Source organism: Palaemon carinicauda, chromosome 12, assembly GCF_036898095.1.
Source record: "Palaemon carinicauda isolate YSFRI2023 chromosome 12, ASM3689809v2, whole genome shotgun sequence".
Classification (NCBI taxonomy): Eukaryota; Metazoa; Arthropoda; class Malacostraca; order Decapoda; family Palaemonidae; genus Palaemon; species Palaemon carinicauda.
The window spans coordinates 4608223-4752401 of record NC_090736.1 but is presented as its reverse complement, the minus strand read 5'-3'; the positions used below and the strand labels follow the sequence as shown (position 1 = coordinate 4752401).

Here is a 144179-nt window from a genome sequence, read left to right as displayed (position 1 = left end):
CATAGAATAACGCAATATTCACACGACACCGGAAATGACTAACACAAAAATCACATATCTGGGAAGAGTGATTAAAGGAATGACAAAATAATTGATTGTGGGAATAAGATAAAAAAATTCTCCTCCCTATGATATATTGTTTTTTCTTTTATTTTAGTGATCACAAATGGTACTGGATTGTCAATGTTATAATACACACACACACACACACACACACACACACACATATATATATATATATATATATATATATATATATATATATATATATATATATATATATGCTGTACATATATGCATATATATATATATATATATATATATATATATATATATATATATATATATATATTACATATATATACATATATATATATATATATATATATATATATATATATATATATATATATATATATATATATATATATATATATAAACTTCAAAAGTTCAACTTGCAGCAAATGCTTTATGTCGAACAGGCTGATATAAGTCTTCTTATAGCTTACGGGTTATTTCATCTTTGCCTACACATACACAGATTAGTCTGGCCTATTCTTTCCTCATATACTTGACAACACTCAAATTTTCAAACAATTCTTTTTCGCTAAAGAGGTTAACTATTGCAATTATTCAGTGGCCCCTATCCACTTGATAAGGGTAGAAGAGACTCATTAGCTATGGTAAGGAGCTCTTCTAGGAGAGGGACACTCCAAAATCAAACTATTGTTCTCTAGTCTTGGTAGTGCCATAGCCTCTGTACCATGGTCTTCCACTGTCTTGGATTAGAGTTCTCTTGCTTGAGAGTACACTCGGGTACACTATTCTATCCTGTTTCTATTCCTCTTGTTTTTTTTTTTTTAAGTTTTTATAGTTTAAATAGGAAATATTTATTTTAATGTTGATATTGTTCTCAAACTTCTTGTAGTTTGTCCTTATTTCCTTTCCTCAATGGGCTATTTTTCCCTGTTGGAGCCCTTGGGCTTATATCATCCTGCTTTTCCAACTAGGGTTGTAGCTTAGCAAGTAATAACAATAATAATAATAATAATAATAATAATATATGGAATATTTCTTTTAATGCTGTTACTGTTACAAATGTATTTTATTTTAGTTTTTCATTACTTCTCATATCGTTCATTTATTCCTTTATTTCCTTTCCTCACTGTGCTACTTTTCTTGTTGGAGCCCTTGGGCTTATAGCATCTTGCTTTTCCAATTAGGGTTGTAGCTTAGCTAGTAATAATATATATATATATATATATATATATATATATATATATATATATATATATATATTATTATTACTAGCTAAGCTACAACCCTAGTTGGAAAAGCAGGATGCTATGAGCCTATGGGATCCAACAGGGAAAATAACCCAGAGAGAAAAGGAAATAAGGAAATAATTAACTATATGAGAAGAAATTAAGAAATTAACAATTAAAATAAAATACTTTAAAAACAATAACAACATTAAATTAGATATATCATATATAACTATAAAGAGAGACTTACATCAGCCTAATAATAATAAAAAAAAAAACTCATTGCAAGTTTGAACTTATGAAGTTCCACCGATTCAACTACCTGATTAAGATCCTCCCACAAATTGGTCATAGCTGGAATGATAGTCTATTAAGGGATCCAGTAACCCAAGATATACATCCAGGGGTATATTAATAAGTACCAAAAATAAAATATATAAATAAACAAATGAATAAATAAAAATAAAGTTAACATTTAGGAGCGTATTGATGACTACAAAAAAAAAAAAGAAAAAAAAAAAAATTGCGGTATAGGATATAAGTGACATTCAAGAATTACAGTGAACTATCTCTCTTTAAATGAAATACTCGAGTTAAAAACAAACCAAAAACCAATAAATTGTACAACAAACGCCGAAGCAAGTTCAGTGACAAGATATCTTTATTCACGATAGACTGGAGGACTTGAACCTCATTTCTCAGTCCACAGATCTACTTTAATGCTCGAGTTAATATACAAATTACAATCCGATATGACCCGATTTAACCGGGACTTGATGATCAGATTTCCCCACGAGAACCAGATCTCATTATTGCGATGAGATTAATGTGTGCGTGCGTATGTGTGCGTGTCTGTCTATTGCGCAATAACGACGGCAGTCTATTGCCACTACCTCTTGAAGGGAGAATCAGATCAAGGAAACACGAGGAAAAAATCATTTAAAAATTGGAAAAAAAGAAGAAAAATTTACGAAAATGATGTATCAATGAATAAAAAACTAAAGATACGATGAAATGAAATAAAACATTAAAATAACAAACTCATAGACCATGAAAATAGAACATATGAAGTTATGGAGGTAGGCTACACCAAAAAAAAAAAAAAAAAAAAAAAAAAAAAAAAAAAAAAAAAAAAAAAAAAAAAAATATATATATATATATATATATATATATATATATATATATATATATATATATATATATATATATATATATATATATATATTTAATAAAAATTAGGTAGGAGAAAACAAACCAAAGCGACGACCTCCATGGGAAACTAGAACAATATGGTGAACTAAAATAGACTCATGCGGCGAACTAAGTTACTATAGACAGACCAATATGGCGCAACTAATGTAGAAAATACGACTAGGTCTATACGACGATCTAGTGTAAAAATTTTGCCTATATAAAGCAATGAAATAAGAAAATAGACCAATACGAAGCAATGAATGAATAAAACAGACCAATACAACGCAACTAATGAAGAAAATAGAACAATACGATGCAATGAATGAAGAAAATAGACCAATACGACGTAATGAAAGAAAAAAAGACCAATACAACGTAATGAATGAAGAAAATAGACCAATACAACGCAATGAATGAAGAAACTACACCAATACAACGTAATGAATGAAAAAAATAGACCAATACGACATTATGCAAGAAGAAAATAGACCAATACGACGCAATGAATGAAGAAAATAGACCACTTCGATGCAATGAATGAAGAAAACAAACCAATATAATGCAATGAATCAAGAAAATAGACCAATACGATGCAACATATGAATAAAATAGACCAATAGGATGCAATGAATGAAGAAAATAAACCAATAGGACATAATGAATGAAGAAAATAGACTAATACAATGCAATAAATGAAGAAAACAGACCAATACGATGCAATGAGTGAAGGAAACAAACCAATATAATGCAATGAATGAAGAAAATAGACCAATATGGTGACATGAATGAAGAAAATAGATCAATATGACGCAATGAGTGAAGGAAACAGACCAATATGATGCAATGAATGAAGAAAATAGACCAATACGACGCAATGAATGAAGAAAATACACCAATACGATGCAATGAATGAAGAAAATAGACCAATACGATGCAATGAATGAAGAAAATAGACCAATATGATGACATATATGAAGAAAATAGATCAATACGATGCAATGAATGAAGAAAATAGCCCCCTATGTTGCAATAGATAAAGAAAATAGACCAATATGATGCAATGAAAAAAGAAAATATACAAATACGACGCGATGAATGAAGAAAATAGACCAATATGATGCAATGAGTGAAGGAAACAGACAAATTTGATGCAATGAATGAAGAAAATAGACCACTATGATGCAATAAATAAAGAAAATAGACCAATATGACGTAATGAATGAAGAAAATAGACCAATACGATGATATGTATGGAGGAAATGGATCAATACGATGCAAAGAATGAAGAAAATAGACCACTATGATGCAATACTGTAGATAAAGAAAATAGACCAATATGATGCAATGAAAAAAGAAAAAATTACAAATACGACGCGATGAATGAAGAAAATAGACCAATATGACGCAATGAGTGAAGGAAACAGACCAATACGATGCAATGAATGAAGAAAATAGACCACTATGATGCAATAAATAAAGAAAATAGATCAATATGACGCAATGAATGAAGAAAATAGACCAATACGATGATATGTATGGAGAAAATAGATCAATACAAAGCAATGAATAAAGAAACTAGACCAATACGATGCTATGAATGACGAAAATAGACCACCACGACGCAAAGAATGAAGAAAACATACCAATACGACACAGTGAGTGAAGAAAACAGACCAATACGATGCAATGAATGAAGAACATAGACCAATCTGACGCAATGAATGAAGAAAATAGACCAATACGATGCTATGTATGAAGAAAGTAGACTAATACGACGCAATGAATAAAGAAAATAGACCAAATACAATGCAATGAATGAAGAAAGTAAAGCAATACGACGCTGTGAATGAAGAAAATAGACCAATACGATGCATTGAAAGAAGAAAATAGACAAATACAATGCAATGAATGAAGAAAATACACCAATATGATGCTATGAATGAAGGAAGTAGACCAATAGACGCAATGAATGAAGAAAATACACGATTTTGAAGCTATGAATGATGAAAATAGACCAATACGACGCAATAAATGAAGAAAATAAAACAAGACGACGAAGTGAATGAAGAAAATTTACCAATATGAAGAAATGGAGGGAGAAAGTCACAACAAAACGACTCACTACAAAGAGAAACAAACTCAAACTGTCATCTTGTTGAGAAGGCAGTAGATAACTCAATGCAATTGCAACGGAAAGAAAAAAATGAGAGAGAGAGAGAGAGAGAGAGAGAGAGAGAGAGAGAGAGAGAGAGAGAGAGAGAGAGAGAGAGAGAGAGAGAGAGAGAGAATCATACATTCATTCAAAGGGGAGGAATCTCTGCACTGCAGCTAATCACCGCTAGGGCGGTAATATTATTCTTATTTCTTTGTGCACGAAACTTACCAGGTCTTCTATATTAGAGCAATTTTCCTTTTCGCTGGGAAATAGTCCGTTTGTCTTTATTGGCCTGGTTACTTTTTCTCATTGCATTTGTGTGTGTGTTTGTGTGTGTGTGTGTGTGTGTGTGTGTGTGTATGAGTGTGTGTGTGTGTGTGTGTGGCGAAAGATGGTGCAAGACAATCCAAAATACTTTTACATATGAGTAAAGTGTCTCATGTTTCCTCAATATTATTATTAGTATTACAAGGTAAACTATAACCCTAGTTGGAAAAGCAAGATGCTATAAGTTCAAGGGGCTCCAACGGGAAAAAATAGCCCAGTGAGGAAATAAGGAAAGGAAATAAATAAACGATTTAAGAAATAAATGAACAATCAAAATAAGATATTTGAAAAACATGACATTAAAACAGATATTTCCTATATAACCTATAAAAAGATTAATGTTTTTAAAATATTTATTTCAATTGTTCATCACTTCATATATAGTTTATTCATTTCCTTGTTTCCTTTCCTCACTAGGCTATTTTTCCTTGTTGGAGCCCTTCATCTTGCTTTTTCAGCTAGGGTTGTAGCTTGGCTAATAATAATAATAATAATAATAATAATAATAATAGTAATAATAATAATAATAATAATAATAATAATAATAATATCTCCTATTCATGACCTCCCTAAAGTGTTCCATCCAACGTTGCCTTTCTTCACCTCCTCTTATGATAACATATCCATCTCTCTTTTCTTCAATGGGAATGAATTAGTCGAGATTGAAAATATATAATCACTAAATAACGAAAACTTTCATCAAATAAACTCAACATAACCTGAGGCGGGAAATGGTCTAAATAACAGAAGTCTTTTTAAGTCAAGCTAGATAGAATCAAGTTATATTTACTTGGGGTCAATATTAATCTTTAAAACCGTCTGCTGCAATTAAACGAGATCTGTACGTGATTTCAACTATATAATTAGTCTTCTAGAGAGAGAGAGAGAGAGAGAGAGAGAGAGAGAGAGAGAGAGAGAGAGAGAGAGAGAGAGAGAGAGAGAGAGAATGGCTTGCCAACGATGTTTGCTAAACACCATGGAAACCACTACGTTCGAGACTGTTGTCCGCATTATATTTCTAAGAAATTAAACTGCACGGAATCAGATTTAAGACTACAGGGGCAGACCTGCGCCACGGCGGCTTATTTCTCGACCCTAACCTTGACTTTGACCTAAATATGTATTATTTGGCGTGGATTTTCATTCACTCAAATATGAACCAAGTTTGAAGTCTCTGTGATAGCGATGTCCAAACTTCTGGCTGATTACGTGAATTGGACATTTTGCTTGACCATGACCTTAACCTTGATCTTCCAAAGTTTAATCATTTCCAGCGTTTTACATAAATTAATCCATGACCTTGACCTTTGACCTTTCAAAATTTAATAATTTCCAGCGTTTTTTACATAGTAGTTAATCCCTGCAAGTTTCATTACTCTATGATTAAAATTATGGCCAGGAAGCTGCTCACAAACTTCGTTGGCGGAGGTAAAAACAAAGATATGAATGAGTCCCTACGATAAATGCACCAATTGAGCTAAAGGGTGTGCACCGAGACGATTGAAACCTTTAAATTGCAGTCGTCATAGTGATATATATATATACAGTATATATATATATACAGTACATATATATATATATATATATATATATATATATATATATATATATATATGTGTTTATATATATATATATATATATATATATATATATATATATATATATATATATGTATATATATACATATATATACATATATATATATATATATATAATATATATATACATACATATATATATATATATATATATATATATATATATATATATATATAAATGCCAAGCAATTTGAATGAAGCAACACCTTAAAGTTACCAAATACACTTTTGGTGGGAACTCGATTCAGATCAGATTTCGTGGTAATAGAATCTACTTAGACACACACAACGAGCCATAAAGGTATAATTGTTTAATTAATGCATCGTTTCATCAAGTGATTCCTCTTTTATAACCTTCCTTTGATGTCTCGAATTACCGTCCATAAAATGCCTCGCTTCCTTTGGACCACAGGGGCTGTTTCAAGGATGATGGTGTCTGCTTTTAAATCCTAAATCACAATTCTGATAGTAATAACTTGCTTTGCAGCGATCTTGTGGTGAATGAATTGGTGAATGACACTGCAATGAAGTAATATATGTTATATGTACAGTATATATATATATATATATATATATATATATATATATATATATATATATATATATATATATATATATATATATATATATATATAGAATAAAAGATATTTTGCATAAAAACCAAATAATTTTGGATTTAAATTAAACAGGATACTACACGAACTTCAATTTCACGTAATCATACTAAAAAATACGCAATTACAGTACTGACATGTTAAAAATTTGCATTAAAACGGTAATTGCCTGACAACATTAAACCACGATGTTTACAGTTTTAAACTAAGGATATAATGACGCAAAGGAATGATATTACGGTCACCAACCCGTAAAAGAAAATAACAAAAAAGGGTTAAATATTACGTTCGCCTATATTTTACTGAAATACGGCTGAGAGCAGTAGATTCTTACGAAGAATTTTCGATTAAAATTACGGTTTTACTAAGTGCAGCTTAAAAAAAAAAACGAAAACAAACAAACGAACAATGCCACTTCACAGAATAATGGCGATATTAGCTCGCGGAAAACCATCAAAAGATTGCGTGAGAAAGGAGAGCTCAGATCCTCCTAGGGCCAGACCTAGGGGGCCCAGACAACCCCTTCCCTCCCCCCTCCCCTACAGTTCTTCCGGCTTGATAAAAGGCTTTATAAGCCGCCACTCTTCTTCCTGGATTATAAGAATGGGAAAGAGTCGGGGTTTAAACTTTTAAGGTCATTACCTTAGTTTGAGGTAATTTACACACATGGTTTCAAAGTCATTTTCAAAGTAACGATATTCTAAAGGTAATTTCGGTTTTACTATCTTCAAATTTCAGGAAATTTGAAAAGTTTTAAGGTAATCTAGGGTAAAAAGCAGCAACATCTAAGGTAAGGGCCGCAAGCACAAGTTTAAACCCTGGATATTATCATTATTACTATTAGCTAAGCTACAACCCTAGTTGGAAAACCAGCATGTTATAAAGCCCAAGTGCTCCAACAAGGAAAAAGGAGCCCAGTGAGGAAAGGAAATTACGAAATAAACTATATGAAAAGTTATGAACAATTAAAATATTTTTTAAAGAACAGTAACATTAAAATATGCCTTTCATATATGAACTATGAAAAGAGTGTTATGTCAGCCAGTTCAACATGAAAATATTTGCTGCAAGTTTGAACTTTTGAAGTTGTACCTATTCAACTACCCGATTAAGAAGATCATCCCACAACTTGGTCACAGCTGGAATAAAACTTCTAGAATACTGTGCAGTATTGAGGCTCGTGGTAAAGGTTCGACTATTAGGACTAGAATAAACTAGAGTGAAAATCTGTATTGACTCTGGAATAAACGTTGCTTACTTTCACGCTGCAGTGGAAATAAGTGAAAGGCGTTCCTTCTTAAGATCTCAAGGCTTCTAATAGGTGCTTATTAGATAGTGTGCTCAAAAGGAGACACAATGCAGGCATATGGCCAGGTTGGTCTACTGTTAAAAACTCTCTGGATACACTTCTGTCAGGTTGAACGGCAAACACTTGGAGAACAACATCCTCCAAATTGCCCAAACTAGCGTGTTGATTTATTGTTATTACTCTTGAGAATAGTTAATTTATTGCTATATCTCTTGAGAATAGTTGATTTATTGCTATCACTCTTGAGAATAGTTTTCCTTGAAAGTGGCAAATGAATACCTAAGATGCATGCCAGACCATCCAAGACTGGAAGATGCAAAATACACCGGAAGATGCATTAGCAACTCTCTGGTGGATATACGAGGTGCCTCACACTGAGGGACCTGAGGGAACCCAAACATAAAATAAGGTAATAATGTAAGGTAAGGAGTACATAATTTTCTTTGGCGACCTTTTGGATGATTCTATCTTCGATTGTTTTCTTACCACCATGGATGATATACAAGATATTATTATTATTATTATTATTATTATTATTATTATTATTATTATTATTATTATTATTATTATTATTATTATTATTATTATTATTATTACCTGTGAGTAAATTATAAGCGAGGCTAATCACAAGTCTAGTGCCAAAAAACTTATTAGAATTTGAGTAAAAAGAAATGACTTTGAAAGTATAGTTGAATCAGTGGAACTTCAAAAGCTCAAACTTGCAGCCAATGTTTTTATGTTGAACAGGCTGACGTAAATCTTTTTTATAGTTTATAATATGAAATATCTGTTTTAATGTTGTTATTGTTTTTAGAATATTTTATTTTAATTGTTCATAACCTTTTTATATCGTTTATTTATTTCCTTATTCCCTTTCCTCACTAGGCTATTTTTCCCTGTTGGAGCCCTTGCGCTTATAGTATCTTGCTTTCCCAACTAGGGTTGTAGCTTAGCTAATAATAATAATAATAATAATAATAATAATAATAATAATAATAATAATAATAATAATCATTCAAGTCTCTCTCTCTCTCTCTCTCTCTCTCTCTCTCTCTCTCTCTCTCTCTCTCGTACGAATTTGTGTCCGACTTCCGCTATCTTTGTGGTTCTTTTAGTATCCAAAAATTTTACTTGGACCCAATTTGGCATCAATGTCGTCTCCTAAATCACAGCTCCTTTTCATTGGATTTGTAACACCATCTCTCTCTCTCTCTCTCTCTCTCTCTCTCTCTCTCTCTCTCTCTCTCTCTCTCTCTCTCTCTCTCTCTTCGTGCCAAAACCAATTAAACGGTATACGATTGGTTAAAGTTTTAAAAGATGATAAAAAATTACGTTTTTGGTAACGTGATATCAAGTAATAATAGTAATAATATATAGAAAATTTATGATAATTATTTTTCAAAGACTTAAATGTAACATTTGCAAACACCGCGAGATTATTTTTCAAAGACTTAAACGTAACATTTGCAAACACCACAAGATTATTTTTCAAAGACTTAAACGCAAGATTTGCAAACACCACAAGATTATTTTTCAAAGACTTAAACGCAAGATTTGCAAACACCAAAAGATTATTTTTCAAAGACTTAAACGTAACATTTGCAAACACCACAAGATTATTTTTCAAAGACTTAAACGTAACATTTGCAAACACCACAAGATTATTTTTCAAAGACTTAAACGCAAGATTTGCAAACACCACAAGATTATTTTTCAAAGACTTAAACGCAAGATTTGCAAACACCACAAGATTATTTTTCAAAGACTTAAACGCAAGATTTGCAAACACCACAAGATTATTTTTCAAAGACTTAAACGCAAGATTTGCAAACACCACAAGATTATTTTTCAAAGACTTAAACGCAAGATTTGCAAACACCACAAGATTATTTTTCAAAGACTTAAACGCAAGATTTGCAAACACCACAAGATTATTTTTCAAAGACTTAAACGCAAGATTTGCAAACACCACAAGATTATTTTTCAAAGACTTAAACGCAAGATTTGCAAACACCACAAGATTATTTTTCAAAGACTTAAACGCAAGATTTGCAAACACCACAAGATTATTTTTCAAAGACTTAAACGCAAGATTTGCAAACACCACAAGAATACTTTTCAAAGACTTAAACGTAATCGAAAAGTTTAACGGAGTGCTTTAGAAAAACAAACAAGTTCTAAGCTCTAAAATCCATGTTTTAGCATTTTTGGATATGGAAACGAATTGAGAGGTGGTTTAATATTGTAATCTATGAAAGGAAAATAATTATCAATGATTGAATGCTTCACAATTCATGAAATTAAAGAATAACTGTCTTATATTAACGAACAAAGACACTTCTGCGGAAGCCATACAATTGAACAAAGGGTAATCAATTTAATGCACAATAAATCGAAGGCCATAAAGAACAACGAAATCGTTTAAGCAAACATGCAAGCAAGCACAGCTCGCACTAAGAGCCAACTGAAAAAAAATAAACAAATAGACGAAAATTTAAGAAAATCAGAATTGGCTGGAAAGTTCCCGACGAAGGTCAAAGACTTTGAGCCACACCCACACCTCTGCTCTTCCTTGTTCCAGACCGTTGCACGAAACACTCCTTTAAAGTTCTTCCTCCCACTCCCCCAGAGGAAGTAACCACCACAACCCATTCCCTGGGGGTAGGACCCCTAAGCCCCAGGGGGCAATAATCTAACCCCCTCACTGATAACAATATTCCCTTCGCCTAGGGCAGAAACCTACCCCTCCCCACGGGTCAGTGTCCACCATAATTGGCCCAAACGGGTCAGTATCCACCATAATTAGCCCAAAAACTTCACCCTAGGGTTAGCAGAACATCAATGTTTTAAACTTGAACAAGTAGCTATTACCTTGAATGCTGCTGCTTTTTAACCCCTAGATTACCTTTAAAACTTTTCCAACTTCCTTAAATTTGAAGCTATAATAGTAAAACCGATATTACCATAAATATTACCTTAAAACCATGCAAATTACCTGAAACTAAGGCAATTACCTTAAAATTTTAAACCCTGCAGATCATCATTTGTTGGCTGGACAGTGTAACAGAGATCAACAGTTGTTCTTTTGTTATACTCTTCAACACCTTACTAACATTTAGAGGCAGGAGCCCCTTAGGATAACAGCCCTAGCGGGACATAAGGCCAGCATAATTTCAAAATCAAACTATTGTTCTGTAGTCTTGGGTACTGCCATATCCTCTGTACCATGGTCTTCCACTGTCTTGGGTTAGAGATCTCTTGTTTCAGGGTACACCCGGGGACACTATTCTATCTTTTTTTCTCTTCCTCTCGTTATTTTCAAGCTTTTATAGTTTATATATGAAAGATTTATTTTAATATTATTGTTCTTAAACTTCTGTTCAGTTTTTCCTTATTTCCTATCATCACTGGGCTATTTTCCCTGTTGGAGCTCTTGGGCTTATAGCATCCTGCTTTTCCAACTAGGGTTGTAGCTTAGAAAATACTAATGATAATAATAAACCAAATAGCGCACCTACCGAACGTCTTCAGCGTGTCCAGCCTAGACAGGCATCCCAATTTGCCTTCTTGTATGCAGATGGGAGCCCTGGAGTATGTATGCATGCAAAGCAAAAGGCACTAACTGCTCAGTAATGTTCAAGTCATTTGACCGCTATTCTGAACTGATCATTTCTTTTGGAATTTAAGCTATACATGGGAGGATATTTCTGTGAGAGCATGGGTCATGTATATTTCAAGTGACATAATATATATACATACATACATACTAACACATACATATACTCACACACACACACACACACACACACACACACACACACACACACACATATATATATATATATATATATATATATATATATATATATATATATATATTGATTGATTGATTGATTGACAATGTATGTGTGAAGGCAAATCAGACAATAAATACGGAATGGAGAGAGAGAGAGAGAGAGAGAGAGAGAGAGAGAGAGAGAGAGAGAGAGAGAGAGAGAGAGAGAGAGATTCTCTCTCCTTCCAATTACTGCTACCAAACGAAAAAAAACAAAGCACTTGGCTCTGCAAAAGAAGCTTGTTACATAATCTTTAATGAGACGTTACACAACAACTGCCTTTTGTACCGACAGCAAAGGCAATTCTGAGAAAACCTTCAAATGAAATGGCCTATTGCAGAGCGAGATCAATAAATGCTGTGTTTAAAGGTTTAAAGATTTAAAGGCCGCTCATGAATGGCAGGGGCAAGGGACCGTGACATTGCCTATCATACAGGAGAATGTCCTAGAGATTGACCATATTACGTATGATCAGCGCACCAGCCAACCGTTCCGATACTACCGCTAGAGAATTATGAGGTCCTTTGACTGGCCACAGAGTACTACACTGGATCCTTCTCTCTGGTTACGGTTCACTTTCCCTTTGCCTCCACATACACCGAAGAGTCTGGCCTATTCTTTACAGATTCGCCTCTGTCCTCATACACCTGACAACACTGAGATTACCAAACATGTCTTCTTCACCCAAGGGGTTAACTACTGCACTGTAATTGTTCAGTGGCTACTTTCCTCTTGGTAAGGATAGAAGAGACTCTTTAGCTATGGTAAGCAGCTCTTCTAGAGGGACACTCCAAAATCAAACCATTGTTCTCTAGTCTTGGGTAGTATCATAGCCTCTATACCATGGTCTTCCACTGTCTTGGGTTAGAGTTCTCTTGCTTGAGGGAACCCTCGGCCACACCATTCTATCTTATTTCTCTTCCTATTGTTTTGTTAAAGTTTTTACAATTTATATATGAAATATTAGTTCTAATGTTATTATTCTTAAAATATTCTATTTTTCCTTTTTTCTTTTCCTGAATAGGCTATTTTCCCAGTTGGAGCCCTTAGGCTTATAGCATCCTGCTTTTCTAACTGGGGTTGGAGCTTAAATAATAATAATAATAATAATAATAATAATAATAATAATAATAATAATAATAATAATAATAATAATAACTTCAGGAACTTTGGAAGACCAAAAGGAGAAAAAATCCCTGTTGGTTGCACAAGAGATAGGAAGAAGGTTTTAATCTATCATTATCATTATCATTATCATTATCAATTGCTGTTGTTTTTATTACTTGCTAAACTACAACCCTGGTTGGAAAAGCAGGGCTTATGGCATCGTGTTTTCCAACTAGGGCTGTAGCTTAGCAAGTAATAAAAACAACAACAACAACAACAATAATAATAATAATAATAATAATACGGCGCATTAAAGCAAAATCAAATTCATGCACAGACAACGACACGGACATCTGCGCACATACAGTATATAGGACACGCAGAACAACAGAGCATATCTGTGCAGGGCATTATTACTCATGGAGAACCAGTTTTCAACGGGGGGGGGGGGGATATATAAAAACTTACTGCGTTGGGTCTTCTACGTAGCTGCTTATGAATGCTACTTGTATATGTATGCACATACACGTTTATATTATATATATATATATATATATATATACATATATATTTGTAAATGTATATATATATATATATATAAGATCCATTTTATATTTTAATTTTGCACACACACTCACACATATACATACATACATACATACATATATATATATATATATATATGTGTGTGTGTGTGTGTGTGTGTATGTGTGCTACATACATACATATCAGTGCATACCAGAACTGCATTTGATTTCGTGTATACGTAATATCCCTATTTCAGAAATAAGTCAAAAGTTCTTTAGCTCTACCAAGAGAGAGAGAGTTACACAATTTACACAGACATCGCAATGCAAATCATTAGCTAGATAGGATTTCATGCCGGAATACCTCTCTCTCTCTCTCTCTCTCTCTCTCTCTCTCTCTCTCTCAGGATGAATGAAGATCCGTCAAACGACAAAAAGCAGAAGGAGACGTCAAGGGATGTCGTTAACTGAAGTCGATTTGCTTTTAGATGAGCGGACGCAGTGTGTTGCGGTCGTAGATTGGGAAAGCACGCCTCCACATGAATGCTGATGATATGAAAGCTACTTCTGAACATTACACGAATGTGCAATGATAAAAGACGCTTCCTTTATGTATGCAACATGCGAACACATTCCTTGACTTAATATGGTGCACGATGAGAGAAGTAGAGATGGTGTTTTATTCGTTAAAGTGGATGATGACCAAAGGTTTTTCATGTTGAACAGACTGACATAAGTCTTTTTATATGTTATTTATGAAATATCTGTTTTGATGATGTTACTCTTTTTAATACTTTTTACTTTAATTGTTCTTTATTTCTCATATCGTTTATTCATTTCCTTATTTTCTTTCCGCACTGGGCTATTTTTCCCTGGCGGTCTTTGGGCTTGTAGCATCTTAATTTCAAACTAGGGTTGTAGTTTAGCTAGTAATAATAATGATACTACTACTACTACTAGTAATAATAATAATAATAACAATAATAATAACAATAATAATGAGTGAAAATAAATTAATGAATAATAATAATAATAATAATAATAATAATAATAATAATGATAATAATAATAATAATAATAATAACAATTGAGATAAGATACTATCAGTTAGCACTGTTGTACGTTTGGGTTCTTTCTTGTCAAGATTAATGTAGATCTTGTCATATTTAAAAATCTCTTGATAATCCTACCGACAATGAAGTTGGAAGGAGGTTATGTTTTCGCCAGTTTTTGTGTTTGTTTGTGAACAGCTTTCTGGCAACAATTCTAATCATTTAGTATTGAGAATAGCATGGATTAACTGTTATGTAAAAAGTTGGAAACGATTAAATTTTTGGGATGTCAAGTTCAAAGGTCAAGGTCAAAGGTCAAGCAAAATGTCCACTTCACGTAATCAGAGACTTCAAAATTGGACCATATTTGAGTGTATGAAAATCCACGCCAATTAATACGTGTTAAGGTCAAAAGTCATGGTCGAGCAAATTGTGGAGAAATAAACTGCCTTGACGGAGATCTGCGCTCTACTGAGTGCCCCCTCTACTTAGTAATGAGTTCATCTCCTATTGCTGAGATATTACTAATATTTTGGTTCCTCAAAGATAATTTAAACTATACAAGTCTAAGGCATTGGTATGATTACTTGAGAGTGATGCTTTGTGGGACCCCATAAACCAACTATATAATTTGGTATAGGAATTTCATTCAATGTATTTTTCTTCTGAATTACACTTGAATATAATAGAAAGAATTGCACATAAAGCTTGAGGATCTATATATTTCAAGGGTTAGCAAATTACGAATTTCATGCGTAACTAACATTATAATAAAATATCAGGGGAAAAATAACCATTTGGAATGTGTCAGAGAGAGAGAGAGAGAGAGAGAGAGAGAGAGAGAGAAACATGACCAATTAGATAAGTACAGTACTAAGGTCACCATAACCATATATAAATAATATATAGTATATATATATATATATATATAAATACACACAAGCATGTATCCAAAAAATACTATTATGTATTCTTACTCAGTGGAAGTGAGACTGTAAAATCATATTGCATAACTCTCTCTCTCTCTCTCTCTCTCTCTCTCTCTCTCTCTTCTCTCAATACGTTCTGTTCGAGGACCCTTGTTTTCAGTCAGATACAGGGTCATAAGAAAGACGAATTTGGTTCAAGCGAGCCTCTTGTTGGCACTAAAACACAAGTTTTTCTCAGGTCCAAAGTTGGAAATCTAATGGTGAAGTGGGAGCCATTGAACCTGACTGGAGGTTGTTAATCTGACCAGTGGAATATCCTGTTTTTTTCTCTCTCTCTCTCTCTTTCTATTCATTACATATACCTTAGTTCCAGATCAGTGAACATACAAATATGCACGCGTAAATATATATCCTTTTATCTATCTAACACACACGCACACACATATATAAATATATATATATATATATATATATATTCACATACAACAACAACAACAACAACAATATATGCAGCCGTTACTATTCCACTGGAGGATAAAGGTCTCATACATGTAAATTCATACCTTCATTATTATATGGTTACACCACGCAGTCAAGCCATTTCATTATCATTATTATTATTATTATTATTACTACTATTACTACTAGCCAAGCTACAATCATTGTTGGAAAAGTAAGATGCTATAAGCCCAAGGCTTCCAACAGGGAAAAATAGCCTAGCGAGGAAAGGACAAAAAGGAAATAGATAAACGATGTGAAAAAAATTAACAATAAATTATTTTAAAAACAGTAACAACATCAAAACAGATATTTCATATATAAACTATAAAAAGACTCATATCAGCCCCTTCAACATCAATAACGTAATAAACTTAACCAAGAATTAGGAAAAGAAAATTTCGAAATGATGCTGGCCCAAGAGCTGGCTATTAAACATGCCTTCTTACCCTCGGTAATCATTATGCAATGAAAGGAGATTGCAAAGCAACTCTCAATTCTCCGAGGTGAATATCAATGAGACGAAAATGGTCTCTGCATGTTGCAGGACTAGAGTGTAGTGAGAGATAGTGATCTCTTTAGTTCTCTTTATTTAGTAAATATGCTTTAAAAAGGATGGTGAACATGTGTGAAATTATTATTATTATTATTATTATTATTATTATTATTATTATTATTACTGTAAGCTACAGCCCTAGTTGGAAAAGCAAGATGCTATAAGCCCAAGGGGTCCAATAGGGAAAAATAGCCCAGTGAGGAAAGGAAAAATGGAAATAAATAAAGTATATGAAAAGAAATAAATTAATTGAAATGGAATATTATTTTCAACTAGGGTTGTAGCTTAGCTGATAATAATAATAATAATAATAATAATAATAATAATAATAATAATAATAATAATAATAATAATAATAATAATAATAATTCATGAATAAAAATGGTGGTAATTTAGTGATCTTTCTCTACAAAGAATGAAATAAAAATGGGGGTGTCTAATGAGTGCTAGTTTATGAGGTGGCCGTTCATAGTATCAAAACACACACACACTCTCTCTCTCTCTCTCTCTCTCTGGAACATACTTCCAGCGGATGTAGTAAATAGTAACACGGTAAACGAGTTCAAGAATAAGTTAAACAAGATAAAAAAAAAAAACTCTCTAAATGGTTAAACTAAATCGCTCTACCAAAAGGCAAATGGAATCTCCGCGGATGGACTAAAAGTCTTTGAGACATCCAAAATCCTTATAACTCTCTCTCTCTCTTTCTCTCCTCTCTCTCTCTCTTTCTCTCTCTCTCTCTCTCTCTCTCTCTCTCTCCTCTCCTCTCGGCAAGATCACAAGAACTCTCTAAATGCTTGAACTAAATCGCTCTATACTAAAGAGCAAATGAAGTCTCCGCGGATGGACTAAAAGTCTTTAAGACATCCAAAATCCTTATAACTCTCTCTCTCTCTCTCTCTCTCTCTCTCTCTCTCTCTCGACAAGATCACAAGAACTCTCTAAATGCTTGAACTAAATCGCTCTACTAAAGAGCAAATGAAGTCTCCGCGGATGGACTAAACAGTCTTTGAGACATCCAAAATCCTCTCTCTCTCTCTCTCTCTCTCTCTCTCTCTCGGGATAACACGCACCCTTCGTCTCACTCCCTTACATATCCAAGGTCATAAAGATGACGGATTAGGTCACGAACAAGACGTTTATTTTCTTTCGGAACTGAAAAGGAGAATCCGCGAGTTGAATCCCAAATGAAGCTTCCTCAAAGAAACGATTCGACTGGTCATAAAGGTTTACTAATCAGTCCAAAGGGGATACTCTTTCTCCCTCTTTTGCTCTCTTTGCTTTCCCTACGTTTTTTTATCGAATTTATTTCTTAATTCTTACGAGTAAATATTATTTGTATGTCTCCACTCCCCTAACGGTATTATCATATGAAGTAATCTCTCTCTCTCTCTCTCTTTCTCTCTTTTCTCTCTCTCTCTCTCTCTCTCTCTCTCTCTCTCATCTAAGCTGCGAATTACATACCTGGTTGTTATTCCACCGTTGTGGGTCGAAGCTCTGCTTTAAAGGTTTAAAGGCCGCTCATGAAGGACAGGGGCAAAGGAGTGACATTGTACTATCGAGCAGGACAATGCCCCAGAGACTAACCATATATACCTATGATAAGCGCCCAAAAACTCCTCTCCAACCAAGCCAAGACCAAGGAGGGCCATGTTAATTCATCCTTAGCTCACTATACGATTGAGTGTTTGTGAATCGAACCCACACCTCAAAGCCAGATAAAACAGGCAAATTGTTTCATTCCATAAACTTATATAAGAAACACAGGTTAACCATGTGATTATTATTATTATTATTATTATTATTATTATTACTTGCAAAGCTGCAACCCCTAGTTGGAAAAGCAGGATGCTATAAGCCCAGGGGCCCCAACAAGGAAAATAGCCCAGTGACGAAAGGAAACAAGGAAAAATGAAATATTTTCAGAACATCAACAACTTTAAAAATAAATATCTCCTACATAAACTATAAAAACTTCAACAAAACAAGAGAAAGCGAAATAAGATACAATAATGTGCGCGAGTGTACCCTTCATCAAGAGAACCCTAATTATTATTATTATTATTATTATTATTATCATTATTATTATTACTGGCTAAGCTACAACCCTAGTTGGAAAAGCAAGATGCTATAAGCCCAAGGGCTCCAACAGGGAAAAATAGCTTAGTGAGGAAAGGAAATAAATAAACAATATAAGAAGTAATGAACAATTAAAGTAAAATATTCTAAAAACGTTAACAACGTTAAAACAGACATTTCATATATAAACAATAAAAAGACTTATGTCAGCCTGTTCAACATAAAAAATTATTTGCTGCAAGGTTGAACTTTTGAAGTTCTACCGATTCAACTACCCGATTAGGAAGATCATTCCACAACTTGGTCACAGCTGGAATAACATTTCTAGTTATAGAAAATCATTGTAATTATAAAAACCCCAATTTGAGATATTTTTACACACATCAGGCGTAACTCAATGGGAGAGATTAGTGAGGGGGATCTTGCCTTTTTCTTCAGGTAGTTATTTTCAGAATTCAATAACTAAGGAGGCATGGCGGACGATGAGAGACGAGTTGAAGGAAAATAACCAGCGGGGAAAGATTGAACGCCCTCATTATGTCTTAGATTCAAAGATGAAAGACCGCTGCTTGTTGAAAAATCATGTAATAGGTGGATATTAGAGAGAGAGAGAGAGAGAGAGAGAGAGAGAGAGAGAGAGAGAGAGAGGTATTTGGCAGCTGAAGAGAAATTAGGTTTAGGAGGAGAATTGAACGTACGAACGTAAATAAATGAATAATACGATTATTATTATTATTATTATCATTATTATTATTATTATTATATTATTATTATCCGAGCTATAACCCTAGTTGAAAAAGCAGGATGCTATAAGCCCAAGGGCTCAAACAAGGAAAGATAGCCCAGTGAGGAAAAGAATTAAGGGAATAAACACCACATGAAAATTTATGAACAATTGAAATAAGATATTTTAAGAACAGTACGATCAAAATAAATCTTTCCTATAAAAACTATAAAAATTATTGGAGCCCTTGGGCTTATAGCATCTTACTTTTCCAACTAGGGTTGTAGCTTGGCTAATAATAATAATAATAATAATAATAATAATAATAATAATAATAATAATAATAATAATAATAATAATAATAATAAAGAGAAATAAGACAAAATAGCGTGCCCGAGAGTACTCTCAATCTATCAATACGTACTGTAAAATGTCTAGAATTCAAGACCAATATTTGTAACTGGTCAGAATATAATAATAATAATAATAATAATAATAATAATAATAATAATAATAATAATAATAATAATAATAATAATAATAATAATTTTAAAATTATTAATAATAATAATGATAATAATAATAATATTAATAATAATAACAATAATAACAATAATAATAATAATTTTAAAATTATTATTAATAATAATAATAAAGATAATCATTCTAAGATTATTATTATTATTATTAATAATAATAATAATAATAATAATAATAATAATAATAATAATAACAAAAATTAATAACTATGACGACAACGACTGTACAGTTGGTAGCAGAATCGCACCGAACATTCTCCCCCTTTCAAAGTAAATTGAAATAAATTCCAATCAAATTCGCTTACGGCCTGCCAACGCAAGAGTCCGTGTCTTGCTTAAGGCTAGGAAATCTATACAGAACAGAATACTGTGAATGTACTTTTATTCGTGGGTACCAATTTTCGTTATTTTATAAAAAAAAAAAAAAAAAAAAAAAAAAAAAAAAAAATGTTGCTTCGTGGATTTCCGTTTTGGAACTTTTACCTTTTTGGTTATTAGTTGAACGCCAATTATGATAAATTGTTCATTTGTAATGCATTTATTACAATTTTTTAATAATTGACACTGATTAAGGGATTACTTATCACAACAAATTGTTATAAAGTCGTCGCCAAAAAAAAGAAAATTACAGAACTACCCAAGGTCTTCTAATATAGCATCCCAAGCTACAATCTTTGGACCTGTCCGTCAACAATGAGTACAAAGAAGAACTCAAGGCGCACTTTCACGAATGTGTCCGAGTTCAATACCAAAATCTGATAGTGTATAAAAATTTTCGTTGTTCCTTTCCTTACTGGGCTATTTTCCCTGTTGGAGCCCTAGGGCTTATAGCATCTTTCTTTTCCAACTAGGGTTGTAGCTCAGCAAATAATAATAATAATAATAATAATAATAATAATAATAATAATAATAATAATAATAATAATAATAAGGAAAGGCTGGGGAAATGTTGAGGAATGTACAAGGCGGATATGGAAGCAAAACAATAATTTCGAATCCACGAAGTTATATTCGTGGATTCGCCCACCCACGAAGACCACGAAATTTGGTACACCACGAACAAAAAGGCAAATGGAAAGCATGTGTTGTAGGGAGGGCTTCCCAAGGAAAATGAGAATGTACTGAGGAAGATTTATTTAAGCCAGCTAGGAGAACTAATCAAGACCTTGGCAGAATAAGGAAAAGCTGGGAAAACGCTGAAGAATATACGAGGCGGATATGGAAGCAAAATAATTTCGAGCCGAAATAAAAAGAATTTTAATAACCCCTTAACGTTAAGTACTTTAATCAATTTTTTTAATGAGGCGCAAGGGGTTTACTACTTCACTGTAATTGTTCAGTGGCCACTTTCCTCTTGGTAAGAGTAGAAGAGACTCTTTAGCTATGGTAAGCAGCTCTCCTAGGAGAAGGACACTCCAAAATCAAACCATTATTCTCTGGTCTTGGATAGTGCCATAGCCTCTGTACCATGGTCTTCCACTGTCTTGGGTTAGAGTTCTCTTGCTTGAGAGTACGCTCAGGGACACTATTCTATCTTATTTCTTTTCCTCTTGTTTTATGAAATTGTAGTAGTATATATATGAAATTATTTGATTGTTACTGTTTTTATTTAATTGTTAATTACATCGCTTGTAGTTTATTCATTTCCTTATTTCCCTTCCTCACTGGGCTATCTTCTCTGTTAGAGCCCTTGGGCTTATAGCATCAAGTTTTTTATAGTTTACATAGGAGATATTTATTTTAATGTTACTGTTCTTGAGATATTTCATTTTTCCTAGTTTCCTTTCCTCACTGCGCTATTTTCCCTGTTGGAGCCCCTGGGCTTATAGCATCCTGCTTTTCCAACTAGAGTTGTAGCTTAGCTAATAATAATAATAATAATAATAATAATAATAATAATAATAATAATAATAATAATAATAAAAGTAACTAGGTCGAGGCAATTGCACAGCAGATGGCAAAACGTTAAGGGCGTCACTGGGAATTAAAGTAGGTGAAAAAGGAAAACTATCTCCCTCTTTTGTTTCAAGAACATTGCAACTACGTGAGTTTTAAGTATTTGGAAAGTGAACTCGGTTTCCTTTCAATTTCACAGAGAAGAATTTATTTTATAATGAAATTACGTATGGTAAACTTACTAGCGCAGATATTAATTGTGTTTTGACTTTCTACTTTTTAGAAATTCCAAAATTTTATGAAAAAAAAATTATGTTTCTAGTTGTTGGTTCAAAGATATGATTAAAATTATTTAGGTTTAAAGTATAATTATAAAGAGAGAGAGAGAGAGAGAGAGAGAGAGAGAGAGAGAGAGAGAGAGAGAGAGAGAGAGAGAGAGAGAGAGGAAATAATTATATTCTAAGTATGATTTACGGAAGAGGATCAACTGGTAATGGTCTTTTAATCCTTCCTAATCCTAACCACACATGGTTGTTCTCAAAAGGAAACTTAGGAAAGCTTTCTTCTCTTTTGTTACTATTATTATTATTATTATTACTTGCTAAGGTACAACCCTAGTTGGAAAAGCAGATACTATAAGCCCAAAGGCCTCAATAGGGAAAATAGCCCAGTGAGGAAAGGAAACAAGGAAAAAATAGAATATTTTAAGAGTAGTAACAACATTACTATATATTTTCTATATAAACTATGACCTTTATCAAAACAAGACGAAGAGAAATAAGATAGAATAGTGTGCCCGAGTGTACCTTCAAGTAAGAGAACTCTAACCCAAGACAGTGGAAGACCAGGGTACAGAGGCTATGGCACTACCCAAGACTAGAGACTAATGGTTTGATTTTGGAGTGACCTCCTAGAAGAGCTGCTTACCTTAGCTAAAGAGTCTCTTCTATCCTTACCAAGCGCAAAGTAGCCACTGAACAATTACTGTGCAGTAGTTAATCACTTGAGTGAAAAAGGACTGTATGGTAACTCCAGTGTTGTCAGATGTATGAGGACAGAGGAAAATCTGTAAAGAATAGGCCAGACTAATCGGTGTGTGTGTAGGCGAAGGGAAAATGAACCGTAATCAGAGAAAAGGATCCAAAATAGTACTGTCCGGCTAGTCAAAGGACCACAAAAAACCCACTTCTGTGCATGGCAGAAGACATAATACGTGGCAGTAGCTTGGCCAGGGCACCAGCCACCCTTTGAAATACTACCGCTAGAGTTACTGAGCCCTTAGACTAGCCAGGCAGTACTACATTTGATCATTCTCTCTGGTTACGGCTCATTTTCCTTTGTCAACACATACACCGAATAGTCTGGCCTATTCTTTCCACGTTCTCCTCTGTCCTCAAACATCTAACAACACAGATTACCAAACAATTCTTCGCTCAAAGTTAACTACTGCACTGTAATACAGTCGTTCAGTGGCTACTTTTCTCTTGTTAAGGGTAGAAGAGACTCTTTAACTATGGTAAGCAGCTCTTCTAGGAGAAGGACACTCCAAAATCAAACCAGTTCTCTCTAGTCTTGGGTAAGCCATAGCCTCTGAACCATGGTCTTCCACTGGCTTGGATTAGAGATCTCTTGAGTGAGCGTACAACCAAGCACACTATTCTCTCGTATTTCCCTTCCCTTTTTTTTTTAAGTTTTTATAATTTATAAAGGAAATCTCTATTTTAATGTTGTTACTGTTCTTGAAATATTTTATTGTAATTGTTCATCACTTCTTGTGTAGTTCATCTATTTCCTCATTTCCTTTCCTCACTGAGCTATTTTCCCTATTGCAGGCCTCGGGCTTAAAGCATCCTGATTTTCCAACTATAGTTGCAGCTTACCAAGTAATAATAATAATAATAATAATAAATAGAAGAAGTGAGATGAGTGTGATACTAGGCGATCAATTGAGTGTCTCTTGACGATGATGGTTAAACCGACATCGCCATTTGGGACCACCCAATAAGCTAGTACACCTGAGGCATCCACGACCTCGAATTTCCTCCATTATTCCCTGGAGGAGGAGCGTGAGGTTGCAGAACGAAAGACAGAGAAAAAAAAAGGAAAAACAAGATATATACAAAGTATTAGCTTTGGGATGACTAAATTCTCGGTGTTAGACTGGAGTTATTATTATTATATTATTATTATTATTATTATTACTTGCTAGGCAACAACTCTAGTTGGAAAAGCAGGATACTATAAGCCCACGGGCTCCAATAGGGAAAATAGGCCAGTGAAGAAAGGAAACAAGAAAAAATAGAATATTTTAAGAACAGTAACAACATTAAAATAAATATTTCCTAAATAAACTATAAATACTTTAACAAAACAAGAAGAAGAGAAATTAGATAGAATAGTGTGCCCGAGTGTACCCTCAAGTAAGATAACTCTAATCCAAGACAGGGAAGACCATGGTATAGAGGCTATGGCACTACCCAAGATTATAGAACAATGGATTAATTTTGGAGTGTCCTTCTCCTAGAAGAGCTGCTTACCATAGCTAAAGAATCTCTTCTACCCTTACCATGAGGAAAGTAGCCACTGAACAATTACAGTGCAGTAACCCCTTGGGTGAAGATGAATTGTTTGGTAATCTCAGTGTTTCAGGTGTATGAGGACAGAGGAGAATATGTAAAGAACAGGCCAGACTGTTCGGTGTATGTATAGGCAAAAGGAAAATGAACCGTAACCAGAGAGAAGCTTCCAATGTAGTACTGTTTGACCAGTCAAAGGACTCCATATCTCTCTAGCGATAGTATCTCAACGGGTGGCTGGGGCCCAGGCCAACTCACTACCTAGTTTTGTTTGAATAAAACCAAGAAATCTTATTAGAAAAAATAACACGTTTTCGTAATTTTTTTACGAATTCTGTGGCGCCCCTATGGATAGGCTATTCGCTGAAGACATTCTGAATTGATTAATAGTTATTATGGAAATATCGACAATTGCAACAAGCGACACGGGTAATAACCAAGGAATGAATTATTCGCCTGTTCTCGACTGTTCAACTTGGCTTTAAAATGTAGAAATTTAGAAAGGACCTTGGCCTGGGAAGCAGAGAAATCCGAACATTCACGACATTAAAACATTAAGTATAGAAAGATATGTGAACAGCTCCTCTCTCTCTCTCTCTCTCTCTCTCTCTCTCTAATCATCATCATCATCAACCGTAATAAGTCCATTGCAGAACGAAGGCCTCAGACATCGTCCCTCCACTGCGTCTGTTTAAAGTCTCTCTCTCTCTCTCTCTCTCTCTCTCTCTCTCTCTCTCTCTCTCTCTTTATATATATATATATATATATATATATATATATATATATATATATATATATATATATATATATATATATATATATATATAATATATATATATATATATAATATATATATATATATATATATATAATATATATATATATATATAATATATATATATATATATATATATATATATATATATATATATATATAACCGAGTGATTGGATGTGTCCTACACTTACATTAAAGAATACCTCCGTTTGAAACGATGGCAAAAAAAAGGAAAGCTGACATTAAGATAAAATAGCTATCAGCCATTCACAAGCGAGACAGAGAAAGTGGAATTGCGTAGAAACAATTCTCGAGCAAATTGCAACATAAAACCTTTAATTGCTCGGGAAATTAGGTCACCAAACCATTGAAATGGAGCCAAGGTGACGCCAGAAACACTTGCAATGAAATGACAAGTTGCGTCCTCTTACATGTAAGCTTTTATTATTATTATTATTATTACTTGCTAAGCTACAACCCTAGTTGGAAAAGCAGGATGCTATAAGCCCAGGGGCTCCAACAGGGAAAAAACCCAGTGAGGAAAGGAAATAAAGGAAAATTAGATATTTTAAGAAGAGTAACATTAAAATAAATATTTCCTATATAAACTATAAAAACTTTAACAAAACAAGCAGAAGAGAAATAAGATAGAATAGTGTGCCTGAGTGTACCCTCATGCAAGAAAACTCCAACCCAAGGAAGTGGAAGACCATGGTACAGAGGCTATGGCACTACCCAAGACTAGAGAACAATGGTTTGATTTCGGAGTGTCATGTAATCTGGGAACCTTACACGACTCAGTTCACGGGTTTTTTGCAACCTACTCCAGCGCCACAGTAAATACCAACCTATTTTTACTCTCAATATAATATAAACTGTTAAAAATTTGCCGTAAAAAACGGTAAAAATCCTGGAATAAATGTTGCCAGGCATTTACAGTTTTAAAAACGGATATATTAACGTAAAAGAGTGATATTACTCTCACCAACCCGTAAAATATAATAACAAAGTATGGTAAAATTACAGTCCCCTGTATTTTACTGAAATACGGGTAAGAAGTTTATTTTTACGGAGAATTTCCGATTAAAATTACGATTATATTTTTCTTTTTAAGTGTACAGTATCTAGTACTTGTATGTATTTATTTTCTAATGCCTCAACTAGTCATTCGTAGTCCTATACATGAATAACTAAACGAAATCTCTTAATAATACTGCGCAATAGTTTTACATAGTCACCGTGGAGTCGAAATAATTCCATGACGTCACGACTCAGTCCATGACGTCATCGACTACACATCCCGAGGAAGGATCCTGGACTGGCGAAAGTGGTCTCACTGAAGGCACTGCTGATTCTGAGAGATGTGAATAACGGGGAAATCTTTCGTGATTGACGTAGCTTATCTAAAGGTGGCACACAGCCATCCTTTACACACATTTCCATAGGGTTTCGAAATTTCCAAGATGTAAAATATCAATTTTTATAAAAATATGGGAGTTAATTTACGGCTGGGGTGGTGCACAATAAGAGAAATTCACTATTTATTAAGTAACACTTTTGAAGTACAAGTTAAAAGAAGTTAGACACAAATATAAAATAAAAGATATATATATATATATATATATATATATATATATATATATATATATATATATATATATATATATATATATATATATATATATATATATATATATCATCTCCTCCTACGCCTATTGACGCAAAGGGCCTAATAAATACGGTATATATATATATATATATATATATATATATATATATATATATGTGTGTGTGTGTGTGTGTGTGTGTGTGTGTGTATGTGTGTACATATATGTGTGTATGTATATATAAAGAGAGATGTGTCTGTTACATGAAATAATTAAAAACTTTAAACATAAAGAACATAAACTCAAGTCAAGTCGGTTACTTTGTTTGATTTATGGCATATGGCGCTGGTGCCGGGAAGGCAATTCAGCGCAGAAATGAACCTGGGAAAACCCACCTCGGTTGTACTTTAAAGTTGAAAGGTGAGAGAGGTTGGACAGCAAACTACAGATGAGAGGAGACTTAGATTTAAAGTTAAAAAGTCGAAGCAGCTAAAGGCCGAAGCAATGTACAGTGCACCGCGTTTGGTACTTAGAGGGTAAAAATCCTGGAATAAATGTTTCCAGGTATATAGCGTTTTAACAAAGTAGTTTAAAAATTTCGGTCGCCTGTATTTACTGAAATACAGTTGCGAGCATTATATTTTTACGGAGAATTTCCGATAAAAATTAGGTTTTTTTAAGTGTATACATAAAAACACCCGAGTAGAAATGAATTATTAATGACATCTATATTATTATTATTATTATTATTATTATTATTATTAGCCAAGCTACAACCCTAATTCGAAAAGTAAGATGCTATAAGCCTAGGGGCTCCAACAGGGAAAATGGCTCAGTTAGGGAAGGAAACAAGGACACACATAGAATATAATTATTATTATTATTATTATTATTATTATTATTATTATTATTATTATTATTATTATTCAAGCTACAACCCTAATTGGAAAAGCAAGATGCTATAAGCCCAAGGGCTCCATCAGGGAAAAATAGCCCAGTGAGGAAAGGAAATAAGGAAATACACGATATGAGAAAAATTAACAACAAGTGAGCAAGTCCTGAACGCGGACATGGTCCTCGTAGAGGACATACCTCCGCCAAGGTGACCTAGAGCGCCATATGTCCTAGAATCATGAATTGATGTGACTTCGACCTTCACATGACCTTGACCTTCACGTGACCTTCAAGTGACCTTGACCTTCACATGACCTTGACCTTCACATGACCTTGGCTTCAAGTGACCTTGATCTTCAAATGTACTTGACCTTCACGTGACCTTGACCTTCAGGTGACCTTGACCTTCACGTGACCTTGACCTTCACGTGACCTTGACCTTCAAGTGACCTGCTTGACTTTTGACCTTCAAGTGATCTTTGTTCATTTGCCACTGATACTTAATATGACATTGATATAATGCACCAATATGACCTTGACCTTTGACCTTTATAAATTTGAACATCACCCATGGGTTGCGCCTGGACTAGGACTTCCCTGTTGGCTTATGCAAAAGTCAGTGCTTTATTTCTGTCTCTTGATATGGCCACTTATGTCATAGTGACACCAGTGACCCCTGTGACCTTGACCTTGGGGTGACCTTGACCAAAATTTAATCAGTTCTTCCATACACATTGGGGAACTACTTGGCCAAGTTTGAAGTGATTCCGTGTAGAAATGTGGCCTCTACGTTGTCCACAGACAGACAGACAAACAGAGAAACAAACAAACAAACAAACCGAACCGAAAACATAACCTCCTGGCGGAGGTAATAAAATATTTTTTAAATATATGCGTTAATAAAAACGTAATTGATAAATAGACTAGTTTCTAGACAAGAACCATACCACAAATAAAAGGAAGCAAAGTCGCACAAAGAAACAACAAAGAAATAAACAATAATTTCATAATGAGATACCTTAACAGGTTACTGTTTGAAAAGGCTTGAACTGTTAAATGCTACGTAAGGCTTCAAGTAACACCTCTCTTTTCAGAAGGTCTGTATAGAGCACTTCCATAATAATAATAATAATAATAATAATAATAATAATAATAATAATAATAATAATAATAATAATAATAATAATAATAATTATTATTATTATTATTATTATTATTATTATCATTATTATTATTATCATTATTACTTGCTAAGCTACAACCCTAGTTGGGAAAGCAGGATGCTATAAGCCCAGGGGCTCGAACATGGAATGTAACCCGGTAAGGAAAGGAAATGAGGAAAAATAAAATATTTTAAGAACAGTAACAACATTCAAATAAATATTTCCTATATAAAATATAAAAACTTTAACAAATAAAAAGTGGGAGATAAATAAGATAGAATAGTGTGCCCGAGTGTACCCTCAAGCAAGAGAACTCTAAATGCATAAAGAAGATGTAACTGACCAGACCTAGAAAACAAAGAAATCCATCAATTATTATTATTATTATTATTATTATTATTATTATTATTATTATTATTATTATTATTATTATTATTATTATTATTATTATTATTATTATTATCATGAAACAAGCACGACCCACACATAATTGCAAACAATACAGTCAATAAATGAAAGTTGACTTGTGACCTTAACCCATTGACGTGACCCAAAATAGAGAGAGAGAGAGAGAGAGAGAGAGAGAGAGAGAGAGAGAGAGAGAGAGAGAGAGAGAGAGAGAGAGAGAGAGAGAGAGAGAGAAATTATGGCTTGAAAAGTCCTTTGTTATAGTATTTTTATAGTTTATATATGAAATATTTTGATGTTACTGTTCCTGAAATATTTTATTTTTCCTTATTTCCTTTCCTCACTGGGCAATTTCCTTGTTGATGCCCCTGGGCTTATAGCATTCGGCTTATCCAACTAGGGTTGTAGCTTAGCTGATGATGATAATAATAATAAAAACAGTAATAATAATAATAATAATAATAATAATAATAATAATAATAATAGTTGTCACATAAGTCATAGCTCCACCATTAGTGGTCATGATTAAGCATCAGGCTAAAGTCAATAAACGCCTATAAGTAGGATTAATATATTCCGATAGCCTAACATCATCAATCCACCCCCCCCCACTCCATTATGTCAACATGACAAACATCCCCAAAAATAATCGTTAGTGTTTTGTGTATCACGCACTGCGGTCGTCTTGCAGCAGCCCGTCAAAAAACACGGACATATGGAGAGTGATTTGTCCAAAGCTTTTCATCTGGAGAGACTATCTCTTCCCCCTGGATTCTTCCCTGGTTAAAAAATTCAGGTAATGAAATACTGAATTCACGTGTAAGCAGGTTAAGAGGTATTTTTCATCAACCTGTCGCAATGAAGATTGCCCGAGAGCCTGCATGTGTAGGACGTACTCGCAATTTGTACGCTATGTTTACAATATCTGTGTACGAGTGGTGTTTCGTATTCTGTATTTAGCTAAATACAACTTCTCTCTCTCTCTCTCTCTCTCTCTCTCTCTCTCTCTCTCTCTCTCTCTCTCTCTCTCTCTCTCTTCCTTTTGGTGTCCTAGAGACATCAGGTTCTTGAAATCTTAATCTCTCTCTCTCTCTCTCTCTCTCTCTCTCTCTCTCTCTCTCTCTCTCTCTCTCTCTTCCTTTTGATATACTAGAGACATCAGGTTCTTGAAATCTTAATCTCTCTCTCTCTCTCTCTCTCCTCTCTCTCTCTCTCTCTCTCTCTCTCTCTCTCTCTCTCTCTCTCTCTCTCAGAGAAACCTTGACCTCCTATATATATCCCATTCGACGTTGCCATACAATTCCAAACAAATATATCACCTGCTACTACGCCATACTCAAGCCACCTAGTGTGACCGCGTTTCCTGATATAGGTGACTAGGTCACAAGCCGGATGGGTTAAAGGTTTCCCACAACTCACATAAGAAAAACAGAAAGTGTAGTGCGTGTTTGTGGGGATGGGGAAACAGGAGAGGGGGATGAAGGGGGCTAATTCCCCCCCCCCCTCCCGACTTCTAATGCATAACGGAGAAGAAAGAGGGAGTCTAATGTTACTTAGGATGCCTCATCACGCAGATAGATTGATCGACTCTCAATGAAGGAATATAAAATGTTCATGTTCAGTAGAGTGTCGATGGACACTTATTACTATATTCTTTATTCATTTTATTTTATTTCTATTTAAATTTCCTTTAATTTTGATCTAATTTTTGTTATTTTTAGTTATTTTCTATTATAGAGATTAAACAGTCCATTAATTCAAACTTATCTGTGTGCGAATACATTTTCATAAATAAGTTTATGTGCATGCATAAATATGATAGCCCACTCTATGAATTAACCAATGACTATAATCAATCTTTTTTAATGAGGCGCATTTGCACAGACTTGCAGGGGTGCCCTTTTAGCTCTGAAAAGTTTCCTAATGGCTGATTGGTTGAACAAAATAATTCTAACCAATCAGCCAGTAGGAAACTTTTCCGAGCTAAAAGGGCACCGCTGCGAGTCAGTGGGCTTTTTTGTAAGTCCTGTTTCATGGTCTCTTACAGAGCTGGCCCGATTAACACTGAGCAGAAAAGATATTTATAAAGAATAATAATATATTAAATATAATGGATAAAAAATAAAATATGAGGTAAAATTTGTGATAATTACAAATTTAAATCCCATATATATATATATATATATATATATATATATATATATATATATATATATATATATATATATATATATATATATATATACACACACACACACACACACACATATATATATATATATATATATATATATATATATATATATATATATATGTATATACACACACACACACACACACACACACACACACACATATATATATATATATATATATATATATATATATATATATATATATATATATATATATATATATAGATATAACCTTTAAAAGTTACATTGTTTTAGCGTAGCTCAATTGTAACGTTAAATCAGCCAATCCACATTCAGTTAGTTTTAAGTTGAAGGTTTATATTAGAAACGTTTCTCTCGAGGTTTTTCTTATCACCTATAGGGGCAGGACATTTAGAAATATTAATCATCACACACAAAAGAAGGGTCAACTGAAAAAAAGGTCAACTGAAAAAAGGGTCAACTGAATAAAAGGTCAAATGAAAAAAGGGTCAAATGAAAAAAGGGTCAACTGAAAAATAAGGTCAACTTAAAAAAAGGTCAACTGAAGAGGGTCAACTGAAAAAAGGGTCAAATGAAAAATAAGGTCAACTGAAAAGGGGTCAACTGATAAAAAAAAAACTCAAAAAAGGTCAATTGAAAAAGTGGTCAACCGAAAAAGGAGTGAAAAGTGGTCAACTGAAAGAAAAGGTTAACTGATAAAAAGGTCAACTGAAAAATAAGGTCAACTGAAAAAAATGGTCAACTGGAAAAGGAGCAACTGAAAAAGGAGAAACTGAAAAAGGGTCAACTGAAAAAAGGATCAACTGAAAAAAAGGGTCAAAGGAAAAAAGGGTCAACTGAAAATAAGGTCAACTAAAAAAGGGTCAACTGAAAAAGGGCCAACTGAATAAAAGGATTCACTGAATAAAGAATCAACTGAAAAAAAGGGTCAAAGGAAAAAAAAGGTCAACTGAAAAATAAAGTCAACTAAAAAAAAGGGTCAACTGAAAAAAAGGTCAACTGAAAAAAAGGATCCACATTGTAAAAAGGGTCAACTGAAGAAAGGGTCAAAGGAAAAAAGGGTCAACTGAAAAATAAGGTCAACTGAAAAAAGTCAACTAAAAAAAGGGTCAACTGAAAAAAAAGGGTCAACTGAAGATAAAAAAAGGTTAACAGGGAGTCGAGTCGTTTCAAGCATAAGAAAAATCAACAAAGAAAAATAAATCGTACAAAGATATTCATGAGCCTTGCAAGAGAAATGTACGTACAAGAAGGAAAAAAAGTACCTCCATTCTGCAATAAATAAGTGGATAAACAAATAAACCGTAAAATAATCACTTGACCTCATATATGAACAATACAACTGTGATAATTTCCCCAAAACCCGCTCCTACAGAACACAGCATCCATAGAAATAACAGAAAAATAAAATGTTCAACCCTTGACACTGCCAAAGCTGCGACAAAAGCCGTGTATTCCCGCAAGACCTTAAAGGCCCCTACCACGATCAATTTTTTCGTCAATTAATCAATATCAATTTATTGACGTCAATGAATTGATGGAGAAATTGACCGTGTGTAGGGGACATTGATATCAATTTAATTGAAACAATTTCATTGAATCAATTCATTGAGAGATCAAAGATCCTTTGATATTTATTGATGGGTCTCCAATAAAATTGATGGTGTGTGGGCAAAGCATCAATATATTGATCAATAATTTAGTGTTTTCCCAGCAGTAAAGGAGTCGTCATCGTAATCATGGCAGATGCTTTCATCTCGAAATTATGAATCAAACTGAAAATTGAAGTAAACTCATTGACCGTGTGTAGGCACAGTGATTTCCTCAATTTCATTGTCGAAAAATTGATCGTGTGTAGGGGCCTAGAGGAGGAAATCAGGAAATGAATCATTGCGCGGATCTTCCATTGGGAAAAAAAAAATCATTTTTTACAGTGGTTGATCGTCAAGAGCGAAAGTCTCCCTTGTTCTGAGGTTATTTATAGAGTACGTTTGGCAAATGTTTATATGTTGAGGAGGCTGATATAAGTCTTTTTATAGTTTATATATGAAATATCTGTTTTAATGTTGCTAATGTTTTTAAAATATCTTATTTTATTTATTTATTTCCTTATTTCCTTTCCTCACAGGGCTATTCTTCCTTGCTGGAACCCTTGGGCTTATAGCATCCTGTTTTTTCTAACTAGGGTTGTAGCTTAGCTAATAATAATAATAATAATAATAATAATAATAATAATAATAATATTAATAATGACTTTTTCTTCTGTTAAGATGCAGTATATACATTAGTAATTTATTATTTTTTTTCAAAATGTCATTTTTTAATATGAAAAAGATTACTGAATATGTATGTTACAGCAAATTCAAGTTAAATAAGACCGATCGTGTGTGTATATATATATATATATATATATATATATATATATATATATATATATATATATATATATATTTTCTTTTTTTTCAGGGAACATATGTATCATTTTACTGAAAATACATATGGTAAATCTATATATTAGTGATATGATACCCTTATATTTCACTGAAAATATATTTTACAATATTTAAATTTCACTGAAAATATATTTTACGATATGTAAATTTCACTGAAAATATATTTTACGATATTTAAATTTCACTGAAAATATATTTTACGATATATAAATTTCACTGAAAATATATTTTACGATATTTAAATTTCACTGAAAATATATTTTACGATATTTAAATTTCACTGAAAATATATTTTACGATATTTAAATTTCACTGAAAATATATTTTATGATATCTAAATTTCACTGAAAATATATTTTACTATATTTAAATTTCACTGAAAATATATTTAACGATATCTAAATTTCACTGAAAATATATTTTACGACATCTAAATTTCACTGAAAATATATTTTACGATATTTAAATTTCACTGAAAATATATTTTACGATATTTAAATTTCACTGAAAATATATTTTATGATATCTAAATTTCACTGAAAATATATTTTACTATATTTAAATTTCACTGAAAATATATTTAACGATATCTAAATTTCACTGAAAATATATTTTACGACATCTAAATTTCACTGAAAATATATTTTAGTATATTTAAATTTCACTGAAAATATATTTTACTATATTTAAATTTCACTGAGGATATATAGTATACTTTTACTGTCTTGGGGTAGAGTTCTCTTGTTTGGGGGTACACTCGGACACACTATTCTATCTTATTTTTATTCCTTTTGTTTTGTTCAAGTTTTCCGAGTTTATAAGGAAATATTCATTTCAATGTTGTTACTATTCTTAAAATATTTTATTTTTCCTTGTTTCCTTTCCTCACTGGGCTACTTTCCCTGTTGGAGCCCTTGGACTTAAAGCATCCTTCTTTTCCAATTTGTGTTGTAGCTTAGCAAGTAATAATAATAATGATAATAATAATAATAATAATAATAATAATAATAATAATAATAATAACAAAATTGCTGCGTATTCTTACCGAAAGATAATTCACCAAGTAAAACTTAACAAACAAATAATATTTCTGATTAATCACACATTCTCAAGATATATTTCATGAAGTAAATTTAAAATTCCAATAGGAATATTTTTAACCAAGGAAAAGAGAACTTAAAAAAATTAAATCCGGTAAATAAATTTCATCTCTACTGATACGATCATCTTCAGTGAACTTTAAAAAAAAAAAAAAAAAAAAAAAAAAAAAAAAAAAAAAAAAAAAAAAAATCCGAGCCACGACTAAGTTTCTTTGTAGACGCCTTAAAACCTTCCGGGTTATTATTTTGGATTCTCTAAGAAGACTCTTCTCGGAAATTACATGACAAGAGACAGGATATGCAAAATGCTTGCGCGTTCCGGCTTCATCAGCTCCTGAAATCATTGTTCCGTGGCTACTTTCCTCTTGGTAAGGGTAGAAGAGACTCTATAGGTATGGTAAGCAGCTTTTCTAGGAGAAGGACACTCCAAAATCAAACCAGTGTTCTCTAGTCTTGGGTAGTGCCAAAGCCTCTGTATCATGGTCTTCCACTGTCTTGGGTTAGAATTCTCTTGCTTGAGGGTACACTAGGGCACGCTATTCTATCCTATTTCTCTTCCTCTTGTTTTGTTAAAGTTTTTACTTTATACAAAAAATATTTATTATAATGTTGTTACTGTTTTTTAAATGATTTAATTGGTAATTACTTCTCTTATTTCGTTGTTTCCTTTCCTCACTGGGCTATTTTCCCTGTTGAACCCCCCGGGATTATGTCATCCTGCTTTTTCAAATAGGGTTGTAGCTTGGCAAGTAATAATAATAATAATAATATTACCTTTAACCATGTTAATCATGAGGCCCTTATTTCAAAACTTAGCGTCAGTATTGAATATTTATGTAACAACTTGTAGAGTAGTTGTTGATTAACGCCAAGTTTTGATGTTACTGTTTTTAAAGTATTTTATTTTAATTGTTTATTATTTCTCATATCGTTTATTTATTTCCTTATTTCCTCTCCTCGCTGGGCTATTTTTCCTACCAGAGCACTTTGGCTTATTGCATCTTGCATTTCCAACTGGGGTTACAGTTTAGCTGGTAATAATAATAATAATAATAATAATAATAATAATAATAATAATAATAATAATAATAATGATAATAATATTGGTAATAATAAATAATAACAATAATAATAATAATAATAATAATAATAATAATAATAATAATAATAATGACAACAACAACAATAATAATAATAATAATAATAATAATAATAATAATAATAATAATAATAAATGCCCCTTACTGCACGTAGAATCTCCACCAAACAAGTGAAGATGAGGATGAAAAATGCTGAGGAAGTATTCACCTTCTAAGGATTCTCGTATTACCACATAATATAAGAATCTTTGGTAACAACTGTTATGGAATTTAGCAACAGCAATAGTTAATATAGCACAAATAAAATGTATTTCACAACAGACTTCACTCTAGGTTGTGGAATGATCGTCCTAATAGGGTAGTTGAATCGGTAGAACTTTGATATTTCAAACTTGTACCAAATGTTTTGATGTTGAAAATGCTGACATGAGTCTTTTTATAGTTATTATGAAAGATCTGTTTTGATGTTGTTACTGTTTAATTAAATATTTTTATTTAATTGTTCATTATTTCTCTTATCGTTTATTTAATTCCTTTCCTCACTAGGATATTTTTTCCTGTTAGAACCCTTGGGCTTATAGCATCTTGATTTTCAAACTACGGTTCCAGCATAGCTAGGAATAATAATAATAATAATAATAATAATAATAATAATAATAATAATAATAATAATAATAATAATAACACTACATAAAAAGACTTATTAATCTTGGACTGTTACACAAGCCATCTATTCGTTATAAGCTTTATTATTCTCTGTCCAAATCAAATAAAAGTGATAGAGACTGAAGTTGTTAAATAAAGCAAAATGAAATAATACACAGAAGTTTCCCTTTAACGGTCGAAAAAGGTTAAAAGAGACAGACTGAAGCTGCTAAAACAAAGCAAACTGAAAGAGTAGGCAGAAGTTTCCCTTTAACAGTCGAAAGGGGTTAAAAGAGACAGACTGAAGCTGCTAAAACAAAGCAAACTGAAAGAGTAGGCAGAAGTTTCCCTTTAACGGTCGAATAAAGTTAAAAGAGACAGACTGAAGCTGCTAAAACAAAGCAAACTGAAAGAGTAGGCAGAAGTTTCCCTTTAACAGTCGAAAGGGGTTAAAAGAGACAGACTGAAGCTGCTAAAACAAAGCAAACTGAAAGAGTAGGCAGAAGTTTCCCTTTAACGGTCGAATAAAGTTAAAAGAGACAGACTGAAGCTGCTAAAACAAAGCAAACTGAAAGAGTAGGCAGAAGTTTCCCTTTAACGGTCGAATAAAGTTAAAAGAGACAGACTGAAGCTGCTAAAACAAAGCAAACTGAAAGAATAGGCAGAAGTTTCCCTTTAACAGTCGAAAGGGGTTAAAAGAGACAGACTGAAGCTGCTAAAACAAAGCAAACTGAAAGAGTAGGCAGAAGTTTCCCTTTAACGGTCGAATAAAGTTAAAAGAGACAGACTGAAGCTGCTAAAACAAAGCAAACTGAAAGAATAGGCAGAAGTTTCCCTTTAACAGTCGAAAGGGGTTAAAAGAGACAGACTGAAGCTGCTAAAACAAAGCAAACTGAAAGAATAGGCAGAAGTTTCCCTTTAACAGTCGAAAGGGGTTAAAAGAGACAGACTGAAGCTGCTAAAACAAAGCAAACTGAAAGAATAGGCAGAAGTTTCCCTTTAACAGTCGAAAGGGGTTAAAAGAGACAGACTGAAGCTGCTAAAACAAAGCAAACTGAAAGAATAGGAAGAAGTTTCCCTTTAACGGTCGAAGAAAAAAGTCCGTCTGTCACTCGGCTGTGTCGACCGCAAGTCACACCAAAGACGCCACCAGCCACTGTGGAGTCACAGTTTCCACGATTTCCGGAAGAGGAATTCCTTCCGTCTACTCTTTTTCACCAAAAACCAGAGTGCTGGCGATTCTAGAAGTCGTACAGCTGGCTTCATAAATTCCGGTACACTTCATGGAAAGCTAAGGAGACGTCTGACAGTTGTAGATTGTAGCAGGTAGTGAGGTAGTAACCAGGGTACAAGCCATCCGTTGAGATACTACCGCTAGACTGGCCAGACAGTACAACATTGGATCCTTCTCTCTGGTTACGGCTCATTTCATCTTTGCAACACATACACCATATAGTCTAGTTTATTCTTTTTATTCTTTAAATATTCTCCCCTTTCCTTATACATTTGATAACACTGAGATTACCAAACAATTCTTCTTCACCCAAGGGGTTAACTACTGCACTGTAATTGTTCAGTGGCTACTTTCCTCTTGGTAAGGTTATAAGAGACTGTAGCTATGGTAAGCTTCTCTTTTAGAAGAAGGACACTCCAAAATCAAACCATTGTTCTCTAGTCTTGGGTAGAGTCATAGCCTCTGTACATGATCTTCCACTGTCTTGGGTTAGAGTTTTCTTGCTTGAGGGTACACTTGGGCACACTATTCTATCTTTTTTCTCTTCCTCTTGGTTTATTAAAGTTTTTTATGGGAAATATTTATTTTATTGTTACTGTTCGTAAAATGTTCTATTTTTCCTTGTTTCCTTTCCTCACTGGGGTATTTTCCTGTTGGAGCCCCTGGCCTTATAGCATCTTGCATTTCCAACTAGGGTTGAAGCTTAATAATAATAATAATAATAATAATAATAATAATAATAATAATAATAATAATAATAATATTTTTCTTTATTTCCTTTCCTCACTCGGTATAACATTCTGCTTTTCAAACTAGGGTTGTAGCTTAGCAATTAATAATAATAATAATAATAATAATAATAATATTAATAATAATGTTCCGCGCGTGGTGTGATACTACAATATCAGACACAAACATCACCGAGACCTTAAACGTAACAACAGAAGCCTTCCAAGTTTGTCCCGTCTGCGCTATTTCCGTATTGCGTTAGATTTTCTCTTTGTTTTCTTTTCTGTGTCCTGACAGAGGGCAAGATTACGCAACAGTTGCCTAATTCAGCACCTTTCGCGCAAGATCTGGCGTATTTCTCGAGAATTTGGCGTGTTTCAACTATCCGACACGGTTTCGCTATCTTACGCCAACAAGAAATATAGAGTTTTCCCGTTGATAGTATATATGATAAACTGCTTGCTTTCCAGAGTCTTTCTTCCCAACTTGACTTACGGATACAAATTTCTGCTTTATCATTATTATATCTCAAAATTTATTTAGCGCTTTTCTGGCGCTTTTTTGACATTCATGTAGCGCGTATTCAAAATCAGAAATGGCAACACTGGATTACGCTTATCTGAGGAATTTATCATAATGCCGATATTTGTAAAAGGTCAATTGAACTGTATGTATAATAGGCTTACTATGGACTCAATTTGTATTGCATAATACCTCTTAAGTGATATAAAATAAGAAAAATAACCATAATTAACGTCAACTAGGCCGTAGGCCTGTAATCCATTGTAATGAAAACAATATTATTTATATATATATATATATATATATATATATATATATATATATATATATATATATATATATGCACTTATACATATATACATATAAATATACATATACATATACACACATACATATATATGTATATGAACATATATCACAAGCACACGTGATTTAAATCAATGTAAATATCACCCACGAAATGCATTTAATACCGAATTCTATCTTGGGAATACATATCCACTTGGAATTCATTTTATGGTAACAGCTTCTGGCCGGGTGGAGATTCGAACCACCACCTGTACGGCTAGAAACTATGCTGGCAGGGACCCTACCGACTCAGCTATCAAGATATATATATATATATATATATATATATATATATATATATATATATATATATATATATATATATATATATACAAAACAACAATTGCAACCGTCTCTTGTCAACTGCAAGATAAATGCCTCAGACATGTCCTTATTCATGTCTGGGGGTTTGGCCAATTCATCAAGTTGGCCAATGCGGATTGGAAATGGTGGGAGACTTTAATCTAATCACTCACAGCAAACCAACCTATTATGGTTGACGACTAGTACAGCTCTGCTGAGCATGGCATTACACAAACCCTTTCACCATGTTAAGGTAATTTCCCTTGAAATGTATATATATATATATATATATATATATATATATATATATATATATATATATATATATATATATATATATATATATATATATATATATGACGCACTAAAACAATTTAATGTGATGTTTACTAAGCAAATTATCAACGAGAAAACTAACACGTCGCAAATCCATTGAGTCGACACTCGACAGTGATCGACCAAAAGACCTTGTAATCCAAGCTAGTGAACTTTTAGAGATTTTCAACCTTAACGCGTGTTTACTTACGGGTCAAATTTATTGCTTGGAAATACTTTCGCTAATTTGGCGACGGTGTTGATGAGAAAAAAAGTGGAGCCTGATTTCAACTACAACAGTCAGGAAATACCTGTCTCCTGACAGTGCAGAATATCGAGCTATCAGAGACAGTGTTTGTTAAGTTAGGTAAAACTGATTATTATTATCATTATTATTATTATTATTAGTAGTAGTAGTAGTAGTAGTAGTAGTAGTACTTGCTAAGCTACAACCCTGGTTGGAAAAGCAGGATGCTATAAGCCCAGGGGCCCCAACAGGAAAAATAGCCCAGTGAAGAAAGGAAACAAGGCAGTAAATAAACTACAAATAAGTAATTAACAATCAAAATCAAATATCCTAAGAACAGTAACAACATTAAAATAATTATTTCATAAACTAGTAAAACTTCAAAAACAAGAGGAAGAGAAATTAGATAGAATAGTGGGTCCGAGTGTACCCTCAAGCATGAGAACTCTACCCCCAGACAGTGAAAGAAGGAAACGTTTGAGAGAGAGAGAGAGAGAGAGAGAGAGAGAGAGAGAGAGAGAGAGAGAGAGAGAGAGAGAGAGTAGCTTACGTCATGGGGATTTCCATACCAGTTTGGCGTTTGCCGTTTCCCACCTAAGTTGCGTAACTCGCCTCAGTTGCCTAAAACATTCCACATCCTCTGATACAAGGAAAATCGTATGACGAGTGCGGAGGAAGAGGGAAGGGGGGGGGGGGATGAAATTACTATTATAACTGTATGTTTCCTGTTTCGTTCTGGGATTCCTCTTATTACATACTAAATGAAGTAAAAAATATTAGCATATTCCTCTTTACGAGATCTTATCTCTAAAAGAGAACAACGGACAATTACTATTCCATTACAATGAAATGGTGACCATATATATATATATATATATATATATATATATATATATATATATATATATATATATATATATATATATATATATATATATATATATATATATATATATATATGCACACGTGAAGCGTGAAGTGGACGATGATGAATGGAGAATTATTGATTTAAAAGCTCAAGATAGAGACAACTGGCTAAATCTAACTGAGGCTCATTGCGTCAATAGGCGTAGGAGATGATGATGGTAATGATATATATAAATCTATATTTATAGATGTGTGTATATATTCAGTATTTTCCAAACAAATAGCTGTAGTCTCATCGGTGCTAAGTTAGCTGCAGAAAATGACTAAGCGTTGTGATCAATAAGAGGGTCCGTGTTCAGTTGGATACTCTATAGATACCAACTGAGCCTCACCACAATTGCTTACTCCAACTCGGGCAGAGAGAGAGAGAGAGAGAGAGAGAGAGAGAGAGAGAGAGAGAGAGAGAGAGAGAGAGAGTTACAAGGATTTTGCATGTCTCGAAGACTTTTAGTCCATCCGCAGGGAATCCATTTGCTCTTCGGTAGAGCGATTTAGTTTAAGCATTAAGAGAGTTCGTATGATCTTGTCTAACTTATTCTTGAACTCGTTTACCGTGTTACTGTTGACTACATCTACTGGAAGTCTATTTCAACTATTTGCTATTTTGTATGTAAAGAAATTGCCAAATTGAGTGGTATTGCATCTTTTCAATTCCAGTTTGTATCCGTTACCTTTGGACTAATTATATATTAAGCGTGAATAGATTGTTGTAATATACGAGAGAGAGAGAGAGAGAGAGAGAGAGAGAGAGAGAGAGAGAGAGAGAGAGATAAAAAACTTTCCACACAGGATTCATTATACTTTCTGACTAAAACTGAACTCAAGTCGAAGAATAATTACACAATTTCTTCTCAATTAATATGATGTTGAGGTCCAAGAGGAATAAACAAGAATACATCCAAACATCAGGGTCTTTAAAGTTTGGAATTAGAGAAGAACCCAATTCTGGGTATAAACACGTTCCGCCTACGCAGTTTACCCCTTATACGAAGCCTGTCATTCAGTATGCTGCGTCTAATTACATATTTAGACCTTGGGATGCTAATCATGCTATGCCAGAACACAAATATTTCGGAGCTTCCCACCCAACAGTGGATACCCAGTGTAGGTAAAATATCTAACCTATACTCAATCTGTTTTTAATGAGGCGCATTTGCACAGACTCGCAGCAGTGCCCTTTTAGCTCGGAAAAGTTTCCTGCTATCTCATTGGTTAGAATTATCTTGTCCAACCAATCAGCGATCAGGAAACTTTTCCGAGCTAAAAGGGCACCCCTGCGAGTCGGAGCAAATCTGTCTCACTGTAAAGAATTGACTATAGTAATTATACTGCTCCTCTCATTTACGACTCCGTGCATAGCACTGCAGAGAGAGAGAGAGAGAGAGAGAGAGAGAGAGAGAGAGAGAGAGATAATAGGGAAAATAGAGGTTCTAACTGGGTCCCCTTGCCCAGGACAAAATCAAGGGGTGGTGCCCAGTGCCCAGTTCATTCTTGATTGCTTACTTTTTTGCCAAGACCTCTGGGCATTCCACCATTTTTTTTTCGCCTAGTTGTGACGCAAGCTTACATATAAAGATCTATGAATGGTCTTTTACTTTTGTGTAAGTGACGTTGTAACAAGAATCTGGTTTTTAATTCAAACACATTTGCTGAACATGAATGCTTTTTATAGGGCTCCTCGTAGCACCCAACAAGTCACCACCTCTCACATTCACCCAGCAATTCTCAGAGTTTTCTTCATCATAGCCATCTCCTCCTACGCCTATTGACGCAAAGGGCATCGGTTAGATTTCCCAAGTCGTCTCTGTCAATACCTATCCCTTCATCATTTCTCAACTCACATTTCATAGTCCTCGGCCATGTAGGCCTGGGTCTTCCAGCTCTTCCAGTGCCTTGTGGAGCCCAGTTGAAAGTTTTTTGAGCTAATCTCTCTTGGGGAGTGCGAAGAGCATGGCCAAACCATCTCCATCTACACCTCATCATGATCTCATCCACATGGTTCATAAAACCAATGTATTTCCAAACGTATGGTTACAAACCAAGTCTGGAGATTCGCTTGGAAGTGTGACCAGGTAAAATGTAAATTTGGCCTCAATAAAGTAGGTAAAGTGCGCTAGAAGAGTTGGAAAACCCAGGCCTACGTAGCTGAGGGATATGAAGCGCTAAGTAGGAGATGACGTATGGAGATGTATTGAATTAAAAGCGCAAGATAGAGACGACTGGCGAAATCTAACCGAGCCCCTTTGCGCCAAAAGGCGAAGGAGGATAAGGATAAGGATAGGGAAGTGGGGAATATGGGGAGAGAATGAGTACCCCCTGGATACAATCCAGTTTATAGCCCGAAGGCAGGTTCTCGGGATGGGAAGAATAAGGAAAAAGGGAGAAAGAGAAGTACAGGAGAAGAATAAAAGAGAGGGGCAGACCCTCATGCGATATTAGATAGTAGTAGAATCAGTCTGAGAAAAGAAAAGACAGGCAGGATAAGGAAAGTTTTTTTTGGTTCATGCCAAGCCCTTGCTACAGGAGTCCGTTCGTCTAACACCAATTTGATGATTAAAAAAGGTAAGATTGTTCTAACGTACGAGGAGATAATGATGACGTAAGTAGGTAAAGCAGAACACTAAAAAAGGGTACAGCATGGGGTGTAACTAACGGTTCTACACCCCTGTGACCTGCAAAGCTTTGGAATTCTGTTCCTGTTTTGGTGATTTCCATGTTCCATTAATCTTCTTCTTTACAGAAAAGGGTCTTTTAGCTTTATTAGTTCTTATGCTACACTTGCTTTTTCCTCTTCTACAAAATTTAGGTAAATCTTGTCGCTAAGTGAATCTTCCTTTTGTCATTAAGTGGATCGTCCTATCACTTGGTTTTAGCGCTTATTAAAATGTTAGACTCCTTTTACCACTCTTAACACGTTGAAAACTGCTTTGAGAAGGAGAAAGTTAAGAGTAAATGGTATCAAAAATAAGATTAAGGAGTAAATTTCAACGAGGAAGGAGAAAGTATGGAAGATGGATGGCCCCCTGACTGATGAACTCCAGACTGGGGTTCGAGTCCCGCTCAAACTCGTTACTTCCTTTGGTCGCTACAACCTTACTATCCTTGTGAGCAAAGGGTGGGGGTTTTGGGGGAGCCTATAGGTCTATCTGTTGAGTCATCAGCAACCATTACCTGGCCCTCCTTGGTCCCAGTTTGGGTGGAGAGGGGGCTTGGGCGCTGGTCATATGGTCAGTCTCTAGGGCATTGTCCTGCTTGATAGAGCATTGTCACTCTCCCTTGTCTCTGCCATTCATGAGCGGCCTATAAAACCTTTAAAAGGAGTGAGTGCACAACTGGAGAAGCAAGAAAGGCAGCGAGATGTTGGCAAAAGATAAGGAAGAGTCTCAAGTGTCTTTAAGATGGCGGAATTATTGAATCATCTATTTCTCTTTTAGTGTGACGTCCCGATGATGAAGACAAATAAATGGTGAAAAAAAAAATGAATCTATTGATAATAACTGTTTGCACAGTATTGTAGTGTGGGAAGAATTGACAGAAGGAAGGAGATGCGTAGAAATAGTAACAAAAAAGGTTAGCGAAGATGAAATGGTTCATCAAGTGTGTTTAGGTTAGTAAGAAGAAATTATAACTTCTAAGTGACAGGAGATATGAATGGGAGAAGGCATTCAAATGATTAGATCGAAAATATTCTAGATTGATTGATTGATTGATTTGAAATCTTCTGGCATTCTGATGTCGAAGGTCACTGACACCGATATCGTTTATTGTAGATAAAGAATAAAAGAATATTCAATTAAACCCATAAAAGTAAATATGTCATTATAAAAGTTAAATAACTTTCAGATGACCTGCTTCCGAAATAAATCTAAAAATGCTGCAAGCAATGTGCAACACATCATGTCCAAAAATCTTGGCAAGGATGAACCTGCCAGCCTCACCCCGAGCCTCAAACTGATTTCTATTTCTTTCTGTGCTTTTTTTGGGGGTGACATTCAGTCAACAAATGCCTTATTGTGAATAGATTGTGGAATGATCTTTCTAATCGGGCAGCTGAATCGGTGGAACTTCGGAAGTTCAAACTTGCAGTGAATGTTTTTCTGTTGAATAGGATGACACAAGTCTCTCTTTATAGTTTGTATATGAGGGCTCCTTTTTAACCTTGTTACAAATATTAAGATAGACGCTTTATATTCATTATTTCTTATGTAGTTTATTCAGTTCCTTTCCTCATTGGGCTATTATCCCCGTTGGAGCTCTTGGGCTTATGGCAACTTGCTTTTCCAACTAGGGTTGTATCAAAGATAATAATAATAATAATAATAATAATAATAATAATAATAATAATAATAATGATTGAAGAGCCTTGATATCCAGGTCGAGTTGAATGGCAGTATCTTAAGGTTTCAACAAACTGAAAATAAGCCTTTTATGTGAATTTTATGTTATGGAAGTTTTACTGAATATATGGTTCATCCACGATTCGCCAGTTTCAGCAGGAAAGTATCAGTTTCAGAAGGAAAGTTTCAGTTTCAGCAGGAAAGTATCAGTTTCAGCAGGAAAGTTTCAGTTTCAGAAGGAAAGTATCAGTTTCAGCAGGAAAGTTTCAGTTTCAGTAGGAAAGTATCAGTTTCAAAAGGAAAGTTTCAGTTTCAGCAGGAAAGTATCAGTTTCAGAAGGAAAGTTTCAGTTTCAGAAGGAAAGTATCAGTTTCAGCAGGAAATTTTCAGTTTCAGCAGGAAAGTTTCAGTTTCAGCAGGAATGTATCAGTTTCAGAAGGAAAGTATCAGTTTTAGTAGGAAAGTATTAGTTTCAGAAGGAAAGTATCAGTTTCAGCAGGAAAGTATCAGTTTCAGAAGGAAAGTTTCATTTTCAGAAGGAAGGTATCAGTTTCAGCAGGAAAGTTTCAGTTTCAGAAGGAATGTATCAGTTTCAGCAAGAAAGTTTCAGTTTCAGCAGGAAAGTTTCAGTTTCAGCAAGAAAGTTTCAGTGGTTTGTGTTGCTCTGAAATATATATATATATATATATATATATATATATATATATATATATATATATATATATATATATATATATATATATATATATATATATATATATATATTAACTTATTTATATCTAGAGTCCCATTCTGTTATTCTTGATGTCCATCTATTATCTGTCATTCTCATTATATGTCCTGCCCATGTCCATTTCTTATTCTTACATGTTGTTAGAATATCCTCTACTTTAGTTTGCTCTCGTATCCATGTCGTTCTGATGTTCTAAGGCTTTATTAAGTTTCTAATCTTCTGATGCATAAGCTAATGCTGATATGACCAACAGATTAAATAGTTTATTTTTTATAGTAAGTGACATTTTACTTTTCTTAACTTCATTTTGTTTACCAAAAGCTCTCCATGCTATTGTTATCGTTCTTTTAATTTCGGTCTCACGTCCTAAGAAAACACTTAATATCTGTACTAAGTACGTATAATCATCAACAATCTCAAGACGTTCGTCAGTAACTGTTTATTTGTTGTTTCTCTGCATTTTCATTGAACATTATCTTAGTTTTACTCATATTCGTTTTCAGTTCTGCATTTCTGCTTTCTCTAATCAAATCTATCATTTGCAACTTTGTCATCTACAAATCTCAATTTGTCAAGATATTCCCTGTTATTATCAATTCCTACATTTTCCCAAATAAATTCTTAAAAAACGGATTTTGAGCGAAGCGAAAAATCTATTTTCGGGTGAGGTAGCCATGTCGTCCTGATGGAAGTTCCTTCAATGTGGCGGGTCAAGAATACGTCCTCTGATCTTATGCGATATCCCTAAAGATAATACAAGGGATACTCGCGCCAGGAGTTAGAATTCTGGATACCTTTAGTAAAATTTTCTGGGATATATCACTGTAGTTAAATATAACCCAGGAAGCTACTAAGAAGGAAATTCCACCAGGACGACATGGCCTGAGCCCAAAAATGTCTAACTTATCGCAAAGTAGCCGTTAAGTACTAACAAAGGCGCAAGGTGGATTTTTTTTTTCAACAAGATAACAAGCTTATATAAAAACAGTTGAGGGTAACAACAGCACAGGAATTCAAACAATATGTAACATGCGATGGCAAGCTTAAACAGATTTTTCTATTATCAGTGTGAAAGAGAACAAGAGATAAAAAAAAAATAAAGCAAATGCATTAGTGTAATAACGTCTATAAAACACGTGCGGTACAGACTCCTTTCCCGATCGAATTTTTTGTTCAGTATATGTAGTCTTTGGATTACTATAGTACTATACTCGCCGTATAGATATCTTCAAGTTTATATATATATATATATATATATATATATATATATATATATATATATATATATATATATATATATATATATATATATATATATATATATATATATATAATGAATGTGGCAGTAACTTATGCTTTTTATTTCTAAGACATCCACTACTAGGATAAAGTATATATATATATATATATATATATATATATATATATATATATATATATATATATATATATATATATATATATATATATATATATATATATATGGAGGACTTCCTTAGAATTTCTATGAACAAACAAATATGTAAGATGCATATTTCAACATGAATGCATTAATGAAAGTCTATGTGCGTGGGTGTGAGTGAGTAGGAAGAGAAGGTTAGTAGAGTTTCTCCTCAAGCAGTCGTATCTGATCTATACATAGAATGCATCGATTGTCTATATGAAAAAAAAAGAGAAAAAAAAAAACGGCAAAAGTATTAAACAATCTACCAGCATTACGATGCTTTACTTCGAATAAACTTTTTAAATAGAGTATATGTAAAATGAAATAAATAAATATGTAAATATATTATGATGAATATGTTATAAATTGTAAGATTGTAAATGTGTATTTCAGGATAAAAGATAAAAAGAATGTACACAGTTTCTCCGTAACCGGTACGAAAGCTGCTTGAGAGAATGCAACCGCGCTTCGAGCCTCGACCAGTAATGTTTTTGGAATGTCATCAGACGAAACAAATTGTAGACTTACCCAATGAAATTCTCCCCCTCGTGTGGCTCCTCCTGTATCTTCCACTCGTTGTCCAGGTCCTTGAGGATGACCGATATCCTGGAGGAGTTGTTTTTACTCCTGGAAACCCTGGACATGACGTTTTTGATGACGGAGAAAGGAGAGTTTCCATTCTTGGTGTTTTTGAAGTTGTCGACGCCTATCCAGTCCATGTCTGGGTTTCTGTTGTACGTGTCATTGTCGTTGCCCAAAGTATTCAGGGACTGGTATGATCTCGAAAGACCGGCACGAATGGATCGGATGGAGGCCATTTTAAATATTACCCTGAAGACCGTTTGCAATTCACTGAAACACTTAGAATTTCCCCCACTTTACCTAATAGACTTCAGTTTCAATAATCTTTGATTTCCTCAGAGTGGTCTATTCCAATTGGCCCTACGATGGCTGGGATTATCTCTTAACTGGAAGATAAATTGTAAGCAATTTACAAAATTCAGTTTCAATAATCTGAACTTTCCTCTGAGTGGTATTTTCCAATGGGCCTACAGTGGCTTGGAATATTTCTTTACTGGAAGATTGAATTGATGGGCTATTTAATTTTGTAAAATACTATTTTGACAGAACCACAAATAAACTCGAATCAAATCGAGGTATATATTTTTTTCTCTTTTCAAATATATTTAGGAAACAAATCCTAGACCTACAATTAACACTCAATTGAAAAAATACAGCTTTCAAGTCATATATGACACTAGTAACACGAATCCGTACTTGATAAACTTTCAAATATCACTTCTATGGAATAACGAATTGGAATGAAATTGACAGGGCGTCGTAAAATGCACCTAGACTAGACTAACAAAACAGCTGCGCTGGAGAACACGTCGTCACTCTATTAAGCGTTAGCCTCTCCCTCTTGCAACCACGAGCCGAGGAGACCTTGATATGCGAACTGAAGACAACTGAAAACTTCGGCCTTCCACCACACTACCTGCAACACCAACAGTCACCTGAACACGCAACATACGAACGCACACCCACGTGTGGCAAGGTTTTCGTAAGATCGAACTCACGAACGTACGGCAGTGCGCTCAGTGTGTGACGGAAGAGCTGTCGTTGACTTTAGGTGAACTGTTAGGGTGCAGGTATAAGCTATGTCCTATTGTGCAACAACCCTAACCCCAGATGTTATTCCGTCTTCGGCATTATTATTATATATTATTACATACTATGCTACAACCCTAGTTGGTAAAGTAGGATGCCATGCCCAGGGACTCCAGCAGGGAAAATAGCCCAGTGAGGAAAGGAAAAATTAAAAATAAGATTTTAAGAACAGAATATACAAAAAAAATATTAACAAAAGAAGAGGAAGAGAAATAAGATAGAATAGTGTACCCGATTGTACCCTCAAGCAAGAAAACTCTAACCCAAGACATTAGAAGACCATGGTACAGAGAATATGGCAACACCCAGGACTAGAGAACAATGGTTTGATTTCAGTGTCCTTCTGGAAGAGCTGGTTACCATAGCTAATTAACCACTTGTGCAAAGAAGAACTGTTTAATAACCTCCGTGTTACCATGCGTATGAGGACAGAGAAAATTGTGTAAATAATATGCCAGACTATTCGGAGCGCGCGTGTGTGTGTGTGTGTGTGTGTGTGTGTGTAAGCAAAGAGAAAATGAACCGTAACCAGAAAAAAGGATCCAGTGTAGTACTGTCTGGCTAGTCAAAAGGGCACTTCTCGCTATTCGAATAAACTATCTTCTCTATTAAATATAAAACATGTATGCGGGAAGGACAATTGATCAAAATCATGAGAAAAAAAATGTATCGTCTATTTCATTCTTGGTCAGCCAGGTATTCATGAACTGGTAAAAACACTCCTACTCTGTTTATACCCACACCCACCAAAACCCGCAGTGCCATCTATTGAGGGAAACTGCAACATTAGAGAGAAGGGGGTGAGAAAAATTTCTCGTTAATATTTCCCACTTTCAATCAGCATTTACGAATGAAAAAAAAAAGTTGAAGACAACGGTTTATTTATTTGAAAGTAACAACTTTCAACTAATTACTATCTCAATAATATTATTTACAGTGAAATGAGTAGTTATAATACTATAAGTAGGTAGCTTTCAAATATGCCTTTTATTCTTTAGCTTTATATCAACGTTGACACACACACACACACACACACACACACACACACACACACATATATATATATATATATATATATATATATATATATATATATATATATATATATATATATATATATATATATAATCAATGTGTATTGAGAGAGAGAGAGAGAGAGAGAGAGAGAGAGAGAGAGAGAGAGAGAGAGAGAGAGAGAGAGAGAGAGAGAGATGAAATGTCTTCACGCTTTGTAAGAATATCGTTTTCACATGAAGAATAATTTGTCATCTGCAATAGCTGGTAACCCCCACGATTACATTAAGTAATCCCTGCAGAATCAGTAGTCTCCTGCATTTCCCAATGCAATGCAAGGAGATTTATTCCCATCACACTAACAGACCCTTGTGCAATGAATATAGCAAAATCATCATCATCATCTCCCCCCACGCCTATTGACGCAAAGGGCCACGGTTAGATTTCGCCAGTCCTCTCTCTCTCTCTAGAGCTTCAATTCAATACTCCTCCATTCATTATCTACTACTTCGCACTTCATAGTCCTCAGTCATGTAGGCCTGGGTCTTCCAACTCTTCTAGTGCCCTGTGGAGCCCCGCTGAACGTTTGGTGAACTAATCTCTCTCGGGGGGTGCAAAGAGTATGGCCAAACTATCTCCATCTACCCATCATGATTTCGTCCACACGTAGAAATATATATAAACAGAAAATTCTTCAAGGAGAAAATAAGAAAGTAACAAAGGTAATTCTCCATGAAAATGCAAAGACAACCAATAGGGGTTATGGACGAACCTCAAGAGACTGTTAATGAATTATGATTATGTACTTGAACAAAACAGCAACATGGATACAAGACCCAACTAAAGTAGAGGATATTCTAACATGTAAGAATAAGAAAGGGACACAGGCAGTTAAAAGGAATATTGTTGCTAGCTCTTTTCAAGGTAGACTAACTTTTACAATTTACACTATTATCTGGCCACGAAATAACAGCAGAATTTCATTAACCTTGCTACAGTGAAGGCCATGAGATTAAACTTTAGCCAACCTTTAATCTGGCTTTGTAGCCTACTATTTATCAATATCAAAGAAACACTACAACCGGATTTTATATCGAGCATTCACTTGTGAACTTAATTAAGGTTTGAATCCATACGAATGCAATTTTGGCACAGTGTAAAATCCGGACGTTGGACGTCGGATGCCGTCCGGGAGAATAGAAAATCGCTTGTATCACCAGTAAAGGACCCATAATACACCACTTTTTTGTGACTGGTAATGTTCACTGATACTTTCTGTTATTTTCTGAATAAATGTTCGAAAAATATTGGTTTATTTTCATGTTACTGAGAATAATCTCAATCGCACGTCAACATTACACTATTTAACTGCCCGCTATTTTACCCTGTTAGGATAAAAGCCGGACGTCGCCAATCAGCAGTCACAGATAGGAATTTACCCGGCTGTAAAGTAACATAAGGAGAAAGGGCCTTTACCCTGCATTTAGTTGCCGATAGGTTTAGTATGATCCACTAACCAATTAAAATGTTGCCAACTTTAGCCAGACACAGGATACTACATGTAAAAAATGAAGCCTATTTCACTTGAAATGTACTGAAGTTTAATCAATCAATTTGTGTTTATTCGTTTTATAATAGCCTGTGCCTGTTGGCCAGTCAGAGCCACGGGGAGGCAGTTGACAGTCTAACCAACTAATCCACCACCCTACACCATATTATTTCCCATAACCATAAATATAAGCAAATATACTCAATTGAAAGAAATAATAAAACGATTAAGAAAAGGTAAATATTAAAATTAATGTAAAGGTATATGTAAACAGTTTTATCACACACAAAAAAATTCAAAAAATTTACAGCAATGATATCCTAATTGCACTTGTCTCGACCAAACAAACAACATGTTAGAATAGTTTATTTTAAAAGTTACATGAGACTACAAGTAGAAATACAACAAAAGCAGTTTTTGATGTAAGCATGTAAGTGTGAGACGATGCACACACAAACCATCCAGGCCCCTCTTTTGTTTTTTTAATGTGCTGTTAATATATCACTTAGTACATCTGTCACAAATCCAAGTTTCATTTAATGTTTTGGCACCTTTATTACCACACACTGGATGATACCATAAATCACATTCTAGTGTCAATAAAGTGGTGATACAAGCGGTGATACAAGCGGTTTTCTATTCTCCCGGACGGCATCAGACGTCCGACGTCCGGATTTTACACTGTGCCTGCAATTTTCCATACAGCTGCCAACAGACCGCATAGACACCGGGAATTTCAATCCAGTTTTCTATGCCACAGACAAGCGTGTGTCAATTATTATTATTATTATTATTATTATCATTATTACTATTATTGTTATTATTATCAATTAAACTACAACCCTAGCTGGAAAAGCAAGACTCTATAAGTCCAGGGGTTCCAACAGGGAAAAATAGCCCAGTGAGGAAAGGAACTAAGGAAATAAATAAACGATATGAGAAATAATGAACAATTAAGATAAACTATTTTAAAACCAGTAACATCAAAATAGATATATCTTATATAAACTATAAAGATGTATGGATATCCTACAGTATATCTATGGGCTAAGGTACCTCAACCTAACCTAACCTAATGTTTTTTACAGAAATTTCGACACAAGATTAAATCATACTGGAATTGGTAATGTATTTAAGAAATGCTATGCAACGTTTGTTTAGTATTTTTGATAAGGTGGAAATAGGGTGAAATAAGGACTAAAATAGGTAGTTGTTTGCAAGACCACGCTCTCCATATACTGCCAAATTATGCAAAAAAAATGTTTCCTCTATTACTTTTTCATACATTAATACAATCGTCACATGGGAAATGTTGAAAATTAAAAACAAAAAAAATTATAATTATAAAAAAAATAGCCTGGTTTCCGCACTAAACGACCTGGAACTGACATCGTCAACATAAGTCAACCAAACAGAAGTTTTGAATTATGAGAAAATAAGTAAGAGAAACAATAGCTTTGCATAATTTGGCAGTATATGGAGAGCGTGGTCTTATAAATAAATACTCTATAATAATTTCAGGATGAATTTAGAGTTCATAAACTATGTTTGTGGTTTGGCATCATGAATAGCAGACAATTTGACAAAGTATGTACTATTAGCGGGTGTATTTTTACTTGCAAAATACTGTCGACATGTAACAAAAAAGTCTATATATAAAAAAAATTGTTAAGCAATTTTTTGGATGAAACGTAATCTCAGACTATAACAAGCATAGCATACAACTAGGCTATACCGTGAAATTGTGAAAATTAAATGTCACCAAAATTGGTCCTAATTAACTTTATTTTGAAAGCAACATGTCTTTTTTATTTTACCATGTCATTATTATTATTATTATTAAATGCTAAGCTACAACCCTAGTTGGAAAAGCAGGATGCTATAGGCCTTAGTTCTCCAACAGGGAAAATAGCCCAGTGAGGAAAGGAAATAAGGAAAAATAAATTATTTCAAGAATAGTAACATCAAAATAAATATTTACTATATAAACTATAAAAACTTTAACAAACCAAGAGGAAGAGAAACTAGATAGAACAGTGTGCCAGAGTGTACCCTCAAGCAAGAGAACTCTAACCCAAGACAATGGAAGACCATGGTACAGAGGCTATGGCACTACCCAAGACTAGAGAACGATGGTTTGATTTTGGAGTGTCGTCCTCCTAGAAGAGCTGCTTACCATAGCTGAAGAGTCTCTTCTACCCTTACCAAGAGGAAAGTAGCCACTGAACAATTACAGTGCAGTAGTTAACACCTTGTGTGAAGAAAAATTATTTGGCAATCTCAGTGTTGTCAGGTGTATGAGGACAGAGGAGAATCTGTAAACGATAGGCCAGACTATTCGGTGTCTGTGTAGGCAAAGGAAAAGAACCGTAACCAGAGAGAAAGTTCATATGTAGAGCTGTCTGGCCAGCCAAAGAGATAACCTCACTGTTATAACAATGAGTCCTATTAAGCCGAGTTTAATCTAAAACTACATTTAGCAAATAAACTCTAACCAGTCTTAGGATATGATACTGAAGTTTTTAAGTGTCAGAGATCCTACCTTTGGAGTTTTTTCCATTCTGTTTTTCTATTTGTTGGCTTCTTGTGGACGAAGGATAGTTACCACGAAGAACACTTCAACACACTACACAACATAAAATTAAGTTGTTTAAGATCGCACTAAATGTTAGATCATTACGAAAATTTTCAAGAAGTTAAGATCGTTCGCTTTTAATTGTGATAGTGTGACAGGTTGACAGCGCCGCCCTAGTGGTGAAGCAATGAAGTACATGTTCTGTTAGGTTGATTATTATTATTATTATTATTATTATTATTATTATTATCAGTTAAGCTATTATTATTATTATTATGATTATTATTATTATTATTATTATTATTATTATTATTATTATTATTATCAGCTAAGCTACAACTCTAGTTGGAAAAGCAGGATGATATATCGTAAACCCAAGTGTTCCTCAGGGGAAAAGTGAGGAAAGGATAAACTACATGAGAAAAAAAAATAACTATTATTGAATATTTTATGAACAATATTAAAATGTTTCTTATATTCCACCATAAAAAGTATGAAAAATCAGATTAAGAGAAATAAGATTAGTGTGCCTGAGTGTACCCTCAAGCAAGAGAACTCTACCCCACTACAAAGGAAGACAATGGCACAGAGGCTATGGCACTACCCAAGATTAAAGAACAATGGTTTGATTTTGGAGTGTCCTCCTCCTAGAAGAGCTGCTTACTATATATAAAGTCTCTCTTCCACCCTTACCAAGAGGAAAGTAGCCATTGAACCTTTACAGTGCAGACTGTGCAGTAGTTAACTCGAGAGGTAGTAACCTCACTGTTGTCAGGTATATGAGGACAGATGAGAATGTGGAGGGAATAGGCCAGACTCTTCAGTGTGTGTGTAGACAAAGGAAAGAATGAGCCCTAACCGGAGAGAGGGATTCAATGTAGTCCTCTCTGGCCAGTCAAAAGGAGTCAATAACTCTCTGATGGTAGTATCTCAATGGTTGGCTGGTGCCCAGGCCAACCTACTACCTATAAGGATTAACAATTTTTCCACCAATGTGCAACCTGTTGGACAGATTGAGGCCATGCTGGCATAAAGCTCTGTCCACAGGATCGAGCATGCCCAATGGGTAATCCGTTATACCAGGCCACAATAGTTAGTAAAAATGAAGGTTGAAGAGGGAAAAGTAAAGGCAGGGATCTGGCAACACTGTATGATGCCAGGTCCCTGTCTGTGGTTTTCCCGCTTCTGACGTCATTAACCCGCATTTTTACTAACTATTGTGGTCTGGTATCACTGTTTGCCCGTCTGCGTGCTCGATCGTGTAGACAGGGTTAAGGCCAACAATCTACTGCATGTCAATTACAAATAAATTAAGAGGCTATATTTTCTTGGGCAATTCAGGCAACAGCCACCTCTTTTTCTTATACAGAAAGTTCTTGGTTTAATTTTGTCATTTCTACATAACTATTGTATACTTTTCAATTATTTGCACTTCATTGTTTATTTTGGATAAAGTAGGTTTAAAATGTTTAATTTGATGTGAAAATTGGTGGACCGCACAAGGTAAATTCCTACCTCACTTGCCATACATTTATTTTTTGCCGTTATTATTACTTGCTAAGCAACAACCCTAGTTGGAAAAGCAGAATGCTATAAGCCCAGGGGCTCCAACACAGAAAATAGCCCAGTGAGGAAAGGAAACAAGGAAAAATAAAATATTTTAAGAATAACATTAAAATAAACATTTCCTATATAAACTATAAAAACTTTACCAAGACATGAAGAAAAATAAGATAGAATAGTGTGCCCGAGTGTACCCTCAAGCAAGAGAACTCTAACCCAAGACAGTGGAAGACCATGGTACAGAGGCTAGGGCACTACCCAAAACTATTATCACTACTTGCTAAGCACCCATATTGGAAAAGCAGGATGCTATAAGCCTAGGGACCCCAACAGGGAAAATAGAGAATGATGGTTTGAATTTGGAGTGTCCTTCTCCTACAAGAGCTGCTTACCATAGCTAGAGTGTATCTTCTAATTTTGGAAGCACACACATTTGCTGTCAAAGACAATATAGTATGGCCTATTGGAAAATAAGCGTTTATGAAGCTGCAACTAATGAAAAAAAAAAGTCTATTTCAGAGCAGTGATCTATTTATAACAGGAGTAGCCTACTGGGTTAGCAAAACCAATTTTGGTAGTAGGAGTTGTAGGCCTACACTTAATTCAGACCGTCTATGTTTCAGTGTAGTTTTGGAGATACTCTACTATGAAAACATCTAGTTTTTTCAGAACTAAGGCTGGAATAAATACATTCAAAATTGGTATATCTTTAATGTCTTAAATTAATGTATCACAAATCGATCCACAATTGTAACTGATTAGATTAAAAAATTAGGCAATAGGAATAATGTAGACATTCAGATTTTATTCACAGAACAAGTATTAAATTTTGGTTTTAATTTGATAAAATGCAATAATGATATAACTACTTAAGCACTTATCAATCACATTCAGTTCTGCAAACTTGACAACCATAAATATAATTTTCAATAAATTAAATATAAAGTACTTTAATATTATTAACATCCCTGATATTGTTAAAAAAGGATAGCCCTATGTAATGCACAAGTACCAGCCCATAAGTTGATTATGCTCTTATATAAATATAGAATACATCCGTGTTAAGAGCAGTTTAGTAACTTTAACATGAGACTTAAAATTTGACATACTGTACTGTATAATAACAAATACAATAAAAGCATTCATTCACAAACAGATTTGGGAAATCTCACTTTCTCTTGTGCAAATAATACTGCTTCAGTGTATCAGATTTTCTACAAATGTTAGTCAGTAACTATATACCGTAAATCATTAAAGTTTTAAAGAATTTAAAGGTCGCTCATGAATGGCAGAGGCAAGGGACAGTGACATTGCCCTAGCAATCAGGACAATGCCCTAGAGACTGACCACATATTATATGATTAGCGCCCAAGCCTCCTCTCCACCCAAGCTAGGACAAGGGAGGGCCAGGCAGTGGCTGTTGATGACTCAGCAGATAGACCTATAGGCTCCCCCAAACCCCCCAGCCTTACCTCACAAGGATGGTAAGGTTGTGGACACTAATGGCACTAACGAGTCTGAGCGGGACTCGAACCCCCGTCTGGCAAACACCAGACAGAGACGTTACCAATCCGGCCACAACTGAAGTTAATAAATCTAAAATCACCAAAGGTACGATAACTAGGAAAAACAAAGTGCAAAGGTAAAATTTGTAATAAAAAATATAGGGTGGTGTACAAGACAAGTTTTAAAGATTCCAGAGCAGTAGTTCAGACGAGTAATAATTACGAGACATTCAATCATCAAATTGGCCATTCTAGGGGATCAAACATAAATCTTTTTGGGGGCCAATGAGGGTAACTGAATCTAATGATAACTTCAAATCACTGGTAATTAACGACAATTCAACCAACCATTCAATCTTTTTTAACTTTTTTTTTGGCTAAAGCCAATCAAAGGTTTAACAAAATTTAACTGACTAACAATTCATTTGTGGAATTATACTTTAGATCACACTGAAGTTTATTTATTTATTTTTTTTTTTTTTTTAGTGCAACAAACACTTACATAAATTACATTCTTTATCTTCCCAAATTTGGTTTGCAAACATAATCAAAGGTGTATTTTGTAATAACTGATGTTAACCAGTTTGCTTACTTTTGACAATTGTATAATGGCTACCTTAACTGTAGTTATATCAACAATGTAATTACTGTATATTCAGGACAATTATCTAAAATGGGTACTTAGATCTGTTTGCAAATCCATCTTTTTTTCTTTTGCCTAAACTTTGTGACCAAATGAATTTCATCCAAACAGAATGGATATACTGTATAGTTTACAATGTTGTATAAAAGTACATTACATGTTTTATCAAATTTCAAAGGGGCTATAACGGTTTAAAGAAAATTACATAGGCATAATTGTTTAGGAACAATAAAAGCATTAAAAATATAATTAGCTTAAGTATTAGAACCTTCTTCCAAAATATTTAACCCTCAATGTAAATGCAAGTTGTTTAAGTATCAAAAAGTATCAAAGTACTATAAAAGTGAATATTTACATTCTACTGTATTCTTTTTTGTGTAGCTGAGCACAACAAGACATTCTTCACATGAAATACTTTACATTTAAAAAGTGATTTCTTGAAAATTAATTTGAAAAAACCATTCACCTATAAAGATTTCATTTTTGTGCTCCACACTAAACCACTTTTTTAAAAGTCCTGGTATTTATGGCAGCTTTCCAGCACTGACATTCATTCATTCCAATCCCACTTTTTTTGGCAGGCATAGTTTGGTCCCGTGAAATACGATCACCGACCCAAAATTTCATTATAAATGCCATCAGACAAAGTAACCATGTGAAAGAATGTTCTACAAAAGTCACAGATCTACATCTAAAAATTCTCTTATTCACTACACAAAGGGTCCCCAACTTAAAAACCTTCGGAGTTACAAACACAAATCTAACTGAAAACAACAAAGATAAGATAAAGGAATACTGTAATAAAACAATATCACATTATTTAATACAGTAGGCAAAACAACATTTGTAATAACCTGATATCTAATTCATATGAAACCTAACTATTAGTTGACTTTTGTGGCTGGAAATCATAAGCTTGGGATTAAGGTTGCGCCCATCCTAGGCTAAAATGTAACAAAATTCAACTTACAAAAGCTTCTTGGAACCCATCAAGTTTGTAAGTTGAGGATCTTCTGTATAAATACTAACTTTCTTTGTCATTCAGCTTCTAATATTGCTAATTAAAAATATCCCTTTCAACTGACCCTCACAGAGCAATATATTAGTGAACCTGTGCTAATGACTTCAATGCAATTCTTTAATAAGCATCAGACATTGCATAAAGCAATATATATTCTAACCTTACATATAAATAAATAGATAATTTATTTCACTTATAATATAACCTTAGTGTTATTAAAGTAATTCACCATATTGATAAGTAAGACAGTGTAAACATGACTCGCCAAAATGAAATGCAAGCAAAAGTTAAGAAATTGGCAAGAGGCTCATCAGTGTTTCATATGTCGTAAGGACAAAATAAATTTTATGGCAGTAGCACGATAAAGTTAATGTAGTAGATGATATATTTCGAACCAATAACCTGTAAATTCAATTTCCTACAACACCTGTGCAACCGATTTCATACAGTATTTGTATACAAAACTACAGCATTTTGGACTTGGAAGTATACTTAGAAAAATCAATCTTTAGCAATAAGTTCTCAAGTTAACTTATATTATGTGACAAATTAAAAATTTTAGATTTAAATTATATTAAAAAAATACATACAGTACCTTTATAAGATATACAGGTAACATCTATGGCCACAATATAAGCCCTTAGGCTTATAGAATCTTGCTTTTTCAACTAGGGTTGTAACTTATCTAATAATAATAATAATTAATATTGTATGTATTATAAGAAAATTTCTAATGGCACCAAGGAAAAACTTATAGATTTACAGTAAAACATTGTCAAAGAAAGCTATTAAATTAAGGGTGCTATGTCATTATTAATTAAATAAGGTAAACAAAATTGACAGTGCTATGTCACAATTAATTAAATAAGGTAAACTAAACCTCAGAGGATTTGATGATGTTATTTCCAATTTCTTTATAACTCTATTCCTTTGTTAGTTATGCTACGAAACGTCACCGTAAGTCTGAACAGTGATTTTGTCACGGCTGGAGTCACCAGTGTTAATACCTATTTAATGTTAACATCATCAATGTTTAACACAACTGATGATCCATCAAAATGAAAAAACAATAAACAAAGTGGTTTTATAGAACACACTTAGTAACAATAAACTATATAGAGTAATATATTTACACCATACTGTACTATACTTCTAAAAATTACACCAAATCTTCCAGTAACATAAGAGAAATTTTATCGAATAAAAAAAAAAAATCTGACAGTTACAAATACAAGTTAATGGCACAAAAAAAGTGAATCTTACTTACAAAAGTGCACTTCTACGTACATGGCATATTGTATAAGCATATTCTTTGAATGAAATATAGTACAGTACTGTACCATAATTATATTTGAAATTACTAGCATAAACAGATTTTGGGAGCTAAACTGCCCACCCTGCACAATACATGTTGGCTTCTGCATTGAGAGAAAAAGTTTTCAGATCTTTTTCAAATGTTTTCTCTTGCCCTTTCGAACTGTAAAATCAACTTTGTAAGTGAACAAAAAAAAAAGAGTAAATACAAAGAAAAATGTTACAATTGAAATTATTAGTTGTCAAAATTCATATGCCATATAAAATAAACATGAGAGGATAATATATAGAAAGTATATATGAAGGTGGTGCAAGGCTGAATGTCATGTCGAATGGAGATTCACTTCAGGAGGTGGATCAGTTTAAGTACTTGGGGTCTGTTGTTGCAGCAATTGGTGGAGTGGAAGCAGATGTACGTCAGAGAGTGAATGAAGGATGCAAAGTGTTGGGGGCAGTTAAGGGAGTAGTAAAAAACAGAGGATTGGGCATGAATGTAAAGAGAGTTCTGTATGAGAAAGTGATTGTACCAACTGTGATGTATGGATCGGAGTTGTGGGGAATGAAAGTGATGGAGAAACAGAAATTGAATGTGTTTGAGGTGAAGTGTATAAGAAGTATGGCTGGTGTATCTCAAGTAGATAGGTTTAGGAACGAAGTAGTAAGGGTGAGAACGGGTGTAAGAAATGAGTTAGCAGCTAGAGTGGATATGAATGTGTTGAGGTGGTTTGGCCATGCTGAGAGAATGGAAAATGGCTGTCTGCTAAAGAAAGTGATGAATGCAAGAGTTGATGGGAGAAGTACAAGAGGAAAGCCAAGGTTTGGGTGAATGGATGGAGTGAAGAAAGCTCTGGGTGATAGGAGGATAGATGTGAGAGAGGCAAGAAAGCGTGCTATAAATAGGAATGAATGGGGAGCGATTGTGACGCAGTTCCGGTAGGCCCTGCTGTTTCCTCCGGTGCCTTGGATGACCGCGGAGGTAGCAGCAGTAGGGGATTCAGCATTATGAAGCTTCATCTGTGGTGGATAATGGGGGTAGGGTGGGCTGTGGCACCCTAGCAGTATCAGCCGAACTCGGTTGAGTCCCTTGTCAGGCTGGGAGGAACGTAGAGAGGAGAGGTCCCCTTTTTGTTTCATTTGTTTGATGTCGGCTACCCCCCCAAATTGGGGGAAGTGCCTTGGTATATTTGATGCGTGATATATGAATGAAATTATTCATATCATAGTGTGACCTGTTTTCCCTCTATTAATTGGCAAACCTAAGAATAACATACATTGTAAATTACACATTATAGATGAACAGCATGAAATATAGACAAACAAACTAATTGCATCCATGAGATAACTACTGTATTCATAAATAATGACTAACTAAGCTGACTTTTAGCTTTATAATAGGTTAATCAATATGGCTTCAATAAGGGGAAGAAATAAAGGAATGATTGAAGGTTTTACATTACTGTCTTACTAAAAGGGTACCTCTTATCAAAATAATTACCCAGGATATGGCTGTCATCTCAGAAAATGAGTCAAATCAGGTATATACAGTATATTTTTTGGGGGTGATTGGAGGATATTTTACTGGGGTCTCTTGGTAGAGGAAGTGCAACAGGTGCAGTCTCCTGACCTTGAGGACTAAAAATGACTTGGGAAACACTGTGAAAAAGCTACTTTTTTCTAGTAATAGAAAACAATTTTTACGCATGTGTTGTAGAATCTTCCTGTTCATACATATACCAAGGCACTTCCCCCAATTTTGGGGGGGAGCCGACATCAAACAAATGAAGCAAAAAAGGGGACCTCTCATCTCTACGTTCCTCCCAGCCTGACAAGGGACTCAACCAAGTTCGGCTGGTACTGCTAGGGTGCCACAGCCCACCCTCTCCCGTTATCCACCACAGATGAAGCTTTATAACTTCCTGTTCATAGCTCATTATAAGTTTGAAAAGTTTTCTCAAAACAAAAATCTAAGTAAATTATTAAGGAATAATGAAATTAGGAACAGATATAAAATCTCCAATAACCTGGTCTTTCCACCACTTACAGTAGAGGGCTCTGTTTCTTGATAATTGTGTGTTGTTTGAAGCAAATGAAAATGGGACATTTTAAGGGCAAGTGTCGATTAAACCGGGCTTCTGGAGAAGAAACAATATGAACATCAGGGAAGATTCATACAAATAATAACTGTTTATCTATCAAAAGGAAGCTCTTCATGGGTCCCACACTTAGCAATGAGGCCTTCGCAAATATTTTTTTTTTACTGAAAGACATTTTCAACAGAATAGCAACCACTGACAAGCTGAGGCTTTTATTTATGTTACTCGATACAAAGATTAAACCCATATTGCTCTTAAACTGGTCGTGTTTTCAAAATTAAATACAAAGCAATTTTCCAGGGGACACTAGGTAATGGAGGTTGCATGTGACACCAGGTAATGGAAACTGTATATAGAAGAACATTCTTTTACCTTTAATATCAAAATGATATACTACAAGTAAACATTTCTAATCCTTCTTTTGTTGAGAATTTAATAAAAATTATAAGTTGTATCTAGAAATTATTCTTCAAATTGATGGTGGCCAGTTCTAGGGTGTTCATAATTGTAAAAAATATGTATGTCAATAAGTATCCATTTTTTAAGATTATAAAACTTCCTCCAGTTTCACTAACAGGCCCATATTCAATTCCATTGTTAGATTGGATAAAATAACATCACTTACTCAGGAATAAGCAATACTGTAATATTGAAGAACGAAGTAAGATAAGTTTCAGGAGTAATTTTAAACTATGAAACACTAGAAGAACGCAGAAACCCCACATAACATTAATGTTAATTCCCAATTTACAGAGAATTAAGGGATCAAACAAATAAAACTTTTTCTATTTGTGCATGTAAAATACTTATCAAAAGTATATTAACTGTTCTATGATCGATATGCCACAAGCCTACAGTATTTAGGATTTAAAAAGCTCCTATTCAACAATCATGACGCAATACAGAACTGGACAGGCAGTAGCAATATGCGTGTAGTTGGTGGTTTGTGCATTTATACAAAATAAAAAAATAAAGATGTGACCTATTTCTAAAATCATAAGTACCCTGTATAACTAAACTACACACACTATTTTCCAATAGCATAAGCTTTTCACTTAAATGGTGCTATAATATAATTCAGAGAAATATAATAACAGGATGAAATGTCACTAATTTTTCAACACTAATTGGTATAATATCCAGAGAAATCTTGAAAATTCAAAATAGGATATTAAATCCTTTCTTCTGGATAAAAACTGAACCTCAGTTAGGAAGAAAATGAAGAGTACTACCACAGTGCCATCTTCTTTATAAATTTTTACATCATCCTTATTTAGCCTGAGGATTTCTCTAGACAACCTGTTGTATTGCTACAGAATTGATGAATAACCCCAGATTTTACATTTTATATTGTAAACTGAACTTACACCCAAACCGAACTACCCTTCCGATTTCTTCTTAAGACAAACAACATACATGTGACAGACCAAAGGTAGTGACCACTATTTTTGGAATAGCCTTCCAAACACCAAAGGAATTTGAGTGCTATCCTGCAATGAGAAGACAGTTGAACTTGTAAGGCACTTAACTTGGATACCGAGATTCATTCCTTCCTCACATCAATAAAGTTAATCACAAACTTGCCTCTGACAGCTGACTCTTGTTACTCTCAATCAAGTCAACTTTAAGCTGAGGCTCTGGATCTACAGGTGAAGCGGATGAGAGGGGATGGCGAGGAACAGGCCCCTCCTCGTAAGCAGGAAGCGGCATCTTGCTTCTGCTCAGAGTTATGCGTGGACGAGTGGGGTGGAAGAAGGAGTAATACACCACCATCATGACCATGCCCAAGATAAATGATGCAAAATGGAAAACTGCACCTGTTGAAATTGTAAAGAATTACAATGCTGAATGTAATGGTCATAAAATAAAACAACGTAAAAAAAATCACTATAATCTAATAAGCTTCAGAAGTGTTTCATGAAAAATTCAAAAGAAACTTATTATCTAGATGATTTACTTGAGAAAAAAAAAGTTCTTAATAAAACCAGCATAGATTACAGCAATCACTATCATGATCCTTTATTTAGCAGATTAATGTATGACAACCAAATAAGTAAATTTTTTTTATATAAACTAAAATAATTAAATAGTGAACAATCATTGAATCTTTTAACTTTAATGAAAATGAAACCATGAGAATAAAGCCAACAACAGCTGAAGATCATCTGATCAGAGTTCCTCTATATGTGTGATATGACAAGAAAATATATCTAAGAGTTTCCATTGCAAATGTAAATGAGATTTTAATATATATGCGTATCATAGTAAGTGTACAGTACATTGATTTGGATAATTTTAAAGTACCATATGATAAATAAAATATTAGTTTTTTGTTTATTACTTCAAAGAGAATTATTAACAACTGGAAATTACAATATTTGTCACTGTAATACTTCAGCAAGTGTAGGAAAATATGAAATAAGGATTTTTATATGTTAACAATTTATAACATGTTATTTTCCTTAGTAAAATAAATTTTTGAATATACTTACCCGATGATCATGTAGCTGTCAACTCTGTTGCCCGACAGAAATCTAAGGTCGGGATACGCCAGCGATCGCTATACAGGTGGGGGTGTACACAACAGCGCCATCTGTGAGCAGGTACTCAAGTACTTCTTGTCAACAAGAACTCAATTTTCTCCTCGGTCCACTGGTTCTCTATGGGGAGGAAGGGAGGGTCCTTAAATTCATGATCATCGGGTAAGTATATTCAAAAATTTATTTTACTAAGGAAAATAACATTTTTCAATATTAATCTTACCCGATGATCATGTAGCTGATTCACACCCAGGGTGGTGGGTGGAGACCAGCATACATGTTAACATTAGAAGCTAAGTATCCCGTATCTTATTTTAGCAGTTATTCAAAATAACAAACATAAAATAAATAAGTACCTGGTAAGGAAGTCGACTTGAACCATTACTCTGCCTTTTTAAGTACGTCTTCCTTACTGAGCCTAGCGATCCTCTTAGGATGCTGAGCGACTCCTAGGTGCTGAAGTATGAAGGGCTGCAACCCATACTAAAGGACCTCATCACAACCTCTAATCTAGGCGCTTCTCAAGAAAGAATTTGACCACCCGCCAAATCAACCAGGATGCGGAAGGCTTCTTAGCCTTCCGGACAACCCAGAAATATTTCAAGAGAAAGATTAAAAAGGTTCTGGAATTAGGGAATTGTAGTGGTGGAGCCCCCACCACTACTGCACTCGTTGCTACGAATGGTCCCAGAGTGTAGCAGTTCTCGTAAAGAGACTGGACATTCTTAAGATAAAAGACGCGAACACTGATTAGCTTTTCCAAAAGGTTGCGTCGAATATATTTTGCAGAGATCTATTTTGTTTAAAGGTCACGGAAGTTGTGACAGCTCTAACTTCGTGTGTCCTTACCTTCAGCCAAGCTTGGTCTTCCTCATTCAGAAGGGAATGAGCTTCTCGTATTAACAATCTGAAAATAATAGGATAAAGAATTCTCTGACATAGGCAAAGATGAATTCTTAACTGAACACCATAAAGCTTCTGACGGGCCTCGTAAAGGTTTTTAAAATAGAACTTAAGAGCTCTTACAGGACATAATACTCTTTCTAGTTCATTTCCAACCATACGATAAGTTTGGAATAACGAACGATATTGGTCAAGGCCGAGAAGGCAGCTCGTGTTTGGCTAGAAAACCAAGATGTAGAACATGTAGCCGTTTCGGATGAAAATCCGATGTTCTTGCTGAAGGCATGAATCTCACTGACTCTTTTAGCTGTGGTTAAGCATATCAGGAAAAGAGTCTTAAAGGTGAGATCTTTCAGGGAGGCTGATTGAAGTGGTTCGAACCTGTCTAACATAAGGAATCTTAGAACCACGTCTAAATTCCAACCAGGTGTAACCAAACGACGCTCCTTCCTGGTCTCAAAAGACTTAAGGAGGTCCTGTAGATCTTTATTGTTGGAAAGATCTAAGCCTCTGTGACGGAAGACTGATGCCAACATGCTTCTGTAACCCTTGAAAGTGGGAGCTGAAAGAGATCGCTCTTTCCTCAGATATAAGAGGAAGTCAGCTATTTGAGTTACAGAGGTACTGGTCGAGGATACGGATACTGACTTGCACCAGTTTAGGAAGATTTCCCACTTCGATTGGTAGACTCTAAGGGTGGATGTTCTCCTTGCTCTAACAATCGCTCTGGTTGCCTCCTTCGAAAAACCTCTAGTTCTCGAGAGTCTTTCGATACTCTGAAGGCAGTGAGACGAAGAGCGTGGAGGCCTTGGAGTACCTTCTTACGCGTGGCAGACGTAGCAGGTCCACCCTTAGGGGAAGAGTTCTGGGAACGTCTACTAGCCATTGAAGTACCTCGGTAAGTTATTCTCTCGCGGGCCAGAGGGAAGCAACTAGTGTCAACTTTGTCCCATCGTGAGAGGCGAACTTCTGCAGTACCTTGTTGACAATCTAGAACGGAGGGAATGCATATAGATCTAGATGAGACTAATCTAGTAGAAAGGCATCTAAAAGAACCACTGCTGGGTCCGGGATAGGTGAGCAAAGTATTGAGAGCCTCTTGGACATCGAGGTTGCGAAGAGATCTATGGTTGGCTGGCCCCAGGTGACCCAAAGTCTCTTGCATACATCTCTGTGGAGGGTCCAATATGTTGGAATTATTGTCCCTTCCTACTGAGACAATCTGCTAAGACATTCAAGTTGCCTTGGAAGAAACTTGTTACTAGTGAAAAGTCTAGACCTGTTGAACAGGAGAGGAGGTCACTAGCGAACTCGCACCATGTCAGAGAGTAGGTCCCTCCTTGCTAGGAGATGAACATCAAAGCATGGAGTTGTCCGTGTTGACCTCCACTACTTTGTCTTGAAGGAGAGACCTGAAGCTTTTCCAGGTCAGATGTACTGCCAGAAGCTTCTTGCAGTTAAAATGCATTGTCCTTTGACTCGAGTTCCATAATCCCGAGCATTCCCTACCGCCTAAGGTCGCACCCCAGCCTACGTCCGATGCGTCTGAGAAGAGAACGTGGTTGGGAGTCTGAACAGTCAGGGGAAGACCCTATAAAAGGTTGATGAAGTCCTTTCATCAGGTTAGAGCAGACTTATCTTCCGGAAACCGGGATCGAGACCGCTTCTAGCGTCTTGTCCTTTTCCAGTGAAGCGCTAGATGAAACCGAAGAGGACGGAGGTGTAGTCTTCCAAGTGACACCAATTGAACCACGGATGACAGTGTCCTAACCAGACTCATCCACAGCCTGACAGGGCCGTATTCCTTCTTCAGCATCTTCTGGATGGATAGCAGGGCTGGGGGTTGATCGTCTTGTTCAGCCATGTCCTCATCAGAGGGTTCCTCATCCGAAACTGATGAGGAAACGGCAACGGAGTGGGCAACGTCTGACTCGCTGAATCCGGTCGCACTGTTGGATGCGTGACGGAGCCGGACACAAGATCATGGTACTGCTGCACAGTCTGTGAACTGTCAACCATGGGGATGCGAGGAAGTACAGCGACAACCCGAAACTGTCTAGACTGTCTGGGTAGTGCAGACAACCCCTTATCGGGTTGCTGAGGTTGCCGCACTGCGTCACAACAAGTCACCTCTGCTGGTTGTTGAACGTCTTCCCAGTGACACACTGAACGTCCACAACCACCTCCGAGAGTAGCTTAACGTCAACGTGCGACTGGCAACCCACACTGGGTCGCACCGGTGGAGGAACCATCTCAACTGGCGGACGTGAGTAGGATACCTCAGCGTCAACAGGGCGTACAACCAACCGGTAGGAAGGTCGTTGGCAAGAAGGTTCTTCTCCGTAAAAAATCCTCTATCAAGGACTAAGCTTGGACTGCATGTCTTGCAACAAAGCCCAAGGTCTATGGGAGCAGGTGTGGCAACAGACGGGGTTAGCGACTGAAGCGGAACCATTTACCCTCCCTGGAAGCATGTTATGCTTTAATTAAAGTCCATAGGAGGCTAAGCAGCTTAAGGCTCCTCTCCAAATGACAGAGTCTTCAAGGGAATATCAGAAGGAGGGAGAACAGCACTTTCTCATCTACAGGAACCATGTCCGAGAAAAGCTAGGTTATCTCAGCGAGGGTTTCACTGGTGCAAAAGCAGCAGACCAGAAGGCAACGTTATGAAACTGCTTGACAGTCTGTGAACTGTCAAAAACTGAACTGTCAACCACAACTGACTAGTTTGCTGCGGGCGAGTGGCGGTAACCACAGTGTGTTGCGGAGGCTGACACACCGTGTCAAAACACGGCAGCTTGTGGTAGCTCACGCACGGCAACGGAGTGCTCCGTGTGTCTGTGGGAGTCATCATACATCTGGCAGGGTTGACTGTGCATGGGTGGAGGAGCTCTCACAACAAGAGTGTGGGAGCAGGAAGCCATGCCGGGCGCACAACCGTGGTAGGTGTAGGCCCACGGGTGCATCGTCAACCTTCTCCGCAGTCGGAGTGTGGGAGCTGGCAACAACAAAAGCGGAGTGTTGGTGCGTGGGAGGGACTGCCGTGGGTTGCGGAGCATGCCGTATGGGATGCGGAGCATGCCGCATGGGTTGCGGAGCATGCCGCATGGGTTGCGGAGCATGCCGCATTGCGTCAAAACACGGCAGCTCTACAGCACCTTCCCACTGCTGATGCGGTAGCTCACGCATGTCAATGGAGGGTGCAGCATGAACATGCGTCTGGCAGAGTCGACTGCGCATCGGAGGTGGAGCTCTCACAGGTGGAGTGTGGGAGCAGGCAGCCGCAGTATCTGCTGAGCGCACAACCGTGGCAGGTTGTAGATTAACAGGTGCATTGTCAACCTTCCAGCACGATACTCCTGCATGAAGGAGCAAGCTGAGACTGTATAGTCTGCAGCATGGACCACTAGGGTCTATGAAAGACGGCAACAAACGGAGCTACTGTCCGTTGTGACTGAGGGTCTAAAACAGCTGGTGCGGCAACAGACGGAGTTACTGCCTGTTGCGGTACCACCTTGCCTCTCTTGGGAGGTGTGCAGTCGTCGGATGACTGGAGCGAGTCCGAACTGACCCAGTGGCTACACCTAGGCCGTTGGACTTGCGCGGAAGGGACCGACTTGCACTTAAAAGCTGCGAGATTTGGTCCATGGTTTCTGCGAGAAACCTCTTCCGCAGACGAGGAATAAATGGGCTCTCTCGTCTTTGTGTGGGTGGGGTGATCACGTCGGCAACGTGTGTAGATACACCCGAAACCACGGAGGGAAACGTCTGTTCGTCGATCAAGACCTGTGGAACCCATAAGTCCTTCGACATTACTTCTCCCCTGGGCTTGGGAGCTTGTAAGAGGTATCGGACTAGGTGAACAACTGGCACGAACAGACGAACCCTCGAACGCAACACTGTAACACTTTGCGCATATCACTTTATCACTTTTGATTTTCTGTTTGCACTTATTTCACTGAACTCGAAACTTTAAGTGATTGTACCTGAAACACGCAATCCTATCCTTCATTAAAAGGTAGTAATTGCGAAAACAGTTTTACAATGTAACAGAAAAACATAATGAAAGATAAAGAATTCAGTGGCTGGAAAAGAGACTAAACACTAGATCAAATAAACTACGTTTAAAATCTCTCACCGCATAAAGCCTGGGAACAAGAATAAAACTCTAGAAACGTTTTACCTTCTTCCCCTATAACGACTAGGGAGAAGAGTAAAAAAAAACGAGAACAACGTTTCCCGCTTGAACGAAACGTTTATTCTCCTCTCTCCCCCTCCGTCTCTATCTCTCTCTCTCTCTCACTTGACTTAGAACCTGAGAGATGAGCCCAATTATATATATTTAAAACATATTATTTGTTAAAGGAAAAAAACTGAAAGGTTTCCCAAATAAAAAGTTCCTTTATTAGAATTAAAACCATTTAAGCTAAGAAAGAATGAACGAAACGCTAGAATCGGTTTACTCTTACTGCAACGTGAAACCGTGAAATACTCTCTCTCTATCGTAACGGTAGAGCGCATGTTGAACGTTCTGAACGTCAACAACTGCGGAGACTAAACTAAACGTTAGTTCATCTTTGAAAACAGTACGAGACTATCAAAGAAATTCTTTCAAAAACATTAAAATAGCATAAATTCTTAAAAGGAAATACGATATGACGGGCTCAATGTTAATTAACTTCGGTTCCAAGTAAGGACCGCCTACTATTAGGAAAGGTCGCATATAAACAGTTTATAATAAATGGAAAGTTAATCGAAGAGGCCTATAAATGGCGGAGAGATATAAAATAAATCTATAACTTTGTTAAGCAAAATTACCAAAAACCTAAACACACTTCCGTCTAAGGGAAGGGTCGGCCATTTAAAAGTGAAAGAGAGTCTATACTCTCTTCGTCACCAACACTTCCGTCTAAGGGAAGGGTCGGCCATTAAAAAGTGAAAGAGAGTCCATACTCTCTTCGTCACCATAATTAAATCTATCCAAAACGAGTTCAAGTTTTGAAATGAAGAAAAAACCCCTGCACAGCGAAAGCTCAAAACTGGAATAGTGTACTTCACCAAAAAGTTGTGAAAACAAATCCAGTTAGGGACGGCGTATTAGTAGGTCTTGCCGGTGGCACGACAGAGGAAAAATTGAGTTCTTGTTGACAAGAAGTACTTGAGTACCTGCTCACAGATGGCGCTGTTGTGTACACCCCCACCTGTATAGCGATCGCTGGCGTATCCCGACCTTAGATTTCTGTCGGGCAACAGAGTTGACAGCTACATGATCATCGGGTAAGATTAATATTGAAAAATATATACTCAAGTATTTAGAATTATTTTGAAGTAGCATTTTAAGATTTTATGAAGTAAAAGGATTCATGGTTTTTTTTTTTTTTTTTTTTTTTTTTTGCAATAACCCCCTCTCTCTATCTCTTTGTCTCCCTAGGACAGGAAAGACAATATTTCTTTGGTATATCATGTCGTCTTGGGTTCTCTGTCCCATCCTTTACAGGAAAGTTCTTTGGGACCTCACAGCAGCTAACCCCAAACACGATGAAAGATGAATAAAAAAAAAAAAATATGATACCTTAAAAGACGAAAATACAACTGTTTTACTATCACAAGGAACATGTGAGTTGATATACAGCAAAAGCCAATTGGAAATAATAGAATGCTTTAGTACCTAGAGCTGTCGTGCATTTTAATACACACTTTCAAATGTACCTTGAAGAAGTGTGTATTAAAATATATAAAAGCACCAGGTACTAAATTACTTTAATTATTTCCTTCTGGCTTTTGCTGTATACTTCAACTGTTTAAACTTACCTGGAATATAGTACCAAAGATTCGGGTTTGCGTAAATCAGCCACAATGTGATCATAATAATGTTCTCAAATTCACAGATGATGTAATAAGCTATGTATTTATTCTTTGTGGGCTCCTCCTTTTCATTGATAAAGCTGAAGATATACACGGCAGCTAATACAAAACTGAAAATACAAAATGAGAAAAGTTAAAATCCCTAGCATATTTAAAATACTAATTCAGATAATTTACTAAAACAACAATGCAAATATCCTGCACTCAAATGTGGATTAAACAGTCAACTTTCAATCTGGGAAATACTAGAAAAAATGCCAATAAACTTATAAAATACCAAAATCAAACCATTGTTCTCTAGTCTTGGGTAGTGCCATAGTCTCTGTACCATGAAAGTTCCACTGTCTTGGTTAGAGTTCTCTTACTTGAGGGTACACTTTGGCACACTATTCTCTTCCTATTGTTATTTTGAAGTTTTTACAGATTATATATGAAAAATCTATTTTAATATTATTGTTCTTAAACTTCTTTTGCAGTTTATTTCCTTATTTCCTTTCCTTATTGGGCTATTTTCCCTGTTGGAGCCCTTGGGCTTATGGTATCCTGCTTTTCCAACTAGGGTTGTAGCTTTGCAAGTGATAATAATAATAATAATAATAATAATAATAATAATAATAATAATAATAATAATAATAATAATATTGATATGTAATTCTGCAAAAGTATCTGCTCAGCATGGCAAACTACAAATGTATTTAATCCTCACTCCCAAGGTCCAGAGACTTTAACTATATTAACTAATGTAACTGTATGGAAATTGTGCAAGCATATAAGATTTCCTAACTTCCCCTCTCCATGTTAGCACTCATTTCTAACTATACTGTACTACTCTTTAACTCAACTTCATCCATCTACACCTTTTCAAAGTTCATAAAAAGGAATATTCATTCATAATGCTCTAAAAATAATAATAAAATAGCACATGATGAACGTCTGTAATATTGTAACGTGTAAAGATCCAAACAGACTTGAGGAGCCATTGTAAAGGTCAAAACTCTGACCAAAAATAAAAAAAAATTAAGAGTAATTTGTATTTTTCCTAGCCATAAAAACTCGAGTCCTTTAATTAGGGAGATTACTTCAGCGTGAGCTGGAATCAGTCACTGAAATTGATAATGGGCAGTTATCTCATTGTAGAGGGTGCGGAGAGAAAAGCCCCAACCGGCCAGTCAGCTCATCACTCAATTTTGATACTTTGGCCCAAAACTTACAGGAATGGTTTGAGGAGGGAAGTTATATTTAAGTTTGTACGGCTAGGAAAAATACAAAATACTTTTAAAAAATTTCATTTGTTCCTATGAGACATACAAACCCTCATCCTATTATTAGGGTGACTCACTTTTTGGAGGGTTGGAAGTCCCCTTGAAACCCAAACTCAAAGGTTCTGTGGAGAAGTGAAGCGGGGATCTTATCACCCACTATCTGTTCACCATTAAGATGATAAACTGATAGGCCGCGAGTCATACAAAGAATTGTACTATACCATGCAAAATGATATCCTACCCTTAATGGGGATGTCAGTAAGAATCAAGTACCAAGTATATGAATAATGGGTAGGCATTAAATTCACCATCAACCCAGCTTGCAAGAGGGATTCTTTGGTTACAAAGAATGATGCTCTGAAGTGCTCACTCAGGACCTCGACTAGGATAGCAGATTGGAATACCACTTGGCGTGTGGCCCTCTAGGAGTCACCAGAGTTATCCTGATTCCTGGAATAATCATCACTCTTGATTACCGGCCAGATCAATCTGAAAGGGGAAAGGTGTACATGTCTAGGTGACCCCATGGGTGTTAGAAGGCATCTTTGAACACCGCCCATGGATCTGGAACAGGGGAGCAGAAGATGGGGAGCTTCCTGTTTAACCACATGAGAAACATGTTGATCCTTGAAGAACTACACAAAGCAAGAAGCCTTTCCTACAACCTGTCCCTGTCAGCCGAGTGTGTTCGCTAGTATATTCCTCTTGCCTTGAATGAACAGTTGGATCCAGGAGCCTGATACACCTCGAGCCAAAGTGGACCATGTCATACCCTTACTTCATGGCAAGTAACCAAACAGATAGTGTACAGAGAGATGGCAGAGGTGGTAGGTGGAACTAAACACAGGAAATAGCCAGACAATACAATAAGGGTATGGCTGGGTGCACTTCTTCAGAGCTAGGTACACCACGATATCCTGTGTCCAACTGTACCTTACTGAAAACTCTGCAGTGTGAAATGACCCATAGATATGCATCCGCTTGGTCAACTCAGAGTGGTGTGAGAATGTGCTTCTCTGCTTATCACCATAAGCCACTATGGTGATGATGTCACTCATCAGCCCTACCGAGCGCCTCCTCAAACGTTCTTGCAATTCTTGCAAGCGTCTGAAGGCTGCTTGCAAGCCTATGAAGGCTTCTTGCATCTCAACGACGTTAATGTGCAGATGCCTCATCTCCTCCTCGGACCTAACCCCTGAGGTGACAAGGTTACCCAGGTGTGCTCCCCACCTCTCCTTCGATGCATTCGAGAACAGATGCAAATCCGGAGGCGAGAAGTCGAGTGGTACTCCTTTAGTAAGATTGTTCTTGTCGAGCCACCAGCTCAGATCATCCCAGAGCTCCTATGACATCGGCACAGGATGGAACAGGGGATCCCTGTTGGTTACCCAGTGATCCTTCAGACACCACTGGAGTGATCTCTGGTGGAATGGCCCATGGGGAACGAGCTTCTCGGAGGACAGTTTATTCTTTGCATCTCCCTTTTATTTCAGCAATAGGGCACTTTCCCTACTGATTATTATTATCATTATCATTATTACTATTATCATTACTTGCTAAGCTACAACCCTTGTTGGAAAAGCAGAATGCTATAAGCGCAAGGGCTCCAACAGGGAAAATAGCTGAGTGAGGAAAGGAAATAAGGAAAAACAAGAAGTTTAAGAATGATAACATTAAAATAAATCTTTAACATACAAACTATTTAAACTTGACAATAACAAAAGGATAAAAACTTCAAAATAACAAGAGAGAGAGAAAAAAGATAGAATAGTGTGGCCGAGTGTACCCTAAGGCAAGAGATATCTAACCCAAGACAGTGGAAGATATCTTGCATTTGTTGTATTTTGATTTTATAACTAGGGTTGCAGCTTGAGTAGTAATAATCGCAAGTGATAAATTATGCCATGTCATGTAAAACTAGGGGTAACCTTAATGACAACGGTTTCTTCCATCTGCCACAGGTTATTTTTAAATCTATCTGGTCTTTGCTTAACCTATGTAATAGGTATAATAAAAAATATATTAGATTTGCAGCTTATATTAACATGCATTCAATATAGATAAAATATCAATAAGTGTTATAATAGTAGCAGAACTTTCATCAATCCAAGTTAACTTTTTATAGGGACATAAAATCATGCAATTTGTGCTAATACACTTTACTTGAAACATAAATGATCAAACTTTCATTAGACTGATACGTGAAAAATTACATCAACAGAATCTCAATTAATGAAAGGACTCTAAAAAACACACACACACAAAAATGGACATTTAACCCATTTACCCCCAGGCTATTTGGAACTTTCCAACCCTTAACCACCAGGGGTTATTTTTTTTTCAAGCCCATTTTGCAGTATATTTTTTTTTAAATTGCTCTAACAGCCTTAAAATTTGTCATAGAGAGGTCTGGATGGTCTCATTCTCTTGCAAAATGCCTGAAGTTTCTCTAAAAAATACAAAAAATATGCAAAATAAATGTAAATAACAGTTTTTTGCAAGGACGTAATGGTACGTCCATGGTGGTAAAGGGATGAGTTTTGTGAAACGTACCAGTACGTCCTTTGGGGGTAAAAGGGTTAATATCAATAGCTGACACTACCAACACAGAACAGAATCTTTTCGTAAGGTCTCCATGTAAAGAGTAAATAATTAACCTCACCAAAGTGCATAAATGTACAGGTAAAAAGCACATACCTCAGGGTTACTTCTCCAAGCTTATGGGAACAAGCATGAGCCAGTGACCGACGAGCCATCAACCAGACGACCATGAGGAACCAGTGAGCAAAGCATACAACAAAGAGCCACATTCGAAATTTTGATGCAAACAATACCATTGCAACCACTCTTGCCCCTGGAAAAGCAAAACATTTCTATTATCTACTTAAAGCCAATCTTGAACATTCTACTTTTGAACAATAACATTATGTTTTAAAGAAATATAAAATAATATCTAAATATTTAAAATATCAACATGACTAGGAACTACATACTGTGACAATTAGCTGGAAATTATGCTGATTGTAATAGAAACTTCATTTCTTATACTTAAAACAAAAGGGTGCCAAGGAAGTTTAGATGTCCTTGTTTTAAATATTCTCTTAACTTTGACAAAGAACTGACTGATCGCAAATTACTGAAATATGAAGATACACTAATAAGGTTTGATTCTGAGGAAGAAAAGTAATACACAATTTTGGGGATTAAGAAGCAGTGTTGTTAACACGGAATTTGCTATAAAGACTAGAAGAGGGAATCAAGTACTATGCGATATACCAAAGGAATATTCTCTCTCTTGCCCAAGGGCCAGTGCATCAATGTGCACAACATGGACTTGGTGTGCATAAGGGAAACACAAGGTTCAGGCGCCATTGAAGAAGTTCCATATTCTCCAATACTGAATACAAACGTTCAAATCTGAACGGACACAGGAACGTACAAAAGGATGGCAGATCATGAATTGGGCAGTGAAGAGGCTCCTCCACTTTCTGTGAAATAATTCCTATTGTCAGAAAGCAAGGGCGGGACAGTGTAACCTTTCTCTGGTGAACAGATGTGGTTGTGTGGTCGACCCACCTCAGTGTCGAGAAGACCCGAGTAAGGAAATCAGTCACTAATCAGCTCCGCACAGTCCACAAGACTGATACTCATCGATGGTATGTCCTTCGAAGGTACCCAAGTACTTCAAAAAGAACAAGATTATAGAAGTACTCAACCATCCAGGTAAAAGGTTAAGGATGGCACTCCTGCTCCTCAATCAATTGGTCAGTACAGTGATTAGCCCATTTGAGACCGATTAACTGGGTCCAACGGATGATACTATAAGCCCAGCATTGTCGATCGAGGCCTTGGGTAATTCTGTACCATAAAGTACTGGATATGGGACCTTTTATCAACACATAATGAAACAGCGATGCTATCACACCAGGTTCCTGATCACTAACCACCCCAAAAGTTCCAATTGATGCGTGAGCTCTGTATTGGCATGAGGAGGTACTGTAGTGTAAACGATAACCCTATCTGGAAATTGGTCCGAGTTAGACTGTACACCTGCAATTGATTAAACAGCAGTAGCTGTAACACCAACGTAGCTAAGTGACCCTGAATATATCAGTCGACAGCCGAGTCCCATGCCACAGGGTAGGAAACAATCATTCATATAGTGATGAGAATGAGAAAGGTGGGCGCTTACGCAACAAACCTCTACTGGCCTACGGTGCTCATATTCGGTCCAGGGAGGAACACTCACCTGCTCACGAAGCAACAGCAGTAACTGTAACACTAGCTCGCACTCGCTTGACTGACACTAAAGGTACCAATTAGCGGGTGAGTATGTCACTTCCTTCCAATGGAGGAGAGGGATCACTGCAAGTCCCAAGGAACTTTCAACAAAAGGACTTCCCACGCAACCATCTTCTTCGTTGTCTTCTTCTCAAGGAAGCAATGTACGACAGTCTGACTAAAGGAACGAAGGAGGGTGAAGAGATTTGTAGAGAAGGAAGAGGGTGAACTTCCCTTCCCCTTGCCAACTGTTCTTCCTTGCTGTCACAGAGGAGTCATGGTCTAGGGCAGTAGTTCAATAAACTATCTGAGGTGGCATATAGTCATTTTTTTTCCACTGTGCCTTGGACCAGTAATATTTCTTATTAATATTAATTCATACTGAAAACAATATATACCTGTATAATAAACATAAAAACACTACATTTTTTTTACCTTATATTTATTCTATAACCAAATATTGAAATTATATAAGCACTTTATTATCTCTGTCCCAAGCCTTGCATATAAAATATGTAGATGTATGTGTTTTTACAGTGAGATCAATGGCCTTTTTAAGAGTATTTTCTATAAATTGCTGTGCGAGATCAATCGACTCTCTTATAGGTGAAGTGTCTTAAGTCTGATACGTGACATGTCTTAAGTCGTATGGTAACAGTATATTTCCATCGTAGTGGAGATTTCCACAAATCTAGTAGTTTCAGCATATTTACAGTACAACATAACATTACTTGCTCAGAAGGAGTAGCAGTAGCACTCGAGCACTCACAAAGAACAATATGGTACTCGTCTGAAGAGTATCTCGTTGTGCAAAGTGTATTCACGAACCTTTGGTAATAAAGTGAAAAAAACATAGGTTCCGATGTTTCATTACCCGTCAACATGGGAGATCTCAATCATTACTAAAGTGAAAGGTGAACCTGCCTTTGCAAGTTTATCCAGTCATGGTTCAATTGAAGAAAGTGGCACATGCAATAGAGAATGAATGTCAATATTATTTCTGTCTTTTTTCTTAATGATGCTTATGGACGTGCAAAAATCAGTCTTGCAGAGGTATGCAGAAGGAAATGGGAGATTTTTCAATACAAATTTCACTAAGCTTAGGATATTCTGTTTTCACTTAAGTCCAAAATGAACCTAAGGATGCGGGTCGACAACAACCCAACACGTGAAGGTGCCACAAGGGCGCCCGCCGTGGCCAGGGTATGAATGCATGATGCTAGGTGTACAGTACTAGCCATGATACAACACACTTGTACTCATAAATAAGGGAAGCAGAGCTATTGACAATGATAATAGAAAAGACACAAAGTACTGTACTAAGCACTATAAGGGAATCAAGTGTGGATACTGTATAATAGTCATTATCATAGAAGAGAGGAGGGGATGCCTCCTCTTACCACAATGACCAGATGATAAGTGACATAAGCCATTCAGCAGCACATAGCACTGCCATGCAGTGGGGTTGCTTAGCAACCTATTAAGATTCAATCGAACTCTTTTTGTCTTTTGATTATCCAATCGTAGAGAACAAGACTAAGAGTAACCCACTTAAATTACTCAGAATTTTATATCCACAAAGGGATAACTAAGAATTCATATTTCAACATTAGGAACTGTCTTTATTACTATTATTATTATTATTGTTATTTTAGTAATTCTAGCAACAATATTAATAATAATTTAAATACTAACCTTAAACAACTCTAAAATACCAAGGTTTGTAATCGACATGAATACATGCATAAATCAAACTGTATTGATATAGAGGAACAGAATGAAATCAAAAGATACAGAAGGTCACAAACTTACAGACATTCGGAGATACAAACAAAACCAACTGAAAATAACAAAGATAGGATGAAGAAATATTGTAATGAAACAATATCATATCATTTAAAACAGTAACCAAAATGACATTTATAACCCTTATACCCCTTGGCTATTTGGAACTTTCCAACCCTTAACCCCCCGCCGTTTTTCTTAGGCACATTTTGCAATATACATTTTTTAAATTGCTGTAACAGCCTTAATTTTTGTCATAGGGAGGTCAGGTTGGTCTCATTCTTTTGGAAAATGCCTGAAGTTTCTCATAAAGTTATTAAAAATATGCAAAAATAAATGTGAATAGCAGTTTTTTGCAAGGACGTACCAGTACGTCCATGGGGGTAAAGGGATGAGTGATGAGTTTTGTGAAATGTACCAGTATGTCCATTGGGGGTAAAAGGGATAATAACAAGATATTTATTTCATATGAGACCCAACTATTTATTGACTTTTGTGGCTGGAAATCATAGGCATGGCATTCAGATTGGGCTTAACCTTATCCAATATTTAACGAAATCAGTAGAAATTCAAAGTTCAAACTAGGAGCAAATGATTTTATGTTGAACAGGCAACCATAAATCTTTTTTTAGTTTACTTATGAAATATCTGTTTTAATGTTGTTAATGTTTTTAAAATATTTGAATCTAATAGTTCATTACTTCTTATATTGTTTATTTCCTTATTTCCTTTCCTCACTGGGCTATTTCTCGCTGTTGGGAGCCCTTGGGCTTATAGCATCTTGCTTTTCCAACTAGGGGTTGTACCTTAGCTAATAATGCATGTTGCATAAGATTTTTCATAACTCTGACCATCCTTTACGTTCAGATCGCCCTGGACAATTCTATCCTTTTCGTAATACTAGGCAGGCAGTTAATTCTAATAGCCAGGCCTTCTCCATCATAAGGCTCAATACTGCAGAGTATTCTAAAGGCTATATTCCAGCTGTTACCAAGTTGTGGAATGATCTTCCTAATTGGGTAGTTGAATCAGTAGAACTTCAAAAGTTCAAAGTTGGAGCAAATGTTTTTATGTTGACCAGGCTGACATGAGTCTTTTTATTTATATATCTGCTTTTGACGTTGTTAATAGTTTATATAGGACATATCTGTTATGATGCTGTTAATGTTTTTAGAATGATATATTGTTAATTTATTCTCATCATTTATTTATTTCCTTATTTCCTTTCCTCACTGGGCTATTTCTTCCTGTTGGAGCCCTTGGGCTTATAGCATCTTGCTTTTCCAACTAGGGGTTGTACCTTAGCTAATAATAATAATAATAATAATAATAATAATAATAATAATACAAAAAACTTCTTGGAACCAGTTAAGTTTGTAAGATGATGACCTTCCATATGATAAACCTACAATAAATCATGGAAATCTGACTTTAGTATAGCATTAGTATAAACAATTCCAATGAAAAGAATTTGTGATGAAGAAAATGATTCCTTACCAATACTGAATACATGCCAAAGAAGCAGGACAACCGATCCCTTCAAGTTGATGTTATTTTTGTCGAGACACGTGAACCGGCTTCCTCGCGCATGAGACGTCACTCCCCACGCTAAGCTAACCAGCGATGTAATACAGCCGATGCAAAGGACATACACTGCAAGAGTAAAGTTATGAAAGAAATGGGTTGGCTATTCATTGCTGCATAATTCTACCGAGTGTACCATACATTGATGTAATTTTATTTGTATTTTATGGCAGTACACTACAGCGCAGATATAATATAAATATAAATCTGATGTAATTCATTTTTGTATTTCATTGCAGTACACTACAATATAACTCAGATATACTATAAATATAAATCTGATGTAACTTTTTTTGTATATCATTGCAGTACACTACAATATAACACAGATATACTATAAATACAAAGCTGAAAAGAATAAATATTGTAGTTTTCCCAGTTTTACTTTTATATCTCTCTCATTAATTGTTTGTAAAAAGCAGACAAGATTTGGTAGATATACGTTGCAGAGAGAGAGAGAGAGAAGAGAGAGAGAGAGAGAGAGAGAGAGAGAGAGAGAGAGAGAGAGAGAGAGAGAGAGAGAGAGAGAGAGAGAGAGAGAAATGATTTAGTTCATTCGAAAAATAAGTTCTGGTAATTGTTTTTTTTTTTATATAAAATAGGCTGTTCACACTTACATGACAAATACTGTACAGAATGCCAATAAATGAAAATAATGAGAGTAAGCTTACTTTTACTTGTGAAAGCAATGGATAATAATATGAAATATATCATATAACTAAGACATGAAAATAATATAAATCTTCTAAGAGCTTCTGCTGTTAGGCAAACACATTCATAATACACAAAATAAAACAAACACTTATTATACGAGAAGTAAATGATCCGACAGTCTGAAGAGCAACAATGAATATGTCCATACTCTTTATGGCCAAAGAGTATTGTACGGTACTTTTGTTTCAAGGGAACAAATATATAATATAGGTACTGTATATCACACTGTACTGTATTACGAAAATGTATATCAATAAAATAATATACAGTATTTACAGATCAAAACCATCTGAACATTGCATAACAAAATATAACATTCCTGAGACTAACTTACCCCAATTAGATCCATATTCAGATTTTCGCACAAGAGACAGGATATACAGTTGTAACACAACCTGAGGGGCTGCCTCCATGAAGCACTCAAAGAGACGTAAGAGGATGCAGTCTCCGTCTTCATACAACATCCATGTATAATACTTCCTTTGACGCTTCTTGTCACCCTCTTTCCAAAACTTGCGGCTCATGATTCCATAGTAGAGAGAGTCAACATACCTAAGTGATAAAGACAAGGCCATTACCAGACTACAGAAATTGTTCTTAAAACACTTCTAAGGCATCCCCTTTGGAACTTAAAGCTTATTTTACATATATATTGCTGTTATCAAAGATAGAATGAGCTTACAACAATAGATATTGTACTACTGTAATACACTGTACAACCATTCATACTTCTAAACAAGGTCTTTACTGTTTCATGTACAGGGGAAAGGTTTTGTTCTCAATTACTATGATTAATTTTCTATCATTTAACACTATCTCAGCATTTAAAAGGTCGATGTGTGTAATACTAAGTATGCAGTTAATTCCAATAGTCAGGCTTTCTCCATCATGAGGCTCAATACTACACAGTACTACAGAAGTTTTATTCCAGCTGTGACCTAGTTATAGAATGGTCTTCATAGTCGGGTAGTTAAATCGGTGGAACTTGAAAAGTTCAAACTCGCAGCAAAATTTTTACGCGGAGCAGACTTACATAAGTCCTTTTATAGTTTATATATCAAATATCTGTTTTAATAATGTTAATGTTTTTAAAATATTTTATCTTAATTTTTCATTACTTCTTATCTCGTTTATTTATATCCTTATTTCCTTTCCTCACTGGGCTATTTTCCCTGTTAGAGCCCTTGGGCTTATAGCACCTTGCTTTTCCAACTAGGGTTGTAGCTTAGCTAATAATAATAATAATAATAATAATAATAATAATAATAATAATAATAATAATAATAATAATAATGTTTCTGACAGGATACCAATTGCCATTTTTTTGTAACAATGTTTCGAACAGACAATATTGATGATGGTGACAAAATTAATGAAATAAAAACAATTCTCATATATATCAAGTACAGTGTCTGGAGTTTTCCTCCAGAACAAAGTTTGCACAACAGTCATTCATGCTTGAGAGGTTGTGACCGGCCTCCATCTTCCAGACGTCGCTTCTACAAGTGTCGACTGAAGAAGCCTATAGAGCTGTTACTTCCCTGTGTTCAGTAACAGTTTTCTCTTAAGGGACTGGAGCTTGAGTGATTAATTTATAATTATTATTATTATTATTATTATTATTATTATTATTATTATTATTATTAGCTAAGTTACAACCATAGTTGAAAAATGTTATTTTTATTAATAAAATAAATTTTTGAATATACTTACCCGATAATCATGTAGCTGTCAACTCCGTTGCCCGACAGAATTCTATGGAGGGATACGCCAGCTATCACAATACTAGAAGGGGGTGTACTTACCAGCGCCACCTGTGGCCAGGTACTCAATCATTTGTTGTTGACACCTCCTCAATTATTCCTCGGTCCACTGGTTCTCTCTGGGGAGGAAAGGGAGGGTCGATTAAATCATGATTATCGGGTAAGTATATTCAAAAATTTATTTTATTAATAAAAATAACATTTTTCAATATTAAACTTACCCGATAATCATGTAGCTGATTCACACCCAGGGAGGTGGGTGAAAACCAGTGTACATGATTAAAGGATAGCTAAGTATCCCAAATTTCATATAACAGTTATCTCAAATAACAATGAAATAATAAGTACCTGGTAAGGAAGTCGAATAGAACCGTTACTCTGCCTTTTATTTAAAGTTCGTCTTCCTTACTGAGCGCAGCGTTCCTCTTGGAGGCTGAATCAACCCAAAGGTGCCAAAGTACAAGGGGTTGCAACCCTACTAAAGGACCTCTACCAAACCTTTAACCCAGGCGCTTCTCAAGAATGAATAGACCACCCGCCAAATCCAAGGATGCGGAAGGCTTCTTAGCCTACCGTAACAACCATAAAAACAACAATAAAAGTATTCAAGAGAAAGGTTAAAAAGGTTATGGGATTATGGGAATGTAGTGGCTGAGCCCTCACCTACTACTGCACTCGCTGCTACGAATGGTCCCAGGGTGTAGCAGTTCTCGTAAAGAGACTGGACATCTTTCAGATAAAATGATGCAAACACTGACTTGCTCCTCCAATAGGTTGCATCCATAATGCTCTGCAGAGAACGGTTTTTATTAAAGGCCAACGAAGTAGCTACAGCTCTTACTTCGTGGGTCCTTACCTTCAGCAATGCAAGGTCTTCCTCCTTTAAGTGAGAATGTGCTTCTCTGATCAGAAGCCTTATATAGTACGAAAGCCCATTCTTGGACATGGGTCTCGAGGGTTTCTTGATGGCACACCATAAGGCTTCTGACTGTCCTCGAATAGGTTTAGACCTCTTCAGATAATATTTGAGAGCTCTGACAGGGCAAAGAACTCTCTCTAGTTCGTTACCTACCATGTTGGAGAGGCTAGGTATTTCGAACGATCTAGGCCAAGGACGTGAAGGAAGCTCGTTCTTTGCTAGGAATCCAAGCTGAAAAGAACATGTAGCTGATTCGGTTGAGAAACCAATGTTCTTGCTGAAGGCATGAACCTCACTGACTCTCTTAGCTGTTGCAAGGCAAACGAGAAAAGCAGTCTTGAGGGTAAGATCCTTGAAGGAAGCTGACTGGAGAGGTTCGAACCTAGATGTCATAAGGAACCTTAAGACTACGTCCAGATTCCAGCCTGGAGTGGAAAGACGACGTTCTTTAGACGTCTCAAAAGACTTGAGAATGTCTTGAAGGTCCTTGTTGGAAGACAGGTCCAAACCCCTGTGGCGGAGGACTGAGGCCAACATGCTCCTATACCCTTTAATCGTAGATGTTGAAAGGGATCTCTCATTCCTAAGATGAAGAAGGAAGTCAGCTATTTGGATCACAGAGGTATTGGTAGAGGATATTGAATTGGCTCTACACCAGCTTCGGAAGACCTCCCACTTAGACTGGTAGACTCTACGAGTGGAAATTCTTCTAGCTCTGGCAATCGCACTGGCTGCCTCCTTCGAAAAGCCTCTAGCTCTAGCGAATCTTTCGACAGTCTGAAGGCAGTCAGTCGAAGAGCGTGGAGGTTTGGGTGCAACCTGTCTACGTGTGGTTGACGTAGAAGGTCCACTCTTAGAGGTAGAGTCCTGGGGAAGTCGACTAGCCATTGAAGTACCTCTGTGTACCATTCTCTTGCAGGCCAAAGGGGAGCAACCAGCGTCAGCCGTGTCCCTTCGTGCGAGACGAATTTCTGCAGAACTTTGTTTATAATCTTGAACGGAGGGAATGCGTACAGGTCGAGATGGGACCAGTTCAGAAGAAAAGCATCTACATGAACCGCTGCAGGGTCTGGAACAGGGGAACAATAAAGCGGAAGTCTCTTGGTGATGGAGGTGGCAAACAGGTCTATGGTAGGTTGACCCCACAACGTCCAAAGTCTGTTGCACACACTCTTGTGGAGGGTCCATTCCGTGGGAATGACCTGATTCCTTCTGCTGAGGCGATCCGCTGAAACATTCATATCGCCCTGGATGAACCTCGTGACCAGTGTGAGGTTTAGACCTCTTGACCAAATGAGGAGGTCCCTTGCGATCTCGTAAAGGCTCCTCGAATGGGTCCCTCCTTGCTTGGAGATGTAAGCCAAGGCTGTGGTGTTGTCTGAATTCACCTCCACCACTTTGCCTAGCAGGAGGGACTTGAAGTTCAACAGGGCAAGATGGACTGCTAACAGTTCCTTGCAGTTGATGTGGAGTAATCCTTGTTCCTTGTTCCATACTCCTGAGCATTCCCGTCCGTCCAAGGTCGCACCCCAGCCCGAGTCCGATGCATCCGAGAAGAGATGAAGATGGGGGGTCTGGATGGCCAATGATAGACCCTCCTTGAGAAGAAGATTGTGCTTCCACCACCGGAGAGTGGTCTTCATCTCTTGGTTGATAGGGATAGAGACTGCTTCTAGAGTCGAGCCCTTGTCCCAATGAGCTGCAAGATGGAATTGAAGAGGGCGGAGGTGGAGTCTCCCTAGCTCGACAAACAGGGCCAGAGATGAGAGGGTCCCTGTGAGACTCATCCACTGTCTCACTGAGCAATTGCTCCTCTTCAGCATGCTCATGATGCACTGTAGGGCTTGGTTTATCCTGGGGGCCGATGGAAAAGCCCGAAAATCCCGACTCTGAATCTCCATTCCCAGGTACACAATGGATTGGGAGGGAATGAGTTGAGATTTCTCTATATTGACTAATAGACCTAGGTCTCTGATTAGATCTAAAGTCCAAGAGAGGTTCTCCAGACAACGACGACTCGTGGAGGCTCTCAATAGCCAGTCGTCTAGGTAGAGGGAGGCTCTGATGTTCGATAAGTGCAGGAATTTCGCTACATTCCTCATCAGATGAGTAAAGACCATAGGAGCTGTGCTTAGGCCAAAACACAGGGCTTGGAACTGATAGACAACCTTTCCGAAAACGAATCTCAGGAAAGGTTGGGAGTCTGGATGAATGGGAACGTGAAAGTATGCATCTTTCAAGTCCAATGAGACCATCCAGTCCTCCTGTCTGACCGCTGCTAAGACCGACTTGGTCGTCTCCATTGTGAACGTCTGCTTGGTGACATACTCGTTGAGAGAGCTGACGTCCAGCACCGGTCTCCAACCTCCTGTCTTTTTGGCCACAAGAAAGAGACGGTTGTAGAAGCCCGGGGATTGATGGTCCCGGACTATAACCACTGCCTTCTTCTGCACAAGTAGCGACACCTCCTGTTGCAATGCTAGCCTCTTGTCCTCTTCTTTGTAGTTGGGAGAGAGGTTGATGGGCGATGTGGTCAGAGGCAGTTTGAGGCAGAATGGAATCCTGTAACCGTACCTCAGCCAACTGACAGACTGTGCGTCTGCACCTCTCTTCTCCCAGGCTTGCCAGAAGATCTTGAGCCTGGCTCCTACTGTTGTCTGGAGAATCTGAGAGTCAGTGCTTTCCCTTAGATGTCCTGGGTCCTTTCCTAGACTTGCCCCTGTGAGAGTCTGGACGGGAGCTTCCTCGGCTGGGGGCTCTACCACGAAAGGGCGGTATGAACCTAGTGGCCGGGGTATCAGCCACTGGAGAGCGATAAGTCTTGGGGACAGAGGTGGTAACCTTAGACTTACGAGCCGATGAGGCTACAAGATCGTGCGTGTCCTTCTGTATCAGGGCAGCCGACAAGTCCTTAACTAGCTCCTCGGGAAAGAGGAACTTTGAGAGTGGAGCAAAAAGGAGCTGTGACCGCTGGCACGGTGTAATGCTGGCTGAGAGGAAGGTACACAGTTGTTCCCTTTTCTTCAACACCCCTGATACAAATAACGACGCTAGCTCACCCGATCCATCCCTGATAGCCTTATCCATGCAGGACATAATTAACATGGCAGAGTCTTTGTCCGCAGGAGAAGTTTTCTTGCTGAGGGCTCCCAGGCACCAGTCGAGAAAGTTGAACATTTCGAAAGCTCTGAACAACCCTTTCAGAAGATGATCCAGGTCTGAGAAGGTCCAACAAACCTTCGAGCGTCTCATCGCAGTCCTCCTAGGCGAGTCCACCAGACTTGAGAAGTCAGCCTGGGCAGAGGCAGGAACTCCCAAGCCTGGTGCTTCCCCTGTGGCATACCAAACGCAACCTTTCGATGCGAGCTTCGTTGGAGGGAACATGAAGGAAGTCTTGCCCAGGTGTTGTTTAGACTGAAGCCACTCCCCTAAGGTCCTTAAGGCCCTCTTGGAGGATCTAGCTAGGACAAGCTTAGTATAGCTCGACTTAGCTTGTTGCACGCCTAGCGAAAACTCAGATGGAGGGGAGCGGGGAACAGCAGAGACGAAGTGGTCAGGGTAAAGCTCCCTGAGTAGAGCCAAGACCTTTCTAAAATCAACAGACAATGGAGAAAGCTTAGACTCCTCCACGTCTGATGAGGGATCAAGATGTGCCTCCTCATCATCCGACACTTCATCAGCAGAAGGTAGCGAAGCAAAAGGACCAGAATGCTGAACCGCAGAGTCAGAACGGGTAGGAACAACAACAGAGGTTTCCTCAACTTGAGGGAAAACCTGAGGTTCAGACTGCATAGGCTGAACAACAGTCGGAGCAGAAGGCAGGTGCAAGGGTGAAGGAGGTTGACTCCTAGCAAGAGTTGCACCCAAGGATTGCACCAGCTGAGCGGAGGACGGAGGCGGAGTAGTCCGTTCCTGTTCCTGAGAGATGAGTGGAGCATGAGAAGGTTGAGGCTGCGCAGAACAAGGTAAAGTTCTAGCAAGCTGAGGCTCCTGAGGCGCAAGTGCATGGTGTAGATGAGCTTGCCTAGATGAGGGTTGAACTCGGTGCAGCGCTGGTTGAGCAGACAGACTCACGGAGGGGAGAGGTTGTTGTACCCCAACCGAGAGTTGCACCACTGGTGGAGCAGCAAGGGGAGGAGGAGGAAGAGTGTAACTCTCCTGATCCCAAAGCAAGGGTTGCCTTAAAGAAGGCTGAGGCTGAACAACACTGTGAACAGCAAACTCCGAAAGTGGTTCAACATCGTACGCCTGGCAGATGGTGCTGCGACCAGGCGGAGCAGGTGCAGGCTGGGCGAGCACAGGCGGAGCAGGTGCAGGCTGGGCGAGCACAGGTGCAGCGAGAACAGGTGGAGGGAGTGCAGGAGGTGCAACACTCTCAGCCCGACACTCACGCATCAAGTCCGAAAGCTGAACTTGCATGGACTGAAGCAGGGTCCACTTGGGGTCGGCAGAAACGATAACAGACTGAGGTAAAGTCACAGTCGGGGTCTGTAAAGGCAGAACCTTACTCCTCTTGGGCGGAGTACAGTCGACCGATGACAGAGGCGAGTCGGAGCTGAGCCAATGACTACAACCTGGCTGAGCACTCGCTGACTGAACTCTTCGTTTAAGCGGTCTCGAGACCTGAGACCAACGTTTCTTCCCTGCATGAAGATCAGCGGACGAGAAGACGGGCTCAATCGTCTGCAGGTGGGAGTGACGGTCTAAGGAAGACACGCCCGCAACCACCGAGGATAATTCTGTGCGCCTAACAAGGCCTGTCGAACCCTTAAGCCCTTCGACATTGCTTCTCCCCTGGGCATGGGAGCTTGCAAGAGGTCCCGGACTGGGAGGACGACTGGCTCGCACAGAAAAATCCTCACGCACCACACTGGCACCACTAGCACTTGGCACTGCACAGACACTAGCACTCGTCACAGCACTGGCACTATTTCCACCCACTGCACTCTTGACCTTCAGTTCTTTAACCTCGGCCATCAGAGACTTATGGTCACTTACCACTGATTCTACTTTATCTCCTAAAGCCTGAATAGCACGCAAAACAGTTGACATATCAGGCGGAGGGCACACAGTAGGTTCGGGGGTAGCCACTACAGGGGTAGGAAAAGGTAGGGGATCATGAGGTGAGGAAAACATAGAAGAGTGAGAAGAACTTCTCCTAACTCTAGTTCTCTCTAACTTGGATGAATATTTTAAAAGACGTACAAAATCCAATTCCGAAAGTCCGGCGCACTCCTCACACCGATTTTCTAATAGACAGGGCCTGTCCCTACAGTCAGAACAAGCGGTGTGAGGATCTACCGAGACCTTCGGAATACGCCTATTGCAAGACCTACATCGTCTATGGGAGGGAGCTTGCGAAACGTCAGACATCTTGTTTCAAAGAGTAAGTCAAAGGGTGATCCAAAAACAAGCAAAAATTCATTAACCGTTAATCAGAGTTTATATAAAAGCTAACTAGCTAATATAAAAAGGATTCCAGTATGCGACAGCCGTTAATCTAAGAGAATACTTCACCAAATATCCATGAATAAACTCGAAGACCATGAGCGTATCCCAGAACGTCTAGCCGGAAGCACGACAGAGGAATAATTGAGGAGGTGTCAACAACAAATGATTGAGTACCTGGCCACAGGTGGCGCTGGTAAGTACACCCCCTTCTAGTATTGTGATAGCTGGCGTATCCCTCCATAGAATTCTGTCGGGCAACGGAGTTGACAGCTACATGATTATCGGGTAAGTTTAATATTGAAAAAGTAGGATGCTATATGCCCAAGGGCTCCAACAGGGAAAAATAGCCCAGTGAGGAAAAGAAACATGGAAATAAACAAACTACAATAGAAATAATGAACAATTAAAATAAAATATTGTAAGAACAGTAACAAAATCAAAATTGATCTTTCATTCATAAAACTATAAAACTTAAAAAAACAAGAGGAAGATAAATAAGATAGAATAGTGAACCTAAGTGAACCCTCAAGCAAGCTTGGACTTTCAATTAAGAGGAATTGAAGTGAGCTGAGGCAGATCTTGGAAATAGTAAGTCAAATACCAGTGATAAGTTGAGGGACAGCTACAATACAATGCAAACAAATGTAATCAGTGAACAACCAGGTAATTGCTTACCTGAGAATGGGTCCATGTTGCAGAAGCAGTAGCACTACTCGAATAATCCAACGTGTTACGGAAGCCTTTGGAACATCAGGGTTGTTATGATCTTTTATATACCTGCAATGCGAGAAATTTCTTACGTTTTACTCATAAGCAAAGTACTGTATAAACAAAATCACTTCTTTCCTAATATGATTAGAAGATTATTATACTCTATAAAAAACAAACCTATTTTCCATATCATAAATAGAAGCATACCAATGTGAAAACAAAAAAATGTTTTAAAATAACAAATTTTTAACGTAATACCCTGTATGTATTTTTCCTAACCATACAATACTTATAGAAGGTAACAGTGCAAGCTGAAATATCAAAAATTTTAAGTAATTTGTATTTTTCCTAACAATACTTACCTCGAACTACTTTCTTAGGAGTATCTGGGATCTCCTCCCAACCGACCAGAGTTTTGTGTAGTTTACCCCTAGTCCCGTTTTCTATGAGGGGTAACCTCAGGTGGAGTGGAACATGCCCTAAGGCTATCCCCCAGGTCAGAGAGCATGCTTGCTCAGGTCTCGATCTCCAGCAAGTTCTTGATAGTTTAGGTATCTATGAAGTCCAGCAAGGCACTCGGGGTAGGATGGGCGGGCCATTACCCGAAAGTAGTTCGAGGTAAGTATTGTTAGGAAAAATACAAATTACTTAAAATTTGTGATTTGTTCCAACACAGAATACTTACCTCGAACTACTTTCTTAGGAGATTTATACCTTAGGAGGTGGGAGTGTCCTTCAGGACCTAGAGACCGTGACGAGAATAGAAGAGGAACCTAGGTAGGAGATTAGGTTCTGCTGACCTCAAAAAAAACACGAGAACAAGGGAAAACTACGCAAAAAACCATCTTAGTGTCTATATAACTCACTTCTGCAAGAATCCTATGAGACATGTCCTTCCAATGATAGTGTATCCCATGGCAGTTTCAGGGGGCTACCCGAGCCATTTCCGGTAAGGGAATAGGGGAAGGAAGAACAAGGGCTCAGGAAGGAACCTGTGTCTCTTGGACTCGCTACCTGCAGTTACCACTGGGGCTACGCCCTTAAACCATTTGGAGCGTGGAAATGACGGGACCGCGCGAGAAACCGCCCAGGGACTTTCTCGAGTAGTCCTTCAAGCAGTGAGCCGTAAAGGTCGACTGGTTAGACCAAGTACCTGCCCGCAGGCTTTGGCCCACTGCCATGTTCTTCTCAAATGCCAAAGAAGCATTTAGACTCCTAATGCTGTGGGGTCTGGGCTTTCTTGGAAAGGGGACCCCTGCACTACTATAGGGCCTGACGATCACTTGCCTTATCCAGAAGAAGAAAGTGTTCTTGGAAGCTGGCTCCTTCACAGTCCCGAGGAAAATGAACAGACTCTTGATCTCGGGATGAAGTCTAGCTGTCCTTTCTAAATACTGCCATACTGCAAATCCCTCGGGTTGTCTGAGCGAGGGATAGCTGGCGCTGGGAACAATTCCATTTTGGGGTCCCAAACAACTGGATTCTGAGTCTTGGCTACGAAGGAGGGTAAGAATCTGAAAGTAGAATCTCGCCAACCCTTCGAGTGTGAGATCTCGTACGACAGGCCAGGAATCTCACCTACTCTTTGCTGATGCCAGAGCTAAACGAAAGACTGCCTTGAGGATGAGCTCCTTGTCTAGAATGTCTTTTAGAAGCTCGAAGGGAGGTTCCAAAAGCAACTTCAAGTACCCTAGCCACAACCCCCTGGGGCACTCAAACGGCTTGACGGAAAAATGACTGCTCGAAGCTCCTGAAGAGCGTCGAGATCTACCTGGAGGAACCCAGGCCTATGTCCTTCAGGAGGAAGACTTGGGATGGACATGCCCATTTCGTCCCTGAGATAGACCAGGAAATCTGCTAGCTCGTGAATGGAGGCCCCTAATGGCCTGATGTTCTTCGAGGAGCACCCCTTAGAAAAGGTAGCCCACTACGCCAGGGACACCTCGACTGACGAACGCTTCAGGTACCCTGTCATCCTTGATGCTGGCCTCGACGGAAATCCTTCCTTTTCAGGAGACGCTCGATAACCTCCACACGTGAAGGAGGGACCAAGGGTTTTCGTGGAACCTCTGGAAGTGAGGCTGCCGGAGAAGGTCTGGTCTGTCTGGAAGTGTCCCAGATCCGCGAACCACTCCCTCTCTGGCCACCAGGGCGCTACCAAAGTCACCCACTGGCTGGCCGTCCGTCTCATTGGAAGGCATCCTCGAACGCTGCCGCTGGATCTGGCACAGGAAAACAGAACACGGGGAGCTGTGCGTTTAGTCTTGTGGAGAAGAGGTCGAACACCGGCGAGCCCCACTTCAGGGAGAGGGTTTTGACCACTTCTGGGTGTAGGGACCACTTGGGCCCTACCACTCGACCCTTCCAGTTGAGGCCACCGGCCAAGACGTTCCTCTTCCCCGGAGAGAACCTGGCTGAAAAATTTAATTTGTTCCACTTCAGCCCATCCTAGGAACTCCATCGTGAGATTGCACCGTTCCTTCGACTTAGTCCTCCTTGCTCTTTCACGTAGGCCACCACCGTGGCGTTGTCGCACCCCGGATACCCGGAGCTTCCCTGGGGTAAATGGACGATCCTCATCTCCAGCACGTATGTGTGCAGGTTCGTCTCCTCGACTTCCCATTTACCTTTTGCCATTTTGTCGAGAAGATGAGCACCCCATCTCTCCTTGGATACGCCAGTGAACAGGAGCATCTCCGGAGGGTCGGCAGAAAAGGGCATTCCCTTGAGGGTGTTCGTTCCAATTGCTACCACCCCAGGACCTCCTTCATCTCTGGGGACACCAGGACTATCTAGCGCGGGGAGTCCTCTCAGTCTTTGCCAGACCTTGGCTCTCCTGGGTTGGCCCGACAGGAAGGGCCAGAGTATCTGTTTCAGGGTGTCCAGTTTCTCCGCGGAGGGGAAGGCCCTCGCCATCCGGGAGTCTAGAACCAACCCTAGGTAGGTCATCCTGGTGGAGGAAATCAGCCGGGACTTATCCAGGTTGATGATGATACTTAAGACGTTGTAGAACTGCAGGAGCTTCTCGTCTTGCTCCCTCGGTACTTCCTCTGGGACTGAAAGCAACAGCCAGTCACCTAAGTACCGAATCTGGCGGACGTCCTGTTCGTACGCCCAGCCTGAAACTGTTGAGAAGACCTTCGTGAAGCCCTGAGGACTGTCGACAGTCTGAAGCATAGGGTTTTGAACTGCCATGTTTTGGTACTCCAATTTACCCTTAGGAACCTCCTGTTGGAGGGATGAACAGGGACCTGGAAGTAGACGGCTTTGAGGCCTATGGACCTCAGCCGTCCTCCTCCTTCAAGGTCGCTAGGACCGACTTCGGAGTGTCCATCTTGAAGCCGGTGTTGTACACAAATTGTTGAGGGCTGAAAGGTCTCCAGAACTCTGTCACCTTTTCCACCAGGAAGAGGCTGTTGTAGAACCCTGGACTCGGTTCTCGACTGGTTCTACTGCCCCTTTCGCCAGCATTGCCGAGCCTTCTTCCTGCAATACTGCTACTCTCCAGGGGTCTCTGGATGCCAACCACTCCGCCTGATGATCTGGGATCCGAGGTGGAGGTCCGCTAGGAAGGGAAGCTTGTACCCCTCCTTAGTACTGCTACGGTCCCCAGATCCGCTCCGTGGTCCCGCCATGCTTGCCAATATCGTTTGAGACATCCCCCCACCTGAGGCGCCAGCAGGAGTAGGGGGGGGGCCTCCCCTCCTAACTCCTTCGAGAGCCGCGGCCTGAACGTCCTCTCCTGGAGTCTGAGTAGGAGGGTATGAAGGTTAACTGAGGAGTCGAAGCTCCCCTACGGGGGGCAAGGCAAGGGAAAGATTACGTGTGCCAACTTCTACATCCGACGGGCGGACGGAGCCGAAGAGGCACTGGGCAAAGGTGCGGGGCTCCCTCTCCAGCGGCCACCGAGACAGGCACTGGGGAGGCAATACAGTAGCCCCGTTCGACCCGCTCGGGGAACAACCACTCTGCCTTCGTCACGGATGGAGCCGTCATGGGCCTACCCCCTCCCGGGGAAATCCGTGGGGTTTAAGCACCCTGCCATGTCAGAGGCCTCTTCTGATGCTTGGATGGGGCTGGCCGGGACAATGGCACGGCTGGCCCCATCACGGATGGAGCCGCCGGAAGGGAGGTATCCGTCATGGGTGCGTCAGCGGCCACCTCCAATGCTTGGATGGGACTGGCCGGGATGATGGAGCGGCTATCTCCATCACGGATGAAGCCACTGGGACGGAGGTACCTGTCATGGGGCTACCCCTTCCCGGGGAGATCTGTGGGGTTTAAGTACCCTGCCATGTCAGCGGCCTCCTCCGATGCTTGGATGGGGCTGGCCGGGACGATGGCACGGCTGGCTCTATCACGGATGGAGCCGCCAGGACGGAGGTAGCCGTCATGGGAGTGTCAGCGGCCCCCTCCAATGCTTCAATGGGGCTGACCAGGACGATGGCACGGCTGGCTCTATCACGGATGGAGCCATCATGGGTGTGTCAGTGGCCACCTCCAATGCTTGGATCATGGGTCTACCCCCTCCCGGGGAATCCGTGGGGTGTGAGTACCCTGGCCTACCAGCGGTTGACCACGAATCCTGAATGGAGCAGTCGTGGTACCGGGTATGGAAGCCATGCTGCCGGGTCGATCCAGCGGCTACCTCCGCTGGAAGGATGGAGCTCCTGCGGATATCCATGGAGCCACGGGCTTCCCCGTGCTGGCTAGTTGGTTCCTCCGTTCAGGGCTAGCCATCAAACGACCGGAGGCCGGGACAAGGCTGCCAGTCCGAAGAGGCGACCCTCTCCGCTGGGCGGGAGAAGTCGGAACCTTCGCGGGCTTATGCCTGTCGGAACGGGGGCCTCTGTCCTGGGTCCACAGCGCTCGTGCCGAGCTAGGTGGCCTTTGGAGGTCAGGACTCGACTGCCAGACCGAAGGGGCGACTCTCTCCGCTGGGCGGATGGAGCCGGACCCTTCGCGGACTTACGCCTGGCGACTGGCATCACCGTCGGAACGGGGGCCTCCGTCCTGGGTCCACTGCGCTCGTGCCGAGCTAGGTGGTCTTTGGAGGACTTATGCCGGTCTGCCAGAGCCTGCTGTAGGGTTGTCGGGGTTCACGTCGAAGGGCGGGCATCACCGTCGGAACGAACGAACCTTCTCTACCGTCCGCAGAACCTACGGCCTGATCCCGAAGAGCCGGGTCACCGGGCACTCGCACCGGGCGCTTCCGTTCTGGAATAACAGGCACTCCCCTGCGGTGGTACCGGTCTTCCCGGCGGGAGCCTCCGCACAAGGCTCGGGGGTCAGAACTGGCATCGCCGTGCCGGCGAGGACTACCGTTCGTGTATTCTCTCTGGGGGACGAGGACGCGGATCCCGTGGGCTGACCCGACGGAGGGAACCGTTCCTATAAGTCCGAGGGCCGAACCAGCTGTGCTGATTCGGCCAGGCTGCCCGTAAAGAAGCACGGTTCCCCCCGCTGGCGGGGTGAACCGGAAGCTTCGCGGCCTTACGCCTGCCTGAAGTGGCCTTCTCGCATTTTTCCCTGCGAGGGTCATATCTGCGTCTGGAGGATGGCCTTCGTGGCGAGAAATCCCTGGACTGCCGGTCCAGGGAACACTGCAACTCAGACTTGGGAGGCTCCTTCTCGGCGACGTCCTCGGCTGCAGAAGTGACTGAAAAACACGCCAAAGAGGCTGGAGAAGAATTAGGGACATTTTTCCCCCACATGGGGTCATCAGAGGAGACGTGGCCTGCTTGCACCAGGACTCCGTCTCCCAAAACACTCCCGCCCCTCCCTCAAGCACCTCACTCGTCTGGAATGACGCCATAACCCCACTATCCTGAAGATCAGACTCTTGGGGAAGGGCCTCGGCCCTCTTCCCCACAACGGACTTACCTCATCCCCTACTCTGGGTAGGGGATGGTGGTAGGGAAGCTCTGTCAGACGAAATGCCCGGCAAAGCAAGGGGGGAAGGGGCGCTAGTCTTCTTAGGCGACCTCTTCGTCGCCTACTTCTTCTTGGTGCTATACCGCACCCACTCAGACTCCTGGGGAAGAGCAATGGGCACTTCCCCATAACTGACTTACCTCGTCCCCTACTCTGGGTAGGGGAAGATGGCTGTATAAAGAAGCTCCATTCGACGAGGCATCGGGAGAAGTAAGCGGCGAGGACAGGTTCGTCTTCCTATGAGACCTCTTGGATGTATTCTTCTTCTTGGTGCCGAAGCGCACCCATTGCACTACGTTCCAGGACTTGCACTCCGGACACGTGGCTGTAGGAGAACATAAGCTGCCCCTACACGACGAACACAGAGGATAAGGGGAGGAAGAATGATATATTCTTAATTTGTTCTCGTCAGCTATTTATTTCCTTATTTCATTTCCTCACTGGGCTATTCTTCCTTATTGGAGCCCCTGGGCAAAGCATCTTGCTTTTCCAAATAGGGCTGTAGCTAGGATAGTAATAATAATAATAATAATAAGTCCACGTGGGGACCTCGAAAGACACAAAAAGGGGGGTCGGGGGTAAGAGAGAGCGCCGAGATGTTATCACGGCGCGACCAGAGAACTTACTGGAGATCGAGACCTGAGCAAGCATGCTCTCTGACCTGGGGGAAAGCCTCAGGGCATGTTCCACTCCACCTGAAGTTACCCCTCATAGAAAACGGGACTAGGGGTAAACTACACAAAACTCTGATCGGTTGGGAGGAGATCCCAGATACTCCTAAGAAAGTAGTTCGAGGTAAGTATTCTGTGTTGGAACAAATAGCAGTTAAAATCTTTAATGAGGTGTAAACAAGCAGCTGGCAGTTCACCTGTAGATAGCAGTAGCAGGGAGGCGACAGGCCCCAGCCAGCTCAAAGCTCTTCACTTTGATTGCGACAATGACTCACTCAGGGGTTGGTGTCAGTGATAAAGTTTGAGTAAAGGACTCAGGTTTGTATAGTTGGGAAAAATAAAAATTACATTAAAAATTTGCCATTTGTTCCTACACAAATACAATCCATCGTCCTTATTTACAGGAGACTCATTATTAGGTGGGCGGAAATACCCAATCTAACTGGCTGGGACTTTACCGGCATACTCACGACTCTTGCATATGATGTAGAATCATATGCAGAAGAGTCAGGGTTCCTTATACCTCGTGAACCACGTATGCTTGTGGAGGATCACGGCCCGTGCCTCAAGGTGACTGAGCTTGAGCAACAACTCTGTGTTGTATGCCTGGCTAAAGTAATGAGCAACAAAGCAATTTATAAAGTAGTAGGTTTGCATAGATACATCACACTCCCCCTCATAGGTGTGGGGAAAAGACTCCCTTGTGTTTAAACACAAAGTAGCTAAAAGGTTGATGACCTTACCTCCACTTCCATGAGACCAGCTGATGAGGCTTTCAAAACTATCCCAAGAGAGGGTCAGACTGAAAGAAAATGGAAAAGGCCAGTGATATTTGATTTTCCTCAGGGTAGTGTTCTTGGCCCTTTTCTTTTAATACTATATATACATGAAATTTAGTTTGGCCTAGAAAACAAGCTTGTTGCATATGCAGATAATTCTCCTATTTTTGCATCAATTCTATCTCCTAAATGTAGATCTGGGATTGCTGAATCCCTTAATAGACATCTAGCAAAATTTGGTGCAAATTATGGGGCATAAAGTTGAATGCTAACAAAACTCAGAGTATGATTGTATGTCGAGGATAGTGGCTCCTTGACATCCGGATCTCAGCATTGATGATAATTCTTTAACTCTGTATGATTTAAAATTTTAGGTGTGATTCTCAACAGCAAATTTACTTATGAAAAACACATTAGGTCTGTCTCTTCTCCAATTGCAAAAAAAATTGGCTTATTGAAAAAATCTTCCATGAATTTTGGTGATCAATCTATTCTGAAGGAGTGATTTAATTTTTTCCTTCTACCATGTTTTGAGTATTGTTCTGCTGTCTGGAATTCAGCTGCTGATTTTAATCTTAATTGGTTAGACAGGAGCTTGCAGTTTATTATATTTTCCAGATCTAGATATTAATCTCTGGCACTGTCGTTCATGTTGCATAAAATTTTTCATAATTCTTGACCATGCTTTACATACTATCTCCCCAGACCGTACTTTCCAGTGCATAATACTGGGCATGCCATTAATTCTAATAGTCATGCCTTCGCCATCATGAGGCTCAATACTACCGTTATTCTAAAATTTTTATTCCAGCTGTGACCAAGTTGTGGATTGACCTTCCTAATTGGGTAATTGAATCGGTAGAACTTCAAAAAATCAAACTTGCAGCAAATGTTTTTATGTTGAATAGGCTGACATGTCTCTATAGTTTATTTATGAAAGATCTGCTTTAATGTTGTTACATTTCTTGAAATATTTCATTTTAATTGTTCATTACTTCTCATATAGTTTACTTATTTCCTTCCCTTGCTTGGTTATTTTTTTCCTGTTGGAACCCTTGGGCTCATAGCATCCTGCTTTTCCAACTAGGGTTGTAGCTAGATAGTAATAATAATAATTCATTCCTTTTATCCCAGACTTATTCGTAACCTTAGCCCTCAACCTAAAGTTACTTGTCTTGTAAGAGGTGGTGAGGTAGATACGGCAGGTCCAAGCATAAAAGCATCCATGAAACTGTGGGTCACATCCTGCAGGTATTGGGCTGTAAATTTTGTCTGCCATTTCCAGACACCTGCCTGAAGAACATGCGCCACAGAGATGTTAAGGTGAAAAGCCAGAAAGGTGCTATCACCTCTGATGTCATGGGCTCTAACCCAAACCCCAGAGAGGATGATAAAGATCTGGAGATCACTTCTCTTAGCCAGAAGGATATAGTGTTCTTAGTTATTTTCTTCTTTTTCCTTCCTGTATTGACAAATAGACTGTCAAAGAACTTTTCCAATTTAAGAAAATGAATAAAATAGATACGATTAACGAGGCAACAAGAGTAAGTGTATACTGCTTGCGGCCGAAGCCAAAGTGAGTGTCTAGCTGACCAACAGATGGACAGGGCTTATCCTTAGCCAGCTGGTAGTTATAACTACTTAGTTAAATCTTAATGGCTGTTCCAGCTTTACTGAAGTAACACTCCTATTAAAGGATAATGGTTTGTATTTATGCAAGAACAGATAAAAAAAGCCAAAATTTGAGTGTACTTTCAGACAGATGGGAAGAGTTTCTAACACTTTCCAGTACAGTAGTTATAACAACACCTCATTGAATAATAATGTGGGAACATACAAACACTTATCACAAACGAAGTAAGAAAAGATCCAACAGTTGGGAAGAGCAGCAATGAGTAAGTCCGTAGTCTCTGCAGCCAAAGGGAAGTGATATGATACAGTCAAGCAGGCGGGTGGCTACCTCGAGTGTGGTGCTTAGTTAGTACAGTATACACTTGAGCTCTCTTTCCACGGATGCTGCGAGCCAGCTGGATATCTCTGAGCATGATGGTAACTCTAGGCATGGATGGCACACAAGTTGGTGTCTTCAAAGAGGCCAACAAGGTAAGCCTCAGAGGCCTCCCGAAGGTCTATGACAGCAGAGGATTGAAAACGAAAGTTAGTCTTAAAACTGTGCAATTTCATGCACCAGACACTGGAAGGGCAGCTTCCAGATGAGAAGTTCGGTGCTCTTCTGGTAGCGAGGGACCTCACAGAGGGCTACGGTACCAGGCTTGTAAAGATGGGGTTTCTTGACTCCTCCTGGCCTTGGTGGCCAGCTGCTTGCGAGGAGCACCTATCTTGTTAAATATTTGATGGATTTTCCGGCTCACACTGAATAAATATTCCTAATTAAAAGATGAAAGTTTGTATGCAAGTAGAAACAAATAATCAATTGAAAAGCTGCAATTCACATGACTTACCAATAAAGGGAAACTGCTGTCATAACAATGGATGGAACACATATAAAGAGTACAGTCAGACAAAACCAAGTCATATCGTCATGCATCCAGTGGTTATATGCCGTCAGGATATCAAATACCTGTAAAATAAATAAAAATGTGATTTCTAAATCATAATCAATGTACTGTACATGCTTTCAGGAAATGCACCTGATATAGAAATTTTATTTAATAATATACTATAGTACTAGTTTAATACTTCTCTGCAATGTAATGCTAAGATATTACTTTACTTCTCAAAACTATCTGAAAACAATAAGAAAAATATAAAAAATAATTTTTTATTTGGTAATTTGTATTTTTATTAATTATGAAAACCTAATTCCCTCAAGGATATCGGCAGCCTAGAAAATAGTCATATTTGGTCGGCCATTTTCTTATTTCACAATTTTTACAATGTAAAAGGTCTGCTCCATTACCAGACGAAAGATTATGTCATTTAGAAACTTTCTTTTTGGGTAAAAATGCGATTATGTCCGCTCATCCTACCCGAATATCCCTTTATCGACTATAGTGACTACAGACATCGCTAATTTGTGAGAAATTCTTCAATATTTATGTTTACATATATAATTTATTGCTAACTGTACGATACGTTGGGTAAAAATAACAATTTGTGAGAGATACAAGTGATACGATGAGTAACCAACATTGTCTAAAAGTTTGGTGTGTGAAAAGTTTGAGGTTATTTTTTGGTTACTTAATTTTTCATTTTTACTAATTCAATCATAACCAAGAAGTCAGTGAAAAGCTTTCATGCAAAAAAAGTGATGGAGTGTTCTGAAAAAACACACAGAGTGAAGCCAATAGCAACATCCCATTTCCTGTAAGTTTGCAATTGTCAAAGATTAGCTTTCTGAATCGTTAAAGTAATTTATATTTTAGCTCAGGTTAGTTTATTACGTGTTTTTTGGGCTCAGCCATGTCGTCCTGATGGAAGGTTCCTTTAAGTAGCCTTTCTAAGGGATATTTGCTACAGTGATACTCCCAGAGAAATAAACCAAAGGTTTCCAGAATTCTAATTCCTGGCGCGATTCATTCGTAATATAACTTTAAGGATGTCGCATCATATCAGGGGACGTATTTTTTTATACAACACAGAGCAATCTTCACCCCAAATAGATTCAACTCTTTGAGGGGGAAGAGTGGCGAACGAAAGGGGAGCCGTTATCAAGGTACCCGGGTGGGCCCCCTCCCTGTACTGCTACGGCCCATCATTCCTTTGAACTGTAGCATTTAAGCTAAGTGCTCTCCCATGTTTCTCTCGGTGTTGTTACTGTTTTTTGGAATACTGTATTATCATGCAATCTCCATCCTCTGGAAAGTTGAGTATTTTATCTTTCCTGTGTATAATTCATAGCTCCCTTCTCACAGTTGAATTGAAATATTTTAAGTGTGATAAGTGGAGCACAGCCAACCTCGGAGGCGACCATTTTGAGCTGCTGTCGCACGTCATAAATGCAATTATTTAGTTAGTAGTGCAACGCTCCCGGTATTTAGCTATAAAGAAATTTTCTAGCTAGTTAGGCAAAATTATACTAGGTAAGATCGAATATACATATATAATATTTCCTCTTCCAAAATATAACGTTTCTTTCGTATACGATAGGATCTCGGTGGTATCACTTGTAGCCGCGGTCCCCACTCGAGTTAGGCTAGCCTAACCTATTTGGTATACGTTAGTAATGTTAATTCCATTGTTTAACCTCTAGTATCGCTTCTATTAATTTGGTCGGGGATATACATATCCCCTAGAATTATTGGTATAATTCGATACGCTTCTCTTTCAGAGAAAAGAGGATAAACCCTTCTTCCCCCCTGAGCGCCATCGTCCCAAGCAGCAACCCTACCTTCCGTCATCGCCAACGAATAGTTAACTCCAGCTTGACTCGGATAGTTTTTTACTGTCGATCTTCTTTGCCGCCTAGAATCCCAGCTTTGAAGTACCCTGTATGACAGTAACTCAGGGTGTATTGTCTTGCTGCCGACAATGTCATCGATAGGGGAATCGTGATTCCTCTGCTGGCCATGACGTTATCGGCAAAGGAAGCTATGCTTCCCTACTTTACAACCGAAAGTAGGCGGCATAATTGCCGCCACGTTTCTCCCTTGTAGACTATAAGACGTGTCTTATAACCAGCAATGTCGCCGACAGGGGAATTCTTATTCCCCTGCTGCTCACGACAGCGTCGACACAGGAAGCCATGCTTCCTTAGTTTGAAGCCGAAAGTAGGCGGCATACTTGCTGCTGCCTTTCTCTCCTGCAAACTATAAGACCCCTTTCCCTCCCCCACTCTGTCCTTTAGTGTCGGCATAGCCGTCACTACATTCTTTTGGCCGGTATTCTACAATCATCCCGGCTTGCAGGGTTGACTAGTTGCCAGCAGGGACCCTTCCAGTGGCGGGTAGGTTGCCGCCTCGGGCAACTCCCCCTTATGTCCTTCCTTCGCAGGAAGTGAATGCCCCGGGGGGAAGACGGAGCCGGCCCTGATGGCTGCCGGTGGGAAACCCAATATACTGTTGAGAATTCTTCAGTCCCCTCTTGGACTGCCATCCACATACCTCACAACCGGCAGTACAGCCGGCGGCAAAAGTTGTGGCTGAATGGAACCTATAATCAGATGCATTCCTCCCCTTCCATTAGAATTCTCATTCTGGCAAGGAGACAATTACATTAGGTGGCAGTAGCCCTCCTACACTTCCATTTATAGTGCTGAACCATAATAATAGGAAACCCTCCGTTCCATTCTTTCTCTCTCTCTATCACTTAGTGCCGCTAGGCATTAGCCTAACCCGGGTAATGTACCGGTAAAACTACAGTATACAACACTACAGTAGCCAGTAAAACTACAATATATAACAATACAATAGTTAGAAAACTACAGTATATAATAATACAGTAGTACAGGTATTTCTAACATACTCTGTGTATCTTTTCGCAGTCTATGTTGGGACCGCATAACATGCTGAGGTTGAAGCATTCCCTCAACACCCTGATGAATCCTTTGATTATCAGGACACTCATGAAAAACCATTCAGTATTAATATTTAACAGGTGGAGGACTTGATATAAATATTTACTAGCTCCGGCTCTACGTACGAGAGTTATTCCACGCTGTATTTTCCCTTACTGTATAAGGAATTTAAATATTAATATTGACGGAGGTCTCAGCAACTGCCTGTGAGAGGAAACGCAGATATGAGTCTTTCCTATTCCCTTTCTAGCTTACTATCCTAAGCTATTAAATATAATAGTATGCATTACTATTTTTTATATATGCATTATATCAATGATATAAACAACTGAGTACTCATTTCACCCTTCTTCTCCCTTACAGGAGGAGTCAATGGTGAAGTGTACAGTTGTGTTCTACAACCACAAGAGTAAGAACTTTGTGGGCCTATGATGTACAGGTCTCATGCCCTCTGCTGCATCGTATCTGGATCCCCGAGGTACTAGGACCCGTATTATAAGTACAGTACACATTATATCAATGATATAAACAACCTAGTACTCATTCACCCTTTTTCTCCCTTACAGGAGGAGCCAATGGTGAAGTGTACAGTTGTGTTCTGCAACCACAAGAGTAAGAACTTTTGTGGGCCTATGATGTACAGGTCTTATGACCCTGCTGCATCGTATCTGGATCCCGGAGGTACTGGCACCCGAAGGGTCGCTCCAATCGCTTGACCTTGCTGACTGACGGCTTTGGAAAAGATATCCCTGACACTACGGAGTCAGGGTATAGAGCAAGGGAGACCTTTCGAAGGTGAGTATGAGGCTTCAAGAAGAACTCTCCGGGACTTTACCTACCTAACAAATCTCTAAAGTGCCTATTGTTCCCTAAGGCTCAATCGAATGTTGGAGGTGTCCATTGACACCGGACAGGACCTACTGCAAGAAGGCCTTGAATAAGAAAGAAGTGGTTCAACCACCCACGGAGGAAGAAAGATCCGTTTTGACGGTGACTGAGGTCCCTCAGCTCACTGTGTCGGCATATCAACCTATGCCATCAACCTCTTCAGCCCCAACTGGCTAGACAGGTCACCAGGAGCAAAGCGCTCCTAGAGTCGATCCAGCAAATGTTGACACTGTTCTGAAAGGAACAAGAGGAGAATAAGCAAGATCTCAAAGAGATGAAGAGAGAGTTACAGGAAGGGAAAAGCCCTGGCGCTTCCAGGGGCTCTGCTAAGCCCCTTAAAATATCTGACCTCCCTCAATGCCCCGAAACCAAACCCTGGAGGTAGACGGAACACATGCCCATGTTGAATGGGAAGCTTTATATCCCCGAGAAGTTGGGGGCCAAACCCCTTGAAGAGTTTCAATTCTGGACCAGCTTTCAGTGTACCCAGATTGCTACGTGAGACTGCGATATGAACCTACATCCCGTGAGGAGACTATGCCAAAAGAAGTCATTGTCCTCGAACATAACAAGGCACAAGCCATCCTTACCAAGACCCAGAAAGGAGCCGGATATACTAACTCCAAAGTCGCAGCATTGAGCAAGAAGCACCCAACCTTCATTGCTCTTTCCTCCAGAGCCTTCCCCCTTTCGGGGAAAGCCCTAGACTGTGTCATGAGAGCAGTCGAAGAGGGCAAACACTGCCAAATCCTAGCAAAATGCAAACCATTATCTCTAGCTATGCCCACCTGCGAGGAGAAGTGGAAAGAAGAATATCTAACCTTCTCCGTCTCGAAGTTGAATCCGGATATAGCAGGACAGCAGTATAATGAGAACCTTCCAAAGTTGCCAAACCATCTTTTGAGAAGGGAACAGGAGACGAAAGATAGTCTTGCCACCTCCCTGTCTCATCAGAACTGCTTGGAAATGTGTGCAGGCCTTAAATAACGCCCCACCCTTGTGATGGATTTGTATGCTTTTCTCAGGTCAAAAAGGATCTGTAGAGAGCATGTGTTTGCCGCAACAACATTGAAAACGAACGCAGAAAACTGATTTCATCATGTATCTGGGGCGAAGACCCTTTCCCACAGGAAGATGGTCCAAGAAGTCATTGCCAAAGCCACCACGGAGAATAGGAACCTTCTCCAAAAGTGGGGCATGTTCTCAAAGAGGAAATCTTCATTAGAATTGCACAATTTTCCGACCGTGACCATAACCACGGTACCTCAAATGGTAGCCCAGCCACAAATCACCTTCCGGATGGTTCCTAAACAGCTGGTAGCCAGTCACCTGTGTTTAATCCATGCTTTAAAAGGCACTTGACCACCTTTCGGCCCAACAGAGGTAAGGGCCCAAAAAGAGGATCCTCCGGAAACACCCAAAGGGTGGAGGAGGATGCGGTCATGGAAACAAGTCCTCAGGAACCTCTAAACAATGAGAGGTTCCAGGTAGGAGGCAGACTTTTCCACTTTCGGGATCGTTGGACCTTCAATCCCTGGGTCCACAGCCAAATTACGAATGGACTTGGTTGGAAATGGAACAAAAATCCACCCCACTTTTCCAAAATTCTTCCATCACTCCACCCCCTTATTGAAAGAATATACCTCAGAACTCTTGAATAAGAAGGTAATGAGAAAAGTGAAGTCCATCAAAATTCCAGGGAAGGCTGTTTCGTGTTCCCCAAGAAAAACTCGGACAAACCTAGAGCCATTCTAGACTTGTCTCCACTCAACAAGTTCATTGAGAACAAGAAGTTCCGGATGCTTAAATTGCATCACATAACGACCTTTCTACCAAAAAGGGGCGTACACAGTCTCAATAGACCTGGCAGATGCTTACTGGCACCTACCAGTCAGTCGCCCACTCTCCTCCTACCTAGGATTCTGGCTACAGAAGACAAAATATGTTTTCACAGCCATGCCCTTTGGACTAAACATAGCCCCAAAGGTATTCACAAAGATAGCAGACACGATCGTCCAGCAACTACGCTCCAAAGGAAGGAGTACAAGTAGTAGCATACCGGGACGATTGGCTGGTGCGGGCAGCATCCAAGACTACTTGTCTGCAAGCAGCCGGAAAGGTGATCCAGTTTCTGGAACACCTGGGTTTCAAGATCAATCGCTAGAAGTCTCACCTTTCTCCAGCTCACAAGTTTCAATGGTTAGGAATCCATGGGAACTTGCAGTCACACCACCTCTCCATTCTATTAAAGAAGAAGAGAGAAATAGCGGCATCTGTCAAGAGACTAATCCAATACAAGGATTTCAAGACGTCACCAGGAAAGAGTACAGGGCTCTCTCCAGTTCGCAGTAGTGACAGACCCGGTGCTAGAAGCACAGCTAAAGGATACGTCAGGAGTCTGGAAAAAATACGCATCAAACGCTCGAAGAGATCAACAAGGTTGACACCGACCCGATTGCGCACGCTATTAAAGCCGTGGTCAACGAATAGGAGCCTAGCACAGTCAAATGAGCGTAGACGTGCAGGCACGTGGGCGTGTGGGCGCGCAGGCGAATGATCGCGCGGGCGCACAGGCAAGCGGTCGCGCAGGCGAGAGGTCCCGCAGGCGAACGGTCGCGCCGGCGAACAGTAGCACGGGCGCGCAGGCGAACGGTCGCGCAGGCGCGCAGGCGAACGGTCGCGCAGGCGAACGGTCGCGCGGGCGAACGATCGCGCAGGCGAACGGTCGCGCAGGCGAACAGTCGCGCAGGCGAACGGCCGCGCGGGCGCGCAGGCGCGCAGGCGAAAGGTCGCGCGGGCGCGCAGGCGAACGGTCGCGCGGGCGCGTAGGCGAACGGTCGCGCGGGCGCGCAGGCGAAAGGTCGCGCGGGCGAACAGTCGCGCGGGCGAGCTGTCGCGAGGGTGGGCAGGTGAATGAGCGCGAGTCCGAGGCGGCGAACGCAAGCGTTAGCGCGATGGCGAGAAAACGCGCTGCCGCGTGGGCGAGGAAGACCGCTGGCGATATGGATCAACAGGCGATCGGTGGTGAGCTGATGAGCGCTAACGCGCAGGTTGGCGATGGCGCGTTGTGGCATGCCGACACGATGGCGAGCAGCATGCGCAGGTGAGCGATCGCGAGCAGCATGCGCAGGTGGGCGATCGCGCGATGGCGATCAGCATGCGCAGGTGGCCGGTCGCGCGATGGCGATCAGCATGCGCAGGTGGGCGGTCGCGCGATGGCGATCAGCATGCGCAGGTGGGCGGTCGCGTGATGGCGATCAGCATCCGCAGGTGGGCGGTCGCGCGATGGCGAGCAGCATCCACAGGTGGGCGGTCGCGCAATGGCGAGAGCATCCGCAGGTGGGCGGTCTCGCAATGGCGAGCAGCATCCGCAGGTGGACGGTCGCGCGATGGCGAGCAGCATTCGCAGGTGGGCGATCGCGCGATGGCGAGCAGCATCCGCAGGTGAGCTAGTAGCTGGCGAACCATGTTCCTTCAGAAGTGTTGGAGAACGTTGGCGTGCTGGCTGTAACACACGCGGGCGATCCGGAGATCGCCGAGAGACAGGTGATCGCTGGTGAGCTGATGATCGCTGACGAGCAGAAGGCAACGCGTGGAAGCCTGCGCATAGAAGAAGAGTCCTTGACCCCGACCTGAACCAAAGTTCTAGATCGCGAGGGCGAACGTGGGCGCGTAACAGGAACCAACAGGAACAGCAGGGATGATCATCATGAGAGCGCTGACGAACAGGAGAGCGCTGATGAGCAGGAGAGCGCCTGTGCGCTAACACTGAGCAGGAGCAGGAGAAAACACAGTAGAAGGGCGCGCAGGGGAACCCTGACACGCAAGGGAAGAACCCCCATGGGAGGCAACCCTTTGCCCCGAAGGGATCGTTGTCCGTCGGAAGACCATTGTCTGTCCGCCGGGAGACTGATGTCAGTCGGAAGACCGTTGTCCGTCGGGAAGACCGTTGCCCGTCGGAAGACGAGATCAGACTGCTGTCCATCTGCACCAAGGCGGAAGATCAAGAAAAAGGAGTTGTAGGCTGCAAACGGAGATTCAAAAAGGCACCTCTTAGCACCCTTATAGGAAGATGAGAGGGCCTTACGACGAGGCGGACGGTGGGCCTTACGGCGAGGGAGGCCAACAGCAACAGCAACAGAAGAATCCTCCGAAGAGGAGTCTCTATGAGTGTACTCTCTCGCGAACGAAAGAGAAACACTTTGTAGAAGAGACTGGTCAGCCAGTGACCTAAAAGGAGCAATCCTCCGAAGAGGAGCTCCTGCAGTTGCCCAGCCCCTTGAGCGAAACTGCAGGTGTGATCGCTCAGCACCAAGAGCATAGTCGCACGAAAAAAAGGCAAGAGAAGAACCCCCCAAAAGGGGAAAAACTCAAGCCTGGACAGGAAAAACTTCCCTCGGAAGGAAAGTTACCCGCCCAAGGAGGCAAGCCTCCTAAGAGTTCTAAAATAAACTGGAGAGCTGTCCGTCGTCACGGGAGTACTTCCAGTAGAAGGAGACACGCCCCTGACGAAAATACAAGGGGGGAGGCAGCAACAGCCGAATCCCCAGGACTCAACAAGACAGCTCACACCGTTGCCATATTACAGAAACGAACTAGATCGGTAACTGTAAAAAAATAAAACAAAAAACATTAGTACACATTCATTCCCCCGGGAAGGCTCCGAAGAGGAATCCCGAGAGAAAGGAAACAAGAATTACATAACAGGCACGTGCCCTCACAACCACTTACACTTACGGAAGGAGAGCTGTAACCAAAACAGAATTATAACAATTATAATTATGGAACTATGTAATTATGTAATTTAAAAATGAATGAACACTAAAGAAAGAACGAAAACACCGAAAGGAATCGTTCTACAAGCTGAAAAAAAAAAAAAACTACAATTAGATTCATAAACTAATTGAGACAAACGTATGGCGTAGCAACCCCCCCACACGGAAAGGAAGCTTCAAGGGCGTAGTAACACGTAGTAAAAGGGTGAACGACCTCAAGAGAGAGAGAGAGAGAGAAAGACATAAGTCAAACTCGATCGCCACCCATAAAATTACGCCGTGGTGGCCTAACTGCCGAGGACTCCACGTAGATATCGTACACTACACACACAACTCTGAAAAGGAAACTTACTGATTTCTATACTCAAATATATATACAAACATGAAAACATGTTTACATATATATTGAGTAAATGAAAAGTAAGCGATTAAGTAAAGACAAAACAAACAATGGCTGCCAGGAGAGGACCAAGACAGAGACGTCTGCCACAGTCCGAGCCAAAAGTGAAAGTGAGCATTCATCTGTGTGTGAGGGGGGGGGAGGGGTAGCTACCTACCACTCCCTTACCCCCCCGCTAACTAGCGCGGGGGTAATACACCCTCGTTAAATTCTAATGGCTCGCCATTTCAGCTGCGCTAAAAGGTAAACCCTCTGTAAATAGCGTGGTTTGTATTTCGGTTACGGAACAAATGTATATTCAGACTTTTAAAACCTTCCCTTGTATGTAGTACTGTTAACAAACTACCCTTTAATGTACAGAACACTTAATGCATGTACTACAGTACCCTAAACTAAAACAGGCACAAATATTCAAGGCGATTTTATATCATGCGTTTCCTAAACACGCCAAAAAGCACGATAAAAAATGGCAACCAATGTTTTGTTTACGTTTATCTCTGATCATAATGAAGAAACAAACGCATTTACACATCTGTGTATTGGTTAGTTTTTGCATCGATATATTGATTATTCAGTACAGTATGTTGATTTTGTTATTACCAATGTTTTACTTAATTTTTCTTAGGACTTCCAAATGAAATGTTTTTCTTTATGACGCCGCCTGAAACGACTGCGTCATAAAGTACGCTCAGTAAACAACCACGCTCAGAACAAAGAAGGCATTTAACGCGCATGATGAAAGTGATAAATAATGATATTAGAGTAAAAGCTTTTAGAAAAATGTTATTTTCCTTAGTAAAATAAATTTTTGAATATACTTACCCGATGATCATGTAGCTGCAACTCTGTTGCCCGACAGAAAAAACCTAAGGTCGGGATACGCCAGCGATCGCTATACAGGTGGGGGTGTACAACAACAGCGCCATCTGTCGAGTAGGTACTCAGGTACTTCTTGTCAACAAGAACCAATTTTCTCCTCGGTCCACTGGGTCTCTATGGGGAGGAAGGGAGGGTCCTTTAATTCATGAGCATCGGTAAGTATATTCAAAAATTTATTTTACTAAGGAAAATAACACTTTTCAATATTAATCTTACCCGATGATCATGTAGCTGATTCACACCCAGGGGGGTGGGTGGAGACCAGCATACATGTTAACATAGAAGCTAAGTATCCCGTATTTCATTTTAGCAGTTATTCAAAATAACAAACATAAAATAAATAAGTACCTGGTAAGGAAGTCGACTTGAACCATTACTCTGCCTTTTTAAGTACGTCTTCCTTACTGAGCCTAGCGATCCTCTTAGGATGCTAAGCGACTCCTAGGTGCTGAAGTATGAAGGGCTGCAACCCATACTAAAGGACCTCATCACAACCTCTAATCTAGGCGCTTCTCAAGAAAGAATTTGACCACCCGCCAAATCAACCAGGATGCGAAAGGCTTCTTAGCCTTCCGTACAACCCAAAAACAACAATAAAAAGCATTTCAAGAGAAAGATTAAAAAAGGTTATGGGATTATGGGAATGTAGTGGTTGAGCCCTCACCTACTACTGCACTCGCTGCTACGAATGGTCCCAGGGTGTAGCAGTTCTCGTAAAGAGACTGGACATCTTTAAGGTAAAATGATGCGAACACTGACTTGCTTCTCCAATAGGTTGCATCCATTACACTCTGCAGAGAACGGTTCTGTTTGAAGGCCACTGAAGTAGCGACAGCTCTAACTTCATGTGTCCTTACCTTCAGCAAAGCATGGTCTTCCTCATTCAGATGAGAATGGGCTTCTCTAATCAAAAGCCTGATGTAATAAGAGACTGCGTTCTTAGACATCGGTAAAGCAGGTTTCTTAATAGAACACCATAAAGCTTCTGATTGTCCTCGTAATGGCTTTGTACGTCTTAAATAGTACTTAAGAGCTCTTACTGGGCATAGTACTCTCTCTTGTTCGTTTCCAACCAAATTGGACAGGCTTGGGATCTCGAACGATTTGGGCCAAGGACGAGAAGGAAGCTCGTTTTTAGCTAAAAAACCAAGCTGTAAGGAACATGTAGCCGTTTCAGATGTAAAACCTATGTTCCTGCTGAAGGCGTGAATCTCACTGACTCTTTTAGCTGTTGCTAAGCAAACGAGGAAAAGAGTCTTCAAAGTAAGATCTTTAAAAGAGGCTGATTGAAGCGGTTCGAACCTTGCTGACATCAGGAACCTTAAAACCACGTCTAAGTTCCAACCTGGTGTGGCTAACCGACGCTCCTTTGAGGTCTCAAAAGACTTAAGGAGGTCCTGTAGATCTTTGTTGGTGGAAAGATCTAAGCCTCTGTGGCGGAAGACTGCTGCCAACATGCTTCTGTAACCTTTGATCGTAGGAGCTGATAGGGATCTTACATTCCTTAGATGTAAAAGGAAGTCAGCTATCTGCGTTACAGAGGTACTGGTTGAGGAAACTGAATTCGCCTTGCACCAGCTTCGGAAGACTTCCCATTTTGACTGGTAGACCTTGAGAGTGGATGTCCTCCTTGCTCTGGCAATCGCTCTGGCTGCCTCCTTCGAAAAGCCTCTAGCTCTTGAGAGTCTTTCGATAGTCTGAAGGCAGTCAGACGAAGAGCGTGGAGGCTTGGGTGTACCTTCTTTACGTGCGGCTGACGCAGAAGGTCCACTCTTAGAGGAAGAGTCCTGGGAACGTCTACTAGCCATTGCAGTACCTCGGTGAACCATTCTCTCGCGGGCCAGAGGGGAGCAACCAACGTCAACCGTGTCCCTTCGTGAGATGCGAACTTCTGCAGTACCTTGTTGACAATCTTGAACGGGGGGAACGCATACAGGTCTAGATGGGACCAATCCAGAAGAAAGGCATCTACGTGAACTGCTGCTGGGTCTGGAATCGGTGAGCAATAATTTGGGAGCCTCTTGGTCATCGAGGTAGCGAACAGATCTATGGTGGGCTGACCCCACAGGGCCCATAGTCTGCTGCAAACATTCTTGTGAAGGGTCCACTCTGTAGGGATGACCTGACCCTTCCGGCTGAGGCGGTCTGCCATGACATTCATGTCGCCTTGAATGAACCTCGTTACAAGCGAGATCTTTCGATCTCTTGACCAGGTGAGGAGGTCCCTTGCGATCTCGAACAACTTCCTCGAATGAGTCCCTCCTTGCTTGGAGATGTACGCCAAGGCTGTAGTGTTGTCGGAGTTCACCTCCACCACCTTGCCTAGAAGGAGGGACTTGAAGCTTCTCAAGGCCAGATGAGCTGCCAATAGCTCCTTGCAGTTGATGTGAAGTGCTCTTTGATTCCACGTGCCCGAGCATTCCCGTCCGTCCAGTGTCGCACCCCAGCCCGTGTCTGATGCGTCCGAGAAGAGAAGGTGGTCGGGGGTCTGAACAGCCAATGGTAGACCTTCTTTGAGAAGAATGCTGTTCTTCCACCAAGTCAGCGCAGACTTCATCTCTTCGGATATAGGAACTGAGACCGCTTCTAGCGTCATGTCCTTTCTCCAGTGAGCAGCTAGATGATACTGAAGGGGTCGGAGGTGGAGTCTCCCTAACGCGATGAACTGGGCCAGCGATGACAGCGTCCCTGTTAGACTCATCCACTGTCTGACTGAACATCGGTTCCTTCTCAGCATGCTCTGGATGCATTCTTGGGCTTGACTGATTCTGGGGGCCGACGGAAAAGCCCGAAAAGCTCGACTCTGAATCTCCATACCTAGATAGACTATAGTTTGGGAAGGGACGAGTTGGGACTTTTCTATATTGACCAGGAGACCCAATTCCTTGGTCAGATCCATAGTCCATTTGAGATTCTCCAGACAGCGACGACTTGACGGAGCTCTTAAAAGCCAGTCGTCCAAATAGAGGGAGGCTCTGATGTCTGCCAAATGCAGGAATTTGGCAATATTCCTCATCAGTTTGGTAAACACTAGAGGTGCCGTGCTTAGGCCAAAGCACAGGGCTTGGAACTGGTAAACGACCTTTCCAAAGACGAACCTTAGGAAAGGTTGGGAGTCTGGATGGACGGGGACGTGAAAGTACGCGTCTTTTAGGTCCAACGAGACCATCCAGTCTTCCTTCCTGACCGATGCTAGCACCGACTTCGTCGTCTCCATGGTGAACGTCTGCTTGGTGACAAAAGCATTGAGAGCACTGACGTCCAGCACCGGTCTCCACCCTCCTGTCCTCTTCGCTACTAAGAAGAGACGGTTGTAGAAGCCCGGGGATTGATGGTCCCGGACTATGACTACCGCTCCCTTTTGTAGCAAGAGAGACACCTCTTGCTGTAAAGCTAGCCTCTTGTCCTCCTCTTTGTACCTGGGAGAGAGGTTGATGGGAGTAGTTGCTAGAGGGGGCTTGCGCAAGAACGGAATCCTGTACCCCTCTCTTAGCAACTTCACAGACTGCGTCTGCACCCCTGTTCTCCCAAGCCTGCCAGTAGTTCTTGAGCCTGGCTCCCACTGCTGTCTGGAGAGGTAGGCAGTCAGACTCTGCCTTTTGAGGACTTGGAACCCTTCTTCTTTTTGCCACGTTGACTGTCGGCACGGGTACCTCCTCTGCTAGAGGTTCTGCCACGAAAGGGCGGAATGAACCTAGACGCTGGTGTGTCCATCCTAGGTCTAGGCACGGAAGGTAAAGCTGTGACTTTACGTGCGGATGACGCCACCAGGTCATGGGTATCCTTCTGGATCAACGAGGCAGCAATCCCCTTGATCAGCTCTTCCGGAAAGAGACACTTGGAAAGCGGAGCAAACATCAACTCCGACTTCTGACATGGTGTGATCCCCGCAGACAAGAAGGAGCAAAGGTGATCTCGCTTCTTAAGAACTCCAGACACATACGAAGCCGCAAGCTCGCCAGATCCATCCCGAATGGCTTTATCCATGCATGACATGATGAGCATGGCAGAGTCCTTATCCGAAGGTGAGGTCTTTCTGCTTAACGCTCCCAAACACCAGTCCAGGAAGTTGAAGATCTCAAAAGCACGAAAAACTCCCTTCAACAGATGGTCCATGTCCGAGAAGGTCCAGCAAATCTTGGAGCGTCTCATAGCCAGCCTGCGGGGAGAGTCAACCAGACTTGAGAAGTCGCCCTGGGCAGAGGCAGGAACTCCCAAGCCGGGATCTTCTCCCGTGGCATACCAGACGCTAGATTTGGAAGCAAGCTTGGTCGGTGGAAAGATGAAGGCTGTCTTACCAAGTTGCTTCTTGGACTGCAACCACTCTCCCAGTACCCTTAACCCTGGATAGGTACGGTCCTCGGACACCCCTTTAAGGGTATACTCGGACGCGAACGACCCCGACGCCAAAAAAAATTCTTGAAAAATCAGTTTTTGCAGTAACCTCCTTTTTTCTTTTGCCAAAAAAAACTTCAATGAATGCTTAAAACAACTGTAAAGATAAATACTACTCATCTGCAGAAAAACTATTTATTATAAATATTTTAAAAAATTAAGTAGAAAAAAAAAAAGACCTGACATAAAAATTCATAAAAAAAAAGTTTATACATATATACACAAATCCTTTTAGGAATTGATTCTTGAATGTTTAGGACACATCTTGATGTATTTTGGATGAAGTCAGACCCATGGAGGTGAAGATCTGAAATGAGAAAAAAAGGGTAACTTTTTTTGGCCAAAAAAAATTGTCCAAATTTCATGAATTTTTTTGGGTACCCAAATGAAATAGGAAGTGGCTAATTTTTTTAGGGAATAAACATATGTTATCCTAAAATAGAAATATGTAAAAAAATCTTCATTATTTTTTAAATTACATTTATATCAGGGGCCATATCTAAAGGTAATTTTTTGAGTACTTGGAAATTTCGTAAAAAAATACATATATTTAATATATAATATGATATTTATGCAGGTAAAAATATACCAAAATATCACAAATTCTATAGGGAACAAGAATATATATAGATAGGGCAGCTTACGCTTCGGATATGTCCACAAAATGGCCGCCAACCACACTGACTCAGACTCCCTAATCTGCCACTTGAAATGTAGGAAGGGTATGTCAATTTCAAGGTGTTATTTACTAATCTAATTATTATTGGATATGCATAAAAATTGTATGGTGGGTTGCTGGATAATTGTCGATTATTTTACGTTTATAAAATTAAAATTCTGACCCAAAAAATTTTTTTTGAAGGGAAATAAAATCGAAAAAAAAAATGTAAAACAATATTTTAGCTAAAAAAATTTGATGATATTCAATCAAAAAAAAAGTAAACAAAATTTTCCGACAAATAAACATCTAGAGGAATCATTACTCTGTGATAGTTCCTTAGTACGTAGTAATTTTGAAAGAATTGAGAAAAAACGAAAAAATGGCAATCACCGGAAAATCGAACACATACCTATATATACGCCATATCTGGCTAAAAAAAAGATAGGCATGGGTAGCCAGATCATCTAAAAACACTTTCCAACACTATAAAAATATAAGTTTTGCGACACTACTTGCCAATTCCTTACGGTAACATGACTAAGCAAAAAAATGCAAAACAAATAAAAAGGGGCACTCGTGGAAAAATGGCCATTCTAATATACGGCATTTCAGAAAAAAAAAATTTCAGCCACGTGCTAGGCAAACCATCAAGGCATATTTTCCGACAAATAAACATATAAATGAAATATTACTCTGTGATAGTTCCTTAGTACGTAGTAATTTTGAAAGAAATGGGAAAAAACGAAAAAATGGCAATCACAGGAAAATCGAACACATACTTATATATATGCCATATCTGGCTAAAAAAAAAATAGGCATGGGTAGCCAGATCATCTAGAAACACTTTCCAACACTATAAAAATATAAGTTTTGCGACACTACTTGCCAATTCCTTACGGTAACATGACTAAGCAAAAAAATGCAAAACAAATAATAAGGGGCACTCGCAGAAAAATGCCCAACATTCTAATATACGGGATCTCAGATAAAAAAAAAGACATGCACGTGTTAGCCCAACCATCAAGGCACACTTTCTAACACATAAACATGAAAAAAAAAATCAATAATATACGGCAATTCCTTACTACGTAGTAAATTTTTACAAATATTGAAAAAAAAACAGAAATTGGCAACCGCAGTTAAATACCCAATATACCAATAACTACGTCGTATCTGACAAAAACAAAATCACGCATGGGTAGCCAGATCATCTAGACACACTTTCCAACACTAAAAAAGCAAAAGTTTTACGACACTATTTCGCAATATCTTACGGAAAAATGACTTGGCAAAAAAATGAAAAAAAATGAAAAAGGGACACTCGCGGTAAAATGCCCGACATTCTAATATACGACATCTCAGATAAAAAAAAAGACATGCACGTGTTAGCCCAACAATCAAGGCACACTTTCTAACACATAAACATGAAAAAAAAATGAATAATATACGGCAATTCCTTACTACGTAGTAATTTTTACAAATATTGAAAAAAAAACAGAAATTGGTAACCGCAGTTAAATACCCAATATACCAATAACTACGTCGTATCTGACAAAAACAAAGTCATGCATGGGTAGCCAGATCATCTAGACACACTTTCCAACACTAAACAAGCAAAAGTTTTACGACACTATTTGGCAATATCTTACGGAAAAATGACTTGGCAAAAAAATGAAAAAAAATGAAAAAGGGGCACTCGCGGTAAAATGGTCCTCGTGGTGATGAACGACATTTTAACTAAAAAAAAAAACATGCACATGGTAGCCAAACAATCCACCAAGACTTTCCACAACTGATAACCTATACAAGTTGCACCATTCTACGACAATTTCATAATACGTAATAACTTTGATAATTATGCAAACTACCTCAGAAGGGTAAACTCGGACGCGAACGACCCCGATGCGTCTCAGAAATCGGGGAAGGAGTACAGCTACAGCAATGCACATCTGGACACTACTAGAGCGTGTAGGGGAGACACCTCCTGCAGGTCGATCACCCACAAATTCAGTCACAGGGGTGAGTCACGTGAGAAAAACCTGTTTTTTTTTGACGCTCGGGGTCGCAAACGACCCACCGTACCTATCCAGGGTTAAAGCTCTCTTGGATGAGCGCGCGAGTACGAGTTTCGTAAAGGCAGGAGCTGCTGACTGCATGCCTAAAGCGAACTCAGAGGGAGGTGAGCGCGGGATTGCAGACACAAACTGGTCCGGATACAACTCCTTAAACAGGGCAAGGACTTTCCTAAAGTCTAAGGAGGGAGGCGTAGTCTTGGGTTCTTCTATGTCGGAGTGCGGATCGTCCAAATGCGCAGCTTCGTCGTCATCAGAGACTACTTCATCTGAATGCTGAGGAGGAAGCGGCAAAGGAGGTGAAGAAAGCTGAACGGCTGAATCCGGCAGCACGGGTGCATGCGTAGCTGCACCGGATCCAACATCATGCCGCTGCTGGTCAGTCTGAGAGCTGGCAACAACAAAAGCGGAGTGATGGTGCGTGGTGGGGACTGCCGTGGGTTGCGGAGACTGCCGCATTGCGTCAAAACACAGCAGCTTGACAGCACCTTCCCACTGCTGATGCGGTAGTTCACGCATGTCAACGGAGGGTGCCGCATGTCGGCTAACGTCAATATGCGTCTGGCAGGGTCGACTGCGCATCGGTGGTGGAGCTCTCACAGGTGGAGTGTGGGAGCAGGCAGCCGCAGTATCTGCTGAGCGCACAACCGTGGCAGGTTGTAGGTTAACAGATGCAGTGTCAACCTTCTCAGCACGATACTCCTGCATGAAGGAAGCAAGCTGAGACTGCATAGACTGCAGCATAGACCACTTAGGGTCTACCGTGGATGGTGCGGCAACAGACGGCATGATTGCCTGCTGCGGAACCACCCTACCTCTCTTGGGAGGTGTGCAGTCTTCGGAAGACTGCGGCGAGTCCGAACTGACCCAGTGGCTACACCTGGGCCGTTGGACTCGCTCGGAAGGGACCTTGCGCTTGAGAGGTCGTGAGACCTTGGTCCAACGTTTCTTCCTAGAAACTTCTTCCACAGACGAGGAATGAATGGGCTCACTCGTCTGTTTGTGGATGGGACGATCTCTGCAAGATACGTCCGCAACCACTGAGGGTACATCCGTACGCTGATCAAGGCCTGTCGAACCCTTTGGTCCTTCGACATTGCTTCTCCCCTGGGCTTGGGAGCTTGCAAGAGGTCCCGGACTGGGAGGACGACTGGCACGAACAGATGCACCCTCATGCGTAACACTGACACTGACACTTTTCACCGCACTTGCACTCACTACACTTCCCACTGCACTTTTCTCTTTCAACTCTTTGACATCGGCCAAGAGTTGATTGCGATCATTCGCTAATGACTCCACTCTGTCACCAAGAGCCTGAATGGCACGCATCATGTCCGCCATCGAGGGTTGAGCACTAGTAGCAGGGTCGGGAGTCACCACTACAGGGGAAGGAATAGGTTGAGGGGCATGGGGAGAGGAAAAATCAAAAGAGCGAGACGAACTCCTCCTGATCCTATCCTTCTCTAGCCTACGTGCATTCTTAAGGAATTCATTAAAATCGAATTCCGAAAGCCCAGCGCATTCCTCACATCGATCTTCCAATTGACAGGATTTACCCCTACAATTGGAACAAACGGTGTGAGGATCTATAGAGGCCTTCGGAAGACGCCTAGAACAGTCCCTAGCGCTACACTGCCTGTACTTAGGGACTTGAGAATGGTCAGACATCTTGAATTAGCCAAGGGGGGAATCCAAAAACTATCAAAGTCGTCAACAAGTAATCCAAAACTAATCAAAAAAGCTTGATAAGGTAATGATAATAACTCCTGTACAGCGAAAGCTAATATCTAGAGAGAATACATCACCAAAAAGCGTGAAATCAACTCCAGAAACAACAGCGTATCAAGTAGGTCTTGCCGGTGGCACGACAGAGGAAAAATTGGTTCTTGTTGACAAGAAGTACCTGAGTACCTACTCGACAGATGGCGCTGTTGTTGTACACCCCCACCTGTATAGCAATCGCTGGCGTATCCCGACCTTAGGTTTTTTCTGTCGGGCAACAGAGTTGCAGCTACATGATCATCGGGTAAGATTAATATTGAAAATATGTTATTACAAATATTATTTACCGTATCTATATAAAATCATACAGTACATACTGTACGTAGCAAAGCAGGAAAACAATTTACGAGAGAGAGAGAGAGAGAGAGAGAGAGAGAGAGAGAGAGAGAGAGAGAGAGAGAGAGAGAGAGAGATTGTTTTACGTACGTAAATGTAAATTTTAAACAAAAAAATATGATAGGTTACAACATGTATACTCTTCAGACTTTTAAAACCTTCCCTTTAACTTAATGCATACTAAACTAAAATGGGCACAAATATTAAAATGTTAGAATATTAAAGTAAAAAATAAAGATTGTTACTGTACTCACCACGAAAGAAGTTGAAGAAAAACTTGAATGATGATGGCGATGAATTTGCTGCACAGTAGAAATGATGATGAAGAAGCTGATGATGTCTTCTACTGTGCAGCCAATGATAGTATTTTACGTCTCTTCAGACGGAGGTGTCTTTTCCTGGGACACCTCTTCAACTTCTTCCTGGGAAACTTCTTCAATTTCTTCCGAAGGCATACTAGCAGGAGGAACTGACTTTTTTGCGAGGCTGGAAGAACATTGTGATCGGAAGTTGCTGCCGCTGCTTCTTTTTTCGCTCTAAGAGCATCCTGTAGGGAGTCATGATGTCATCGACCTTGTTGCAGAATTGCATAGACCGAACCATATCCTCGTCCCACTATTGCAACATTTCTTTCACCTCCTTCATATGGTTGCAGACCTTGGCAAGCCGTTCTAATGTTAAGCCCGTTTCTTCGACATTTTCTCGGGTCTCTTACTGTGTTTCGCTCTCTTCTTCACTGGCCGATTTCGTCAGGTCTTCCAGGTCTGCGTCAGTTAGCGGCTGGGAATGGCAGTCCAACAACTCGTCGACGTCTTCAGTCGTCATGTCGCCAAACCCGTCACCTCCAATTATCGCAGCCAACTGCACAGATTTGCATATTGCAGAGTGTTGGATTTCAGACGGAGTAAATCCCTCGTCGTCGTAACCAATCTGGGGCCACAACTTCTTCCAGCTCGCATTAACGGTTGCAGGTTTCATTTCTTGCAGTGCCTTCTGAATGTTCTGCAGGCACGTGGCTATGGTGTACTTCCGCCAGTACGCCTTCAAATTAAAATCTTCATCTTCATCTTCTTGGGCAGCATCCACACACGCAACGAGGTCCGCCAAGGTATTCTTCGTGTAGAGGGCCTTGAACGCCCTGATAACCCCCTGGTCCATCGGTTGAATTAATGACGTGGTGTTGGGTAGCAGGAACTCAACCTGAACGCCTCATGCGACAGGTCAGTTGCGTGTCCACCAGCGTTATCCATAAGGAGAAGAATCTTGAATGGCAAGCCCTTCTCTAAGAGATATTGACTGACTTGCAGGATGAAACACTGGTAGAACCAGTTGGAGGTCAGCATCTTCATAATCCATGCTTTTGGATTATGTATCCGGTACACGGGAAGGAGATTCTTATTTTTATTTTTCAAAGCGCGAGGATTTTACGACTTGTAAATAAGCCCCGGCTTTAGCAAAAATCCAGCAGCATTGCCACACATCACGAGGGTAACGCGATCCTTGAATGCTTAAAAGCCAGAGGCTTTGGCTTCTTCTTTGAACAGGAAAGTTCGCGACGGCATTCTCTTCCAAAACAAGCCGGTCTCATCCATATTAAACACTTGTTCCGGCTTGTATCCACCTTCAGCGATAATGTTCTTGAACGTCTCGTTCGCGTAAGTTTCAGCAGCGGCAGTGTCAGCGGAAGCAGCCTCGCCATGCAGGGAAACGCTTTTCAGGGCGAAGCGTTTCTGAAACTTCGCGAACCATCCTTTGCTGGCGGGAAAACGTTGTTTCTGACACTGGGAATCAATGGATGTCCCTGGTTGAGGTTCATCTACATCATCATCTTCTTCAGCATGGTCGCCATCGTCGTCTTGAGGTTCCTTTGCCGCAAAATTCTCATACAAGCTCAAAGCCTTGGTTCGGATGGTGTTCGTATCCAAGGCTATGTTCTTCCGGCAGTCGGCAATCCACACTGCTAAAGCACCTTCCATGTGTACGATCGTTTTATTACGCGAGGTAACGACTCACTTCGCTGATCTGCTAAAGGTGATGGTAGCCGTCTTTCTAATGTTCGCCTCGTCCTTCTTGATATAGCGAATGGTGGATTCGTTGACTCCAAAATGGCGGGCTGCGGCCGCATAACTTCTACCGTCTTTTAACATATCGAGAAGCGTCACCTTCTCAGCAATCGTCATCATCTTTCGGTGGCGTTTAGGCTCACTACCAGCCTTAGTAGAAGCAGAACGCTTGGGAGCCATTGTACAGTAGGGTTTAACAGAAAGTTCAACAAAAAGTTCAACTTAAAACAGTCACGCACAGCACAGATTAAAGTTCACAATAACTTAGCAACATCTACACAGCGATACGGCAGGAGACAAAGTGGCCGTGAAAAGATGCTGCAGGTTGGAGAAGCGGTCAAAACACCAATCACAGGCTAGATTACAAAACTTGGGTTCTGATTCGTCATCTATCAGCGCTTGAACCAATCACAATCCGTCTTATATGCTACATAGTACAGTAGTTACCAATTCAAAGTACAAGGTACCCTATGTATACAGTAATAATAATAATAATAATAATAATAATAAATAATGATAATAATAATAATAATAATAATAATAATAATAATAATGATGATAATAATAATAATTTTAATAACAACAACAACAATAATAATAACAATAATACAGCTTTACGTACGCTATGTTACGCTTGTTTTGTTGTAGGATCTCTCTCTCTCTCTCTCTCTCTCTCTCTCTCTCTCTCTCTCTCTCTCTCTCTCTCTCTCTCTCTCTCTCTCTCGTACGCTTATTCGAGATGTGATTCTTGCAACAAAGAATATTATTGGATGCAGTACTACGTACGTATACATACAAAAGATTCATGGAAAAGATGCACATCCATTACATTTGTAGTACAGTAGTAGCCATCAGCAGCCTTACACCATTCTAATATGGTATGACTGCATCTGATTTGCGTTTCATGTTCGATTTAATTTTACTACGTACTGTATACTGAATTATCATATGATCACATTCTCTTTTCGTGTTTTATTTCTTTCTGTATTGAATTATATGTCATATATAATGCAATGAACAATCAGTAAGAGCAGATATTACTAATTACAGTATTAATGGAATTACAGGTAACGAAATATCGTATTTGGGGTCTTCAGATATCGCGGTATTTTCGAAATTTCCGGAAAATCCGCGATATGTTTATATATATGGGTTATGAAAAAAACCCGCGAAGTGGTGAATCCGCAATGGTCGAACCGTGAAGTAGCGAGGGCTCACTGTATATGGAATTCTAGGCTAGGACGTCCCCATACCACCTCGTCAGGGTATGGGGGATGCGACAGTATTATTCTTAATACTAGGAACACAAGGAAGCATGGTTTACCTGCAGAGGTTTGTGGTCAGCTATGCAGAGACCCAGGATGCTGCATTCCCCAAGAGAGGGGAGGATGAAGAAAGAAGTAAAGGCCAGACATACTCTTTCAGTCACGCAGACTAAAACTGGGTGACAGTGCCCTCAACCTTCTGGGAATTGTCCATTAAGGTGCCTGAGGTTAGACCAGCTGTTGTGCAGCCACCACAGGGCCGATAGAAAAAGTATCGAGGCTCCTGTGGGTCACGTCCTGCAGGTAGTGGGCTGTGAAGGTCGTTTGATGCTTCCAGACCCCAGCTTGTAACACCTGCATCACAGAGAAGTTTCTCTTGAAGGCCAGGGACGTGGCGATGCCCCTGACATCATGTGCCCTAGGGCGACGTGACGGAGGAGGGTCTGGATTCAAGGCATAATGAATGGTCCGTCAAATCCAGGCTGAGATGGTATTCTTGGTGACCCTCCTCTTCGTCCTTCCCTTGCTCACAAACAGAGCTTGCACGCGGGGACGGACTGCAGCTGTTCTCTTCAGATAACGTCTCAGACTTCTTACTGGGCAAAGTAGCAGATGATCTGGGTCATCTGTTATGGAACGGAGACTCGTAACCCTGAAGGAGTCGAACCATGGGTCCGGCACTCCAGGGTTCTGAGTCTTGGCAACAAACTCAGGGACGAATCTGAACGTTACCTCCCCCCATCCCCTTGAATGGGCGATGTCGTATGAGAGACCATGAAGTTCACTGACCCGCTTGGCCGAAGCCAGAGCGAGCAGGAATATTGTCTTCCAAGTCAGGTGTTGGTCAGAGGCCTGGCGTAATGGTTCAAACGGGGGTCTCTTCAGAACCCTGAGGACCTGAACTACGTTCCAAGGAGGAGGTCTCACTTCCGACTGAGGGCAGGAAAGCTCGTAGCTTCGTAGGAGTAAGGAAAGTTCCAGCGAGGAGGAAATGTCTATTTCTTTCAGCCTGAAGGCTAGGCTTAAGGCTGAGTGATAGCCTTTCACCGCCGAGACCGAAAGGCGCATTTCCTCCCGCAAATACACGAGAAACTCCGCTATTGCTGGAATAGTGGCATCGAGGGGGGAGATACCCCTCCCACGACACCACCCACAGAAGACTCTTCACTTCGCCTGGTAGACCCCTGCGGATGACTTTCGCAGGTGTCGAGACATCCTTTCCGCAACTTATGGCGAAAAGCCTCTCTCACTGAGGAGACGCTGGATAGTCTCCAGGCGTGAAGCCGAAGCGATGCTACGGCTTTGTGGAAGATGTTGCAATGTGGTTGTCTGAGTAGCTCGTGACGTGGGGAAAGCTCTCTCGGGAGTTCCGTCAGGAGCTGCAGAAGGTCCGGGAACCATTCTGCATGATGTCATAGCGGAGCTATTAAGGGCATTGACAGGTTGACCGATAGTCTGGTCTTGTTGAGCACCCTTCTCATCAGACAGAACGGTGGGAAGGCGTAGACGTCAATGTTGTCCCACCGTTGTTGGAAGGCATCTTGCCAGAGTGCCTTGGGGTCCGGGACTGGGGAGCAGTACAGCGGCAGCTTGAAATTCAAGGCTGTCGCGAACAGGTCCACTGTCGGGGAACCCCACAAAGTCAGGACTTTGTTGGCTACTTGAGGATCCAAAGACCACTTGGTACTCACTATCTGCGAAGCTCTGCTCAGACAGTCGGCGAGCACATTCCTTTTGCCATTCCTTTACGGGCTGCCCAGCGGCAAGAGCCTGTGTCTTACATACTGTATGGTAAGGCAATCTACACACACACACACACACGCCAGGAATGAAGCGAGCTGATAGACGTATCGAGTGGACTTCGGTCTATCTCAGTATCTCTACTGCAAGATGGGATAGCTGTCATGAAAAGGTACCTTCCTGCTTGTTGATATAAGCCACTACTGTGGTGTTGTCACTCATCACCACCACGGAGTGGCCCGCCAGGATCTGTTGGAACTGTTGAAGGGCCAGAAATACGGCCTTCATCTCTAGCAGGTTGATATGGAGGTAATTTTCTGATTCTGACCATAGGCCTGAGGCCCTCTGGTTCAGCATCAAATCCGGGGGAAGGACGAGAAGATCCACTCCCTTTCGAAGGTTGTCGTCAGTCAGCCACCACCGCAGGTCCGTCCGTTCCGTAGGTCCTATCGAGACCAGAGAGTCCGGGGAATCGATGCCTTGATTCCACCGGGACTTGAGCTGCCATTGCAAAGATCTCATCCTGAGGCGGCCGTTGGGAACTAGACGGGCCAAGAAGGCTAGGTGACCTAAGAGACGTAACCAAGATTGGGCTGGAAGGTCTTCTTGACTGAGGAAAGGCTCTGCAACCCTCCACAGCCTTGCTATCCTGTCGTCTGATGGAAAGGCTTTGTGGAGATTGGTGTCTAATATCAAGCCTAGATATACCAGTCATTGTGTTGGGAGCAGAGAGGACTTCTCGAGATTTACCATGATCCCTGGATCTTGGCAGCTTCCCAGAAGCCTGTCTCGGTTTCGAAGAAGGGTCGACTCCGAGTCTGCCTGGATCAGCCAGTCGTCCAGGTAACGGAGGAGACGAATGCCGTTCCTGTGCGCCCACGAAGATATCAATGTGAAAACTCTGGTGAACACCTGAGGTGCTGTGGAGAGACCGAAACACAGCACCTTGAACTGGTAGATCTTGTTGTCTAGGCTGAATCTTAGGTACTTCCTGGAAGACGGATGGATTGGGATCTGGAAGTATGCGTCCTTCAGATCCAGTGTGCACATGAAGTCTTGCGGTCTCACTGCAAGTCTGACCATGTCTGCTGTCTCCATGCTGAACGAAGTTTGCTTGACAAACTTGTTCAGGGCTGAGAGGTCCATGACGGGTCTCCAGCCTCCAGACGCCTTCTTTACAAGAAAGAGTCGACTGAAGAAGCCTGGGGAGCCGTCGACGACCTCCTGGAGAGCATCCTTCTTGAGCATGGTTTCGACTTCTGCCAGAAGGGCTAGCCACTTTGCCGATCCCATGGCATAGGAGCTCAACGACACTGGATTCCCTGTCAGGGGAGGTTGAGATGTTATGAACGGGACGCGATATCCTTGTCCGATCACAGAGACCGTCCAGGAATCGTCCCCGTGTTGCTGCCACCTGTGCATGCAACTTTGCAGGCATCCCCCTACAGGTGGACACGCAGGGGGATTGCCAATCCTAGCCTTTGCGGCCTCGGTCTCCAGCCTCCAGACGCCTTCTTTACAAGAAAGAGTCGACTGAAGAAGCCTGGGGAGCTGTCGACTACCTCCTGGAGAGCATCCTTCTTGAGCATGGTTTCGACTTCTGCCAGAAGGGCTAGCCCCTTTGCCGATCCCATGGCATAGGAGCTCAACGACACTGGATTCCCTGTCAGGGGAGGTTGAGATGTTATGAACGGGACACGATATCCTTGTCCGATCACAGAGACCGTCCAGGAATCGTCCCCGTGTTGCTGCCACCTGTGCATGCAACTTTGCAGGCATCCCCCTACGGATGGACACGCAGGGGGATTGCCAATCCTAGCCTTTGCGGCCTCGGCCGCTCCTTCTAGGATTTCTGCCTCGACTTTCCGCCCTTCTTGTCTTTGACAGGAAAGGGCTGCCGTTTAGACACCTTGGTCTTAGCTGCCGGAGCCTGCTTCGGTGTCCTGCGAGGCTGCCTACTGTTGAGTACGTAGCTGGAGGTTTGTAGGGCCGAGATGTAAGGGCCTTCTGGAGGAGCGAATCATGACTCGTCTTCCTCCACCTCTCAGCTGTCCGGTCTATATCCTTGGGCTCAAACAGGTTTCCTCCAAGGATGGAGGAATGTCTGAGCTTGCTGACATCCACAGCGGGGACCTTCGGGTGGAACCTCTCAGTCCTCGCATAACGTCGCTTTAGAATCGAGTTAGCCCACAGGTTAGTGACCTGGTGAGCCAAGAACACGATGGAGCGCATGCCCGAGAGGAGGAAGGTCTCCAGGGCCTTCTTATTGCTCTCCTTGGACAAGTCCTCAGATCGCAATAGGATGCCTAGAGACCCAAGCTAGACATCCAGCACGAAGTGGCCTGCATGGCACACTTAGCGACTTTCTCTTGGCTTAGGATCTACGACGCTGAGAATGTCACCTGTCGGGCATTGAGTTTCTCTAGAGAGAGACCCATTGGTGAGCTCTTCCACAGAGTGGTGGAGGGGAAGAGCTAAACAAGACTCCTCCATGATCTCGAAGTACCTCCTCTGCTGAACGCGAGGAGGTGGGAGGAGCTTGTTCCCGGCAGAAGAACGGCTAGAGGAAGCGAGCTCGGAAAGCTGGCCCTCGACCTTGTCCCTGGCACTCTTCACCCCCTGGGACCATGGCAGGGCTGCACTGGCCTTGAGGGGCTTCTGAATACCATAAACTTGGTCCAGGACTGTATCCTTGCCTTCGCGGGGGGCGGTCTCAGGGTCCTTAAAACTATTGAGTTGCTTCATTAGATTAAGGACCTGCCAGAAGGCATGCTCTGACTCGCACTGCTCTCCTCCCTGTGGACTGGCAACTAAGTCTCCTGTCTCCATTGGCTCTTCTTGGGGGGACACGCGGACGTCCTCCCGGGGAATGGTTGGCTCTGAACGAATCCTCGAAGATGACTTGGGAATCGTCTTTGAGTCCTCGGGCTCCCTCCTGGGAGGGATACGGGACTCTAGCAAAGAGGTCTGGAACGTCCTTCCTACGCGAGACGTTTCTCTTCCTTGAGGTGGGATTCCTCCCATTGGTGCCGTGGGAGAGTGCCTCACCTCACTGGATTCTCCTGAGGACGGGAAAGCTTCGTCCGCAGGAGAAGGAGAAAACGCCTGCAAAGGGGAAGGGGCCTTCCCGACGGACCTCTTGGCAGCCAGCTTAACCCTGGGAGAAATTACCACGAAATCCACTCCTCTCCTTCTCTTCAGCGGGGGCGAGGGAGCCTTTGGTTTTAGTCCCAGATCAGCGAGGGCTGGCTTCATAGCCTGCACGACCGCTTTCATCATGGAACCAAACCAAGGCTGGCAGCTGACTGATGCAGTGTCAGCGATTCCCGCTGGAGGGAAGGGGATCGGCTGATCCTTAGGAGAGGATACTACTGGGCTTGCCTGAAATGAAGAAAGGGAAGAAGAATGTTGCCTGGACCTCTCCGATGAATCTTCCTGCTCCTGGATGCGTGCTCAGCGCTTACGAGATGGCGATCGCGGGGATGATCTGGAAGCACACGGCCCCGGCAACTCGAAAGGTTGGGCGCATTGTGAAACCCGGCGGGAATCACCTTGGGGGTCGCGCTGGCGCTCGTGCGATGGCAAAACCGCTGGGCCGCATGTGGGCGACCGTTGGCGCTGGCGAGGGGCGCGTGGGCGCGCAGGCGAAGGTGTGCATGGATGCACAGGTGAGGGTGTGCGCGAGTGCTAGGGCGATCGCTGGCTATCAGGAGAGCGATGGCGCGTAGGCGATCGGTGGAGCAAAGGCGAGTGTCAGCGCGCTGGCGAGAGATGGCGCGTGGGGCAAGTAGGCGACCGACTGCGCACAGGCGAGTTAGCACGTGGGCAAGTCGCTGACCTGTGGCGATCAGACGCGTGGGCGCGTTGGCGAGCGTTTGCGCACAGGCGCGTAGGAGAACGCTGGCGTGTAGATCGCTGACGCGTAGGATAGCGTGCAGTAGCGCGGGGAGAAGATGCCAACTGATGTGCTCGAGGGCGAACGCTCGTGGGCGGGCTCAGGAGTCAACTAGTGAGCGCGCGGGCGTGCATGCACTTTAGACGTGCGCACAGGAGAAAACGTATGGTGGTGCACAGGCGGTGGTCGACACGCAGGGAAACGCTGGCGAGGCAAAGGGTCAATGTCCTTGCCTGCGCCCAGATCCGAAGGTCGTGGGCGCGTGGGCGAACGTTGGCGCGCAGTAGTGCGCTGACAAGCAGGAGGTTGACGGCGCTCAGGAGGCTGTTGACGCGCAGTGCGCGCAGCAGGGACAGAAGAGCGCTTGCGCGCAGGCGAGAGCTAGCGAGCAGGTGAACAGTGGCGAGCAGGAGAGCACTGGAGATCAGGAGAGCGCTGGCGATCAAGAGAGCGCTGGCGAGAAGAGTCTGTTGACTCATCCGCAGAAGAGCGCTTGCGCGCAGGAGATCGCTGGCGAGCAGGAGAGCGCTGGTGAACAGGTGATCGCTGGCGAGCAGGAGAGAGCTGGCGATCAGGAGAGCGCTGGCGATCAGGCGAGCGCTGGCGAACAGGAGAGCGCTGGCGATCAGGAGAGCGCTGGCGAGAAGAGTCAGGTGACTCTTTAGCAGGAGAGCGCTGGCGAGCGGGTGAGCGCTGCCGAGCAGGAGGGCGCTGGCGATCAGGAGAGCGGTGGTGCTTGCGCGCTACTGAAGGACCCACAGGTGTAACCTGACGCGGAAGGGACTTACCCACATTGTGGGATAAGCCCTTCTGCCCCGAAGGGACTGGTGCTTGAATTAACAAAGAGGATCTGGCAGGCGCAGGAGATCGCGAACGATCTGCGGAGAGGTCCAGTGATGTCACTGCCACGGTCTGCTCCCGACAAGAAGAATCCTTTGCAGGGGACGACGAATATGAAGACCCGAAGAGAAGGCCCCTCTTGTAAGGAGAAGGAAGGCCTCGGCGGCAAAGAGGAGGGAGAGCCTTACTGCGTAGACGACCTCGAGGCAGGGTATCACCGTCGTCGGTCCTCCAAAGAGGAGTCTCTGTTAGAGCACTCCCCCGAGGGGGAGGAACACCCGCAGGAGAGACCGTTGGACCTAGCTTTCCCCTCGAAGGATGTTCGGAAGGGGAACCTGAGCCTTCAGCAACATCCGCAACAGTAGCAGCCGGGGTTTGACCCGACCTGTCGGACGCCTCTGCCACAACAACGTCGACAATAGCCAGAGGGTCTACCTCTGGTATTACCGGCGACTGTTGGACAGCTGCCCCCAACTGGATCAGATCAAACAGGGCTTCTTTGGAGGGTGAGCCCTTAAGCCCCAAGGAAGCCCAAAGCTGGAAAAGATGATTGTTAGACAGTTTGGTCATCAAAATCAACAAAATCAACAATGTCCTCCCCCGGAGGAGGAAGGGGAGCTGCCTCGCTATGGGAGGCAACACCCTCTCCCGAACCCCGAGATTGGGAAACAAAAGAAGGACCTATGCTACCACTCGGCTGCCTCTCGCGAGAGACCAAACGAGTGGGAGCTTCGGAGGAGGTTCGGGCAATGGAAGAAGAGTCCTTGGAGCCTTCCTCCCTCAAGGCAGCCCCTGAGGGAGAACCGTCTCGCTTAGAACTCTTCTTACGCCGTCGGGCAAACCTCTCCCACTGGGAGGTAGGCCACTCCCTACATTCCATACAAACATTATCACTTTCACACCGTTGACCTCGACACTGCGGGCAAAGGGTGTGAGGGTCTGTATCGACCGCCGACATGAATGTTCCTCAGGGGCGGTCGGGGAGTCCAAGGCACTTCCGCATAATGGGAAGAAAAGGTAGAGGCCAACTTCAAACACACAACTGTAATAAAAAGAAAAACAGATTAAGGCTGTCAAAAATGCGAGGACGAGACAGACACGTCTGTACATCATCCGAGCTAAAAGTGAAGCGAGGCAGCTCACCGGTGTGTGGGGGGGAGGGGTAGCTAGCTACCCCTCCCCTACCCCCGTGCTAACTAGCGCAGGGGTAGTTTAACCCTCATTAAAATCTAATGGCTCGTCATTTCAGCTACGCCGAAAGTAAACCCTATGTAAATAGCGTGGTTTGTACTTCGGTTACGGAACAAATAGATTTTTCACTTTGCTCAGAATCCGTTTTTTATCCACTTGTACCAAAATGCTCAATGATCATGATGATATTTTTTGTGTTGATACAAACTTTTTATTGTTTTTGTTGATCCAAACTTTTCATTTTGCTTTTAAGAGTCTGATTACTGACAAAGTCGCGTCTTTCTTGAATAGAACCATATGCAAACAGATTTTAATCAAATATTCCACAATTCATCATTAAAAATACAAAAGTACATTCTAACCTTTGTGCGGATCTAAGAAATTGCCAGAATTCTATGATTCAACGTCCCTGATGGTACTCATTGCCATGTATATATCTTCACTAAATAGAATAGCTATTTGGAAGATGGTTATGTAAATAGATTTCCACTGAATACTGCACACAATAGTCGTGCACATATCTTTAGCTATATGCAATAGCTATTTGTACAACAGTCATGTAAACTTTGCTTAGTATGCACATGATGGTCATGTATATATCATCGGTCGAAGTTTAATCCCATTTTACTAAGTCAAGAGATATTACCTAACTAGACAACCCCATGTAACCTTACCTACGCCAGTGCATCCATATCAGTGTGGTTTTTTATTATAGTTACAAATGGAAATAGGTTTTCTACTAAAAAACACAGGTTTCCTATAGAAAAATGTCCGTTTTCTTAAAAAATGACACTTATTTTCAATGCAAATAAAAACTTAACTATTTAAGAAATAATAACCAATGGGGTTAGCGTGCACAGCTCACCATGTACAACTTGCCGTTACATAGGAGCTTGAAGTTTTTCTTTTTCCGCGAAAGTGAGCGCACAGAGGAGCGAAAAACCATTATATTTCTAAAAAAATATCCCCGTTCTTAGACAGTCTGACGGATTTTAGGTTCATTCGCGTTTAAAATGATGGTCAAATTCAGTGAAAGCACATTATTTACTAAGGGAAATACTATTTTTTTTTCGGAGCCTTTGTATATCAGCGGCTGGTTCCTCCCTTGTGGATTAAAAATGGATATCAACTAAGCTCAACTTTCCCCCCTAACTTAACCTACAAGCCGTGACCTTACTTACTTACTTAATGGGGGGGGGTTAATGGCCCCCTTACACAGCAGTATTCTAAGTTAGCCGTAATCTTACATGCAGGTGGCCGCTATCATACATACACCCCTTTTTGGTAAAAATTTACTGTATTACAGATTCTCATTTCGAACAGAAAATTTATGTTTTCCTGTAGTAAATGACGTGATTTGACCAAATTTGACCTTCATTTCAACCGCAAACAAACAGAACAACCAGTTCGACTAACTTTAAGTAGCTGAACTAGTTGTTGTTGTTGCGGTTGAAATGAAGGTTAAAACCGGTTAAATCACGTTACTTACTACGGGAAAACATATATTTTCTGTTAAAATATTTAAATCTAATGGTATTGTTCCAATTCGGGATCGCTTTCCTCACCAGAAAAGAGAAACATCAAAAGGTAATGTTGAGATACGCACGCTAACATTAGCAATGTTACGCTAACGTTAGCAATGTTACACTAACGTTAGCACTGTTACGATAACATTAAGCAACACTATATATAATGATTTTTGTTCCGCCACTGGCTCGCTTACGCTCGCAGGAAAATAAAACATCAAGCTCGTATGAACTGGCAAGCAGTACTGTGCACGCTAACATTAGCAATGCTAGTCTAACATGCAATGTTACACTAACATTAGCAAAGCTTAATATAATGGTTCTTGTTCTGCCACTGGCTCGCTAAGGCTCACAGGAAAATAAAACATCAAGGTCATAAGCACTGGCAAGCGGTAATGTTGAGCTGCGCACGCTAACAAAATAGTAAAACTAACAAATTAAAATTAAAGAAATTAATGACTTACTTTTATGACCGCGACGACGAATCTAAAACGTCCATCGTAAAATACGCAAAAAGACATCACTTGAACTAACAAAGACATGACTTGGACAAAGGTTTCCACGGAAAAGGGTTTGTTGGAAGGTGGGGGTTGGGAAATATTACCACCCTGTGTAAACTTTCCATATATATGGGTTCGTGACTGGTTAACGGAAAAGCAACAGAGTCTAGAGAGTAAACATGAATGAACCAGAATTGGAAACTTGTCCAGAGCAAGTATTTGTGAAATCTAGGCGTGACAAGGTAATAACAAAATGTATAATAGTAATATAGCAAGATAAAATGGAGTGTATGATAAATAATATTTAATGGGAATATAAAATTAGGTGATTTTATAAGGTATTGGATAATCAAACGAGTAATATTGGGGTCAAAAGTAATATGTATACGAGGGTATTACATAAAAGGGATAGTATAGCTGTACTGGTTCAAGTCGTATACTTGAATAAAGCGGGTGAAGTCGAATAGTTAAATTTAACGGCTAGAGAAGAAGAAATCTTATTGGTGGAGGAGGAGTCTATGCGCAGGGAGGAGGGGTTTAAGCGCAGAAGGTCGAAACCTGCTATGTATAAATGAACGAACGAGAGCGACTACAACCGACAAGTAGAATGACAAAAAATAAATGAAAAACATTGCTAATGTTAGCATGTTACACTAACATTGCCAATATTAGATTGAGCAGCTCAATATTACCATATTTTTTTCATGAGACGTAGCCTTTGCAATGGCGCCTCCAAAGTTTATCCTCTTATACTGTTTTGTCTTTTCCTCCCTTTATCATACATCCAAGAGGGTAATGTATAGAGAAGAAAAGGTTTGCTTTACCATTATATACCGTTTCCCCCGTATGTTTTCCCCACCCAAAACCCCGAGTTCCCACTGGGGTCCCCCATTATCGTAGGATATAGATATAAATATATTTCTGAAACTATTCATTTGCGTCGGGAACGAATGTCATTTACGAAGAACGGAACTTTTTCTATAGAAAAAATTAGTTCTTTTTCCCAAGTTACATTGCCCTGTAATACAGTACAATAATACCCTATTAGAACGGATGTCCGCCGTTCTACAAACGGCCCCAACTCATCTAATGGTAGGATACCTAAAGTTATAAGCACAATCAACCAGTTCCTGGTTCATTTTCTAAACAGAAAAAGACTTGTAGCATGAGCTAGACTAGGCAGACAGCAACCTAACCAAAGGAGGTTACACACCAAAATATACTCACCCAGTCGATATAGTAAGTAACTATCCCCGTCACGATAAAAAATATATCCACAACTCTGTATACATAGTTATTGGGTGGATAATCCACCTCGTCGTCCCCATTCGATATGTCATCTATTTCTTGAGTTTGGCCACCTTCCTGTTCCTTCATTGCCCTCGAAAAGGTAAACAAACAAGGGTCGTTCTGTAACGGGTTGTAGACATTTTAGGAAGGCTTAGCATGACCGGATGAGTTTATTTATTAAAATAACTCATTAAAGACTTCGATGAGAAACATACCTAGCTAATTATGTTATAAAATTTTATAGTAATGATTGACTTTATTTCTTAGTTACAGACCATTAGGTGCTTTAGTGTAACTTTTCTAAAGTGACATTGTATATCATTGCTTTAATACCCTTTACCTGTTGCAAGTTTAACCGGAATTTAACTTTACCCTTAATTCAGAATCATTCAAATATCTAGGAACTGTTTATTATTTTTGAAGATGAGCTTAATTATACTATTAAAAGTATGAACAACGATTTTATTTTAGTTAATCAAGTGAAATTATGTGACTGACAGTATTTGCTAAGACTAGAAGAAAACCACAAGAGACATACATAATTAACATGGCATTTTTTCTGAAGAAATAATTATTATTGCTATAAATAATTACTATTTAATTTTACTTAGGCATATTACCATTGATTTCCAATTGGTATTTCATTTAACTGGTCAAAAAGAAACTAGCAAAAATCCCGATACGACGTTTGGTCGCCATGGTAACAAATATCAACAAACGTTTGCATAGATAATTCTTGTCAGTAAAAACCTACATAACGTTGTTAAATCGGTTTATCCTTGTGTAAGTTGATAGTATACAGTTAGGAGAATGTACCAGTATCCGTCTAAATTCGGCAAAGACGTTATTCGAAAGCTGGAGGTCATCCAAAATAAAAGAAAAGAACTGTGAGTAAATAACTGAAGAATCTATCAGGCTTGTGAATTGCTTTAAGTTTTCGTTTCCCAAGAACGAGTAGCCTTTTGTATTGTGTGTGAGAGAGTTTAAGAGTGATCCAGGCGTATTACACATACCAGGAAATGCATATTTGTAGCAAAACTATTTTTTTTTTTTGTAAGCTTTTACATAATATCACAATGGAAGGTTATAGTCTACCAGTCACATATATTCTCCATAATGGAATGTCATCGCTGTGTTGCATTATTTGGTCTACGATAAAAAAAAATAGATTGGAATTTATCCCGTATTTTTATTGGAAACTCTCGTTAAACCCAACTTATTAACTTATTCTAGTGTTCAATGATTGTCTTCCTTTTAAACCCAGTGATAGAATGGTTTGTGTGTAACCTACATTTGTTTTAGTGCTATACTCGAAAGATTTCATTATCAACCGAAATCATCCTGGTGGGACAACTCGCATTAAACGAATGCTGTGCCTCTTAATAGATGAAGTTCATATCATTCTTTTATAAGTAGGCACTTTAATCAATAATGTACTCGCACAGTTTCAACCCTGTGACATTTCACAGTTTTGGAGATACAAAAATCAATAAATAAGTGTTGCCAGTTGCTTATGAATTATACATGAATTTATTCGACCCAAAACTGATCAATTAGTGCAGAAACCCCTTGGGTGAAGAAGAATTGTTTGGTAATCTCAGTGTTGTCAGGTGTATGAAGACAGAGGAGAATATGTAAAGAATAGGTCAGACTATTTGGTGTGTGCGTGTGTGTGTGTGTAGGCAAAAGGAAAATGAACCGTAACCAGAGAGAGAGGGATCCAATGAAGTACTGTCTGGCCAGTCAAAAGACCCTATATTTCTCTAGCGGTAGTATTTCAACGGGTGGCTGGTGCCCTGGCCAACTTACTACCTAATTATTATTATTATTATTATTACTTACTTACTTACTTGCTTACTTACTTAGGCCTACTAAGCTACAACCCTAGTTGGAAAAGCAGAATGCTACTGTATAAGCCCAAGGGCTCCAACAGGGAAAATAGCTCAGTGAGGATAGGAAACAAGGAAAAATAGAATATTTTAAGAACAGTAACAACATTAAAATAAATATTTCATATATAAACTGTAAAAACTAATAAAATAAGAGGAAGAGAAATCAGATAAATAGTGTGTCCGAGTGTACCCTCGAGCTGAGAACTCTAACTCTAACCCAAGACAGTGGAAGACAGAGGTTATGGCACTACCCAGAATACTAATTTAAGACAAATTGATTTATAAAATAGATTTTACGTAATAGAACAGGACCATTTTTTACAAGACAGGCGTCTTTCATTGTCAGGAGGAGCTTTGATCTCTTCATTAGAATCAAAACAAAGTACTCTAGAAGTTTCAATCCAGCTGTGGCCAATTTGTGGAATGATCTTCATAATAATAATAATAATAATAATAATAATAATAATAATAATAATAATAATAATAATAATAATAATAATAATAATAATAATAATAATAATAATAATAATGACATATTGAATCGGTAGAACTTCTACAGTTCAATCTTGCAGCAAATATTTTTATGTTGAATCGGTTGACATAAGTATTTTTATATTTTATATATGAAATATCTGATTTAATGTTTTCTAAATATTTTATTTCAATTGGTCATTACTTTTTATATCGTTTATTCATTTCCTCATTTCCTTTATTCAATAGCCTATTTTGCCTGTTGGGTCCCTTGGGTTTATAACATCTTGCTTTTCCAACTAGTGTTGTAGCTTAGGTAGTAATAATAATCCATCTCTTTACCAAGGCATTTCCCCCAACTTTTGGGGGGTAGCCGACATCAAATGAAAAAACAAAAGGGGACCTTTCCTCTCAGCTCCTCTCAGCCTGACAAGGGATTCAGCCGAGTTTGTCTGGTACTGCTATTATTATCATTATTGAGATTACTAGCAATAATAATAATAATAATAATAATAATAATAATAATAATAATAATAATAATAATAATAATAATAATAATAATAATAATTGATTAGACAGGTAAATAGATAGATTTCTAGATAGACGAATAAGTAACTGTTTACGATCTCTCATCTGCTTTTCGTTCTCTTTTTCTTCTTCTTCTTGTTTAGGGAGGAACTGAAGGGAACCCTGAGCGATGCTCAGCAACGTCGTCAAGACAACCCAGACAGAGAAAGAGAAGACATCGCTATAGCCAAGGCCCGCAATGCAAAACTAATAAAGGTAAATCTATATTTTTCTGTCTTATTACCTCTGCCAACGAAGTTGGGGAGAGGCCATGTTTTCGCTCTCTGGTTGTCAGTTTGTGTGTGTGTGAACAGTTTCCTGGCCACAATCATTCATAGAGTACCAAGACGTTTGTTTGTGTGTGAACAGTTTCCTGGCCACAATCACTCATAGAGTACTAAGACGTTTGTTTGTGTGTGAACAGTTTCCTGGCCACAATCATTCATAGAGTACCAAGACGTTTGTTTGTGTGTGAACAATTTACTGGCCACAATCACTCATAGAGTACTAAGACGTTTGTTTGTGTGTGAACAATTTCCAGGCCACAATCACTCATAGAGTACTAAGACGTTTGTTTGTGTGTGAACAGTTTCCTGGCCACAATTACTCATAGAGTACTAAGACGTTTGTTTGTGTGTGAACAATTTCCTGGCCACAATCACTCATAGAGTACTAAGACGTTTGTTTGTGTGTGAACAGTTTCCTGGCCACAATTACTCATAGAGTACTAAGACGTTTGTTTGTGTGTGAACAATTTCCTGGCCACAATCACTCATAGAGTACTAAGACGTTTGTTTGTGTGTGAACAGTTTCCTGGCCACAATCACTCATAGAGTACTGAGACATTTGTCTGTGCGTGAACAATTTCCTGGCCACAATCACTCATAGAGAACTAAGACGTTTGTTTTTGTGTGAACAATTTCCTGGCCACAATCACTCATAGAGAACTAAGACGTTTGTTTTTGTGTGAACAATTTCATGGCCACAATCACTCATAGAGTACCAAGACGTTTGTTTGTGTGTGAACAGTTTCCTGGCCACAATCACTCATAGAGTACCAAGACGTTTGTTTGTGTGTGAACAATTTACTGGCTACAATCACTCATAGAGTACTAAGACGTTTGTTTGTGTGTGAACAATTTCCAGGCCACAATCACTCATAGAATACTAAGACGTTTGTTTGTGTGTGAACAATTCCCTGACCACAATCACTCATAGAGTACTAAGACGTTTGTTTGTGTGTGAACAATTTCCTGGCCACAATCACTCATAGAGAACTAAGACGTTTGTTTTTGTGTGAACAATTTCCTGGCCACAATCACTCATAGAGAACTAAGACGTTTGTTTTTGTGTGAACAATTTCATGGCCACAATCACTCATAGAGTACCAAGACGTTTGTTTGTGTGTGAACAGTTTCCTGGCCACAATCACTCATAGAGTACCAAGACGTTTGTTTGTGTGTGAACAACTTCCTGGCCACAATCACTCATAGAGTACTGAGACATTTGTCTGTGCGTGAAAAATTTCCTGGCCACAATCACTCATAGAGAACTAAGACTTTTGTTTTTGTGTGAACAATTTCCTGGCCACAATCACTCATAGAGTACCAAGACGTTTGTTTGTGTGTGAACAACTTCCTGGCCACAATCACTCATAGAGTACTGAGACATTTGTCTGTGCGTGAAAAATTTCCTGGCCACAATCACTCATAGAGAACTAAGACTTTTGTTTGTGTGTGAACAATTTCCTGGCCACAATCACTCATAGAGTACCAAGACGTTTGTTTGTGTGTGAACAACTTCCTGACCACAATCACTCATAGAGTACTGAGACATTTGTCTGTGCGTGAAAAATTTCCTGGCCACAATCACTCATAGAGAACTAAGACTTTTGTTTTTGTGTGAACAATTTCCTGGCCACAATCACTCATGGAGTACCAAGACGTTTGTTTGTGTGTGAACAACTTCCTGGCCACAATCACTCATAGAGTACTGAGACATTTGTCTGTGCGTGAAAAATTTCCTGGCCACAATCACTCATAGAGAACTAAGACTTTTGTTTTTGTGTGAACAATTTCATGGCCACAATCACTCATAGAGTACCAAGACGTTTGTTTGTGTGTGAACAGTTTCCTGGCCACAATCACTCATAGAGTACTAAGACGTTTGTTTGTGTGTGAACAATTTCCTGGCCACAATCACTCATAGAGTACTAAGACGTTTGTTTGTGTGTGAACAACTTCCTGGCCACAATCACTCATAGAGTACAAAGACGTTTGTTTGTGTGTGAACAATTTCCTGGCCACAATCACTCATAGAGTACTAAGACGTTAGTTTGTGTGTGAACAACTTCCTGACCATAATTTCACTCATAGAATAGTGAAGCTTCCAGGGATTAATTGTTATGTTGAGACGTAGAAGTGATTCCATTTTGAAAGTCCTAGGTCAAAGGTCAAGCTTGAGAAATAAGCGGCGGTGTTGGAGGTCTGCGCTGAAATGTTTCCCGGTGTTGGTTCTCGGAGCTAGGATTTAGTTAATGAACAATCTCGCCCTTTCCCTTTTCGGGGGAGGCTGACTACTTTGTTATTTTCTCACAACTGGCTATCCTTTTGCCTAGCATTCGTATGGCAGCAGATCGATCCCAGCCAAGGACCGTAAGTTTAAGCTGTTTACTGGGGAGGCCACTGCTGTGTTTAGGCACTGCAATGGTTGGGGGTGGGGGTGAACTGAAACCAGACACCTTTAACCTTTATTCTACAACACTATGTACAAATTTCTAGTCAATGATATGGATAGGAAGGTATTTTGGATGTTTCAAATAATTTAAAGGATAATACCCACGTTTTTATACTATTAATATTTTGATGTAATATATTTCCATGCTTAAAAGATAACAAAATATATTTTTCTTTGGAAATGTTTAAATGACATATCCAATGCTGATACAGTGTTGGCGCGAAATTTGGTTTTCATATTTAGAATACGAAAATGTCAGAGGCACAATAATTGAAAGAATTTAAGATGCAAAACTAATGATATTATTTAGCATGGATTAGCCTTATACACTACAGAGCCTTATAAAATGCAATGGGCTCAAGAAAGAGTAAACCTAATCAGTGTCCTTGACATTTCTTAAACTGTAGCTCAATTCTTCTTCTTCTTTAGGAAGTTCAGCAAGAGATGGCACGACTGAGGACTCTGAGAGCTTCTACCCTGGTGGCCCATCTCCACCAGCTTCGCGACAACTACCTAGCTTCCTGACTCCTCGCAATGCATCTCTGATTTTTGGACAAAGGACTTCGTATCACGCCCGTCCGAGGTTCAGGACATGATAAATGTTTCATCCAGAATGCCCTCCAGTGGATGTGTTTTTTCCGCAGTGATTATTCAAACGTAGATTTACACTTTACACCGTAATCTTTTCCTTCTTCTTAGGCGTTGGAGTGTCTTCCAAGAGATTTGGAGGAGCCGTTGCAGAGGCTTTCCCACCCTTACCTTTCACCATCCTCTTCTTACTACTACTTCAATCGAAGAATGTTTTGGAAAGGGATCCCAAGTATAAATTTGATATATATTAATGTGTTCGCCTCTCGGCGGGAGTGGCAAACCCTCTTAGCTTTCATCGCTTTGTCTTTTTGCAAATAATTAGTTGTTAAGTCATGATTGATAGATAAATGCACTCTCTTTAACGCATTTTAGCCATAAATGAAATATATACCTATTTTTGGACATGGGTTGCGAAAAGTTCTGTTATTCGCATAGCCTGTCAAAATAGCACTTTCTTAATAATTATGTATTACATGTAGTTTAGTTCCATTTAATCAGATCACAAGTAAATACCTGTATCAATGCGTATGTTGGTATTACAAGTGCAATATTTGATAAAATATTGGATTATTTTGACAAGACAGATTTGAGAATTCTAACAAAAATATTCACCATCAACACCCCGCTTCACTGTATATTCTTCCTGATGAATTACAGTAACAAATGATACGTAATTCAATTTCGATGCAATTTAGATGTAAATAAACAATGCAAGTACGTTTACGTAAGTAGTGAACTTCCCGTTTACTTTGCAATACAATTTGCCCATCTACATACAAGTTCGTTATTATGAGGAATTTCACATTTAATCTTGATGACACCTTTGTATCCAATTCACTAGTGTACCTATATAAACAAGAGTATCGTCATACGGGTTACCATATACTGCGTTGATGGGCGCCATTTTGTTCCCAGGTGGCAGGCCACCAGCCACCATGTTAGCTAGATTTATGCAATTCTTTATATTATATGAATGCAGAATCATGCCATTCACTGTTGGTTTCACTTTCTATACAGGTATTAACAAGTGATCACTTCATTCGATTTAGTGGCTTCCAGTTAGATACATTCTAAAGAGAGCGTGGAGTATATTTTCCTTCACTTTTAATTGCTATGATGTAAACAGAACAGCAAAACCTAAGTTGACGAAATAACAACAAAAACAACACGTGTGTTTCTCAACAGATAAACAAGGTTTCGTAACACATCTGTCAAAGATAACAGGAAAACCATTGTCTCACACGCTTTTGCTTGCTTTGAGGAAACGGAGCTAAAACAATTTTGACAAATAATCATAATTACGATTGAACAATGTTTTTAAATTCATTACCAGCTCGATTTTATGGTTCCTGGCAAGACCAATTTGAATAGGGTGTAATTCCAGCCTCATTTTAAGGTCACTTGAAAATGAGCACTGTTCTAAGGATGAACATCACGGCGATGATATGATACCTTAAATTCTCGTCATATACACAAATCATATATTTTCCATCCGTTAATCTTGTGTTTTATACATTTCTGACCGTTATTGTTGGCGCAAACCATTCTTTTAGTGTGTTTTCTCACATCCTGGTAAAGGAATAATGGAGGATGCTAGTGGGAAACCAGTATATTTCACCAAAAAACTCAGGCCTATTGGCAACTATGCATAAATCACCCATAAACCAATTGAAAAAAAAAATGTATGTCATGGAAAACCGGGGTTATTAGGTGAGGGAAACCATAGTCGTAAAGTAATCATATTTAATTAATATACATCTTAACCTAAGGAAGCGTGTCCCACTAGACATTCGAAAGACTGTAGATGTTAAGGCTTTCAAGAGGTAACTGAAGCCTTTCTTATTTTCCAAGTGCTTCGATAATGTGGATTTGACAACAAACGAGCAATATGTGGTGTGAAATGTTGAGTGATTTTGAACGAGCATGATGAAATGACTGTGGAGGTCCTTTAGTTAGTTGGGTTCCTCTGCTGTGTAGGACCAGAAAAGTAGTAACCCTTAAAGTAAAGTAATATCTTGGCGGTTTCGCTCCTTGTGACACCATCTTAAACATTAAGTAAAGCATTATGCCATTTATTCTTACCCTAAATGCCTTTACAAATAGATTATATCTGCGTAACCATAGAATACACATATGGCGGCTATTAAGTAACCTAAGAGAATGTTTTAAATATTATTAATTGCCTAAATATATTGCATTCCTCTCAAACTATCAATAACCTCCAGGTAGCCATCCTGTAACTTATAATAATGTTATCCTTTGACCTTATCAATCGGTATCCAAAGCTCTTCTTTAGAAAGAAAAGAAAGAAAAAAAGAAACTACAGCTGAAGAGGATGTCGATCCGGAAATTTTATTTAATTCAGAATGTTATGTAATGATTATGATTGTTCGTTCATTTAAAAACGGCTTGCCTTAAAACAAGGCATTGTCTCTTGCGTTGGCAGTCCGTAAATGATTACGAGAAAGAAAGAAACGTTTAGGTCCCAAGAGCACTTGATGTTAGCTAATGCGCGATGTCAATATTAGGCCTACCTCCACAAAATCGTCAGCAAATGGTTTGAAACACTACTCTACTGTACAATTTAATGTATTTATGTAGATGTATCCGTATAGTTGATACAGTGTTGGCGAGAAATTAAGTTTTCATATTATTGCCTCTCGTGTAGACTTAATATTTATAGAAAGATAGTTCGGTGTTCTTCAAATATGTGATCTACCGAGTTGTTTTCATTCCAATATGTAATCTATCGAGCTGTTTTATTGCTCGTTTCGCTGGCAAAGAACAAGAGACATCACTGCTCCTGTGAACTGGCAAGCGGTACATATTTCGGGGATATTTTCAAACTTTTAATGGTTTTTGCCCAGCACGATCTACTCATAGATGACATGCAATAAATAGCAGATCTCTGTCATAGATTGGTAGATCGCAAACTTTTGGTAGAGCACCAATGGTTCTTAGGTTAGTTTTGTCATCGTTAGCACAGACTTCCTGGAAAAAAATCCGAATCGGGTATCAGTGTAATATGACTTCCAGTAACATAGGTTTAGATAATGTTTCTATTGATATTGACGAGACATTACCGTCGGTCTCAAATTATATTTAAGTCGCACGGTTCACTCAGAATTTAGTGTAGGAATTTTTTGAGTGTTGTAGTTATAGTTGAAGGAATAATGTCCAATGCACTTTCTTGAGAGGGAAAAACTATATGATTAAATGCAAGTAAGCTTTATTCGGAAGAAAATTATGCCAACAACAAAGGTTATGTAATTTTCCTTGGTTGATAAGATTTGGTTTGAATACTAGAAGGGATATCTTCAATTTTACAAATAATCGAAACCAGACAAATAAGATTTAACGATGCTAAGTTTTGACTTGTTCGAAATCCTTTTTTTTTCTTGGGGGGGGGGGGGGGGTGTCAGACCGCTTCAAACTTGAGTATATGATTTCCACATAGATATTTGAAGAAATACGACTTTGATTATATGTTTTAAAGTGTATCTTGTAACCTTGCCTGAAATCACTCCACGGCTTCAAAGCGGGATTCACACGGTCGAACGGTTTGTTGAACCCGGTTGTCGAACCTGCTTGTCAA

General features: G+C 39.7%; 1 protein-coding gene across 1 annotated transcript; it reads right to left on the bottom strand.

The window, feature by feature from the left end:
• Positions 1-57310: 57310 nt before the first annotated feature.
• LOC137651177 (XK-related protein 6-like) lies at positions 57311-134443 on the bottom strand. Its single transcript, XM_068384323.1, has 8 exons — positions 134265-134443; positions 100816-100934; positions 90934-91035; positions 82460-82677; positions 81325-81480; positions 76459-76615; positions 72446-72609; positions 57311-65008 (listed from the first exon to the last, which is right to left on the bottom strand). The coding sequence occupies exons 1-8, from the start codon at positions 134412-134414 to the stop codon at positions 64764-64766; spliced, it is 1311 nt and encodes a 436-aa protein (XP_068240424.1). The 5' UTR covers positions 134415-134443; the 3' UTR covers positions 57311-64763.
• Positions 134444-144179: the final 9736 nt, after the last annotated feature.

Bases quoted from the DNA above. Each gene is read 5' to 3' on its own strand.
- LOC137651177 (XM_068384323.1), bottom strand. From the start codon at position 134,414: ATGAAGGAACAGGAAGGTGGCCAAACTCAAGAAATAGATGACATATCG. The intron at 91,036-100,815 runs GTAAGTCATGTG...CTCGCATTGCAG, and splicing joins ACAGCAGTTTCCCTTTATTG to GTATATAAAAGATCATAACA. The intron at 82,678-90,933 runs GTAAGCAATTAC...TTTATCACTTAG, and splicing joins CAACATGGACCCATTCTCAG to GTATGTTGACTCTCTCTACT.